Below are 124,461 nucleotides of genomic sequence, written 5' to 3'. Positions count from 1 at the left end.
CTGAGAAGCTGAGAGGCCTCAGGAACAAAATGTAACCAGTGATTATCTGCTGCTGTGGAATGCAACAGGTGCATCTGGGATTGGGCTCATGTGGTTGTTTCTAATTAATGGCCAATCACAGTCAGCTGGCTCGGACTCTCTGAGACAGAAGTTCTTGTTATTATTCTTTCTTTTATTTTTAGCTAGCTTTCTGATGAAATCTTTTCTTCTATTCTTTTAGTATCGTTTTAATATAATATATATCATAAAATAATAAATCATTCCTTCTGAAACATGGAGTCAGATCCTCATCTCTTCCCTCTTCCTCAGACCCCTGTGAACACCGTCACAGGATGGTGTGGAGGATGATCCTCATGGAAGATCCAGGACTTGAGATCGTGTTGGTCCATCAACTCCTCCTTCCTCGGCTGCCTCCTTTACTCCAGGATAACCACTGCAATTAAACCCAAACCTCCCCTGCTTTGTCAGGATGAGCTGGGGTTTATAATGGCTGCAGCATCCAGGGGAAGGCAAAGGTGGGAAGTGCTCACAGGCTGGGATCCTCTGAGCCCTAAATCACTTTGTTCTTGTGGAGCAATGTTTTAGGAGGCTTGGATTTGGGAAGGCAGGATCCAAATTCCCTGAATATCTCTGAGATCCTGGATCCCTGATTTCCCTGAGTACCCTGGAAAATGCTGTCCAGCAGAGCTCCAGCTTCAATATCTCAGAGATCCTGGACTCATGGAGAGACCAGAGGGTGAGAAAGGCCCTGAGTGAAGAAATTGTGGATGCCCAGAGCAGCTGTGGCTGCCCCTGGATCCCTGGCAGTGCCCAAGGCCAGCCTGGGACAGTGGGAGGTGTCCCTGCCCATGGCTGGGGTGGCACTGGATGAGTTTAATGTCCCTTCCCACCCAAACCATTCCATGTTTCAAAGATTCCATGTGCTGCTCACCAGGCAGGGCAGGACGCAGCAGTGGCCCCTGGCCTTGGCCACTTCCAGGGATCCAGGGGCAGACCCAGCTCCAGCTTCCCCTACATCCCCATGCTCTCCCCCAGGCAGATCCATTTTCTCCTCCATCCTCTTCTCCTCCTTCAGGAGCCTCAGTTTTTCTCCCAAAATCTCCTTGCCCCTGTCCCAGGTTCCCATCTCCCTCCCAGCTGGAGCTGCTCCCTGTCTCCCACAGCTGGAATTCAATTCCAGCCTCGTTGAGCAGCTCACTGAGGCTTTGGCTGCTTGGTGGAATTTGTATCCAGCAGAAATTGGATTTGCTCTGCTGCTGGAAGCACTTCCTAGCTGGGAGAGGGAGCTGTGCCAGCATTAACATTCCTGTCACCGTGTCACCTCGCTGAAGGTGCCACTGCTCCTCTGGTGCCTCCCTCCCCTGCTCTGGAGGTCGGAGCAGCCTCAGGTTTCTCCTTGGGCTCCTTGTGAGCAGCCCCTGAGTGCCAATGAGGATCAGAATTCATTCCTGCAGTGTTCCACACTTTCCCAGCCCTTTTCCAGGTGCACAGGAGCCAGCAATGCCCTGTGCCTCTGGGAGACACCTGCCCTGTGCTGCAGGAATGGGGATCATGGAGGGTAGGGTGCAATTCCCCTCTCCTGCTTTGACTCCAAGCAGGATTGAGCTGGGTTAAGGCAGCCTCTGTGCAGCAGGAGTGGCCCAAGAGGAGCCAGCAAGGACAGGAGTGTGTCGTGCTGTGCAACTCCCAGAGAGGCTGGATGTGGAAATCTCCTGGTTTATGGAGGGGATTTTTCCTCCCGTGGCTTTGGCTGTGTGGGGAGGATCCATGTGGAGCTCCCCTGGGATGGAGGATGTGCTCTGGGGTAAATCTGCTCTGCTCAAACCCACCTGAGAGCAGGGCCAAGCTGCCCTGATGGAAGTGGTGGGTGGGGAGAGACCTGGAAGCATGGAAACACCAGGGAAAAGGGGAAATTGTTCCTTATCCCTCTTTGGGGGTCACAGATGTCCCGTGCTGGCACTGCCCAGGGAATGGGCACGGCCCCGAGGCTGCCAGAGCTCCAGGAGCCTTTGGGCAGCACTGCCAGGGATGGACAGGGTGGGGCTGTTGGGGGGTTTGGGCAGGGACAGGGGCTGGGTCAGTGATCCCTGTGTCTCCTTTCCAACTCAGGATATTCCATGATTCCACAACGAGGCCAGGCTTTGGCTTTGGCTTTGTTCCACCCAAGGTGTGGATCTCATACACGGATTGTGAGGAGGATCCTGTGGATCTGAGCCCCAGGAGGAGCCGTTCCTCCTCTCCGTGCTCCTGCAGAGATCCCCCGGCTCAGGCTGGCAGAAATCCCAAAGGCAGCGTTTGGGAGGAGCGGCTTTCCCAGGGAAAGGGAGGCTGGCACCTTTGGGATGTGCCAGGAACGCTCCATCAGAGCCAGCTGTGCCATCCAGCGGTGCCGCTATGCCTGCACATCTGGATCGGGATGCTCTGGGAGGAGGAAACCCCTCGGCTTTCCAGGGAAGGGTTTTTATCCCGTCCGCAGCTTCCCGAGCGTTGTGCGGAGCGCAGTTGCCATCTAGTGGGGCAGAGCATCCCTGCAGAGAGAGCATCCCTGCAGAGAGAGCATCCCTGCTCCACAGCGGGAATTCCCCGTAGGAAAGCTTCCACCGAACCCTCGGGATCAGCCCAGAGCCTCCAATGTCACAGACATGTTTTATGAGAAATCCTTTCCTTAGGATTTTTCCTCCTGAGAAGCTAAAAGGCCTCAGGAACAAAATGTAAACATTGATTATCTGCTGCTGTGGAATGCAACAGGTGCATCTGGGATTGGTCTCATGGGGTTGTTTGTAATTAATGGCCAATCACAGTCAGCTGGCTCAGACTCTCTGGTCAGTCACAAGATTTTGTTATCATTCCATTCCTTTCTATTCCTTGCTAGCCTTCTGATGTCTCCTTTCTCTTTTCTTTTAGTATAGCTTTAAAATATAATATAATATAATATAATATAATATAATATAATATAATATAATATAATATAATATAATATAATATAATATAATATAATATAATATAATATAATATAATATAATATAATATAATATAATATAATATAATATAATATAATATAATGCTATATATAGCTTTAATATATATGGCTATATATTAAAGCTATATATATCAATATATATGATATATATTATATTCTTTTAATATAATATATATCATAAAATAATAAATCAGCCTTCTGAAACGAGGAGTCAAGATTCTCATCTCTTCCCTCATCCTGGGACCCTCAAACACCACCCCAAGGTGCCACTGCCCTCCAACTGCAAACTGTGGAGGTGTCAGGAACTCATAACCACAGAATGATGACATGCAGGTGCTTTTATTGAGAGCTCTGGGTGTCAGGGGACACAAACCCAAATCTGACCCACCATGATGTCAGGATGAACGTGTTTTATATTCTATTTGTGAAGAAAAACACGAGAGAACTGTTTTCTTGTGGAGAAATCTCCATACATTTACAGGAGGGACTTCTCTCCCTAAGTGGACTGGAGAAAGACTATTCTAGAGGTGGTAAAGTGACTGAAATTTTAGGTTTTGTTTCTTTACACAGTCTTTATATTCCAAAATTATATTCTATCATTATATAATCTATATAACAATATATTATATTGTTTATTATATATTTATATTCTATCATTATATAACCTACATATTAATTATTAAACTGACATTGTTCTATTGTATACATTGATTTCATCCAAGCATGGGTTTCTCATGATCCCCCTCAAACCCTTGAACATAGTTTCTCATGATTCTTTCTTAGGATTAAACAGCAATTATATCTAATTACTAAGCAATCCTCACATCTAACAATCATATCATTTATCACATACTGGTTACACAGGTGCAGTTTCACATGATCCAGGTCCAACATCTCCCAGGCCTACCTTTAACATTTTCCCAGGGCCTACTAAGCCTAACTTTCTTTCTAACTCCCCAAATTTTCTATTATTTTAAAATCTTTTACTATCAGAGAGATTCAGTGCCCAGCTTTAACCCCAGCCTTGCTTTTAGCCCCAAATTTGCTTTTATCCCACTGATTTTAGGCAGGATGGATCCTGTGTGTGTGTCCATGGGAAGGAAGGCACAGGATGCTCTTCTGGGAATTTTCTGCCTCTCTGGGACTTGGTTTGGGCTCTGAGCTGCAGCTGCAGCTCCAGTGCAGTGACTGCAGGGCTGTCCTGACTCCTTCCCTAATTGCCAGATTTTCCAGGGTTCTCATTAAAACAGGAGCTCTATATGATTTCAGCACCCATTGGAGGGAGCTCCTGCAGGGAATTTGATTAAAAAAAAAAAAGAAGAAAAAATAAAAAAGGTAATAAACTTTTTTTTCCTACAAATGGCAGCTCCTAAAAATCAGCAGCACACAAAGGGTGATCCCCTGAACCTTGGGGTGGGACCCCTCCCTAAACACCCCCAAATTTCCCCCAAACACCCCCAAAGGTGCTCAGGCTGCAAGTACTGGTGGGAATCCCACAGCTCTGCCTTCCATGAGTAGCCCACATTTAGAAAAGGTTTGGCAGATGTTACAATTCACTGACCTGTGTCCAGCCAGCACCAGGAACTCTGCAGAGTTCCACAGAACCATGGAATGGTTTGGGTGGGAAGGGACCTCAAATCCCACCCAGTCCCAGCCCTGCCGAGGGCAGGGACAAATTCCAATTTTATGTGGTGGTTTTGGTTCTCCAATCTGAGATTTCGCCAATTTTGAGATTTCCCAGCCAAAGCACCAAAGAGTGTGGTGGGGTCAGTGCTGGCCAACCCCAGTGCACTCAGTTCCTGCTGTGAGAGAGGAGAAAGGAAAAGCAGCTCAAAACTTTAAAAGGGTATAAAGGAAAATTTATTAACTAAAAGAAAGAAGTAATAATAATCAAAACAAACCCCTCAGAACACTTCTTCTCACCCCACAACCTTTCCTTTCCCACTGACACTGTAAAGAAACAAACCCTAAAATTTCAGTCAGTTTACCAGCTCTAGAACAGCCTTTCTTCAGTTCACCTGGGGAGAGAAGTCCCTCTGGTAAATGTTATGGAGACTTCTCCACAAGAGGAAAAAACCAGTTCATGTCTCTCAATCTCCTCACAAACAGCAGCCACACAGAAATTCTGCAATTCTGCAAAAAGTCCCTCCCATTTTCACAGTTTTTTCCCACATCTGTGTCATTGGGCCATGTCAACTTACGGGGTACTAATTTAAACATGAGCTGTTCAAAGGCAAAGGTTCTCATTATCTATTTCTAAAATCATCTTCATCCCTGGGAACAGAGATCTTCCTCTCTCCCTGGGGGCACAGGGTCTCATCACTCTTCTCTCTCTATCTCTGTTCAAACTTCCCAGGAGATAACAGCTGCTTCAACATTTACTTACTCTAGCATGGAGGCCTTTGCTCATATCTACAATTTGAACATTTCATCTCCCCATAGTTTCATGCATTATAGGGAAGAAGAATCCTTTCTCCGTGGCTTACAAGAGGATTTCAGCCCCAAAATCAAGGCATCTCCTCATCCCTCCCATCTGGGACTTCTTCCTCAGTGACCTCGGTGTCTCCATGCTGCTCCTTCACATGCTGGCATCCTGTTCCTTCCTCACTCTGTTCCTTTCTCTCACTCAAGGGAGGATGGAAGCACTGAAAGTGCCCATTAAAAACCAGGTGTGAGCCCTGCTTTGGGAAGGGAAGGGCACCAGGATCTCCCAAACTGCTCCATTTGTTGGCTCCAAGCCCCTTCCACTGTCCCTGCTTGGCTTTTCCATGGCTAATTCCCAGATTTCTCCCAGCCCTGTGTCCTGTTTCGGTGGCAATGTTGCTGTAAAAGAGATCTTCCTCTCCAAGTTCCATGAAATTAATTTTTTCTTGTTTCCACAGTTTTTCTAATTTATTCTCCCTTTTTTTCCCTTAACTTCTTCAGACTTTCTCCCCTTTTTTCAGTAAAGTGTAGAAAAGGTTTTTTCCAGATTTCACCTTTACTTTTTCCTGGGGGAAAAGCGAAGGGATTTTTCCCCTATTCCTTCCCTCTGGGATTGGGAATTGAGGTGATTTCCCTGCTCTGCTGCTCCCTGGCTGTCAAAATCCTTAATCCCTGCAGGGCAGCAAAACTTCCATCTCCTTTCTTACCATTCATCCCACAACACAATGGTGGGTGGCAGATATTGCTTTTTGTTTTTCTTATTTCTTTCCCATCGTTTTCCATCGTTTTCCATGTGATTTCAGTGGTTTCCTTTTGGTTTTATTTCCTTTTTCCATTCAATTTTCCATCCAGTTCCTCACATCACCCAAATGAAAAATATTTTCTTGCTCCTGCTTGGATAGATGGGTTTGCTTTGGGTTTTTCCCCTCTTACTCTTTCCATAATGGATGAAAGAACATTTCTGAAGGGAAGACCTAAATTCCATCCCATTCCACCCTGCCATGGGCAGGGACACCTTCCATCCTCCCAAGCCAAATCCAACCTGGCCTTGGGCACTGCCAGGGATGGGCAGCACTTCCAGGATCAGCCAATGGTGAATTTCCCCCTTTTCCCCCCTCATCACCCCAATTTTCCCAGGAAAAGTGGGGATTTCTCACAATTAGCTGGGAGAATCCATGGAGAATGGGAATGAGAAGAAAACCCCAATAATTGTCTGCCAGAGCCATAAATGATGACAGGGTTTGTTCAGTGTGAGTAAAAAATGCATCTAATAAATTTAATTGCGCTGAAATTAAGAGAATTAATTGGCCCTGCTTAATGGGCAATGATGATGGAGGACTGAACAGCAATCCCAGCCATTCCATGAAAATGATGGGATTTCAACAAAACACTCTCCTTATGGAGCAGGGCTCCTTGGGGATGGCAGCCTGAGGAGTGCAAGGACTGGAATTCTCTAGGCTGGGTGGGAATTTTTGCTGTGGGACTCCCAAAATCCCCTTCCAAGCAGAGCTCCCCTCTGGAGTAAAATACTCGTTACAAAAAGTCTTAAAATGGGAATAAACGCTCTGCTGGAGCAGCATCCTACAGGAATTCCTGGGTTAGGAAAAGACAGCAAATGCACCATTAGTTCAGCACTGCTGCACCCTCATTACTGTGGGTAATAATTAACCAGGAGAATAAAAAGCTCTTTTCCAGGCTGATATTGCTTTGGAATGGCAGGAATTAATGAGCAGCTGGTCAATATCCCTCCCTGAACCCACCCTGTTCCCTGTGGCATGGCTGGAGTTCATCATCACCCCAAGGAATGGAGGTGATGAACCAGGATTGCCCAGGAAAAGTGGGAATTTGGGAGGTTTGTTTTCACTTGGGGCTGATGAGGCTGCTCCAAATCCCAGTGTCCAGCCTGGCCTTGGGCACTGCCAGGGATCCAGGATGGGCACCCTGTGCCAGGGCCTGCCCACCCTCACAGGGAACAATTCCCAATTCCCAATATCCCATCCATCCCTGCCCTCTGGCACTGGGAGCCATTCCCTGTGTCCTGTCCCTCCATCCCTTGTCCCCAGTCCCTCTCCAGCTCTCCTGGAGCCCCTTCAGGCCCTGCAAGGGGCTCTGAGCTCTCCCTGGAGCCTTCTCCTCTCCAGGTGAGCACCCCCAGCTCTCCCAGCCTGGCTCCAGAGCAGAGGATGAGGAATTCCCACCTGCTTTGCTGCTTTGCTGCTTTGCTGCTTTGCTGTTTTCAATAGCCCCTCCCTTGGCCAGGGAGCAAAGCCATCCCTGGGACCCTCTGGGTGGCTCCAGAGCAAAGCAGAGGCTGCAGGTGTCCATGTGAGACATTCCAGCTGCATCCCAGGGTCAAAAACAGCAAAAATGGTGGAGAAAGGTGAATTGATGGATATTTGTAAAAGTCTGACTCCATCTGCTACCTCATGCCTGCTTCAGAGGCTCCTCTCAGGAAAGTGTTCCATTGATTCCAAAATCCCAAAGGTACCACAGGGCTCTAAATCTCCATCCCAAGCTCACTTCCCATTGGAAGGGACACACCCCACCCCAGGATCAAACCAAAAAAAAAAAGACTTCCACCAAATCACATCCTTTTTATCCTCCTTTTTCCCCTGGGGAAAAACTTCAGGTTCTTGTGGCAGTGGGAAGACTCCAATGGATCCAGCACCCTGCACACGGACCTGAACCAGGCACCAGCACCAGGACCCTGCAACCTAAAATTGGGCACCCAACCCCATCTGGGACACTGCACCCTAAAACTGGGTCCCTATAATCCAAAACTGGGTTCCTGCACTGTCTGAGTCCCTGCCCCACCACCCCAGGGGTGCCCCCAGCATTCCCTGGTTCTGTGACATCCTGAGGGAACACTTGGGACTCAGACAATGCAGAAAATCCCCAGGATGAAATCCTGGCTGTGACCATTCAGGGATTTGGGAACCATTTCTCCAACAACCTCCTTCTGCAGGATCAGGTTTGTGTTCCCTTGGTGTCACCCACATGTCCAGGAGCCCTGAGGGTGGCAGAGACATTCCTGGAGCCCTGCAAACATTTGGGGTTCCATTAAAAGCTCTGTATAAAAATGTGTTTGTGGCACTGCTCTGGTTGTGAAACTTAAAAGGAAAATAATGAATCCTGACCTTCAGCCAGGGACCAGCTGAGCATCCTGAGGGATTCCAGGTTTTCCCTGATTCCACATTGCAGAGAAACATAAAAACCTCACTTTTATTTTCATTGGAAAGGAAGCACACAGATCCTTCAATCCGCATCCCTCCCTCCCCCTGGAACAAGGCACAGCAATAAAATCCTGCAAGGAACTCCCATTTCTCCCTTTTCACATGGAGAAACTTCCCTTGGATGTTCTCCTGCCAGTTAAAACAGCATTTCCCAAGGAGATCTGCCCAGAGTGAGGAATGGGTTTCTCCTTTTCCAAATAAAATAAAAGCATCCAAACAGAGCAATTCCCTTGGGTTTTTTCCATTAAATCTCTGTCCCAGGGTCAGCCATCCCAGCCTGGGCAGATCCCACTGGTCCCAGGGCACTCCAAGACCCCTCACAACCTCATGGTGCTCCTCAAGGAATGTGCAGGAGTTTGGCTCTGCCTGTTGGAATTCCATACCTGGCACCTCAGTGTGCAGGCAGGAAACTCAGAGTCATGGAATCATTCAGGCTGGAAAGGACCTGCAAGGTCATCCAGTCCAGCCTTTGACCAAATCCCTCTAAACCACATCCCACAGTGCCACATGGACCCATTTTTTGGACACTTCCAGGGATGGTGATTCCACCACTTCCCTGAGCAGCCTGGGCCAATGTTTCACCTCCTTTTCTGCTTGGAGTTTTTCCCAAATATCCAGCTGGTGGAGCAGAAAAGGAAATGTCACCTCCAGCCAGTCCCTGCTCTGTCCCAGAGTGGGAGATGGGAGCAGGGAGGGAAGAACATGTGGGAGCCCTGAGCCTGAACCAGGCAGGCTCTGCAGAGGCTTCCTGGGATTCCATGGCTGTCTCAGACATCTTTTTATGAAAAATCATTTCCTTAGGATTTTTCCTCCTGAGAAGCTGAGAAGCCTCAGGAACAAAATGTAAACAATGGTTATCTGCTGCTGTGGAATGCAACAGGTGCATCTGTGATTGGTCTCATGTGGATGTTTGTAATTAATGGCCAATCACAGTCAGCTGGCTCAGCTCTCTGTCTGAGCCACAAACCTTTGTTATTCATTCCTTTCTATTCTTAGCCAGCCTCCTGAGATTAAACCTTTTCTTCTATTCTTTTAGTATAGTTTTAATTTAATATATATCATAAAATAATAAATCAAGCCTCCTGAAACATGGAGTCAGATCCTCGTCTCTTCCCTCATCTGAAAAGCCCTGTGAACACGGTCACACATGGCCATTCCTCCTGATTCCCCCAGGATCAGCACAGGCCCTGGGCTCTCCTGGAGGCACGGATTGATGGTGGTGGGACTGCCTGGGGCCACAGGGCTGTTCCAGCAGGAGCTGTGCTCCACACTGGAGCCCCCCTTGCTCCCCTGGGTCAGCAGCGGGGCTGGGGCACAGGGGGAGCCCCCAGCCCCTGCCTGGCCCCGGTGCCCAGCGGTGCCCCCAGGGCAGGGGGGGTCCCTGGGCTCTGGGCCTGCCCCAGCTGCAGCTCCTGGAGGTGGTGCTGGAGGTGCTGGAGGTGCTGCAGGAGCCCCGGGGAGCCCCGGCCGGGCTGGGGGAGCCCCGGGATGGAGGTGGGATGGGGACATTCCCTCTGGCCCTGCACAGGAGAGGGAAAGGGCAGCTCAGCCCGGGGCTGGGAGCTCCGGGAGGATCCTGCCCACACATTCCTGGCTCCTCGTGCCTTGGAGCTCAGCCATGGACACAGGGCAGCTGCAGTGGCAGGACACACACACAGTGTCACCCGATGGACATTTCAGCAGGCAGAGCTGGGCACGGAGCCTCTGGAGGGATCTGGGGGTCCCCGAGGCTCTCTGAGACCCCAACCCCTGAGGCCTGGCCCCTGAACCCCAGCCCAGCCTCGGGGAAGGACCTGGGGCCTGATTCACCTGGATCGGGGGCTCCCTCGGGGCTCCTGGAGCCTTCTGTGGCTGCTGCTCCCCCTCCTGCACAGGGACACAAACACGGCTGGGCCTGCGCCCTGCACAGGGGCTGGCACTGCCCCAGGGGTGACAATGGGGGCTCACCCACCCCATGTCCTCCCTCCCAGCCCCGGATCACCTCGTTCCTCTGCCCGGCGGCTCCCAGGGCTCCCTGCAGGCCCTGCCACTGCCCGAGGCGCCGCTGGATTTGCTGCCGGAGCCCCCGCAGGACGTGGAGAGCGCGGCTGGGGAGGGCAGCGATGAGCGGCAGGGGACGGGGAGGGGACAGGCAGGGGACAGGGAGGGGACAGGGAGGGAGGGTCGCACGAGTGGGACATCCCAGTGCCCCTGAGCACCTCCGGGCACCCACCTGAGGGCTGCCGGCGAGGGGCCCGGTGCCAGGGCAGTGCCAGGCCGGGGGCTGTGTCCCCGGAAAGCCACCGGGGCGTTCCTCAGGGCCACCGGGGGGTTCCTCAGGGCCACCGGGGAGTTCCCCAGGGCCGCGGAGCCCCCGGCCCGGCTCGGGCGATGCTCCCACTGGGCGCTGCTGCCGAGCGGCTCCTGGAGGGGCAGGAGAGAGGGATCAGGGCAGCTCTGCCCCCCAGTTCCTCCTGGAGGGACAGGGCAAGGGATCAGGGCAGCTCTGCCCCCTCAGCCGCTCCTGGGGCAGCTTCGGAGCCAGCTCAGAGCCCCCAGGGACATCCGGAGCCCCCTGGGCTGGAGCAGAGGTTTGGAAGGAGCAGAAGAGACAGAGACCCCCGGGGGTCCCTCCTGTGTCCCCAGAGCCACACCCAGCGCGGTCCATGCCCCCGACAGCAGCGTCCCCAGCAGCCCCTCTGCTCTGGGCGGCCTCAGAGGAGCAGCACATGTGGGCTGATGTGGGCCCCTGGCCGATCCCGAGCCACAGCCCCAGCTCTGGGCTCGCTGTGTCCCGGCCTTCCCTTCCCTTCCCTTCCCTTCCCTTCCCTTCCCTTCCCTTCCCTTCCCTTCCCTTCCCTTCCCTTCCCTTCCCTTCCCTTCCCTTCCCTTCCCTTCCCTTCCCTTCCCTTCCCTTCCCTTCCCTTCCCTTCCCTTCCCTTCCCTTCCCTTCCCTTCCCTTCCCGGACCTGTTCCATGGCCTCCCGGAGCAGCCGCAGGCTCTGGGCCCGGTCCCTCTGGAGCAGCCCCTGCAGGCGGTGCAGGACCCGCAGCCGCTGCCGCAGGAGGTGGCGGCTGCCCCGCTCCAGCTCCCGCAGCCTCTGCAGGACCAGCGGAGTCACCCTGGGCTGCCCAGGGCCACCCCACAGCCCCGGAGGGCTCAGGGCAGGATCCCATCCTCACTGCCCATTGGGAAAGGGCTGAGCTTTGCTGGGCCGGTGCCCAGGAATTGTCACCCCAGCCTCCAGCCCTGCCTGTTTCCCTGCCCTTCCCAACATTCCAGCTCTCCTCCCTCTGCCCAGGCTCTCCAGGGACCCTCTGAGCTGCAGACATTGATCCCAGGCTACCCACGGCCACAAGGGTGATTTTCCCAACAAATTCTTCTCCTAAAAGCCCCAGTCCCTCAATAAACCCCACTGTGGATAAATCCAGCTGGGCTCTGTAGGAATTTGGGCAGCAGGAATGTTTCCCATGGGATGCTGGACAAGGGGCTGAGCTGTGGCAGGGTGTGATGGGTGTGCTCCTTCCCACGGCCCCTCCGGTGTGATCCTGGCCCCTCCCCCTCTGGAAAACCACGAGTGCTCTGACCTCCAGCAGTTCCAGTTTCTCTTCTTGTGCAGTTGTTATTTTCCTTCTCTCCTTGTCCAGCTGCTCCTGGCTCACACGGGCTCCCTGCCCCTGCCAAGACTGCAGAAACCTCCTCATTTCCCATTCCCACACCTTTTTCTCTTCCAGGAGCCGGCTCTGGGCCTGCCATCACCCCAGGAGCAGCAAAGCAGAGCCAGCACAGCCACCCCAGCCTGTCCCTGCCACCTGCAGCAGTGCCAGCCCAAGATCACCTCACCGTGCTCTGCAGGTCCGTGTGGCACCGGTGACAGGTGTCCCGGGTGTGTCCCAGCAGTGCCAGGCCAGTCCTGTGCCAGACACACCGTCACCCACAGCCCCAGCTCTGCCTTCAGGGTGCCCATCCCCTCCTGGGCTTCCAGGGCCACCTCCTGCTCCAGCCTGGGGGCAGGAGCCATCCCTGGAGCCCATACCTGGCTCTGTCCCCTTGGTTCAAGGGCCTGGCACCAGATCCCAGCTCTCGTGTCCCCTCCTGGCTCCTCCACAGTGGCTGCCCCGCCAGCCCCTGGCATCCAGCACTGGGGTTACAATCCCATTTTCCCCCTTTCCATTGCATTTCCTGGTGCATTCCCGGGGCCACCACGTGGGACACAAGGGCCAGGGCCAAGCTCGGTGTCCTGGGCCCTCAGTGTCCTGCTGCTCTCCAGATCCCAGCTGGAACCAGAGCCAGGAACATCCCTGCATCCATCCCTGCCCCCAGTGCATCCTGTCCCAGCTGGGGCTGTGCCTGTGGTAGACCCCAGACCCCAAACCCCAGGGCTGTACCTTGCAGGGCAGTTCCCCTTTCTGGTCCCCTCGCAGCCCTGGGGACAACGGTGACCTCCATGGCCGGGGGGCTCCCGCAACTGTGCCAGCACCTGTGGGGAAAATGGCATTTGGGGACAGAGGAGCCACAAACTCACAGAAACCCCACAGGCAGCCAAGGCTGGCCCTGCCGCCGTGTCCCTGTCCCTGCCTGTCCCTTCCCCTGCCTGTCACAGCCCTGCAGCCCCTCCCGTGCCCCAGGGCCAGCCCAGACTCACTCCTGCTGCTGGCGGCTCCTTCCCTGTCCATGGCAGCCACACTGAAGGTGACATTCCTTCTATGTCCCCAGAGGGAGAGATGTCCCCCGGCTGTGGCCCTGCTGGCCCTGGGAGCGCTGCTGCCCGGAGCTCCTGTCCCTGCCCCAGCCCTGCTCCTGCCAGCAGCCATCCCAGCAGCGATCCAGGGGTGCCCAGCTGTGCCCAGCAGCTCCCCACGGGCACCGTCCCCGTGTGCCAGGGCTGCCTGGGCAGGGGGGCCCGGCCGGGACACCGGCCCATGGCTCTGGCTTAGGCTCAGGCGGGAGATCCTGGCTCCCAGGGACTCCAGGCTGCTCCGGGATGCAGAGCTGTGCTGCCGGGGGGCTCTGCTGGGCTCCATGGCCGTGTCCGGGCTTCTCCCTGCGGGGAACAAGGGCTCGTCCTGCCCGGGGTGAGCTCCTGCCCTGGGGACATCCCCAGCAGGCTCCTGCTGGCACAGCAGCGGCTCCACCATCGCCTCCCAAAAGCTGGCAGCCAAATCCTCGGTGCAGACGGAGCTGGAGCTGCTGCAGGGCTCCTCTTCCCGTGGGACAGGGCTGCCAGCCCGGACACAGCCGGCACCGCGTCCTGCCAGCTCTGTGGGGACAGCAGAGCCATGAGCCCATCCCAGAGGGAAGGAGCCATCCCATCCTGCTGGGTCTGAGCCACCTGGGAGGGGCTGGCAATGCCTGTTCTTATCGGGGAGCACCAAAGCATTGACACCGAACACATCCCACCCTCTGCTGCAAGATCCTCAACTCCCTCCAATTGGAAGGAGAAGCCACAGTATCATCCTTATTTTCATTTTAAACCAGGGCCATTGTTGACCTTGATGCTCCCAGGATCGGGAGGGGCAGTGCCAGGGAGGGCTGGCAGCATCCAGGATGGGGCAGGGATGGTGTCAGCTCCTCCCAGGGGGGAATTTTCCCTAATACCCAATCTAAACTTCCCCTGGCCCAGCCTGAGGCCGTTCCCTCTGCTCCTGTCCCTGTTCCCTGGAGCACAGCCCGACCCCCCCGGCTGTCCCCTCCTGTCAGGAGCTGTGCAGAGCCACAAGGGCCCCCTGAGCCTCCTTTGCTCCAGGCTGAGCCCCTGCCCAGCTCCCTCAGCCTCTCCTGGGGCTCCAGCCCCTTCCCAGCTCCCTGAGCCTCTGCTCCATCCCCATTCCCAGCCAGGCAGAGGGGGCTGTGGGGCCAAGCAGAGCTGAGGAAGCCCCGGGTGCCCCGTGCCCACTCACCGGCCATGGCAGGACCCTGCTGGGAAGGATGGGGAGGATGGGGAGGATGGGGAGGATGGCACCGCCCCCGCTGCCACCAGCGCTCAGCACAGCCACACCCGGGAGCTGCAGGGAATGGAACAGGGAATGGGACAGGGAACTGAACAGGGAGTGGTACAGGAAATGGGGCAGGGAATGGGGCAGGGAATAGGACAGGGAATGGGACAGGGAATGGGACGGGGAACTGAACAGGGAATGGGGCAGGGAATGGAGCAGGGAATGGGACAGGGAATAGAACACAGAATGGAACAGGGAACAGAATGGGGAATGGGGCACTGCCAGATGTGTTCACTGGGGGGACAAGGCAGGAGCACCCCAGGGGTGGTGCTCCAGCTGCCCCCCCACATCTGAGCCCCACAAAGGAACCCCCCTTCCCACACCCCACACCTGGACTTCAGGTTTCATCAGCAGGGTCCAGATCCAGGATCCTGGAAGCCCTGGGCTCCAGGGCTGCAGAGAGGAGGAGAGAAGCACTGAGGGTCTCAAAGCCTCTGGCTGGGCCAGAAATGCCCAGAACCACCCTGGGCTCCCAAACCACTGCATGCTGGAGGGGATGGGGCAAAGGTGCTGGAACAAAGGTGTGCTGGGCCAGGTGTGCTGATCCAGCTGTGCTGATCCAGGTGTGCTGATCCAGCTGTGCTGGGCCAGGGCTCAGTGAAGGTGCTGAGATCGACCCACCCAGCCCAGCCCAGCCCGGCCCCGAGCTACGGTGCCGGGGGTGATGGAGCCGGGGGCTGTTCTTCCTTACACCCAGGATTTCGGCACTGGAGCTGCTCTGGGAGCCGCAGGTGCCCGGAGCCCCCCAGGCACACAGGGAGGGTCGCAGGGCCGGGGTCCCCCCAGGGCAGCCCCGACTCACCTGGGCCGGCCGAGAGGAGCAGGAGCGGCACGGGCAGGGCTGTGTGTCCCGGTCTCCTGGCAACATCCCGCACGGACCGGCCTGAGCCTGCCCGGATTGCCCAGCCCCGGCCCGGACCCTGCTCCAGCTCCCCCGGGCAGCTCCTGCCCCACAGAGTCCCGGGGGCAGCTCCTCCCCACCATCCCCAGGGAATCTCCGTGTCTGGGTACCTTCCCCTGAGCCCCATTCCCTGCTCCTCCTCCTCCTCCTCTGGGCCACCTTGGCCAGGCTCCCCTGGGACATCTCCACCCCGATGATCTCTCCCGGCCCATCTCCCTCCCGGGCAAATCCTGTCCTGCTTTTCTTTCTCCTTCAAGCTCGCAGATATTCTCCTTCCATGCTCCTGTTTCCCTGGACCTCCTGCTTTGGACAGGATTGAACGTCCCCTGGATCACCTCTCCTCCCTGCACCATCTCCTCCCCTCGACACCTTCTCCCCCAGATCCTTCTCCTTCCCTGAACCACCACTTCCCTGCACTTCCCTGTCCTTTGAGCAGCATTCTCTGGATCTTCTCCTTCCTGTGCCACCTTCCTGTCCCCCACCCCGTGTCCATGTCCCCCCTCACATCCAGAGCTCCTCCAGGACCTGCAGCCCTGGAGCATCTCAGTGACCATCTCAGCACCACGGCCTTTAAAACTCCCGAATCCAAGTTTTATTTCCGTGTAGGAGAAGAGGGATCACTCACAATATATTATTGTTCAAAAAGAAAATACATTCAACAGCATTTACAGTGGAATGACATTAAAATCCTCGAGGAGGAACAGAAGGACCAGGAGATGGTGCTCTGGTTAAGTGCTGCTGATAAGATGATCTCTGGAAGATGGAGCAATTTTTTTTCCATTAGCCTAAAATCCGGGGGATTTCTGGGTTGGGGCTGCTCCTCGTGCTCTCCCAGGCTCCGAGGAGCTGAGCAGGGTCTGTGGTGGGGGTTCCCAGACGGAGGGGGCGATGGGGGCACAGCAGAGGGGACCCCTCGGGCCCCAGAGCCCAGCACATCCCGCTCCTGCCCTGCTCGGGAACGGCCTGGGCTGGAGCTCCTCCCTGCTCCAAGCTCCCGGGTGACACTTGCATTGACACAGCAAAAAGGCAAATAAGGCATTCTGAAAGCTCCATTCCACCCCTCCAACACAAACCCCCCCGGGCACTGCGGTGCTGCCACAGGCAGGGCAGCGGCACCAGGGACCCGTGGGGACATCCTCCCTCTGCCAGGCAGCACACCTGGGGCCAGGACACCTGGGGCAGCTCCCACAGGCCAAACCCCAGGCTGGAGAAGTCAAGATCAGCTTTCCCAAGCCGGGGCAAAGCTCTCGGGACACTGGGACGCAGCCTGGAGCATCCCACTGCCAGGAATCCGAGTGCCACAAACCCCAAACACATCATTTCCAGATGGGAATGTCTCTGGAACACCTTTTCCATGCTACAGGATCCAGCTTTGGAGCAAACCGTTGCTTCCCTGCCATGGGAATCCATCACCACCGCCCGAGCTCGGGGCCGCCCCGAGGGGAATCGTACGCGTGCTGTAAAAACTCAGACAGACACTTCTGTCTTCATCATTTTTCATCTTTTGTGTACCATAGAAATTTAAGCAAAATAATTTTATATATATCTATATATATATATGTATAAATTAAAAGCAAATAAATAAGATTAAAGGGTGCACTGAGAGCAGTGGGGGCTGCCCTGCAGCACGGTGACGCCGTCAGGGCCCTGGGGACTGTACACTGTGGGGATCACAGGGATGGAAGTGCTGGAAGCTGATCAGGAGGAGACTGATGGATGAGGAACCTGATTGCATAAGTGTCCCATGTGCAAGCCTGGATATTCCAGTTACCATTGCCCCAAGGTTCGTTATTGCTAATTAACTTCACGTGGGTGTGACGGCCGGCTCAGGGCAGCCCCCGAGGCAGGGTCAGTGTGATATGGTGCAGAGCCAGAGGAGGAGACAGCAAAAATGGGATCCAGCAGGGCCAGTGCAGGTCTCCAGGTGTTCCTGGCCCAGCAGATGCCATCTCTGGGATGCCACCACCTCCTGCTTCCCCTCGGCGCTCCCGGTCCTCACCTGTCACCAGCAGTGCTCGCTCTGCTCCTCCCGGTGCATCCAGGGCCAGGCAGGGTGATGGAGCCAGCAGGGCTGAGGGGACGAGGGGCTCCCTGCCCTGACAAACTGGAGCTGCTGCAGGGAGAGCCCAGGGTGAGGGAGGGGAGGAACAGGAGTTGGGAGCTGGTGCTGGGGCGCAGGGACCCTCCAGCCTCATCCTGTGGCCAGGCCTGGCTGAACGGGGTGGGAGATGCTGGACCAAGGCTCCATCCCAGCAGCACCATGGCATCTCTCCCCTCCTCTCCCCATGGCACCTCTTCCCTCCTCTCCCACCCAGCCTCAGGCACAGCTCAGCAGGGAGACACCGATGGAGAAGCTGGAATTGAGATCCAGCCCCCGTGTGCAGGGACGCCAAGCAGGGACACAGAGCCAGGAGCATCACTGGGACAGAAACTCTTCTGCATCAGCCTGGTGTTCCCAGCCATGCTGGGGCCATCTCCCCCTTCGGATGTGGTTGCAGGAAAACCAAAACAAACCTCACTCAAACCACGCCCACATGATAAAGACAGGCCCAAGCTTTGCCTGAACACATCAGACTGTGGGGAAGCACCTCCAACGCTCTTGAAAAAAGCAAAAACCAGGTCAAAAACCCCAAAGTCACCAGCTGAAATATCCTACTTGGTGTTACTGGGATGGCTGGGCACTGTGGAACCACCAAGAGCCTCTGGGATCATGTGCCACAGCTCCTGGGGACAGTTTTCCAAGCAGAGTTGTTCGTGTCCGTCTTTGAAGGAAACCTGAACCAGGAGCAGGATTTTTTTTTTTTTTTTAAATAATTCCATAAAGTCCACACAGAAATGGGGTCCCAAAAGAAGAAAAAAAAATGGCAAAGAGAAGAGCTCACACAAGCACAGCATTCCCACACCCCAGGCATCTTTGGAAGTCGACGTCTCGGCCAGCGGAGCCAAGGCGCTGGAGGATATAGGCAGCAACTCCTGACAGCAATGAACATCCCAAACCCAGCCCAGCTCCACGTGTCCTCACTCCTAAGCAGTCGCTGGAAAATCCATCATTTAAAAAAAAAAAAAAAAAAAAAAAAAAAAAAAAAAGATGCTATTTATTAGTGCATAAAAAAATAGGTTTGGAATCCCTGTTTGGATCTCTGCATGTATTGACCGTGTCGGCCCGGCGGGACGCTGCCGGCGTGTCCTCGCTGTCCCTCGGGCTGTGCCAGTGTCCCAGGGGTGGCCCCCGAGCTCTGGGGGGCTCAGAAGATGTCGGGGCACACGCTCCAGTCCTGCTTGTCCTTGGCCTCCCAGTAGCCGCCCTTGTAGACGCAGATGAGCTCCCCGGTGACGGCGTCCACCTTGCGCTCGAACCACAGCGGCAGGTACCCCTCGTAGTCCTTCCCTGGGGGCACAGCGGGGCTCAGGGGGCTGCTGCACCTGCAGCCTGCAATCCCACAGCTCCCACAGCAGCACGGACTGGCTGCTGGTGCTCCCAGAGCTAGGGGATTCATTTGAGCCCAGCCCTGTTGTGGTCATGAGGGCCAAGGGAGGACTGCTCTCCAAGGGGACAAAATGACATGGCCAGGGACATGATGACCAGCAAGGCAAAGCAGCCAAGAGCCCTCCCTGCCAGAGCCCACTGCCCCAAAAACCCAACCAGCCCCCACAAGTGCCTCAGTTCCTCAATAAAACCTCCCTGTGGATAAATCCAGCTTGGCTCTTAAGGAACTTGGGCAGCATGGAATGGTTCCCATGGGATGCATGTGGCTGGACTGGAGCTCCTAAAGGAGCTCCAGGAGAGATGGAGAGGGACTGGGGAGTGCCAGGAGTGCCAGGACACAGGGAATGGCTTCCCAGTGCCAGAGGGCAGGGATGGATGGGATATTGGGAATTGGGAATTGTTCCCTGTGAAGGTGGGCAGGCCCTGGCACAAGGTGCCCAGAGCAGCTGTGGCTGCCCCTGGATCCCTGAGCTGCTGACAGGTGTGTGATGGCTCTGGCTCTGCACAACTCCTGACAGGAGGGGACAGTCAGGGGGTCGAGCTCTGCTCCCAGGAAACAGGGACAGGAGGACAGGAAATGGCCGCATGTTGCACCACAGCAGTTTTAGATTGGATATTAGGGAAAATTCCTCCCTAGAAAGGGTGGTCAGGCATTGGAACAGGCTGCCCAGGACAGTGCTGGAGTCCCCATCCCAATAGAAAATCCCCAAAGCAGGGACTGTCTGTTGGTGCTCCCAGGGCTCAGAGACTGATTTGAGCCCTGCCATGGTCACGAGGGCCAAGGGAGGACTGGTCTCCAAGGGGACAAAGTGACTGGTGGGACAGGATGGCCAAGGACACAATGACAAGTAAGGCAAAGCAGCCAACAGCCCTCCCTGCCAGAGCCCACTGCCCCAAAAACCCAACCAGCCCCCACAAGCACCCCAAACCTGCCCATAAGGGCTCCCCAGAACTCACAGGGTGTGTCCCCCACAACCATTGTAGTGCAGTCCCTGCATCCTGAGCCATCCCCGAGCGCTCCTCACCTTCCTCCATGGCCTCCACGGCCTCGGCCTCCCTGCGCCGGCGCACGGCTCGCTGCTTCTCCTCCAGCCTCTGCTTCTCCACGTTGGCCTCGTCCCAGCGGCCGCTCTCCATGAGCCGCTGGTCGGGGCGCAGCCGGCTGTCCGTGGGCGCCACGCGCTCCTCGGGCTCGTTCAGCGTCAGCGCCAGCTCCGAGAAGAAGTACATGTTCTCAGCATTGTCCCTGGAATGGAGACAGCCTGCTCAGCATGGGGAGTGCCTCAGGCACAGCCCCACAGCCCCACTGAGCCACTCCTGCTGAGCTGGGGCACCTCCAGGGCTGGGGCAGCTCTGGGACCCTCCTGACAGGAGAGACCTGGAGGGGCTGAAGCGTGTCCAGGGCAGGGAACGGAGCTGGGAAGGGGCTGGAGCCCCAGGAGAGGCTGAGGGAGCTGGGCAGGGGCTCAGCCTGGAGCAAAGGAGGCTTAGGGGGGACCCTGTGAGCTGCACACAGTCACCCCAGTCTGCCTACAGCCACAAGGCTGTATTTTCCCAAGAATTTTCCCAACAAATTCTTCTCCTAAAAGCCTCAGTCCCTCAATAATACCTCCCTGTGGATAAATCCAGCTTGGCTCTTTAGGAATTTGGGCAGTATGGAATGTTTCCATGGGATGTGTGTGGCTGGAAAAGGGGCTGAGCTGCTGACAGGTGTGTGATGGCTCTGGCTCTGCACAACTCCTGACAGGAGGGGACAGCCAGAGGGGGTGAGCTCTGCTCCCAGGAAACAGGGACAGGAGGACAGGAAATGGCCGCATGTTGCACCACAGCAGTTTTATACTGGATATTAGGGAAAATTCCTCCCTAGAAAGGGTGGTCAGGCATTGGAACAGGCTGCCCAGGACAGTGATGGAGACCCCATCCCAACAGAAAATCCCTAAAGCAGGGACTGTCTGTTGGTGCTCCCAGGGCCCAGAGATTGATTTGAGCCCTGCCATGGTCACAAGGACCAAGGGAGGACTGGTCTCTAAGGGGACAAAGTGACTGGTGGGACAGGATGGCCAAGGACACAATGACAAGCAAGGCAAAGCAGCCAACAGCCCTCCCTGCCAGAGCCCACTGCCCCAAAAACCCAACCAGCCCCCACAAGCACCCCAAACCCACCCACAAGAGTCCCCACAGCCACCCTCCCCTTCCAGGGGCCCACCTGAGGAAAAGCCACTCAGCCCCATGAGTCCCTCATGTCCTCAGGCCTGGGCACATGAGCCTGCCATTCCACAAGGCCCTGGGAGATCCCATCCCATCCCATCCCATCCCAATCCCATCCCATCCCATCCCATCCCCATCCCAGTCCTGCTGTCCATCCCAGCCCAGGGACTCACGGCAGCGGGTACTTCCTCCACAGGACCTTTGGGGACAGGGTCTGGTACACAGTTTTCTGCTTGCCCTCGGTGCTGGTGCTGCCATGGCTGCTGTGGAGGATCTTGGAGCACTCCATCTTCTCATCCCACGTGCCAGACATGACATAGTGCGCTTTGCCGTCGGCGTCGCTCACCACCCCTGTCACCTGCCAGGGGTTCACGGCTCTGGTGGCACGTGGGGGAATGCCCAGGGGGGCACCACAGCCTCCAGGTGCCCAGCTGGATGTGGTGCTGTGTCCCCTGGACATCCCTGACCTGTCCAACCCACCAAACCCCTCCCAGTGTCAGTGCTGCAGCTCCAGCACATCAGAGCCAAACCACGGGACATGGAGGTGCCACCCAGCCCTCCCTGGTGACCCTTGCCTGGCCAGCTCCTCAGTCCCATGCTGGGGCTCATCCCAGTGCTACTGGGAGCCTGGAAGAACCAGGAGTGACCCCTGAAGGAGCAGGGTCCCTGCTGGATACTCACCTTGCGGGGGACATCCCTGGAGAAGTAGCTGTAGGGGGTAAATTTCAGCTGGCATTTATCTTTGGACTTATGGTTAACAATCTCTATTTCACCAGACTGGATAAAAGACACAGAACCACAGCAGGGAGAGACAGAGGAGGTGTTAGTTGCAGTGCAGGTACCAACCCCCACTGGGCACAGCAGCACCAGTGGCTGCCCCCACCCCAGCCACCCCCAGCACCTGCTGGCCTCAGGCAGAGCCAGGGAAGGTTCCAGAAGCCTTTCCCAGCCCTGCAGGGAAGCACAGCTCCCCATCGTGGCAGGAGCACGTGCCCAATGCTCCTCCAGCCCCCAGGGCCAGGCAGAACTGTGCTCTCACCCACCTGGTCGATCCAGAGCTTGCCCACGATGATGTTGTGCACTGTGGAGGTGACTTTCCTCCACACGTAGTGGTTCCCACTGGAGTGGAACTCCAGGTGGATGGCGCCTGTGGAGACACGGATGCTCTGAGCTCAGCAGGGCAGGTGTTCATTCCCCAGAGCCCACCACCACCCCAGCACTGTGCTCATCCCTCTCCCTGCATCCCCCACCAGGTCTGGCTCTGGATTCATCCCTCCCTTAGTGCTCCAGGAAGGGAAGGACATCTCCTGCCAGGCCCTCTGCCCTCATTCTAAAAGCAGGTCAGAAATGTGCTGCCTGGTTGATTCAGGCACTGGCACCACTCTGGGAATGCTGCCCAGCCCAGGGACAGGCAGAAGGAAAATAAAATACTCCAAGGAGGCAGCTTATTGCTCTTGACTGGCAGGGAGAGGGTTAAAACAGGCAGCAAGTTAACTTTAAGTATCATGGAAGGAAAAATCACTTCCTGGACAAGCAGGGTATTTCTAAAGCAAAGCAGCCTTTGCAGATGGCATCACTTCCACTTCCAGGGCAGACATGTCATTGTTGGATCATTGGATCAGGAGCACAAACTTGGGCTCCTTAACTGGCCTTGTAGAACCCACTGAGCCCCAGGTGAGCCCAGGGGATTCCCAGAGCCCCAGGGGAACCCAAGGAATTGCTCAAGGCTAAGGAAGCAGCTCCTTTAACTGCAAAGCCAGTGCATCTCAGGGAATTGCAGGATCCATCACCTACCCAGTGGCATGATGGAGAGGTATTTGCCCCTGAACTTGCTGGCGATGGTGATCTCCTGCCACAGCGTCCAGCCTCGCCTGGAGTACACGTGGTGGGCGGCTGCTGGGGGGTGGTGGCTCACCTGGGGACAGGACACACAGCCCGTGAGGACACAGAGCCCAGCTGAGTGCTCGGAGAGGGGACAGCCCCACACCAGCCCAGCACTGAGGATGCTCCAGGCCCTGGGCACCACATCAGCTTTTCAGACACCACAATCCCCTCCTGGGCAGTGCCCTGGCAGCAAAGGGAGACACTCCAGGATCCTGCCAGGATTGGCTCAGGCTCATTTCAAAGCATGATCCACAAGATCTTCACTTGAGCAACCATTGCTGTGAGATGCTGCTGTTCCCTGAGCCCTGCTTTCCTGCGATCCTGGCTGGCAAACATGGATGTGCTGGCACCCCAGTAATCCCAGTAATGGAACAGCACCTGGGAAATCCCAGAGGACACAGGCCCACAAGTTATCCAAAACACACAGGAAGACTTTGGCTTCTCCCTCACACACACACCGGGTTGGAAAAGAGGACACAGCACCCTAAATCCTCAGAGTGACTTGTTAGAGGTGGTGCTCACATGGCCCTGCCCTGGGAAAAAAGCTGCCCAAACCCAAGGCAGGAGGAGGAATATCCCAGGCAGAGGGACCTGGTGGCACAGCCTGCCACAGGCACCCATGATCCCCAGAGCTCTGGGATGATTTCCCTGCTGTAATTACAGGCTGAGCGCCCCGAGCTCGGGATTACACACACGGGCAGGGCCAGGGCCTGACATTAAATCCAGGCAGCAGCAGCAGGAAATCCTATTTGGATAACTGGATTTCAGGCACTGGATTATCACTGCTTGGCTGGGCACGCTGGCAGGCTGAGCAGCACAGGCAGCACCGAGGAAAATTCAGAGCAGTGGGAAAGGAGGCTGGAATTGGTCAGGAATGTCAAATCTGGGTACAAACACAGGAAAACTGGGACCAAGCAGAGAAAGCAATTCCAGGCAGGTTATTTATTTGGGAGGGAACAGGGATGGAGAAAGGAGCGTGGTGAAAAGGGGGGTGAAAATGAGAACAGGGATGATGAAAGTTTGGGAATGGTGCAGTCAGGGGTGTCCAGCAGTACTGGACAGGCAGGATTTGCAGAGATGTGCTCAGAGGTATCCAGGGGGGACAGGCAGCCCTGGGCTTGGCACTGCAGCTGGGATGAGGCTGAGAAATCTACCCAGGACTTCCAGCTGCACCCCAGGAAGGTGAGGGTATGGTATGAGGGTACCCCAGCTGGCTAAGGGACGGATCCATCTCTTCCAGGCTGAACCAGGTGACAGGGCAGGAACTGCTGCCAGGCAGGGGGAGGTGAAGGTGTGACACTGCTGGGATGGGAGAACCTGAGCTCTGTGACAGCTCTGTGACACTGTGCTGGGGTGGCTGAGGCTTGAGGCCACCTCTGACCCTGGCAGGCAGGAGGGCTCAGGCTGTGGCTGGCAGTGTCCCACCTCACTGGCATGGCTCCCAGGCTGGGATGGGCCATGTGGGGACATGCAGAGCTGGGTGACATTGGGCCCACGGCGCTGGGGGTGTGGAGGGACAGCAGAGCCAGGAATTCTGGGGATTATCTACTGCAGGACCTTCCTTGGGTCACACTTCCAGGAGACCCCACAGAGCCTGTTCAGCATGGCCTAGAGAGGATGGGATGGGATGGGATGGGATGGGATGGGATGGGATGGGATGGGATGGGATGGGATGGGACAGGAGGTGCCATCCTGCTTCAAGCCAGCACTCCACATGTGCCTGACAAGTTTGGGTGCCACTGCCAGGGAGGGCTTTGTCCACCCCTGGGTGTCCTGCAAGGAGCTGGCGGCAGAGCCTGACATCACTGCAGCAACTCCTCCAAACCTGGGGACAAAGCCAATCCAGCCAAACCTGTGCCCCATCCCTCCCTTGTCACCCAGCCCAGAGCACCAAGTACCACATCCAGTCCTTCCTTGGATACCCCAGGGGTGGGAACTCCACCCAGCACCTTGAACCCATCCCATTTTGGGGAGAAGAGCCCAGGGAAGGCTCGGGGAGAAAAGCTCAGGGAAGGCTCGGGGAGAAGAGCCCAGGGAAGGCTCGGGGAGAAGAGCCCAGGGAAGGCTCGGGAGGTGCTCTGGTGCCCCCAGCAGGATGGCAGCAGCAGGATGGCGACAGCAGGATGGCAGCAGCAGGATCGGCCCAGGGGAGGCTCGGGAGGTGCTCTGGTGCCCCCAGCAGGATGGCAGCAGCAGGATGGCAGCAGCAGGATCGGCCCAGGGGAGGCTCGGGAGGTGCTCTGGTGCCCCCAGCAGGACGGCAGCAGCAGCAGGAGCAGCCCCAGCGCTCACCTGCTCGCAGAGGGAGCGGAAGCCCAGCTCCTCCAGGCGGTCCAGCTCGAAGGTCTCCCCCAGCAGGGGGTTGAATGGCTTCGCAGTGCGGTGCACCGTGGTGGAGTAGGAGGACACGGAGAAGGCGGCCACAAAGCACATCTGCTCCGTGGAGCTCTCACACTTCACTGCCTTGTCCAGCAGCTCGTGGTACTCCAGGTCCTCCGTGAGCCGCTGCAGCATGGACAGGGGCTCGTTGAAGTTCACCTGCAGGGGAACAGGGTGGGGTTAAGAAAGCAGGAGAGATCCCCAAGAGGCACCTCCAAGGCCAAAGGAAAGGGAATATGTGCTCTGCTCCCTGATCTGTGCCAGGCAGCGCCACGGTTTGGGGTGTGGGATGATCAGGGATCAGCCCAGGTTATCACCCTGACCCCAAAATGAGCCTCAACAATGAGATCAGCCCCCTCCCAGGCAGCATCCCTCTGGGCACAGGACAGGGATGTGCTGTTCCCCAGCCTGCCCTCATCACCTCCATCTCTGTGTGACCCAGCCGCCCAGAAAACCTGGAAAAGCCTCATTTTGGGGTCTCCATGCTCCTGAGACTCCTGCAAAAGCCCCATTTTGGGGTCTCCATGCTCCTGAGACTCCAGCCCATGACAACACCTCTATTTTTCACTCTGAAAATACTGAAATTAAAAAATAATTTTATTTTTTAATAAATAAAATTTATTAAAAAAGCAAGACAGAGCCACAAAAGGTCTTCTGCCTTTTTCGCTTCATTTCAAAACAAAGGAATATATTTTAAGAGGAGCAGATGGCTGAAGAAGCACTTCTGTAAGCCAAGTTAAATATTTCATAGTAGAAAAAACAAACTGCAGATTCCAGGATTTAGCTTTTTTTAGATTTTCCACTCAGGGATTTAGCCTGCAAGTGGCACGGATCTTACAGCATCAGAGAAAGAGGGAGCTGGGGAGAAAGAGCAGCATCAAATCCACATAAAGAGCAAATCACTTGGGATAATTCTCAGAAGAGATGCAGAGAACAAAGCCAGCAGCTGCATCCTCAGGCAAGAGGGAGCAAAAGCCTTTCATGGGGGAAGAAGATGAATCCACCAAATTCCAAATTCCTACAACTGTTTTTCTCCTTTTCAGTGCTGCAGGTTTGTTCATTCAGAAGCAGAATCAAGGAGCTGTTTGCACAAGAGGTTTGTCAGTTCATCACTTCCCCAGGAAGGGGATGGGGGCCTCAGAAGACCTCAGAGAACCTCAGAAATGCTCTTAATTCATCAGGAATCTCCCCAAATAATGTCCACATGCAGCTGAGCTTGTGGGGTGGATCCTGGTGCATCTCTGGCAGCACCTTCCTTCTCATTTCATAGGGACTGTGGGATCCTTCAAGATTTCACAGAATCTCAGGATGGTTTGGGCTGGAAGGGACCTTAAAGCCCACCCAGTGCCACCCCTGCCATGGCAGGGACACCTCCCACTGTCCCAGGCTGCTCCAGCCCCAGTGTCCAGCCTGGCCTTGGGCACTGCCAGGGATCCAGGGGCAGCCACAGCTGCTCTGGGCACCCTGTGCCAGGGCCTCACACCCTCATGGGGAACAATTTTTTCTTATATTTATTCTAAACCTCCTCTCTTCCCCACTGCCCGCAGGTTTGGACTCCAGCAGCTCCCAGGATTCTCTGATTGATTGGAGAAGTACAAATTTCTCTCTCCAGGCAGCAGCAGCTGCTGGGATTTCACATCCTGAGCTCATTCCTGTGCCCATCACGCCCTGACCTGCTGCTGCTGCAGAACTGGATGGTGCTGGGTTGTCCATCCCAGCTGCAAATAGCACAAGGGACAGCCCATCACTCTCATCAGAGCTCTGAGCTCTCACTCAGGCTCTGTTTGAAGAGACAGAACACAACCAATGCAGCATCCCAACCCCTGGAATGTGCTCCCTGCTCTTTACCCATGAATGTGGCTCTGTGCAGCCCACGTGGGGCTGTTCCACACACACAGACACCCCAGCAAACCCTTTCTGGCCATCACAGGGAGCCTTTGCCCCCAGGGCTGAACCAGCAGCACCCAAAACCTGCCCCCAGCACCTCCTTCAGCAAAAAGCTGCTCTCTGTAAGGAAAAAGAGGCTCTCTGAGTCCCTGGGGAGGAACCCAGCCCTGCCATGGCTGGTGCAGGTGGGGCTGAGCCCTGAGTGTCCTGTCCTGGATCACAGAGGGGAAAACATCACCAGCAGCAGGGTCCCTTCCTCATGAATCCCCAGAGATTCACAGTGTCCTGCTCCCCTAATGCCTCTGCAGCAGCTGGATATGCAGAGGACACTCAGACAATGTCCCCTCTGCCCCAGCCTGCCCAGGACACCAGGGATGTGCTGGAGAGAGCCCAGAGGAGGCACCAGAGATGCTGCAAGGGCTGGAGCCAGGCTGGGAGAGCTGGGGGTGCTCACCTGGAGAGGAGAAGGCTCCAGGGAGAGCTCAGAGCCCCTTGCAGGGCCTGAAGGGGCTCCAGGAGAGCTGCAGAGGGACTGGGGACAAGGGATGGAGGGACAGGACACAGGGAATGGCTCCCAGTGCCAGAGGGCAGGGCTGGGTGGGATATTGGGAATTGGGAATTGTTCCCTGGCAGGGTGGGCAGGCCCTGGCACAGGGTGCCCGAGCAGCTGTGGCTGCCCCTGGATCCCTGGCAGTGCCCAAGGCCAGGCTGGACACTGGGGCTGGGAGCAGCCTGGGACAGTGGGAGGTGTCCCTGCCATGGCAGGGGTGGCATGGATGGGCTATTAGTTCCCTTTCCACCCAAACCATTCCACAATTCCCTGACAAGTATGCAGCAGCTGCCAGCACAAAATCCAGCCCCTGGTGACAATCTGTCCCTGCCTGGGGCTGCTGTGCCACCACAGCACCAGCAGAACCATCCTGAGCTGTAACCCAAAGCTCTGCACAGCCAAGAGCTGCCCAAACCCACCCCCTGTGCCAGCCCTGGTGCCAGGGACACTCAGACTCACGGGCATGGGGATCTTGGAGAGCTCCTTGCCAATGCAGTTCTTCATGATGCTCCAGAGGTTAAGGCTGTAGTTGGGTTTGTCAGGAATTCGAGTCCTTCTCCTCTTCCTTGGCAGGAGATCTTTGCCTGTGGACTCATTGTAGCTGCTTTGATTTGAGCTCTCAAACACCTGTGGAAGCAACAGAAGGAACTCAGGTTTAAACTGGACCCAACCAGACCCAGCAGCTCCCAGGAACAGCAACCACAGCCCAGGAGACACCTGAGGAGCATTGCTGGAAACCTGTGAAAACAACTAAATTACAAAAGGCTATCACACCACACCACATCCAAGAAAATGACCAGCTAGCATGGCAGAGCTCAGAAAATGCAAAAGGCTTCAGTCCTTTAACTCAGAGGCTCAAATCCTCTCCCTAGCTTAACCCAAACTATTGGAATATGATGCCAATATTACCAGGTAGGTTGTGCCTGGGCTCATCTGACCCTTGCTGCTGGGCCAAAGGCTGCAACTGTGGTGTATCACCCCAGAGAAACCTTTGGCTGGCTGATGTTGCAGCTGGGCACTGAAACAAACCCAGGCTTGTAGAAACTCAGTTTACCTCAGGTGGGAAGGCTTCAGGCTAGGGTGAGGAGGAAAAGGAGATGGATTCTGTCAGAGGGTTAATATCCAGAGTTTATTCCATGGTCACAGATATCTGAATCTTGGTAACAGCTCCAACAGAATGCTGACTGCATGGTCCTGGCCCAATTTAAGCCCAGGGACAGGGGAGGGGAAGGGACAGGTGAGCACCAACCAGGTGGGAGGGGCAGGGTCTCAAGGGACGAGGGACACACACGCAGGCCAATGACCCCAGGGCTGAAGGGCATCCTTTGAAAGTGACCAACCACATGATGGCCTTGCTGGAATGTTAAGCCTGATTGACAGAACTCACTCAGCAAGGGGGCGAGGGGGAAAAGAGAGAGGCATTGCCACACCTGGGGAGGGACTGGGGAGTAAAACAGGAAATTGCAACACACTGCAACACCAAACCATCTACCATGACTAACCACCCTCTCCTAATCAACCTCATCATAGCTGTCTCCTATGCCCTCCCAGTCTTAACTGCAGCAGCCTTCCTCACCCTAGTAGAGTGCAAAATCCTAAGCTACATACAAGGCTGAAAGGGCCCAGACATTGTTGGCCCATTTGGGCTCCTACAACCTCTAGCAGATGGAGTAAAGCTATTTATCAATGAGCCCGTTCAACCATCAACATCCTCCCCAATCTTATTCATCACAACCCCAACCCCAGCCTTACTCCTAGCAGAAATATGGGTACAACTGTCCCCCAACACCTTCCTGCTTCCCTCAGGAGAATGTTCAGGATGCTGATGCCTGCTGACATCTGTGACTCTCTGAGGAACCACCACAGATGAAGGGTCCCCTCACAGCCATCCCCTCTGCCCCAGCAGCACCACCCTGGTTCCACCCCAGCAGCACCACCCTGCCCAGCCCACTCACACTGTCCTCCAGGTTCCAGTCCTCGGGGTGGCCCTCGCTGGCCCCGCTCAGGTTGCTGCCCGAACGCCTGTGGGGAGAACAGCAGTGGGGAGCACAGGGCAGGGAGCACCCAGGCTGTGCAGCACCCCCAGAGCACCTCCTGCACCCCCAGGGCACTGCCAGGAAGGAACTGAAGTGCCAGAGGCTGTGCACAGCTGTTAGGAGGGGATTCTAAGGATGGGATGCTCAGGAAGGGATTCTCAGCCACAGCCCTGGGGGCACAGAGGTTCTGCTTTTGTCACTAAGCCCAGAGATGTGACCATGGGTCAGACCACAGGCTCCTCCAGCACAGGTGTCCATGGAGGAGTAAGAGCAGGTGACAGCAGACAGAGGGCAGGGTTTTATGGGATATTGGGAACAAATTCTTCCCTGTGAGGATGGGCAGGCCCTGGCACAGGGTGCCCAGAGCAGCTGCGACTGCCCCATCCCTGGCAGTGCCCAAGGCCAGGCTGGAGGGGCTTGGAGTAAACTGGAATAGTGGAAAGTGCCCATGCCCATGACAGGGGGTGGAATGAGAGGAGCTTTAAGGCTGAGGGACAGAGGACTCAGCTCTCCCACAGCACTGCCTGACACTGCCCTTCCTCACCTGCTTCACTACAACTGGGGGCCACACCTCAGCCTTGCTCCAGGAATGCAGGAGCAGCCAGATGCAGGACAGACCTCTGGACAGAGGCAGGGGAAGTTCTGAAGGACATGGCCCCAGAGTGACCCCGTGGGAGGAGCTGCTGAGGGAACACCAGGGCTTTTCCCAGCCCTCCCCACATTCCTGGGCAGGCAGGGGTGGTACCTGTGGTGCTTGGGGTCTGCAGTTACTGTGATAAAAGCTGGTGCATCCTCCATGGCATCGAAGTACTCCGTCTCCTCATCTTCATCACTGGCCTCTCCTTTGGCAGACTGCACACTCCCTGCTGGCACAGAGGCTTTGAGACAGAGCCTGCTGCAGGATCTGTCCCCAGAGTCACCCCCGTGTCCCCTCCTCACAGCCTGACCCCCCCTGCATCCCGCTGCACACCCCGAGGATGCTGTGCCCAAGCTGTACCCAAGGATTTCCAGCTCCTCGAGGCCAGGATGTGCCCTGCTCCCCAAGCCAGGCACACAGAGCTGTGCTTGGGAGCACCCCCAAAATGTCCCCAGGCTGCCTGAGGGTGTGGCCATGCCCAACCCCGTCTGGGTGTGGCTCCACTCCAGCACGGCCCTGTCCGCCGGGAAATCCGGTTTGGATTGAAGCAGGAAAAACAAATCCCGTGTTTGAGGTGATGCTGGAGAGGGTTCCAAGCCCTGCATTCCCAAACACTGTTCCCAAACACCATTCCCAAACACCGTTCCCAAACACCAAACACCATTCCGCAACACCATTCCCAAACACCAAATACCATTCCCAAACAGCAATCCCAAACACCATTCCCAAACACCAAACAGCAATCCCAAACAGCAATCCCAAACACCAAACACCATTCCCAAACAAACACCATTCCCAAGCACCAATCCCAAACATCATTCCCAAACACCAATCCCAAACATCATTCCCAAACAAACACCATTCCCAAACAGCAATCCCAAACACCATTCCCAAACACCAAACAGCAATCCCAAACAGCAATCCCAAACACCAAACACCATTCCCAAACAAACATCATTCCCAAACACCAATCCCAAACAAACACCATTCCCAAACACCATTCCCAAACACCAAACGGCAATCCAAGGCACCAATCCCAACCACCAAATACCATTCCCAAACACCACTCCCAAACACCGCTCTGCTCTGATCCATGGCTGCAGTGCCCAAGTCCCAGTGCAGTTTCCCTGCTCCCAGCCCATCCCGGACAATCCCATTCCCTGCCTCTCTCCCGCTCTCCAGAGGAGCTGTGTCACCATCCCAGGCGGATTTGTGGATTTGTGCCTGTCCCTGCAGCCATTTCCCCCCAGCTGCCCCTCAGGATTGTTCCAGCTGCTGGGCCCTCTGAGGACACCCAGCCCCACCATTCCCAACCCGTGTCCCCTGGTGCCACATGCACAGAGCTGTTAAATCCCCCCAGGGATGGGGACATGGCTGAACAACCCTTTCCATAAAGAAACATTCCCCAATATCCAAACTAAACCTCCCTTGAGGGGGAACAAGGGCAGTGCCTGGCACCAACATCCCCCCACCTCCAGCAGCCACTGTTCCCTCCCTCGGGTCTGTATCTCCTTTAAAAGTCAGACCCAGCACTCTGAGCAGTGTTTGTGGCTGTAACTAACGCTGCCCTGGGGGAAGGACACTTGGCAGGAATGTGCAAAGCTGTTGGATCTTATTGCAAACGAGCCCTGGCTGCTCCACTGCCACCCCACAGCCAACTCAGCAGTGCCAGGGGACCCTGAGCCTTTTCCCAGTGCCATGGCTGCCCTCCAGCACCCAGAGATGTGCCCACCAGTAAGGGTTAAAGCTCCTAAAGCAGCCTGGAATAGCATCAGTGAGCTGGGGACAGCCCTCTCTGCATCTGAATCTTGGGGACACCCAAGTCCCTGAGCAAGGACAATTAGGAGTAATTATGGTGTAATGGGAACCATTTAGAAAAATACCATGGGGACACAGGGCATTGCCTTGGGCACCCTTCCCATTGCTGGCAGCTGGCTGGGAGCAGCCAGGCAGAATGCCCTGATCCATCCCAGAGCTGACTGAACAGCCCTGCACATCCCAGGGGTCCTGGAACAGCCCTGTCCCATTCCAGGGGTCCCCAGGCAGCTCTGTCTCATCCTGACAGTTCCTGAGTGGAACACCTCAGTTCATCCTGGGAGTCCCTGAGTGGCTCCATCCCATTCCACGGGTCCCTGAGCAGCCCTGTCCCATCCCAGGATCCCCTAACATCCCTGTCCCATCCCAGGATCCCAGAGCAAGCCTGTCCCATCCCAGGGATCCCCTAACAGCCCTGCCCCATCCTGGGGATCCCTGGGATGGGACAGGGTCCCTGAACAGCCCTGCCCCATCCTGGGGATCCCTAACAGCCCTGTCCCATCCCAGGGATCTCCTAACATCCCTGCCCCATCCCAGGATCCCCTAACAGCCCTGTCCCATCCTGGGGGTTCCCTAACATCCCTGTCCCATCCTAGGATTCCGTAACAGCCCTGTCCCATCCCAGTAACCACTAACAGCCCTGTCCCATCCCAGTGATCCCTAACAGCCCTGTCCCATCCCAGGATCCCCTAACATCCCTGTCCCATCCCAGGATCCCCCAACATCCCTGTCCCTCCCAGCCCGGGCTGTGGCTCACCCTTGGCGGCGCTGGCGCTGCTGGCAGTGCCCGTGGCCAGCCCGGGTGCCCCCCGGCAGGCTCTCTCCAGGCTGTTGTGCTGCTTGGCTAGCTGCTCGATGGTCTCCTCCAGGCGGATCCGCTGCTCCCGCTCATGCTGCAGCAGCCGCTGCCATTTCCGGCTGTGGCTCTCGGCAAGGTCCAGGAAATCACGGCAGGCCTGCAGGGAAGGGACAGCTCAGCCAGGAGTGTCACAGCACACGGGCACAGCTCAGCCAGGAGTGTCACAGCACACGGGGACAGCTCAGCCACGAGTGTCCCAGCACACGGGGACAGCTCAGCCAGGAGTGTCACAGCACACGGGGACAGCTCAGCCACGAGTGTCCCAGCACACGGGGACAGCTCAGACACGGGTGTCCCAGCACACGGGGCTGTTGAAGATTGCAATGCAAGATGCAATTACCATCTCTATAGCAGATTACCTTTGTCAAGTGGGCAGTTTGCCTTATCTCTCTCTTTGAGTGACCACATTCACACCTCCCTGGGAGGGGACATTGCTGATAACAGCTATTGAGTGTCACTGCATGGCTGATAAGAACTACAGCATCCCATTGGGAGATGTGAGCCCAGGGGGAGGAGCCAAGCATTCCTACCCAGATATAATCCAGAGGTTCTGAGACACCAGCATGGCTTCTGCACTGGATTCCCCAGAGGAACAGCAGCTGCCTCTCCTTCCACTGGATCTTCAGAGGAAGAATACATCCTTCTCTACAGGATCCCTGCTCCAGCAGAGCCACCCCTGACACTGCAGGAGGGCTGAGCCACAATTCCAATGGCACTGCCACCAACACCCTGACCCACAGGGTGCCAGGTTGGGTTCTGACTCTGTCACTGTTGTTCTGGTGTACTGCATTGTTTATTTTATCCTTTTTTTTTTCCCCTTCCCTATTAAAGAACTGTTATTTTTTGCTCCCATATTTTTGCCTGAGAGCCCCTTAATTTAAAATTTATAGCAATTCAGAGGGGTGGGGAGGGTTTACATTCTCCATTTCAGGGGAGGCTCCTGCCTTCCTTAGCAGACTCCTGGCTTTCCAAACCAAGACAGGGACAGCTCAGCCAGGGGTGTCACAGCACACAGGGACTGTGATGGTGTTCACAGGGGTCTTAGGATGATGGAAGAGATGAGGATCTGACTCCATGTTTCAGAAGGCTTGATTTATTATTTTATGATATATATTATATTAAAACTATACTAAAAGAATAGAAGAAAGGATTTCATCAGAAGGCTAGCTAAGAATAGAATAGGAAGGGATGAATAACAAAGGCTTGTGGCTCAGACTCTCTGTCTGTGCCAGCTGGGCTGTGATTGGTTATTAATTAGAAACAACCAACATGGGCCAATCAAAGATCTACTTGTTGCATTCCACAGCAGCAGATAATCAATGTTTACATTTTTTTTCTGAGGCCTCTCAGCCTCTCAGGAGGAAAAATCCTAAGAAAAGGATTTTCCACAAAAGATGTCTGTGACAGGGGACAGCTCAGCCAGGGGTGTCCCAGCACACAGGGACCCCAACATCCCCTCCTGCTCCTCTCCCAGGACAGGGCTTTTACCAACTTCCAGAGCTGTGTTCCATCCCCTTATCCACAGCTCAACTCCGGCCATCCAGAGCTGAGCCACCACCAAGGAGGCGGCTGCAACAGGGACAGCTGGCCATGGCACCCTGGCCTGCCAGAGCCTGCCCACAGCCTGTCCCTGTCCCTGTCCCCATCCCCGAGCCCACTGTGCTCCTCAGGAGCTCTCACAGCCCTCAGCCAAGCCCAGAGGTCTTGAGTGGCACCTTCATGACCAAATTCAGCAAATGAGGAGAAGATGGATGGGACAGTGGTCCCTGGAGTAACAGCCATAGACAGGAGAGGATCACAGAATCATGGAACAGTTTGGGCTGGAAAGGACCTAAAGATCATCCAATTCCATAGAGAGGGACACCTTCCACTAGACCAGGCTGCTCCAAGCCCTGTCCAACCTGCCCTTGGACACATCCAGGGCTCCAGGGGCAGCCACAGCTCCTTTGGGCTACTCAAGTCAGGAGTCAGCCATCCCTGTGCTCCAGAGAGGCAGAGAGCAAGGACACCTAGCTGCACAGCCCAGGACACAGCACAGGGCCTGGCCCCTGCAGCACATCCACCATGGCCAGAACCTCCATTCCTTCCCCAGCAAGCCTGGGGACCCCCCCAGCCATGAGGACCCAACAGATGTGCTGGGTAGAGGGCAGGAGGGCTCAGGGAGTGCTCCAAGCCTTGCAGTACACACAGCATCCATCCTGTGCCACCAGGCAGGGGACAGCTGGGACACCACAACCCAGGCTGGCAGAACCCCTTGGCACCATCCCCCTCCCCAAAGCCCCCCAGGACTGGCACCACCAGCCCAGCTGTGCTGCACTGCCAGCAGGAGCTGTCCGGGAGCAGGGCTGGGACACGGGGACACTGCTGGCTGTCCCACACTGCCTCATCCCACACAATGGCCTCACAGCACAGCCAGGCCCTCACAGCTCTATTTTTAGGTTATTTTCTATTTTGGATGAAACCCTGAGTTCTCGTGGCCTCGCTGTTTCCTCTGCCATCAGCGCCACGTGCAGCTGAGCACGCAGGCAGGGCTGCTCCTCCCGCCCCAATCCCTACCAGATGCAACACACTGAACTTCTTCTTGTGTTTCAAAGTAGGGAAACAGGATTTTTATGGAAATTCTCCAGGAGCTGGCAGTGAGAAGGGAAATTAACTGTGCTTGTGCAACTCCCTGTCATACCAAGGGAGTCCAATGGATAAATGCTAGCTGAAAAACTCAAATCTATTCACAGACATCCAGAGAGTTTTGGATGTCTGACAGACTACAACATTCCCAGGACTTGCTTATTTTCTGTTTCCAGCTATTTGGATTCCACAGATGATTCATCCAGCTCTTGGCTTGGTTACTCAGCATTTGGGCTGCAGGTGGCACCTGAGGATTGAGGTAACTCCTGGTCAAGCAGAAGATTCAGGGCTTCAGTTTCCATGACATGCTCTGATTTTACCAGGATTTGTCCAAGAAAAGCTCCAGCTCATCAGTTCTTCACCAAACCTTTCCATTGGATAGGAGCAGGATTTGAGACTTATCCAGGGAAAGAAGTTTTTCCTTTAAGGTTTTGCTTGACATACACCTGGAACATGGAGGGATCAGACCCTACACGTGTCCCCTCTCCACCCTTTTGATGCTTTTCCCACTGAAGGCAGGGAGGGCTCAGGGTCCTGTCCCCCCAAATTCCTGGCTGTGCTTCCATCTCACATGTGTTCAAAACTGGGATCAGCTCTGGGACCCTCCTGACAGGAGAGACCTGGAGGGGCTGGAGCGTGTCCAGGGCAGGGAACGGAGCTGGGAAGGGGCTGGAGCCCCAGGAGAGGCTGAGGGAGCTGGGCAGGGGCTCAGCCTGGAGCAAAGGAGGCTCAGGGGGCCCTTGTGGCTCTGCACAGCTCCTGACAGGAGGGGACAGCCGGGGGGGTCGGGCTGTGCTCCAGGGAACAGGGACAGGAGCAGAGGGAACGGCCTCAGGCTGGGCCAGGGCAGGGGCAGGGGGGATTTTGGGATAATTTCTTCCTGGAAAGGGGGGTCAGACACTGGCACAGCTGCCCAGGGTAGTGCTGGATCCCCATCCCTGCAGGGATTTAACAACTATGTGGATGTGGCACTTGGGGACAGGGGCAGTGGTGGCCTTGACAGTGCTGGAGAATGGTTGGTGCTCTCAGAAGCCACACCAGAGCCCACATTGTCTGGGTGATGTTTTCACCTCCTCCTCTGCAAACAACTCAGCTCCTCCCCACCCCAAAATCCTTCTGGGAGCCGCCCATGGCCCAAAGCCCAGGGGGACCCTGCCCTGGCCCTTCCCAGTGACACCATCCCAGGCTGGCTCTGTGTGTCCCACGGATGCACTGGGCTAAGAGGATGAAACCAGGGCAAATAATGGGATATGGCCATGACCTTCCCACCCCAGCAAAGCTCATTATCTGCTCCAAAGGTCCAGCTCCACAGGCAGCAGGCACAGAAATGCCCAGTTTGGCACCGAGGGTGGCAAGTGCCGCCTGCTCCAGGCTCAGCGCTGAGCACTTTAAAACGAGATCACCTGTAATTATCCTAGTGCAATTAACCACGGGCTGGAACAGGGAATTAGGGGGAAAGGAGGTAATTATGGAGGAGCCACAGCGAGGCAGGGCTGGGAGCTGGGAGGAGAACTTGCTCCAGTAGCTGATGGGAATCAACATCCTAGTGAAAAACAGCAGTAAACACCTCGGAATCTCCCATCCCAAAGCTTCAAGGAGGACTCCATGCTGTATCCCAAAGGGAAACCTGCACCACTGGGCTTCATTTACAGCCATATACAAAATCCAAGTGATGGAGAATGGCTGTCAGCAGTGCAGAGCATGGGGAGGTTTGGGAAGGAGCAGGATGGTCCTCACGAGGCCACAGATCCCACCATGGGCTGTGGAGCTTCCATGGAGCAGGTCAGGACAATGCACAGTCCATGCTGCATCCCACAATGGTGTCCATGTGGATTCAGGAGCTGGGATACACACAGGGGTTATTCCCTGATTTTGAAAGGCTCTAGGGGCCCCCTCTGCAGCCTCCTCCTCTGTAACTCAGACAATGGCTTGATCCAAACCCGGATGAAAGGATCTGGATAACCAAACAAGGATCATGTTTGCTCCTTGGGAGAGAAGTGATGCCAGGGGTGGAGAGGGGAGAATATCCTGCAAGAGGGATCTGCCAAACTCAGCCCCCACTGCTGCCACCAGCAGCCAAGCAAATTACAGTGATTAATTTGGGTTTACACCCCGTAGAGCCAGACAGTGCCAAGTTCCACAGGGATGCCCACTGAAGGGGGGAGCACCACCAAACAGGGATCAGGGGATCTTTTCTCAGTCTCTGTCAACTGAGCTCAGTCCAGAGCCAAAACTCATCCCTGTATGGAACAAGGGCTGCAGGGCACTGGGATGAGGAGCTCAGACACGAATATCCCAGCTCATCACTCATTGCCAGCATTAATCCCCTGCCTTGGTGTTCCCAAGGTACAGACAATCCCAGCCACTGAGCAGGAGCAACACCTCACAATCCAGCTTACGAAATTCTCATGGAGAGCTGGCTAAATTCAGTTCCAGCTGAACTTGCTCGGGGCTGGAAGCAAGACTCAGCCACAAACCCACAGAGGCTGCACAGGGACACAGGACAGCAGCAAGGGCTCCTTGAGGAATGCACCCAAAGGAGGGCACAGAGCCCAGGCTGAAGGATGGAAGTGCAGGAAAAGTGATTCCCCAGAGAGCTGTGGGGCTGAGGAGTCGAGGCCATGAAGGTACAACCATTCTCAAAGCTCTCCCAGGATCCACGCTCTCTTTTTAAGCAACTCAACTCTTATTATATCTAAATAAAGATGTCAGGCTTGGAGTCCAGACTGAGGAACGTTGTGCTGTTGTTCCAGGTAGGAATGCCCTCTCTCCCCAGTGAATTTCCTTACTGCACATGGGGAGAGCTGATCTCTCTGACAGAGGCACTCCTGTTGCAAGGCTTTGCAAGGGTTTTTCAGGGTGAGAGAGATAGACGAGAATCTTGATCTCATTATCAGAAGGCTGGATTTATTAATTTATGATATATAATACATTATGACTATACTAAAAGGAATAGAGAGCAAAGTTTCGAAGCTGCTAAGCTAAGAATAGAATAGGAGTGAATCAACAAAGTTCTGTGTCTAGGCAGAAAGCAAGAACAACTCTTCTGTGAGTGGTTAGTAAATCTAAACACTCACAGAAGACCAATCACAGGTGCACCTGTTGCATTCCACAGCAACAGATATCTATTGTTTACATTCTCTTTCTGGGGCTTCAGCTTCCCAGAAGAGGGAAAATCTTAAAGAGAGGATTTTCCACAAAAGATGTCTGTGACACACGCCCTGTCCTCAGAGTCCTCTGTAAGAGCAGAGAAGAGGAAAGGCCACAGGATGCTGTGCTCATCCCCACATCTTCTCACCCCATCAGGAGACCGGGTTAATCCTCCACAGCATCCAAACTGCTGCCTCCCACTCGCAGAGGGGCAGCAGGTACAGGAGCTGACAGAACACGACCTGGATTTCAAATCCTACAGTTCCAAAGGCTGTTCTGCCTCAGCATCATCACAGCACAGATGGGGCAGCCAGGCTGACAGGTCACCAGTGACCAGAGAGAAAAGCAAGCTCCATCCCTGTGCAGTCCCTGATCTCAGGGAACCCCGGCGTTCCCTGCAACCACGGGGCAGGAGGGACAGGGGTGGTTTCTCCTCCTCTCCATGGCTGGACAAAGTTGTGGCAGGCCCCAATCCAGCACTGGCCAATGGAACTGTAAAGACAGGGAGGCACAGCCAAAAGAAATGGAAAAATACCATCGAGGCTCCTGCAAATTCCTGGAGGAAGAGGCAAAGTGCCATGGAGATGCTGCCGGGAGCAGGAGGCAACGCTTGGTGCCATCAGCTCTGCGGTCCCTGTGCCCAGCAGCTGCCAAGGGCACATTTAGCACCTTTCACACATTTGTCACGGCAAATATCCCGATTTCACAGCTTGTTGCTGGCTAATGGGAACGTCGTTAACAGCCCCGGGATTATTCATGCAGTGGAAAACAATCACCCGAGGTCACCCGTGTCCTGCCAAGGTGCTGGTGTCACACACCCTCGGGGATCTCGGCTTCCTCAGTGGAGCAAACAGTCAAAATCGGAGGGAAGGAACAAAGAGATGAGGTTAATTAGCTTGAAAGGGTAAATGATCACAGCAAGGCCTGCCAGACTTCATACAATCATGGAATGGCTTGGCTGGAAGGGACCTTAAAGCTCATTTTGTCTCATCCCCCTGCCATGGCAGGGACACCTTCCATTGCCCCAGGATGCTCCAAACCCCATCCAGCCTGGCCTTGGGCACTGCCAGGGATCCAGGGCAGTCACAGCTGCTCTGGGCACCCTGTGCCAGGGCCTGCCCACCCTGCCAGGGAACAATTTCTGGGGTCACCAAATGGTGACAGCCTCTGGGGCAGCCCCAGCACAGCAGAGCATTCCCAGTTTCCAGCACAACGCTGCTGGATGGTGAGGGAATGGGCTCACACCTGCAATCCCACCTGCCCCAGCATCCCACACAAATCCAACCTTTGGGCAGGAAAAATCCAGCAGGGAAGTGCCTGCTGTTGTGGGACCAACACCTCCTGCTCCTCAAGCACGGGACAAGGAGCACTTCATGGCCCAGGAGTGACAGGAGAGGAGGCAAGTGCCAGATGGGTTCAATCATCTCCTGTTGTTGGGTGAATCACAGAGCAGGAGCCGTCACTGCACTCAGCAGGGACAGAGCTCTGTTCGAGTGCCTGGCAGATAAGTGCTCCCTTCCTTCCTGGAGTCATCAAAACCCTGGGACACAGCTGCTGCTGCTGCTGCTGCTGCTGCTGCTGCTGCACAACAGCCCCCAGGGAAGGGCTTTTGTTTGGCTCTGCACTCAGCACAGAGCAGAGAATATCAGCATCACGGGGTGGCTGGGAAGGGACCTTGGAGCTCATCTCCTTCCACCCCCTCCATGGGCAGGGACACCTCCCATAGGCTGCTCAGAGCCCTGTCCTGTCACAGACATCTTTCATGAAAATCCTTTCCTTAGGATTTTTCCTCCTGAGAAGCTTCGAGGCCTCAGGAAAAAAATGTAAACATTGATTATCTGCTGCTGTGGAATGCAACAAGTAGATCTTTGATTAACCCATGTTAGTTGTTTCTAATTAATGTCCAATCACAGTCAGCTGGCTCAGACAGAGTCCGAGACACAAGCCTTTGTTATAATGTTTTTCTTTTTCTATTCTTAGCCAGCCTTCTGATAAAACCTTTTCTTCTATTCTTTTAGTATAGTTTTGATATAATATATATCATAAAATAATAAATCGGCCTTCTGAAACATGGAGTCAGATCCTCATCTCTTCCCTCACCCTCAGACCCCTGTAAACAGTGACACTGTCCAGCCTTGAACACTTCCAGGGATGGGCTGAAGCCACTGGGGTTCAGAGGGGTGAGATACAGAGCCACAATCTGCCACTGCACCCACAGAGGGTTAATTTGTCCTTCCTTCCTCCAAAAACACTCTGAGCAGCAAGCAAAGGGGAAATAAAAGGACAGAGCCAACCTGAATCCCAAATCATCACACATGGTCTGGAGTGTGGGCATCTGCTCCATGACAGCCACGGCACCCACAGCCCTGCTCAGGTGCTGCTCAGCACCACAGCAACCCAGCCTGCTGAAACAACAGCAAATCCTCCCAAATCCTTGCAGTGACCCTCAGCCAGCGTCCAGCTGTCTGAAGCACGATGTGGAAACACCAGGAACTGCTCCTGCCTGGGGCAGGGCTGGTGGGGAGAGCTGGGCTGAGCCTCAGCACGCTGTGACACCCTGACAAACCAAGGTGACATTGCATAAAATGTGAGTTCAACATGGAAAATTATCCTTCTGCATCCAGGGGAAATTGGTGCTACAAAAGGCACAGGCCTGGGAAGGATCCTCAGTGACCCAACAGGAAATGGGAAGACACTGAAGCAGGCTCCAGCCCACCCCTTGATGCCACTGTCAGCAGCTCAGCCAGACCCCCAGTGCTTGAACAGGGTGCTCCCAAAATCCCCAATGGTCCCCATTCCATGTGCCTGCTTCTCTCTGAGATTCATGGATTCCCTGGGAGCCAGAAATGTCCATGGTGGAGATGTCCAAGACAGCGAAAACTGAGATACGTATGTCCAAGATGGAGACATCCCCACTGTGATGGGATCAGATCTTGCCTCCCGGTTGTGAATCTGGGAATTTTCCCACCTTACCATGTTATTTTGGGCCACCTGCTTAAAGGCCAAGGACACACCAGTGTTCCAATCAGATGCACCCTGCCCAGGGGCTCCCCAGAGCCAAGCTCATCCCACAGCCCATCCCACAGCCCATCCCACAGCACCAGGGCTGGCCCAGCACCCAGACCCCGCCTGCAGCACCGCTGTGAACACAGTGGAATCCACCCCATGAAATAAAGAGGGGATTAGTGGGAAACAGTGGCAAATCCACGGGCTGGCTGTGCTAAGAGCCTCTAATCCCAACCCCACGGAGCTCCGTGGAGGAGGAATCAGGGACCGATCCCGAGTCAGTGGCACCCGGCAGGAGAGGAGGGCATGGTCAGGGTAGCTCTGGGAAAGGGAACAGTCAATGCTGCCCAGGGGTTACAGCCTGGAGCTGTGCCACAGGAAGGATCTGAGTCTGTCTTCTGGTGGGAAAACAACTAAGGAAATTGCTGGATACACCGGGGTGCCGACCCTTGCACCCCAAAGCTCACTGAGCAGCACCTCTGGCAATGCCAGAGGGTGCCAAGGGCACACTGGGAGCAGTGCAGAAAATATTCTGGGAGCTGAGACTGTGCTGGGACCTCCTGCTGCATGGTGGCCATCCCAGAACTGTATCTCTGCAGAGCTTCCCTGCTCTCCTCCAGCCATGAAAAGCCCCAAGCTTGTCCTGGTGCTCTCACTTGTCCCAAAAATCCCATCTGGGAAGCTCCCAGCACTGGCTCTGTCCCTGCAGGGAGGTACCTCCAGGTGGCTGCTGCACATTCCTCGTTCTCCTTGCCTTGCCCAAGCCCCCAGACCCCCCCAGCAGTGGGGGACCCTCCCAGGGTCTGCACCCCCATTCCAGGCCCCTGGAGCCCCAATCCCAGTGCTGGTGTGCCCAGAGAGCTCTGTCCTGCCCATGGCTCCCAGGATGGCAGATTTCCTGAGGCTCTGGCTGGCTGCTCTGCTCATCCCTGATGGAGCAGATCCCAGGCTGGAGGAGCATCTGTCCAAGTGCTCGGCAGCAGGAGCAGCTGGCACTGCCCGCGGGCAGCTCCGACCCCGCGATCTGCAGGATCTGCCTCGGATTGTCCCTCACACTCAGCCTCGTGCAAACCCCCCCACGGTGTGAGAGGGGCTACAGCAGCAGCAGCAGCCCCCCACAACCCCCTCATCTCCTGGGTTAATCCACAGGAGAGCAGAGGGGCCATTCCAGAGCCTTTTCCTTCCACACACGCTGGAGGAAGGAGCTGGAGTGAAGCATCTCGGGGCAGCAGCCCAGGGAAGAGGCAAACACAACCCTTGTGGGATTCACCCAGCAATGCTCTGATATTTGCCCTCCCCAGGGCCCCATCCTGCCCCAGCCTCCAGCAGGGATGGGGATCCCAGGAGGATCCCTGGGCACAGTAAATGCAGAGGTGAGCCTGGCTGGGCTGGCTCCTGGCTCAGCAGAGCTGCTGCTCAAACCCAGGCACTGCTGACAGTGCAGGGCCGAGCTGGGCCCACCAACACAGCCCTGCTGACCCAGCACAGCACAAACACTCCCAGCTCTCCTCAGTGCAAAAGGCATCCCTCAGCCAAAAACATCCAGGGGGGAGGAGCTGCAAGAGGTACCCTCAGGTGTGGGGATAGATTCATCCTTCCTCTTGTTGCATGAGGTTCTGAGGGGAGCCCCAGGACAGACTGAAACCTCCCAGGGGTGAGATGGACAGAATGAGGAGGAAGAGAGAGAAGAGGGGGAAGAAAGGTGAAAACCTCCACAGCAGGGTGAGCAGGAGCACCCACTGAAAGCTCTGGGCAGCACGGAGGCCCCACATGAGGGCTGAGTACCCCTCAGTACTGATACTCAGCCTGATAAAATCCAGTTGGGAGCACTCAGGGAATGATGATGAGGAGGGAGTGGGAGGAAGGCACTGCCTGTCTGAACATATCTGATCAGAGAAACCCTCACACCTCTACATTCAAAAGCACCGCACAGCAGCTCCAAGAGCAGAGGCCAGGCTTCACATCTCACCATTTCCACATCTCCCCATTTCCACATCTCACCATTCCACATCTCTCCATCTCCCCATCTCCCCATTTCCACATTCCACATCTCCCCATCTTTCCATCTCCCCATTTCCACATCTCCACATCTCCCCATCTCCCCATTTCCACATCTCACCATTCCACATCTCCATCTCCCCATCTCCCCATTTCCACATTCCACATCTCCCCATCTTTCCATCTCCCCATTTCCACATCTCCACATCTCCCCATCTCCCCATTTCCACATCTCACCATTCCACATCTCCATCTCCCCATCTCCCCATTTCCACATTCCACATCTCCCCATCTTTCCATCTCCCCATTTCCACATCTCCACATCTCCCCATCTCCCCATTTCCACTCCCCCAGCCCCCCTGAGGCAGTGCAGGCCCCCGGGTGCCACTGTCACCTCCCAGCCTCCCCCAGTAAGAGCAAAGCACCCACCAGTTGTTTCCTGCGAGCGCCTCCACAGCAGGAGCACGCAGGGCACCCGGAGCCCTGGCTGCAGCCCTCTCCTCCGAGGGGGATTAGGGCTGGGTTAGGGATTTAATCCCCCTGCCGGGGCTTTTCTGGGTCGGTGACATGGTTTGCGAGGCGCTGATTAGTGCGCGTCGTTAGCGCAGCGCGGATAATTAACACAGCCGGTGCCACATGCCAGCACAGCTCCTGCGCCATCCCCCTGCCAGGGGCACACACAAACCCCCTGTGGGCTCTGGCTGGGGCTCCGGGCACCAGAGCAGCTGCCCGGGGTCACAGAGGGAATCCCTGCCCTGAAGAAGCAAATCTGATGGAATTTTCTCGCTGCAGCGCTGGAATTAACCCCTGAATGCACAGGTCCAGCCCACTGGCTGTACTGGGATGAACTGGGATAAACATCCATTCATCCACAGGAGCCTGCTGGTGCCTCCCTGCTGCCCAGATGGAGGATGTCAGCTCCATCATCCTGCCTGTGCCACGATGGGCTTGGGGACCCCAAGGGACAGACCAAATGTCCATGCACAGCAGGAAGCAGTTCCAGCACAGGGACGTGCCTAAGGTAGGGACCAAAAGCATCAGCCTGGCCCCAGGGGCACTCCAAGGAGCTGATCCCAGGTCACTCTGCTGCCTCCCAGCTCTGAGCAGCTTTCCAGGCAGGCACAGACACACTCACAGGGTGTATCCATCATCTGCCACTGCACAAAGCCAGGAGTCACACACTGGGCTGTGCTGGGCAGCCTGAGCTGCTCAGAGCAGGGGCTCAGCACCATCTGAGTTAAAATGGAAACAGTGTGGGGAGTATGGATCAGTCACAGCAGCATTCCACGGGGCAGAGGGGGCTCAGTGCTCCAAGCTGGAGGCAGAGGAGGAACTCTGCGGAAGCACATCTTGTGCCCAGGCAGCTCATTCCATCACAGGCACCCAAAGGGCTCCAAACAAACCAACCCCACCAGGCAGATGCCCCTCAGAGTCTCCAGGAGCCCAGTGGGGCTGCAGGGAGAGGCCAGAGGCTCCTTGAGCTACTGGCACATGACCAGGGCCAACCCAAAAGTGCTGCTGAGGCAAAGCACAGCCCTGGAGGGATCCACAGGGAGAAATCCTGCTGGGACTGCAGGGTGCAGCCTCTGGGATGGTGCTGGCTGTCCTGGAGGGACTTAAACTGACAGCCTGGGGGCCCTTTCCTGGAGGAGAGGCAGCACATGCTGTTGTTCACCTCACTCGGGCTCCAGCTCCATGTTGGACACTCCTGGAAGCCCTCCTGGCAGGCCTCAAGGATGGAGGATGCTCCATGCTGATGTTTCAGGTGCTGCTGCTCCAGGTAGGTTCATTCCCATGAGAAAGGAAAAGCAGGGTGGGAAATGAGCCTGCCTCAGAGGGTGCTGGCACCCCTGCAGGACAGGCTGTGGTGGCCAGCAGCGCCTCTCAAGGGCAGGTGAGTCCTTTGTTCCTGGGACTGCCTGCTCCAGGGGGTCCATTCTCTCCAAATCCTGGTGGAGCAGCATCTCCCACCCAGCACCAAACCCTGGTGGAGCAGCATCTCCCACCCAGCACTGCACCCCTGCTCCTCTGACCCTTCCTTGTCTGGGCTGCACTGGCCTGGCAGAGCCTTCCTGCACCCCTGCTCCTCCAAAACCTCCAGGGAAAACACAAACTAACCCAGGAACGACACAGGCATCCCTCCTGCCCTGCTGCTCCCCACACTCTGTTCCTTGAGGAAGCACAAAGCTCCACCGTAGCATCCCCATTCCCATTAAAAACCTATTTCCATCACCACCCACAGCCCTGTGAGCTCTTCCTGACGCCCAAACTGGCTTCCTCAGTGCATCCACACATCCCTCCTGCCTGCTGTCTCCCGCTGAGTGATGAGACAGAGCTTTCCCCACTCCTGGATGAGTCTACACAACTCAGCTCACTCTCCGGATCCTCTGGGCCTCTCATCCCGGTGATTTGTTGCTTCTTATTTTCACACACCTCCCACTCCTCCCCCGTGGCAGATTGTGCAGATTGTGCTCTGGCTCTCTGTGCCTGCTGCCCAGCCCTGCTGACACTGGGCTCCTGCATCCCTGGACTCTGCCTGGTGGGATTCCAGCAGGGAGCAGAGCCAACAGGAGCCTCACAGAGCTCTGGGCTTCAGTTGAAGCCCTGCAACAGCCAGACTGAAACCCAGCACGTCTGAAATCCTCACCTGTACCACAGCAGCCCAGCACATCCCACTGCGCCCAAAGCCTTCCCCATCACTGCCAGCACCACCTGCCCAGGTGATGCTCCCAGCCTCTGGGGAGGAGCACCCGGTGCTGGCTGTGGCAGCACCCAGAGCACAGAGGGAAGGTCACCTTCTCAGCAAAGCTCTTGCATTTCCATCTCTATTTATTTATTTCCTGTGCTCGCTGCGCTGCCCGCGGCTCCGGGGCCATTTACATAATCGGATCAGAGGCAGCTGCACAGGAACCGCACGCGCTGGCCCGAGCTGCCAGCCCTTCTTCCCAGGAGCACCTGCCCCTCCCTGCAGCACCCATTCCCTCCCTGCAGCACCCATTCCCTCCCTGCAGCACCCATTCCTGCCCTGCAGCACCCATTCCCTCCCTGCAGCACCCATTCCCTCCCTGCAGCACCCATTCCCTCCCTGCAGCACCCATTCCTTCCCTGGAGCATCCATTCCTGCCCTGCAGCACCCATTCCTTCCCTGCAGCACCCATTCCTGCCCTGGAGCACCCATTCCTGCCCTGGAGCACCCATTCCTGCCCTGCAGCACCCATTCCTGCCCTGGAGCACCCATTCCTTCCCTGCAGCACCCATTCCTGCCCTGCAGCACCCATTCCTGCCCTGCAGCACCCATTCCTTCCCTGGAGCATCTATGCCTTCTTCCCAGGAGCATCTTTCCCCTCCTGGAGCACCCATCCCTTCCCTGGAGCATCCATCCCTTCCCCAGAGCTCCCAACCCTTCTTCCCAAGAGCACCCATTCCTTCCCTGGAGCACCCAATCCTTCACTGGAGCATCCAGCCCTTCCCCAGACTGCTCAGCCCTTTTGCCCTGGAGCACCCATTCTTCCCCTGGAGCATCCATCCCTTCCCCAGAGCTCCCAGCCCTTCTTCCCAGGAGCACCTTTCCCCTCCCTGGAGCACCCATTCCTTTACTGAAGCACCCATTCCTTCACTGGAGCACCCATTCCTTCATTGGAGCACCCATTCCTTCCCTGGAGTATCCATCCCTTCCCCAGAGCACCCATTCTTTCTTCCCAGGAGCACCTTTCCCTTCCCTGGAGCACCCATTCCTTCACAGAAGCATCCAGCCCTTCCTCAGATTGCCCAGCCCTTCTTCCCTGGAGCACTCTTCTTTTTCCTGGAGCACCCCTTCCTTCCCAGAAGCATCCATTCCTTCCCTGGAGCACCCACCCCTCCCCAGAGCACCCATCCCTTCTTCCCAGGAGAACCAATCCCTTCCCTACAGCACCCATTCCTTCCCTGGAGCACCCATCCTTTCTTCCCCTAGCACTCCTCCCTTCCCTGAAGCACTCATCCCTCCTTCCCTGGAACCCTCAATCTCCCCCTGGAGCACCCACCCCTCCCCAGAGCACCCATCCCTTCTCCCCAGGAGCTCCCACCCCTTCTGCTCACAGCCACAGCACCAAAGCTCACAGATCCAGAGCAGATCCATGGGGTTTGGTGCTGCTGCTCTGGACACAGAGCATCCATGTGCCAGCACCAGCCCAGTGCTGAGGCTGGGATCTCTCCAGGAAAAGCCTGGGGCAGGCAAGGACACTTTAATTTCTCCTGCAGGGAGCTCCTGGCCTGGCAAAAGCACCTTGGGCTGCCATGGGAGATGTGCTCGGGGATGGAGGTGGGATGAGCACGGTGTAGTTTTACCAGGAAGCTCCCCATGCTTCCCCAGAGTGATGTTTCATGTTCTACACAGAAGATTTTGGGACCTTTGCACTGCACAGAGTTCCCCCACCCCCCCATGAGAGACTCCTGGCAGCTCCAGAAGGCATCAACCCATCCAAAAGGAGAAATCAAGGCACAGAAAGGGATCCATGCTGGGAAAGGTGACACTGTCTAGGAGCCACCAGTCCCTGTGATGGGGGTCAGGCTGGTCCCCCTTTCACTGCTTGTCCATCTCCTGCCTTTCCAAGCCAGCCCCTCAAAGTGTCCCCCTGGCCACAGCTCTGTCACCTCCTCCCAAAACACTCATATCAGCAGGGCTCTGGGAGAGCCACAACCTCCTCCTGGAGCTGCCCCTGCTCCCATCTGTCACAGACATCTTTTTGTAAAAATCCTTTCTTAGGATTTTTTCTCTTCTAAGAAGCTGAGGCTTCAGAAACAAAATGTAAACAATGGTTATCTGCTGCTGTGGAATGCAACAGATAGATCTGTGATTGGTCTCATGTGGATGTTTGAAATTAGTGACCACTCACGGCAGAGCTGGCTCTCTCTCTCTATCTGAGCTACAGACCTTTGTTTTCATTCTTTTCTTTTTTTTTTTCTATTCTTAGCTGAGCTAGCCTTCTGAGATGAAACTTTTTTTTTTTTATTCTATTATTATAGTTATAATGTAATATATATATCATAAAATAATAAATCAAGCCTTCTGAAATATGGAGTCACATCCTCATCTCTTCCCTCATCCTGAAAACCCCTGTGACCACTGTCACACCCACCCTGCTCCCTCCAGCCCTGTCCCTCCCAGGGCACAGCCTGTCCCTGGGGCATCCCCCCAGGATGCCCATCCAGAGCTGAAGCACCAAAGGATGCTGTGAGAATGTGCCCTGCCACCCCCAAGCCCCTCTTACCTGCTTGGGATTTTGGATGAGCCCTGCTCCTGCTGTTTTATCCCAGCACAATGGTTTGTGTGGAATTTCCCACCCTCCAGACAGCCTTGCTCAAGCTTTTATCACATTGCAAACACCACAACCTCCTCCTCCTCCTCTTCCTCCTCCTCCTCTCTGGGCTGGACACAGCAAATACTGCTCTGCTCATCCCTCCCTTCCCAAAGGCTGCCTGAGAATCCTCTCTCTGGCAACTCCCTGCCCACCTCCCATTGCTGCTCTGCCTCCTGACAGCAAACCTGGGCAGCACCAAGGGTCTGCTGGCACCTCCCACCACGCTGCCAGCCCCATTCCCAAAACTTGGACAAACTCTCTGTGGGGAAAGTGCTGCACAAGACTCCCCAAACTGCTCAGAAACACAAAAGAGAACTCAGGAAGCCCTTTCCCCCTGTGGTTACAGAATCCTAGCAGTGGGAATGGGGAGGATGCTGAGACCACGGGGATCCAAGTACCCTCCAGCTCCTGCTGGGAATTACTGCTATTCTTTAAAGCCCACATCAAACACCACCCAACCTCTTTCTGCTCAGGGCTGGGACAGCACAGCGACAGCACTGCTCCATTCACAATTCCCTGAGCTCTGCCTTCATCCATTATTCCAGCCCGGTGAAGCTTTGGGACTGCTTTATTTTAATTTTCTTTAAATATTTTATTCAGTTTTGCTCTCTCTCACAGCTCCCTGGGGTAAACCAGGCTCCCCAGGAAGGGCTGTCTCACTGCCATGGAGGCAGAGCCACACTCCAAACACGAGCTGTCTCCAAAAAGCACCGAAAGCACCGTGAGGCTGCACAAGGCAGGAGCAGGGGCAGTGCCAGCACATCCTGACCTCTGAAACCCAGCTGGGAGAGCAGAGCCAGCATGAGACCCCGAGGGGTTAAATCCCACTGGGACACTGAGGGGTTAAATCCCATAGAGACCCCAAGGGGTTAAAACCCACAGAGACCTCGAGGGGTTAAATCCCACAGAGACCCTGATGGGGTCAAATCCCACAGAGACCCAAGGGAGTTAAATCCCACAGAGACCCCAAGGGGTTAAAACCCACAGAGACCCAAGGGAGTTAAATCCCACAGAGACCCCGAGGGGGTTAAATCCCACAGAGACCCCAAGGGGTCAAATCCCACAGAGACCCCAAGAGGTTAAATCCCACAGAGACCCTGAAGGGGTCAAATCCCACAGAGACCCTGAGGGGTCAAATCCCGAAGAGACCCCAAGAGGGTCAAATCCCACAGCCATGTGGGACTCCAGCAGCTTCATGGAAGCAAAGAGGATGTGAGGGATGTGGGATGTGGGTCTCAAGCTGCAGCGGGCGGCGGGCTCTGAAGTGCTGTGCCAGGCAGGATTCCACCCAGGGAGCAGGAGAAAGCCCCTCAGCATTGCCAACACCCCCGTGTCCCAGCTTTCCAGCAATGTTCCATGAGGCAGGCTGGAAGGATGCAGCATACCTGTGTCTCAGCGGGGTCCACACCTGTGCCCTCTTCCCAGCTGCATCTTCCCAACTTCCCATGCCCTCACCGCGGTAACACGAGCCAAAGCACGGGGAGCAAACAGGGAGGGAGGGAGGGCAGGAGGATGATGGAGGAGGAGGAGGAGGAGGAGGAGGAGGAGGAGGAGGAGGGGCAGAGCAGCAGCACTCACGTTGATCATAGCATTGGAGGTGATGCGGAAGAGCGTGGCGCGCTCGTTCACCGCCTTGATCTTCTCGCCGCTGTCGGCCGGCAGGCGCAGGTTCTCCAGCTCGCTGAGCGAGCGCTGCAGGGCCGCGCCGTGCTTGGCGATCAGCTCGTTGCAGGTGCTCAGGTCCTCCAGCTTACTCGACAGCGTCTTCAGGGGGCCGTGCAGCTCGCTCTTGTCTGACTGCGAGGCGGGCTCCTCGTCACCCGAGTCATCTGCACGGGGAGGGATGGGGAGAAAGAACAGCGTTTCCATGGCTACCCCCGGCCGCTGAGCCCGGCAGCGCCGCGGGCACGGACCGGGACACGGAGCAGGGACAGGGAGCAGGGACAAGGGAGCAGGGACAGGGACAGGGAGCAGGGACAAGGGAGCAGGGACAGGGAGCGGGGACAGGGACAGGGAGCAGGGACAAGGGAGCAGGGACAGGGAGCAGGGACAGGGACAGGGACAGGGAGCAGGGACAAGGGAGCAGGGACAGGGAGCAGGGACAAGGGAGCAGGGACAGGGAGCAGGGACAGGGAGCAGGGACAGGGACACGGAGCAGGGACAGGGAGCAGGGAGAGGGAGCAGGGACAAGGGAGCAGGGACAAGGGAGCAGGGACAAGGGAGCAGGGAGAGGGAGCAGGGACAAGGGACAGGGAGCAGGGAGCAGGGACAGGGAGCAGGGAGAGGGAGCAGGGACAGGGACAGGGAGCAGGGACAGGGAGCAGGGACAGGGAGCAGGGACAGGGAGCAGGGAGCACGGACCAGGGACAGGGAGCAGGGACAAGGGACAGGGAGCAGGGACAAGGGACAGGGAGCAGGAACAAGGGAGCAGGGACAAGGGACAGGGAGCAGGGACAGGGAGCAGGGACAGGGAGCAGGGACAAGGGACAGGGAGCAAGGACAGGGAGGAGGGACAGTGAGCAGGGACAAGGGACAGGGAGCAGGGACAGGGAGCACGGAGCACGGACCAGGGACAGGGAGCAGGAACAAGGGAGCAGGGACAAGGGACAGGGAGCAGGGACAGTGAGAAGGGACAAGGGACAGGGAGCAGGGACAGGGACCCGGGACCTCCTGCCAGCGCCAGGCTGGGGGTCGTGGCCACCACATCCCCCAGAGCACAGTGTGGTGGGAGTGGCACCCAGAGCCTGAGCAGACGCTGACACCCAGATCTGGTTCAGGGATGGGTGCTGGTGAAGCAGAGCAGAAATTTTCCAGGGTAGAAATCTATTTTGATTTAGGTGAAATGCACATTTTTGAGTTGAGTCTGAGGTTGGATAACATAGCTATTTAGCCTGACTGCAAAGCTTAGGCTCAGAGAAACTGCTTCAGTGAAGGACAGAGATAAGGGGGGAGACAGAGGGTGATAGAGAGAGACACAGAGACTGCCGTGAGAGCAGTCAGAATTCCTGACCTAGGAATTCTTTCTGATAAAGAAGAACTAGCAGCAAATGTCACGCGAAATTCATAAAAATGAATATGTATGAACCTATTGTGAAATTGTATGCATATGTATCTGAGAAGGGGATAAAAAGAGACCTGAAGTTCCCAGAAGCACACATGTCATTTTAGGAGAACGATTCCCACATGTGTCCAGCACTGTAATAAACATACATACAATAAACACACCAGCTTTACAACTTTCACAAAACTTGTGGAGTTTTGATTCTGGGGTGGCACAGGAGGTGCCACACACCAAACCTGCCCTTCCCAGGCTCACTGGGGTCGATCCACCCTGCACTGGCGGCTCTGCCAGCCCCACTCAGGGCAGAGTGAACAGGGTCACCTGAGGGAAGGTCACAGAGACACCAAGGAAAGTGACACTTTACCCAAAACTACCACCATGTCTTCAGAGGGCAGAAAACTCCACGATCAGCACCTCAGCTACAGCAAAACATTCCTGTAACTCCAGAACACTTAAAAGCAGGAAACTAACCCAAATCTACTCAGTGGGGGTAACACAGCATTTCTGATCACCCCACAGCTCCCTCAGGAGCAGTGATCGGCCCCAAGAGGCAGCAGCACCCAAAGCAAACACAAAGAGAGAGAAGCAGATCCTGGGCAGGGGCTGTGCCCCAACCTTATGCTCTGAAATTCAACTGAGGGTTTTCCAGGTGCTCCCAAAACCCACCGAGGCAGCAGAGCAGGGAGCTGCTCCTCTATCTCCCCTCCCTCAATCTTCTGTTTCTGGATTTCAGAGAGGTGGGCACCAGCAAAACCCGGCTGGAGCTGCTCTGCCAGGTCTGGGGGCGTTGGGGGAGTGAGAACATTCTCCAAACAATCCAGGGGATCTGAGGAGTGAGAACATTCTCCAACCAATCCAGGGGATCTGAGGAGTGAGAACATTCCCCAAACAATCCAGGGGATCTGAGGAGTGAGAACATTCTCCAACCAATCCAGGGGATCTGAGGAGTGAGAACATTCCCCAAACAATCCAGGCACAGAGCTCAGGGAAGGCTCTGGTGTAGCAGGGAGCAGCACATTCCCTCTCAGGCTGTGAGGGAAGAAGGAAACCCGTGATTCCCAGGCAGGTGGGTGTTTGGCTGCTATTCCTGGCTCATTGATGGGAGCTCTGCAAATGCTGTGGTGACAGGGAGAGGTGCTCAGGCACTGAATCCACAGTAAGGAAAGCAGAGGATGAGCACCCTTTGATAGCAAGGATCTGGATAAAAGTGACAGGAACATCAGCCTGGAGTGGCAGCAGGAGCAGAGCACAGCACAGGGTCACAGCAGGCTCGTGGTGAACCTCCCCAGAGTGGATGTGATGGGACAGGAGGCACAGCTCAGGGACAGCACTGATCCTCACAGCAGGACCAACCTCACTGCCCAAGGACAAAGGGAGAAATCCAAGGGAAACAGGGCATGGAGCAAACCCCAGGTGGCCCCATGAAGCACCAGGACAGCATCTCCCAGTGTCACCACCTGGTCCCTCTGCAGCCCAGCTGACAAACAGGAGCAGAGCTGCTGGAGCCAGAGAGGAAGCAGCCAGCAAGGAGAATCAGACACGCAGGGGAAAGCAGCTGAGAGCTCCCCAAGGGAGGTGAGTGCCAGCTGAGGGGCTGGGAGCTGGGCAGGGACAGGAGCAGAGGTTTGAGAACAACTCCAGAATCAGGGAAGTCTCCAGAACAGCTGGCAGGGAAACAGGAACAGGAACAGACAGGATTCCAAGGACTGGTGTTGGGAATGATGAAAGTTTGACAAGAAAGTCTCACAGATATCTATGCTTAGCAGAAAGATTTGTAAACGTAGAGTCTGATGAAGGAATAGAGATGGAAGCAGGTTTTGATATAGAAGAAAAGAATTGCTGAGCCAGTCTTACTGGATAACCAAGGAGGCAAAGGGTGTGTTAGTTAGAAGGGGTTTTTATGGCTTAGAGCAAAGGATAAACCCACCCCAAACAAGATGTTTCCACCAAGCAGAAAGAGAGCACAGGCAAACAAGTCAGCAAATGTGGCAAGTAGAAAAAAGGTGTCAGAATTTTCCACTGCAAAAAAACTGAAAAATAACTTCTAGCTTAAACTGTAATGTGCTTTTAGTGATTGGAGAACAGTACCATGAATATGGTAATTACAGTAGTTATGATAGGCTATAGGTAAAAGTTAAGGTATAGATTGGTTCTGCTGTATTAAGATGCTCAGCAAAGAAAAGTAAATAGAGCAAAGAAAAGTAAATAATGCAATATAACCTAAACTAAGGGTCTCCAGGCCTGCCTGCAGCTGGAGCTGACAGCTGTGGGCCCAGCTCTGTCACCCACCACCCTGGGCTGCTGTGACATCTTGGATGGAATAAACTGCATTTTGGATACAATAAACTGCATTTTGGATACAATAAACTGCATTTTGGAGAGCCCCTGGAGCCCTGCATCCCTCACTATGGCTCTTACACCCAGGAGGGTGCACAGAGGCACCACAGCAATGGCACAGGCTCACACCACAGGCCAACTCCGAAAGATCTGGCAAGAAAACCAAAGTCACTTTTCTACCAGCAGAGAAAATAACCAAAATTTCCTCAAAGTCCATCTTCTGATACAAAAGTTTCAAGTATTGCCAAGGTGCCTTCCACACTGTGGCACACCAAGGGTCTCCAGCAGGGTGGGCACATTCCCTGGGCTTGGATATTGTCACTGCACCTGTCCTGACCATTTGGAATGCTCTGTCCAGTGCTTCCAAGGCCAGAGCATTCCTAACCCCAGACACTCACTGGGAGGGGGACACCAGGCTGCTCCTGCTGCTCTGAGCTGTTCCTGGGGCTTCCCAGGGCACTCTCTGGCCTCCTGCACACCTCTCTCTGCAGGTGAGAAACTCTGCTCTTCCCACAGCACCCTGTGCAGGCTGTGCCAGCTGCCTGCCCTGCTGAAGGCAGAACCTCTTCTCCACAGCTCTGGGATCTGATCACTCACCAGGCTGCACTTTAACAGCCTATTTATAAGAAAGTCCCATATTTTATAAAGCTCCCAGGAGCAGAAGCCAACCCAACCCCTTGGCTCAGCTGTCACTGCCAAGAGGAGGCTGAACATGGCAAAACCCACCTGTGAGGGACTCCAGGGCACAATCCAAATTTCCCAATTTTCCTTTTAGGAAAAATACCAAAAAATAAATCACAAAGACAATTTTATCTGCTTACAAGTACTGCAAAAACTGTGCCAAGCAAGAGAAAGTACCTCTCTGCCTATCTCTTGTCCCTTTAGTTTTCCCCCATCCTGCCTTTCACAAAATGCTGCCCCAAAGCCCTGGCCTCGTGGGCTGTCAGTGCCTGGGTGCAATCCCAGATCACAGCCTGGGATTTTCCACAGAATCACAGAATGCCCTGAGCTGGGAAGGACCCACAGGGATCACCCAGACTCCCAACAACCCCACCCTGTCCATCCCTGGCAGTGCTGCCCAAAGGCTCCTGGAGCCCTGGCAGCCTCGGGGCCGTGCCCATTCCCTGGGCAGTGCCAGCACAGGGATGGCAGAGCAGGGACAGGGATGGGCTCTGCACTCTGCCAGGACATTATTTCCTGCCCATTGACCGAGGCTGTGGGAACAGTCCCTGCCCGAGTGCTCAGCTTGAGGCAGGAACACAGCGTGGCCCAATTTCTCAGCACTGTGCAGAATTATATAAATGCCTCAAAGCCCAGGAAAAGAGGGAAGGAACCTGGGTCAGCCCAGTGATTGCTGCTCATTCCAGCTGAGCTGGCTGAGCTGAACATCCCTCCCCAGCTCCTGCTGTCCCAGAGCTGCTGCTGTGGGATGCTGGAATGCAGCAGGATACCTCCTTCCTCCTCCTGCCTGGGCAACTGCAACCATAGAACCATGGAATGGTTTGGGCTGGGACCTTGAAGCTCACCTCCTTCCATCCATATAAGAATTTTATATATCTATAATAAAGAATTTTATATATCTATAATAAAGAATTATATATATCTATAATAAAGAATTAAGTGACATAATGTGTTGCAATTATCTCAAATCAAAGCATGGGAAGAGGGAAACCCAATGTCACAGCTCCAGTCAAATAAATCAGAGCAGCTGAAAGCAGGAATGATCACACAGAGCACCCAAACCTCCTCACTGCCATTCCCAAGGTGGAGCTCTGGCTCTGAAGGTGCTTCCATCTTTCTCCTGGGAGCTCCCAGCAAAGCTGACCAAACCCCAAACCCACAGAAACATGAATCCTTCTGTCTCCTGCAGCAAGCAGCAGGCACTCAGATCTGCACCAGCTTTGGAGCTGCAGCCCCAGATCCCAGTGGAGGAGCTCTCCAGCCTCCCCAGCATCCCCCCAGCTGTACAGCAGGACAAACTGCCATGGGAATGCTGTGACACAGGACAGGGCTCTGGCATCCCCTCATTCCCCCCTCAGGGCTGCTCTCAGGGAAGCTGCTTTGAATCAAGGATCATTTAGGAAAAGACCTCCAAGACCATCATGTCCAACCTGTGACCAGCCTTTGCCTATGACACACCAAATCCTGTAGTTACAGCTGGAGATTATCACCAAGGGCTAGAGGAGAGAGCTGCAGAAAGATTTCAATATTTCTCCTGTTGCTGACGAAGAAGGATTCAGTCAGGCAGAAAGGTGGAAGAGCACCTCTGCCTGGAGGTCTCTGCCTGGAGCCCAGCCAAACACCACAGCTTTGGGGATCCTGCCCTTATTGCAGCTTTTGGATCAGCTCAGACAGGGAAAAAAATGATTTGGCTTTGCTAAGGCCTGGAAAACACCCTGAAGGTCAGGAAAGACCCACAGAGAGAGTCAATCCAGGGCTCCTCATGCCAGGATGGAGCACAGGGGATTTGCAGAAACCAAAGTGGAGAGGGCCCAGCAAGATCAGAGCACTGGGACTTCAACCTGAATGGGGGGACCCTAACAGCATCCACTGAGGGTCACAGAACCTCCTGGAGGCTGCAAAAACACAGATTCCTCAATACCTGGGAGGATTTAGGAGAGGGAAGAGGGGGAGAGGGGAAACACGACTGGCACAGGGTGATGGTAAGGGACACCCAGCAGAATCCAACTGAAACATTTTCCAGCACAGCCCAAGAGGAGTTTTAGTGATGGCTTTGAAGAGATTCCAAACATGCAGGGAATGAGGAGGAACCAAACAGAGGAAGTGAGGACTGGCTGAGATGGAGGATGCTCAGGGGCTGGAGCGTGTCCAGGGCAGGGAACGGAGCTGGGAAGGGGCTGGAGCCCCAGGAGAGGCTGAGGGAGCTGGGCAGGGGCTCAGCCTGGAGCAAAGGAGGCTCAGGGGGCCCTTGTGGCTCTGCACAGCTCCTGACAGGAGGGGACAGCCGGGGGGGTCGGGCTGTGCTCCAGGGAACAGGGACAGGAGCAGAGGGAACGGCCTCAGGCTGGGCCAGGGCAGGGGCAGGGGGGATTTTGGGAACATTTATTTACTGAAAGGGTGGTCAGGGTGGCACAGCTGCCCAGGGCAGTGCTGGATCCCCTTCCCAGGAGGGATTTAACAGCTGTGGGGATGTGACACCTGGGGACAGGGATCAGTGGTGGCCTTGGCAGTGCTGGGGAATGGTTGGACTCGACGATCTCAGAGAACTTTTCCAACCTTAATGATTCTGGTGCTCTATTCCAATGCTCTGTCTCTGGATGCTGCCTTCAATCCTTTCCCCCAGTTTGGTCCTTTTGGATCCTCAGCTCCCAGCAGCTCCTAAATCCCATTAATCCCCAAACCAACATCCCCAGCTGGGCAGGGCCAGAGTGGATCAGGACCGTGTCCAGGAGCAGCACAAAGCCTGGAGGCCCTGCAGGAGCCAGGGAGGGCTCCCTGCTCCTCCCCACAGGCAGCACACACAGAGTGCTGCCATCCATGGCTTCCAGCCCCCAGCACACCCTGTCCCTGCACAGGGAAGGGCTCAGGGATGGATCCCCTCTTTCCACACAGGTGCTCCCACCCACCCTCACCTGCTCTCCATGGAACCAAGCTCCTGCCTAGAGCCCCAAACCCTCAGGGGTGGCAGGGGGCTCCCAGTGCCATGCTGGGATGCAGGTGGCCCTTGGGAAGCAGCACATCCCTGGCTCAGGAGCTTCACCCCAGCTCACCCTGCTGCTCCTCATGAAAGGCAGACATTCAGCAGGAATTCCTGTCGCTCTTCCCCAGGGAACAAAAGCTCCTCAAGAAAACAAACATCAAAGGCTGGCAGGAAAAATTTGACAACAAATTGCCAGGTTCCTCTGGCTCCTGTGCTGTGGATGAGGCAGCCCAGCCTCCACAGCATCCTCCTAAGGATTCCTGCACTCCCAGTGAGCTCTGGAGATTTCCCTGTGCTCACCAGTGGCACAGAGGAACTATTCATGATTTGAATTCATCCCCCTCTCCATCCTGCAGCCAAGCTTTGCCCCTGCCAGCACCTCTGGGACCCAGGACCAGAGCAGGGGATCTGGGCTGAGCACAGTGAGCAGCCATCACCACCCAGCTCCAACCCCAACCCTCTTCCCCGTGCCACGACACAAGTGTGGCACAGCAGGGCTGGCCCCAGGCACTGCAGTAACCCACATAACACCCTCCTCCTCCTCCTCCTCCTCCTCCTCCTTCCCCCCTCGCTCCAGCAATGCTCCACAAATGCAGCTGCTGCTTCCCGCTCTCCTCACTATGCACATCTGCAAACTCAGGCTCAAATCCCAGAGACACAAACCACAGCAGCTTCCCATAAATCCAGGAGCACTCCAGGCTGGTATTTGACACCTCCATCCCCAAAGCCCAGTGCTCCCCGAGCCCAGCCCTGCTGCTTTGTTTGGACTGGGAGCAGCTGGGCTGGCTGTGGTTTGTAGGGCACGGGCACGCAGGGTTGCTATAGGAACAGGCAGCCTCACCATAAGCTGGGCAGATTATTTTTGGAGCTGTGATGCAATTTAATCTATGGAAAATGGATCGCCAGCCATGGCCATAAGCCTCCTCAGGCTGGTTTCTCAAACACAAACCTCAGTGCCTGGAGCAGCAGCCCAGCAGAGCCACCAAGGCAGAGCTCCCTTTCCATCCCTTTTTCCAGCAGAGCCACCAAGGCAGAGCTCCCTTTCCATCCCTTTTTCCAGCAGAGCCACCAAGGCAGAGCTCCCTTTCCATCCCTTTTTCCAGCAGAGCCACCAAGGCAGAGCTCCCTTTCCTCCCCTTTTTCCAGCAGAGCCACCAAGGCAGAGCTCCCTTTCCTCCCCTTTTTCCATCCTGAAATCTTTCCTCATTGCCTGCAATTCCTGCAGAGCTGGTGGGAAAGCTGCTGGCTGGAGGCCAACACCAGAGCGTCCCCATGCCCTGGGGACACACTGGGACTTTGCAGTGCAGTCCATGGGGATCCCAGGGACAGGGATGCACTGTCACACAGAGCTCCCACCCCAAAACCATCAGGGAGCAATCCCAGGGGGCTGCTGCTCATGGCTGGGCTGCTCCAGTGGTGCCTGTGGATGAGCAGAGCTGGGAAGAACCTTTTCAAACCAGCAGGAGAAAAAGGGATTGAAAGGTTCAGCATTAGACCAAAATTATTCCGAAGTTCCCAAACTGCATCCAGAGCCTGGCTGTGATGTCTCCAGCCCAAAACACCACAGCTCCTCAGCCCCACACCATGCCTGGGGCAGGCAGTTCACCCCTGCTTATCCTCCTCTCCAAGGCCAGCACAGCTCTCCTCACCTTCCTCCATCCCTCACCTTCCTCCATCCCTCACCTTCCCTCTCCCTGGGAGTGGAAAACTCTCCCTTCCCAAGTATCCTCATTTCCAGCAGCAGTCCTTGTGCCTCCTGCATCACTGTGAATCTCTCCCCAAGAGATTCCTGCAAGCCTGAGCTGCTTTCCCACCACTGCATCAGAGCCTCTGGAGCCTCCCGAGGCAGGGCTGGCCCTGGGCTGGGAATTAAACCCAGCCTTCTCCTGCAATGAGCTGATGGGGGGGGTGGAAGTGCAGGATCAACACTGCAGGAGTGAAGTCAAGGATCCCAGAGCTGAGATCCCTGAGTGCTGCCCACAGGGAAAGCTCAGGTGGGACAGAAGAAACGCTGATTGCTTTAATTCAAACAGCATTCCTGGGATGCCCCAAAGGCACCAGAGACCATAGCAGTGACAAAGGGGCATCTCAGCAGCTGATTTCCCCATGGGCAGCAGGACCTGCACATCTGCCAGGGGAGCTGAGCTTGGAAGCCTCAGAGTGCCAACCCTGGCTGTTCCCAGTCCTGGAACAAGCTGCCTTCAGGCCTGGATGGTCCCACCACCAGCACAGCATGGATTATGCCTCCATTCCCCTCTTGTGCACTTTCTCCTGCCTTTTCCCTCACTTGTCTGGGAGTTTTGGATCTAGAAGTATGAAAAGTATCCCACTGACTGGAAAAAGGCTTTTCTCCTCCACAGACAGAGTGGAAGATGTCCATGAGGATCAGCCAGCAGCAAATCCTGCAGCCATCCCAGCTGAAACTCCAAGCTCTTTCTTCTCACAGCAAACCACACAAATCAATCCCATCTCCTTTCCAGATTCCCCATTTATCCCAACCCCAAGCAAAGGTATGATTCAGAACCAGCAGCCCTTCCTGTGTGGAATTACCCTGATCTCTGGGATCTGCTGCTCACCCGTCATTGCTGAGGCAGAGCAATTTCCAGCCTGGCTCTGGCAGACACAGCTGCTTTCATCACTTTTAATCGCTATGAATATTAAATGGAGTACGGATCTATATTTAATAGCCTGGTCCTGCTGCCAGGGAGATGGATGAGGTTTATAGCAGCTGCAGATGCAGGAACAGGCGGAATTTTGGTGGTTAGAAAGCATTACACTGAGAATTAATCATCAAAATAGTAGGGAAAATAATCATTCATAAATCATTCCAAATCCGGGTGATCGCTCAGCAATTGCCACCAACCTGCCAGGGCTGGGCCTTCTCCCCACTAATGCAAAGGGAAATGGGAGCAGGCAAATGGGAGCCTAAAAATAGGGAAAAGTGGCTGCTCCTGACACGCTGGGACACACCCCAAAGTCACATCCAGTGGGGGCAGGAGGGGAGGCCCAGCTGGTGATGGGGCTCAAGAGAGCAAACCCAGAGACCAAAGGCCACTGCTCCTGGGGTGCTCACCTGGAGAGGAGAAGGCTCCAGGGAGAGCTCAGAGCCCCTTGCAGGGCCTGAAGGGGCTCCAGGAGAGCTGGAGAGGGACTGGGGACAAGGGATGGAGGGACAGGACACAGGGAATGGCTCCAGTGCCAGAGGGCAGGGCTGGATGGGATATTGGGAATTGGGAATTGTTCCCTGGCAGGGTGGGCAGGCCCTGGCACAGGGTGCCCATCCTGGATCCCTGGCAGTGTTCAAGGCCAGGCTGGACATTGAGACACCCTGGGACAGTGGGAGGTGTCCCTGCCATGGCAGGGGTGGCACTGGATGAGTTTTAAGCCCATTCACCCCAAAGCATTCCATGGTTCTATGAAAATAAGCAGGATACAGAAATGGGCAGTGGGAAAGCACAAAGCATCTCCATTCCCATCACTGCAGCAATCCCAGCCCGGCCATTGAACATTTTATTGCTGCAATTACAAAATGATGATGCTCCTGGACAATAATCCTGAGCAGCACAGGCTGCACTTTGCCTGGACTGCACTCCTGCACTTCCCAGCACAAATGGGGTTTTCCCAACACCCAAAGAACCCAAATAAGATGAAATTCAGGCTACAGAGTCACACAGATTGAGTTAAAAACACAGCAAAAGGCAGGGTTTGAACTGCAAAGAGGATGGACACACTGAAGAAATGGAGGTGAAATGGGATGTGATCAAACCAAGACTTGTCATGGCCTCAGTGGAGAGACTCAACCCAAGAGGAAGCCCTGGAGCCACTGGTCATGGCTGCTCCTAAAAACACACAAATCCCAATGGAACTTGGAAAAGTAAGCTACAAGAGCAGATGAATTCAGGGTTATAGAAACAGAGAAGGCAAATTTGAGACAGGAGGTGATTTCTGCTAAGTCCTCACCAGCCCACAGCCAGTTTGAGATCCTGCACTTCCAGAGTGTCCCAGTAAAGGACATCCCTGATGGCACTGGGGCTGGGAAACACATCCCAGAGGGACAGGGACTGAAGGACAGGGCTGGGCAGAAATGGGAGAAGTCAACTGGAGACATTTTGACAGTCTGTAAGGAACAACTCCAGAAACTCAGGAAGCAAAGCTGGAAAAGGGAGCAGCTACAGAGGGGCAGCTGTGACACAGAGCCCTGAGGGGGGAGAGCATTGTCCCTGTGCTGGAGAGACCTGGAGGGGCTGGAGCCCCAGGAGAGGCTGAGGGAGCTGGGCAGGGGCTCAGCCTGGAGCAAAGGAGGCTCAGGGGGCCCTTGTGGCTCTGCACAGCTCCTGACAGGAGGGGACAGCCGGGGGGGTCGGGCTGTGCTCCAGGGAACAGGGACAGGAGCAGAGGGAACGGCCTCAGGCTGGGCCAGGGCAGGGGCAGGGGGGATTTTGGGATAATTTCTAATCACTGAAAGGATGCTCAGGCACTGGCACAGCTGCCCAGGGCAGTGCTGGATCCCCATCCCTGCAGGGATTTAACAGCTGTGTGCATGTGGCACTTGGGGAAATGGGGCAGTGGTGACCTCGGCAGTCCTAGGGGAACAGTTGGACTTGATGCTCTCAGGGGGCTTTTCCAACACAAAAACCATTCTGTGACTCTATAAATACATACATATAAATAAATAAATACACATATATATATATGTATGTATGTATGTACGTATGTGCACAGGCAGGCATCAGTGCTGCTTCACAAATCTTCCCAGTGGATTTTTCTTCACAATCCTTCCAAAACTCTCCTCAGGAGCAGCCAAGAAGCTTTGCAAGATGCCATTTTGCTGGCTTTTGGAGAAGGTGGAGGATTGGTGGCTGTTTTTTTGCTCTGCCTTTTGCCTACAACGCTCTGTTCCCTGTTCCCAACGGGATAAGGATTTGGGAGCCCTATGGAAAAGTACAGACCCCGCCTTGAAAGCTCCTGAGCAGGGATCTGAGGGGCAGAGCTGGCAGAGAACACAGCAGGAGATCCAATGAGCCCAGCTGATGCTTTTGTGGGAGCACTGGAGAGACACAGTGAGCGCTGCTGGACAGGCCCTGTGTCCCTCCTGTCCCCTGAGGGCACTTGTGAATAGCAATGAGCAAAAACATGAAGGGGAAGGAGTGATTACAGGGAAATAACGGCTCATTAGCAGATAATTGGGGGCTCAGCAGCACAGCTCACTGCCAGGAAAGAAAATTTTTAAAAAATTAAAATAATGGCTTGATAAAAATAGAAACTTTTTCATTCTGCAGCTCGGAACAGCAGCGACACACCAAGTGCTGAACTCCAGGAGCAGCGTGGGTGCAGAGCTGGGGCAGGGACAGGGACTGCCAGGAACAGCCCAGGGATCCCAGCAGGTCCTGCCAGTGCCCAAAGCGGCTCCAAGAGAGCTGGAGAGGGACTGGGGACAAGGGATGGAGGGACAGGACACAGGGAATGGCTCCCAGTGCCAGAGGGCAGGGATGGATGGGATATTGGGAATTGGGAATTGTTCCCTGTGAGGGTGGGCAGGCCCTGGCACAGGGTGCCCATCCTGGATCCCTGGCAGTGCCCAAGGCCAGGCTGGACACTGGGGCTTGGTGGAAGGGGTGGCACTGGATGGGCTTTAAGGCCCTTCCAGCCCAAGCCATGCCCTGGCTGGGAGCTGTGGTGACCTTGCAGGAGGCCCCATCACTCCAAAATCCTGCAATCAGCCTGGATATCCAGTTACCCTCCCCACCACCCTCCCAAAGCTGCCTGTGAAAGCATTTCTCATTCCTGAGTAGATCCATATCAGCAGGACAGAGGCACAGACCTCTGTGTCCCTTCCTGAGGCTCTGAAACATCCACATCCAGCTGAACTTCTCCCATTTGCTCTTCACCACACCAGCCCTGCTCTGATTTCTCTGTGCCCTCTGAATTCACAGCCCACACCTGACCCAAGGCAGGACTTGCCCTGCCTGCACCTCCAGGGCCATCTCCAAGGGAATATTTAGCCCACAGACACAACTGGCATCATAAATAATTCAGTCACTTGTTCTTGTCCAAAGCATGCCAGAAAATGTCCAAAACTTGTTCATTAATTGTTTCTGTTCCTTTAGTCACTGAATCCTTCAGTATCCAGTGATTCCTACGGATTTGCATCACTCCCCCACACTGAGATGGAGCAGCTGCCACAGCCTGGTGGCACCATGAGCTTGGGGACAAGTCCCTGAGTCCCAGAAGGGGTGACAGGCAGGAGCAGGACACCAGGCCAGGCACAAGCAGCTTCCTTAGCCAGGAACAATCCCAAAAAAGGGCAGAAATAACTAAAATTCCAATACTTTGGGGGAAATGAGGTATTTTCAGTGCAGGTACTCACAGAAGTGACCAGTGTGACACCCTGTGTCACAGACATCTTTTATGAAAAATCCTTTCCTTAGGATTTTGCCTGCTGAGAATCTGAGAAGCCTCAGGAACAAAATGTAAACAATGGTTATCTGCTGCTGTGGAATGCAACAGGTGCATCTGTGATTGGCCCATGTTGGTTTTTTCTAATTAATGGCCAATCACAGTCAGCTGGCTCGGACAGAGAGCCTGAGCCACAAACCTTTGTTATCATTCTTTACTATTCTATTCTTAGTCAGCCTTCTGATGAAATCCTTTCTTCTGTTGTTTTAGTATAGTTTTAATGAAATACATATCATAAAATACTAAATCAAGTCTTCTGAAACATGGAGTCAGATCCTCATCTCTTCCCTCAACCTGAGACCCCTGTGAACACGGTCACAGCCCTCCTCTTCCACAGGGCACAGCAAACCCTGGCACGCTGCTACTGACACCATGGCAGGTCTTGGATGTCTCCTCCTGCATCACTGGACATCCATTTTTTATGATGCTTAAACATTTTCCAGCCCCAGGTCCATCTCCAATGTCAGCAGGGCGAGGAGGGGAGCTCACAGATGGGCTGCCCTCTGCCCTGGCATCCATCAGGGAAGGAGGCCTGGAGAGCTCCCAGGATCCCTGTGGATAACACCATCCTTGGGGTAGCCAGGACCACTCCCAGGAGCTCACCACAGTGAATCCAGTGAGCCCAGATTCATTTGTTTTTTTCTGGAAGTCTCCCATGAGCAGGGAACACAGATCCTGCCCCAGACTCCCTCCAGCTCACAGAAAGCAGTGGGAGATGTGCAAAGGACACTCCTACGCTCCTGTCAGCTCCCTCCTTGCTCACTGACCCTGGAACAAGCAGGAGATGACAAGGGCTTCACTCCCAGGGAGGGGGAGGCAGGGAAGGGACAGGGCTGGCTCTGTCCCCGTCACACCCACGGCTCTGCAGGATCACAGGGGAACAGCAAAACCCAGCAGCACTAGCAGGGATGGTGGGACACAGGCAGCCCAACCCAAACCCTGCTGGGCCACCCAGAGAGGCTCAGAGAGCCCCTGAGCCTCCATTCTCCCAAATCCAGCAGCTGTCATGTCCCCTGCCTCAGGATCAGAGCTCAGCTCATCCCTGCAGGCCCCAAGCTCAGCTCATCCCAGGCTTTGCAGGAACACCCAGGCTGAGCTGCAGTGAGGCCACGGAGACACAGACACCTCCAGATGGGCACTGAGGCCCTCCTGAGCCGGCAGGGCTCAGCTTACCCGGGGTAACAGGATCCAGGGGTGTCAGGTGTCCCCCCTGCTCCATTCCCCAAGGTCAGGACACGCCAAAGGCACAGCTCACACGGGCAGGAGCTGGGAGCCTCCCAGCCCCCTGCTCTGCCAAGGCTCAGGGAGGATGGGGAGGATGGCAGCAGGGCAGCAGCAGCCCCAGAAAGGCTCCCAGCTTCCATCCCTCCTGCCTTTGGATTTCAATCCTGCTCCCTCTGAACCCACAGGCAGGGAAAGCCTCCAAGCCCATCAAGTCCCAGCTGAGCCCAATCCCCAGCCCAAAGCACTGAGTGCCAAATCCACATGGCCTTCCTTGGACACCTCCAGGGATGGGGACTCCAAACCTCCCTGGGCAGCTGTGCCTGACTGCCCCTTCCATGAAGGAATTTCCCCAAAATCCCCCCTGCCCCTGCCCTGGCCCAGCCTGAGGCCGTTCCCTCTGCTCCTGTCCCTGTTCCCTGGAGCACAGCCCGACCCCCCCGGCTGTCCCCTCCTGTCAGGAGCTGTGCAGAGCCACAAGGGCCCCCTGAGCCTCCTTTGCTCCAGGCTGAGCCCCTGCCCAGCTCCCTCAGCCTCTCCTGGGGCTCCAGCCCCTTCCCAGCTCCGTTCCCTGCCCTGGACACGCTCCAGCCCCTCCAGGTCTCTCCTGTCAGGAGGGTCCCAGAGCTGCCCCAGCCCTGGAGGTGCCCCAGCAGTGCCAGCTCAGGGCACGGGCACTGCCCTGCTCCTGCTGCCACCCCAGGGTGACACAGCCCAGCTGTCCTTGGCCTCTGGGCACACCTGGGCACATCTGGGCTCATGTCCAGCTGCTGCCACCAGCACCTCCAGAGTTTTCCCACCAGCAGCTTTCCAGCCCCTCTGTCCCCAGGTCACCTCCCCTGCAAGGACAGGTCATTTCATGGGCGTCACAGGATAACAAACCTGTCCCCAAGGTCAGGGCACTGTCACACATCCCAGGTTAGAGCAGGAAGTCACAGTTCAGTGCCTGTGGTGAGCCATGGACCATCCCACATGGGCCCCATGCCTGGCACCACCTCCTTTACAGCCAGGACAGCCCCAGGCCCCTCCTGGGCTCAGTGCCTGCTGTGGGAGCACAGGAAATCCAGGTCTGATCCCTGCAGGAGGCACCAGCACAGCAGCACTGACAGCTGCTCCAGCAGCAGGACACAGAGCAGGAGGGGCTGAGGCCAGGCCATGCACAGCAGGTCCTGGCAGTGATTCACTGCCAGAGCTCCTGGAACAACCAATCCATCCCTGGAGTCTCTCAGCAGCTCAGCACAGACAGGGAGAAGGGCACACACTCCAGGAAGTGCTGTGCTGGCTGTCAGTGCACAGGGATCAGGGGAAAAGGGAAAAGACAAAGAAATCCACTCCTGCTGCAGGCAGGGCCTGTATTGCAGAGCTGTTTGATGGAGCTGGGAGCTCATCTCCCTTCCAATTCTAGAAGAGCATTTCTGGTGTATAATTAACACCATCATGCTGTCAGGATGGCCACTTCCTCCCTAATTACTGTGCTTTGTAATTAAGATACAGCTAATAAACTCCTGTTATTAGTGATTGCTGCTGATCAGCTCTGAGGTGCAGAGCAGCTCCTGCCTTGTGCTGGTACCAGAGCTCCCAGGCAGTGCATCCATGGCTCAGAATGCCAGGATTATTTGGGGTGGGAAAGCCCTTTAAGGTCACTGAGTCCAACCATGAACTCCAACACCTCCAGGCCCACCCTAAACCCTGTCCCTGAACCATTTCCATGGCACCTGCACGTCCTGGGGATGCATCCTCTGCCAGCCAAGCCACATGTGCTTGTGGGCAGGAATCCACCTTCACACTGCTGAAAATGAAAGGGAACAGGGCAGAGAGGGCATCTCTGGAAAGAAAATAAACATTCCCTGCCCTCAGCACATGATCTGCTGCTCTGCTGAGCACTGAGGGGTCCCTGCTGGGAAGGATGGGCTTGGCCAGCTCTGGCCACTGCCATTCCCTGATGGCCCCAGGGACACTCGCTGCCCCACGAGCTCATCCCACTGAGAATCATGGAATGGGATCATGGAATAGAACCATGGAATGGAACCATGGAATACAACCGTGGAATGGAACCGTGGAATGGAACCGTGGAATGGAACCGTGGAATGGAACCGTGGAATGGAACCGTGGAATGGAATCACGGAATTCCCTGAGCTGACCCCCAGGATCATCCATCCCAGCCCCTGTCCCTGCCCAGACCCCCAACAACCCCACCCTGTCCATCCCTGGCAGTGCTGCCCAAAGGCTCCTGGAGCTCTGGCAGCCTCGGGGCCGTGCCCATTCCCTGGGCAGTCTGGGCAGTGCCAGCACCCTCTGGGGGAAGAACCTTGCCCTGAGCTCAGCCTGAGCTGCCCTGGCACAGCCCAGAGCACAGAGACAGCTCCACATCCACTCCCCCAGCCCTGGGGCCAAGGGCAGTCACAGGGGAAAGTTTCCTTCCACTTCTCCCTGGGCATCCCAGCTCACACCGAGCTCCCTGAGCTCCCCCTTCTTGAAATGAAAGGATTCACAACATGAAACATCTCCAAACACCTCCATGGACATTCTTACATCATTATTTCACCTGGAAAAACCATCCACAGCAAAGGACACAGACAGGGCCCCATGTCAATGCACCCTGAGTGATCTGTGACTCAGCCTTGGAGAATCCAGGCTTTATTTTAAAGCAGGTGGATCCACCAGCCCTGATTACAGATTTTAAGCGCTTTTCACAAATAAATCAGCAGCCACCACTGCTAAAGCTGCAATAAAACACCTCCAGTTCTCCAGCAGCTCCAGCAGACACTGCCCCAGCCCAAATTCCAGACTCCTAACCCAGGAGCAGAACAACCAGGATGCAGCCTATGGATTCAGCATCTCCCCATGCCAAAACTCTCAGGAAAGAGCTCCCCACCTCAGAAACTTCTAAATAAATCTGGATAAAGGCTGAACCAACACACCTGCTTTGGGAGCAGGATACAGCCTGTCCATCACCACCTGTGCTTGGTCCTGCTGGAAATGTAATCCAGCTCATTCCTGAGCAGACTTTAAACACTCATTTCAATGGTTCCTAGCTGGGCCGTGAAATAAATATACCCTGCATGTCTATAGGGAGAGAAATGAATTTTTCCATCTCTTTTATGGCCCCCTCTGTGTGCTGAAGCTGTGGGCCAGGTGCAGCCCAGATCTGAGTTTCCTTTGAGGATAATTGCCCATGTCACCACCAAATATTAATGACAGACTGCATTTGGGCATGGTAAGAAACCCAGCACCAAACATACAACACGGAGCTGGAGAGGGAAATTCCTGATGGAAATGCCCTCTGAAAGCAGCAACAGCACTGCTTCTGCTGGCAAGAGCTTTGATATCCTCAAAATTAACTAATGAGAAGCTAATTATCTTAATCTGCTAGCTACCCACAGACCTTTCTGTGCACAGCAAGTGAAGTGTCCACATTCCTCTGGCTCTAAAGGCTTCAGCACCTCAGTCCTTCCTCCTTAATTTGGCCACAAAGCCAAAACCCAAGATCCTATCAGCTCTGACTGAACCAGACCAGCCCCTTAACACACAAAAACATTGTCTCTGTATAATCAAAAGAGCACTGGCACAATTTGTGCCATCCCCTGGACCCCTGGCAGCGCCCAAGGCCGGGCTGGACAGGGCTTGGAGCACCCTGGGATGGTGGGAGGTGTCCCTGTTCATGGCAGGGGTGGCACTTTAAGGACCCTTGCAACCCAATCATTCTGGAATATTGAATCATTCAACTCCAAGATTCAATAATTGGTTTTATCTTACAAGCACAAAAGGAACTCCTGAAGCCACCCAAGGCCTCCAGGCTGAGCTCCTCTGTTCCCAAGGAATCTCCTGCCGAGCACAGCCAGGCCCAGCTTTTCCCTGGGCTGCTTATTAAAACTCATCAGCATTTTAAACATAATTCAGACAGCTCCTTTTGAGGAGATAAGTGGATTTAAGGACAAAATTTTGGTAGGGAAAAAAAAATCACAGCGTGAGGATTTCTAAATGAAAAGCAAAGCCACCCTGGGATGTATTTTCCCATCCAAAATATTGCATTTCCAATGGGGAATGTGCTTACCAGAGCAACACACTTTGCACATCACAGTTTTTACAGTAAATTGGTTTTAAAAGCCAACATTTTCCCAGCTTTGGGGTTCAGTTTGCTGTTAAAACATGACAAATATTTGCCTGTCATGTCCCAAGGCCAAAAGCCTCTGGGTTTGTCAAATTTGCTCCACATGTGTGAAATGGATGTTCCCCCACCAGACAGGGAAAATTTTTCCATGTCACTGCAAAGCTTGCCCGAAATACCACCATAAAATGGGAGAGAGATGCTTTGGGGGCAGAAAAAGACCAGGCCAGCCATGGGAATGCCCCAATCTCATCTCAGACAACCTCAAAACCTCTCCCCAGGTTCCTCTCTGCACTTCCCAAGCCCACTCCCCATTTCTCCAGGGCTCACCACTCACCTTCCCCAGATTTTCACACAAGACTGGTTTCAGCTTTTGATGAGAATAATTCTGGTTTGGGGCATTTTATTCTCCACTGAAGGCTTGTTATGTAAAGCTCTGTGCAGAACTCCTGGAACACGCATGTCCTTACGTCACCCAGCTGGAAAAACAGCTCGAGAAGGGAAGCAAAGGGAAGGGGACAATCTGGATTTGATAAAAAAGATTTTTTTTTTCTTTTTGGTCATCTGAAGCTAGCTGTAAATCCTCAATTGCTTGAATTTTGATTTTACCTATTTGCATTCTTCCTTTCCTTGCCCTTTTCTGGGGGAAGGAAATTGCATTTAGATAAAATAATTTATTGTAAAGTGATGCTTGAGAGCAGGATGGGACAACAAGAGGGAGGGGAGTGACACAGGACCATGGGATCATGGCATGGGTTGGGTGGGAAGGGACATTAAAGCCCATCCAGTGCCAGCCCTGCCATGGCAGGGACACCTCCCACTGTCCCAGGGTGTCCCAGCCCCAGTGTCCAGCCTGGCCTTGGGCACTGCCAGGGATCCAGGGGCAGCCACAGCTGCTCTGGGCACCCTGTGCCAGGGCCTGCCCACACTGCCAGGGAACAATTCCCAATTCCCAATATCCCATCCATCCCTGCCCTCTGGCACTGGGAGCCATTCCCTGTGTCCTGCCATCATCCCAAACTACATCAAAGCAGCAACATTTGGATTTGACCATCACAAGGCCCAAGTGTGAATCACCAGGTCCCTGCAGGCAGACCCTTGGAGAAATAAAAGAAATAAAACAAGGGATGTGATGAGCTGCCAGTGCCCAGGACAGGGGAGCTGCCTCTGGTGTCCAAGGAGAGCAAAGAACATCCTGCAAGTCCTCACTTCTCACCATCAGCCTTCACTGTCAGACACTGGATTTTGCTCAGCCCGTCCACTGATGAATCATGGAATGGGTTGGGAATGACCTTAAAGCCCATCCAGTGCCACCCCTGCCATGGCAGGGACACCTTCCACTGTCCCAGGCTGCTCCAACCTAGCCTGGAACACTTCCATGAATTGTCAGTGCCGCCATGAAGCAACACAAAAGCTGAACTGAAAGGCAGAACCCACCCCCAGCCTCTTCCTGCTTCATCCCACTGAGGAAAAAACACCAAAAAGGGGGTTTCTGTCCCAAAGCACAGCAGATTTGGGCACAGCATCCTTTATCCCATGAAGGACAGTGCTCCTGCACACCCAGCACTGGGCTCTACTGGGAATCACCTGGAATGACACAGAGGGCAGGGACAGACAGGACATTTCAGTGCACACCCTAAACACAGCTCAGTGCTCCTGGAGAACAGCTCTGCCCCTCAGCATGGCATGGGCAGGGAACAGCACAGGACCAACACAGCCACGCTCTCATTCCATCTCAACTCAAGGGAATTTGGCTTAGAACTCAAAAAATACATCCTGACATCAAAAGGGACTGATTTACCCATGACAAACAGCCCAATACCCTGTGCAATTAAAGGTACCCGAACAGAACAAATTATCAGCAAATTCAGAGGGTTTTTTGAATTCAAACTGAGTTATTCTGGATTTTTAAACACCTGATAAAGCAGGAGCCCCACACTTTGTCCATCTCCAACCAAACCCAGCAGGGCTGTAGCACATGATGCCTGCAGGGCAGATCCCACACGTGCATTCCTAATATTTCTGATATGGGGTTAAACATCTCCTCCCCAGCCCACCCCAGCAGAGCAGCCCCTCCATCGCTGCCCAGCAGAGCAGGGCAGCCCCAGGGATGCATCCAGGACGCCGGGAAGGCCACTAACCCTTGTGGAATTTATTCAGACAGCCGGCGTTGCAGAAGGAGCGCAGCGATCCTGTCTCCCAGCAGCCCCTACCCTTCATCCCCACCGCGGGATGGCTCTGCCGAGGCTGCCACGATTCCTACATGGCTGCGAGCCTGGGGAGGCAGGAAAACCCCCAGGGATGGAGGGATGGCCCAGGGAAATGTCCTTATCCCAGTGCCACGCTTCCCATCATCCATCCATCCATCCATCCATCCCCAGCACATGCCGCTAGCAGGGCACTACGGCTCCATCATCAAACAGCCTCGTACCAGCATGCACCACGGAGCAGCCTTTAACTCCATCCCTGCCGGAAAACAGCCTCAAAATGCCCAAAAAACCGGGAATGAGAGCGGCAGCAGCAGCCCCAGCCCCGGCAGGCTCGGCTGGGAGCGGCTCCGGAGCGGTGCCTGTGGATACCCAGCCCCAAAGGCAGAGGGATGCTCGATTTTTGGGAAGGGAGGGAGAGATTTGGAAGCTTGTCCCTTTAAATGCTGCTGGAGGTTATTTTTAGGACACTGGCTTAAAATAAAGAGCAGAATTCCTTTATTTTTTTATCAGAAAGTCCATGATCCATTTTAGTCACTCGGTCACATTTCACATCCCAAGAGCTCCGTAACAAACCCCGGAGGCTCCTCCAGCCCTGTCCTCCCCGAGATCCATCTTCTCACCCCTCCATTCCAAAACCACTGGATTTTCCCAGCTTTAACTTGCCAAGTCTCGAGGGAATGTGTAATTCTGAAGGAAAAATGCAGCAAAAATCCCAATCCCAATCCCTGCTGCCTGTGTGTAGTGGGACCCAGAGCATGGAGTGGGAACTAGGAATCTCCAGGACCCACAGGGATTAACAGTTTGCATTTGATCTTTTTTTTTTTCTCACTCCAGCTGGATTACAAGGATTTTACAGCAAGAAAGAAACGTTTGTATTCCAGCTTTTAAGTTAGAACCACTTTCTGAGGACACATTTAAATAGAGAGGCAGGGACTGTGCAAAAATTCCAGGTGGAAAAAGGAGAAATTCAGCCAGATCACACAATCTTTACAATATGCAGTCAAGCCAGGGAAACTAATGCTGGCAAGTTCACACACACACAAAGATTTCATTAAATTACTGGCATATTTATTGATGGTCTGGGTAAGAATCTGCAGTTCTCAGTGGGAAAATCACCACCACAAGAGACTGGATTTTAATTGGAGAGGAGAGGAAGGTCTGGATAAGATTTAGCTCAAAACAAGAATTTCCAGCTCTGATATCAGATCCAAGGACCAGCTGGAGGCAGGATCTGGGTTTTGACATTGAGACCAGAGTTAATACCTATACAGGGCCATACAGACACACACACATTTATGTTTTGTATTATATCCTAATTCCCAATCCTGATCAGCAGGGATGGAGCAGACACAGCTCCTGCAGGAAATCAAGGCAGGATCATGGAAAAAGAAACCTAAGATCCTCTCCATAAGGATCACATTCCCAAACTGACACAGCTCTGCATCTTTCTGCCAGCTGCCCCCAGCCTCCTCCTGCCAATATTTAAGTCACAGCCCCAGTCACTCATCTGAACATTTGGTAATCAGCCCTCAAGTTCCCTGTTCATCAACAGATTGCAGGTTTAGCCCTGCATTTAGCCCATTCTGCTGTAAATCCAGAGCTACCTGGGTCCCAGGAACAGCAGAAGGTGCCTGGGAAAGGCTCCCTGACTTCCCTGGGAAATTCAGGATGGGCTTTCTCCTTTCTTTCCAAGGGAAAGGCTGGAATTGTGATGTTACTTCTTGCTGAGCAACTGAAACTCAGTTGGGAACAGGAGTGAGGGTGCAGAACACCCAAGGCTGATGAGGTGCCAGGGCAAGGCTGGGATAAACACCATGAATGAGGGGATCCAGGAGGAGACCGACCATCCATCCATCCATCCATCCATCCATCCATCCATCCATCCATCCATCCATCCATCCATCCATCCATCCATCCATCCATCCCCTCACAGCACACACACATCCCACAACACACTCCCAGACCATGGATCTCCCAAAACACCAGGTCATTCATCTTCCAGAAACTGCATCAAATATAAAAAGCCATTTAAAAATGCAACTTCTACCTTTCAAATATTTTGCCTGGAAGAAGACGAGGCGGGTAGGTCAGAGGATGGCTGCAGTTTGGGCTTAGTCTGACTTCTTTTCCAAGTTTGATGAAATTCCAAAACAAACTGCAGAACTTCAAGAATTCTCTTCTCCCATTCCCGAGCATTCCCAACAACACTCCCAGCTGCCCTCTTCAGCCTGGCATCTCCTTGATCATTATCCAGTTAATCTTGAAAGCCTCCATAATCCCTAATTTTCTGCTATCTTTACAGCTCTGCCACATCCACCTCCCAAACCCACTGATACAAACATCAGGTGATTGTTACAAAGCCCTGCCAGGATTAGTGGGACCAAACCACCTCCAACTCCAGCCCCTCCATTAAAATCGATTGGAAATGCTTTATCTGGAGCAGTTACAATAACTTCTCCCTGGTCCCGAGGTTCCCTGGGTGGGAAGGGACCTTAAACCCCATTTTATTCCAGCCTTGGGGGTTTCTCCAGCCTGACACGGGGCAGGGTGGGATGAAGGGCTGCCCCACACAGGGACCCTCTGGGGACCCCCACATAAGGAAACACCCCTCACTTTACCCATTTATAATCAATCCAAGCGTCTCACCAGCCCCAGGGGCTCTCCCAAACACCTCAGACCCAGTGCAGACCCCAAAGGAGCCCGACCCACCCCTGCCCCACAGAGCTCAGCCCCAGGGGGGCTCAGGGCATTACATACTGCGTTTGCCACAGCACCTCTTCCTCATCCAGCGCTCGGGAGGGGCTGCAGGGACAGGGGCAGGAGCAGGGACAGGGACAGGAGGTGCAGGAGCAGCCCCGGATGGCCCCGAGCCCGGCCCAGCCTTGCCCCGGGCTGCTCTCCGCAGGCTCCATATCCTCATCCCTTCCCCTCTCCGCAGCTCTCACTCCCTGCTCAGGGCTGCCAGTGCCTCCTCCTCCTTCCCTTCCTCCTCCTCCTCCTCCTCCTCCCTCTCCTCACCTCACCCACAGCAGCTGCGCTGCCCCAGCACATGGAGAACAGGCTCAGAATAAACAGAAACTTGGGAAATTTCACCTTTCCAGTGGAAAAGCCCCAAGCCAGCCCCTTTCGGGGGTCTCTTCTGGGCAGAGCTGCATGTCAAGGGTGACACAGACATTCCTTGCCCAATTTCAATTTTATGGTGATAAAACCACCTAAAAAAATTCTGGGGACTTGTGCCTGCACTGAGATACCTTATGATACACTAATGATGGGATATTAAATATAGTCATTTACTGTATATAATCTAATATTGCCTTGAAATACTCTTTCCAGTATTGCCTTGAAACACTCTTCCCATAAATCCCCAAGTATTCCAAAATAAAACAGTTGCGCGGATTTCTGCTTTGGGATTGTTGTGGTTTTTAAGCAGAGTTATTCTATTCCCAACCCTCAAATTATCTCCCTGTTCCGACTGCAGGGACTGTCTCTGCCCCCTGCAGACACAAAGGAGAAGTGGCGACTTCCCTCTGCAAAAACCTTCATTGTATTGGAAACACTTAACACATCTTCATCCTCTGCTGCTTTTAATAAGATTTGATTATTTTCAATGTTTTCTAGAGGGGTGGGTGTCCCTCACTCCCTAAATTCTTGCTGCCTGTTTAAAGTATAATGCCCAAAACCACCCCACATAAATTCACACACACAGGAGTGAAGTGAACATGTGTGAAATATCACAGAATCATGGTTTGGGGTGGGAAGGGACCTTAAAACTCATCCAGTGCCACCCCTGCCATGGCAGGGACACCTCCCACTGTCCCAGGCTGCTCCAGCCCCAGTGTCCAGCCTGGCCTTGGGCACTGCCAGGGATCCAGGGGATGGCACAAACTCTCTGGGCACCTCTGCCAGGGCCTCTTCTCCCTTCCTGGTCCTCTCCTCCCTCCCAGGAAAAGCCAATCTCCCTGTGCCTACATTGTCAGAAAACTTTTAGGATTTCCAAAAGGAAACAATTCAACTTTAAACCTTCCCTGGGCAAAGAGATAACACTGGATCTTCTCTTTTGCCCTGTGTGAATCAAACAAAAGATTATTTAAAGAGTAAAAAGTAAAGGAAAAACCTACCAGTTATACTGGGGGGATTTTCCTTGCGGACTGAGAAGAGCTCCAGCCCCTGGATATCACCGGGAAACACCACTGCACCTCCTGAGCAGCTCAAATCCATCTCCAGGCTGCACATCTCAACCCAGGGATGCCCAGATCCAGAGTGCTCCAAGGCCAGCCACAAAGGAACAGCTCCCCAGAGGCTCTTCCACAGCTCTGCCCAACAACTGGCTCTTTTTAACAGTTTGCTCCTGACTCCATTTATTTTATTCCTCTCAAAAATGCTGCTGGAGTGCAAGGAACTCCCACCTGCCCCACCTTGGTGACACTGAATGCCATGGTGGGTTTGTGTGCTATGGAAATTTTGGATTCTTCAGTTACACAATTCACCCTCCCAAAGGAGACCAGTGGAATAACCAAAATATCCTTGTTTAGTGTAAACAGGCAGCTGGAAGGGCTCACACGTGAGTTTTCCATCACACTCCAGCAGTTCTGCTCTCAGACTGGAGGAACTTGGTTCATTCCAGGGGCTGAAGAGCAGAGGCAGAACCTGGAGGGAATTTGAGGGGTTTTTTTACTCCTTTCCTTGTTTAAAGCCAGACATTCACCCCCAGCACATTTCTTCTGCACTGCTTACTGACCAGATGCCAAGGAGGGACAGGGAGCAGGAAAATGCTGCCCAGGGCAGAGAGGGGAAGGGAGGGACCTTTGCCTTGAAGGAGAAGTGGCTTAGCTGGGAATTTCAGAGGCACAGCAGGCACAGAAATCCTCAGAGTCCCTCACTCCCTGCAGGCTGCAGGAATCACACCCAGCCCCTTTCCACTGCTCCCCACGCAGCACCCAGGTGAGTGAGAGCCCTGGGATGGCAGCACTGCCTGCTCCACCTGGCTGTGCACTGAACAGGCTGTACCCTCCAGCAGGGAATCCTGCCAGGAACAGGCACAGCCTGCAGCAGCTCTGGGAAAGGGAGCACTGAGTGCAGCTCACAGCTCAGAGCTGGCAGCACTGCAAGCAGCAGCCTCCTCCCCACCACACAAACCAGGATCCCTGAGGCTGGAAAAGCCCTCTCAGCCCATGGAGGCCCAGCTGTGCCTCATCCCCAGCCTGTCCCCAGCCCAGAGCTCTGAGTGCCACCTCCATGGAGTCCCATCTGTGCCCCATCTCCAGCCCAGAGCCCTGAGTGCCACCTCCAGTCACTCCCTAGACACTCCAAACCTCCCTAGGCAGCCCCTGCCAGTGTTTAACAATGCTTTCCATGAAGGGAATTCTTCCTGATGTCCAGCCTGAACTTCCTCCTCATACACCAACCTCCATGGCTTTACATAGTAAAAAGTAAAGGCAAAACCTCCACCTGCAGCACCCTGTTTAAAAAGGATTAACAGCTTTTGTACCCCTCCATCCATCCTCTCCCAAGTCAGCACCTTACACCATCCAAGGGTGTTGCAGACATCTTTTATGGAAAATCCTTTCCTTAGGATTTTTCCTCCTGAGAAGCTGTGAGGCCTCAGGAACAAAATGTAAACAATGGTTATCTGCTGCTGTGGAATGCAACAGGTGCATCTGGGATTGGTCTCATGGGGTTGTTTGTAATTAATGGCCAATCACACTCAGCTGGCTTGGACTCTCTGTTCGAGCCACAAGCCTTTGTTATAATTTTTTTCTTTTTCTATTCTTAGCCAGCCTTCTGATGAAATCCTTTCTTCTATTCTTTTAGTATAGTTTTAATGTAATATATATCATTAAAAAATAAATCAAGCCTTCGGAAACATGGAGTCAGATCCTCATCTCTTCCCTCATCCTCAGACCCCTGTGAACACCATCCAAGGGTTCAGCCCTCCCTCCCTCCATCCTGTCAGGAGCTGAGGGATAACCCAGTGTGCCACTGTCACCACTGTGCTCCTAAATCCAGCACCCACCACACCCCTCAGGGAAGCTCTGGCAGCAGTTTAAGCTCCCAGCAGCACATTTCAGGGTGAATCCCAAACTGGGTGTTTATCATCTTGTCATGCTTTCAGCCCTCTTTGTTTTCCCTTCCCCTGCCCAGCTTTAACTATAAATTAATATTTGAGTTCCTTGTGAATGAGCTACTGCCAGAGGGAGAGCTGCTCCCTGAGGAGACTCATTTTAAATTGGAAACACTCCTTAGAGCTAAATTTTTAGTTGAAGCTACAAATCTAATAACTGAGGTCAAAACTCCCTGGTTATCCATCTCCAGGAGCAGCATGCCTGCCAACATGATGTTATTACAGCACCACAAGAAGTCATTTCCATGGGAAAAGGCAGCTCTGCTGCTGCATCCATCCTTCAGAAGGGGCTCTGCCCTCCATGCTGGGTTTGTGTTCCACTTCCAGCAGCTCCTGGGGGAGGCTGGAGCTGAATCCCTGCTCACACTTGTCCCAAGGCAGCTTCCTGCAGGACAGGCTGCTGAGCCCAGCCAGGGCACCAAATATCCTCAGCCCAGCAGGCCAAGACCCCCAGCAGAACTCCCAGCAAAAGCTTCTGCTCTGCAGAAAAGCTGAAGAGCAGAAACTCTGTTTTATCTGCCAGCTGCCCCCAGCCTCCTCCTGCCAATATTTAAGTCACAGCCCCAGTCACTCATCTGAACATTTGGCAATCAGCCCTCAAGTTCCCTGTTCATCAACAGATTGCAGGTTTAGCCCTGGATTCAGCTCATTCTGCTGCAAATCCAGAGCTACCTGGGTCCCAGGAACAGCAGAAGGTGCCTGGGAAAGGCTCCCTGACTTCCCTGGGAAATTCAGGATGGGCTTTCTCCTTTCTTTCCAAGGGAAAGGCTGGAATTGTGATGTTACTTCTTGCTGAGCAACTGAAACTCAGGAGGGGACTCAGGTGGGAAGAGGAGTGAGGGTGTGGAGCACCCAGGGCTGGTGAGGGGCCAGGAAAGGCACAGGGAAAGAAACACAGTGGGAATGAGGGGACCCAGGAGGAGACCATCCATCCATCCATCCATCCATCCATCCATCCATCCATCCATCCATCCATCCATCCATCCATCCATCCATCTCCTCCTGGCACACACAGCGTCCCACAACACACTCCCACACCGTGCATCTCCCAAAACACCAAGCCATTCATCTTCCAGAAACTGCATCAAACATATTCCATGAATCCCATCCCCCCCTCAGCAATGGAGCCAATGGAGGAGGCAAGGGAGATTTCCCTCAAAAAAAAATTTCCTCAAATAAAGTAAAAAGCTGAGCAGAATAAAAGTGGCATTGTATCCTCAAGCTGATCTTCACTACCTAGAGTGACAATTTTAGCTTAAAAATTGCTAACATTTGGATTAAATTTAGCATTTAAATTTACTAAACTCCACTAGAATTCTGAATTCCCATGTGGATCTGGGGAAATGCCCCGGTGGAGCCTCTGCTGGGATCAGATTGCAGAACTGGGAGGAGCTGCAGGAGGAGCAGAGGCACCACAAGGTGCCAGCACAGCCCAGCTGTGACACTTCCAGCCGGGAATGTGGGGACAGGGGGAGTTTGGGCTCCCCACGAGCTGGGAGCAGCCTGGGGCTGGGAAAGGGGCAGGAATCCAGGACAGAGGAGCAGCTGTTCCCCGTGGAAAAGCAGCTCTCCTGCCCTACTGGAGTGCCCAAACAAGGTCTGCCTGGCAAATCCCTCTTTTCCCAGACATCCATTAATGCCAGCTGCAAAACAAGCACAGGCAGTAAATAACCTCCAAAGCCGGGCTCTCTGCAGGGCCAGGGCTTATGCAAGAGCTGGGAGAGCTGGAAGCACACGGAGCTCCACGGGCAGCCAGGAATGCAGGGAAGCAGCGAGCCAGGAGGGGGCAACCTGCTCCTGCTGCATGGGATGGGAGCAGGGAGAGAACAGCTCCTGCAGAGCGCCGGCAGAAAGGGACCGGGGGGGCTGTGACCGCGGCTGGACAGAGCCCAGGTGTGCCCAGGTGTGCCCAGAGGCCAAGGACAGCTGGGCTGTGTCACCCTGGGGTGGCAGCAGGAGCAGGGCAGTGCCCGTGCCCTGAGCTGGCACTGCTGGGGCACCTCCAGGGCTGGGGCAGCTCTGGGACCCTCCTGACAGGAGAGACCTGGAGGGGCTGGAGCGTGTCCAGGGCAGGGAACGGAGCTGGGAAGGGGCTGGAGCCCCAGGAGAGGCTGAGGGAGCTGGGCAGGGGCTCAGCCTGGAGCAAAGGAGGCTCAGGGGGCCCTTGTGGCTCTGCACAGCTCCTGACAGGAGGGGACAGCCGGGGGGGTCGGGCTGTGCTCCAGGGAACAGGGACAGGAGCAGAGGGAACGGCCTCAGGCTGGGCCAGGGCAGGGGCAGGGGGGATTTTGGGGAAATTCCTTCATGGAAAGGGCTGTCCAGGCCTGGCACTGCTGCCCAGAGCAGTGGGGAAGCTCCCAGCCCTGTAGGTATTTAACAGCTGTGTGGATGTGGCACTTGGGGACAGTGGTGGCCTTGGCAGGGCTGGGGAATAGAGAGATTTGGGTGATCTCTGAGGGCTTTCCCAACCTCCACAATTCTGTGATTCTGTGACTACAGTGTGCTCAGGTATCCCAAGCTCCTTGTGCAGAGGGATGTCAGAAATCCCAAGTGGATGGATGGATGGATGGATGGATGGATGGATGGATGGATGGATGGATGGATGGATGGATGGATGGATGCATGGATGGATGGATGCATGGATGGATGATGGATGGATGGATGGATGATGGATGGATGGATGGATGGATGGATGGATGGATGGATGGATGATGGATGGATGGATGGATGATGGATGGATGATGGATGGATGATGGATGGATGGATGGATGGATGGATGGATGGATGGATGGATGGATGGATGATGGATGGATGGATGGATGGATGGATGGATGGATGGATGGATGGATGGATGGATGGATGGATGGCACACATGGCTCTGCAGGTGTTCCCTCAAGCTGTGAGTCCCAGCAATTCCCTGCTACCTGAGTAACAAATGAACATCCACCCAAACTCCTTCATGTGCAGGGAGAGCTCTGAGGGACCCACTGTGCCCTGCCAGGGCTGCACAGAGCTGTTGTAGCCCACCACCAACCCAAATCCCATTTCCCCTCTGTGGCCAGGAGCAGGAGCTGTTGGCCTTCATTAGACACAAACACCACGAGGTTTCCTGCCAGTCCCTCACTCCTCAGTGCCCAGCAGCCCTGCCACCCCCACCTCTGCCCAGCCCAACCCTCCAGAGGTGCCTTCAGACCCACTGAAGGATCACTTTTCACTCAGTGACTCATTTCTAATTAGCAAGGACTGTTATTGTTTTCACAGTTCAAATCTGATTTACCTCCAAGAGCCTTTATCTGTGCCAGGTAAAGCAAGAAACCCGTGGGAATCCTGAATGACTGACAGCAACAGTGAGATCCTGAACTGATTCCTGAGCTGGGAATCTCCCCCTTGCTGCTCCCAATTGTATGAAATTCCCTGTTGTGCTGCTAAATGTGGCATTAAAAACTACTTACAGGTGAAACTTGCCTTAAAAATCAGTAACCAGAGCCTGTTCAGGAATGAGAGAAGAGCTCAGGGCTCAAGAGCCAGGGTGAGCAAGGACCTGGCTTTGTCCCCTTCCTGCAGCTCCATCTCCATGAGGACAGCACATCCCCTGTGCTGGAACTGTCCCTCCCATGGCAGGGACACCTTCCACCATCCCAGGGTGCTCCAAGCCCCATCCAATTCCTAATTCCCAATATCCCATCCATCCCTGCCCTCTGGCAGTGGGAGTCATTCCCTGTGTCCTGTCCCTCCAGCCCTTGTCCCCAGTCCCTCTCCATCTTTCCTGCTCCCAGGGGATAAAGTTTTGCTTTATCTCTGTGTCCAGTCCCTTTATTGTGCCATTTTCCCAAAAAAATGAATCTTAGTTTGAGCATATAAATCCAACGCATGCTCCCATTTTAGACAGCACTAGAAGTGCTTGAAAGTTTTGACATTATTTTTAGCACAAATATTTTTGAAAGTCTTCCCAAGCTAAACCTGGTGTGTCACTGGTACTTAGGGAAACCACATTTTTTCGCCTGTTGTGAAAAATAACAAGTCTGTAGTATAGAAAAGTGTTTTCTTGCTCAAACACCAAAACCCTGTCACCAAGGGTGTCTTCTCTCCTGGTTCCCTGCCAGGCAAGCACTGTGCATTCCCTGGGATCCTGAAAATCCCCTTTCCTGCGTGGGTGCACAAGTGGGAAGGATGATCCTTGTTGTTCCTTCCCAGCTTCACTTGCTAACATTGACTGGGTTTGTCATTTTGGGAACTTTTCACTTGAACTTTTCACTTTTCACTCAGTGCAGATGTTCCCTCCTTGTGGGCACTGGCAATGGGATTTCTGCCCTCTTAGATAAAGGTGTCCCTGCCCATGGCAGGGGTGGGAAAAGCTGAGTTTAAGGTCCCTTCAACCCAAACCATTCCATGGTTCTGTGACCCTGCAAAGCTGTTCCAACCCCTGTGGCTGCAGTCACAAAGCACCACCTGCAATTCCCCAAGGGAAATAATCAGCCCTGAGTTCAGGTGAAATGTGGGCACAGCTGCCCAGGCGTCACTGGTTTGGGCTTTGCAGCCTTGCCAAGTGACCTTGGGAAATTCTTTCCTCAAAAAGATGTGTGGAAGGGAGGAGATTGTGTGGAAGCAACAAAAAAGGCACTGGGAATGACAGAAAGGAAACACAGACTAATAAACAGCTGGGAAACATGGAATGAGGGAAATCCCCTCACTCAGGCCACACACTCACAGTGTTTGTCCATGGCACAGGGGGAAAGGGCCATAAATAATGAAATGAGGGGAAAAACCAGATTCAGAGAAACACAGGAGATGGGCATGGGAGAAACACAATCCAGTAACACAATCCTCAGCATTTTTGGAAATAAGAATGGATTTGTGGTACCTACAAACATGGCACAGCAGAGACCATTCTGCCCTGGTATTTACCTCTCTATCAATTTATAACCAGTTTTTCCCTGCTATTTGTCAACTCCAGCAGTAACATAACCCTCACCATAAGAATTTATCTCTCTCCCTCCCATTTTTGCTGGAGAAGAATCTGCTCTCCAGCTTGCCAAGGAGTGAACCGAGCCCTGTGTGTACAACAGGACACTTTAGCCCCTGGGTTTTGCCCGCCCTCCCAGCTCCCACAGGCAGGGCTGAGCAAGGGCCCAGAAGGATTTCTCCTCCCAGTGTTCCTGCACCAAACTCCTCCTGCAGCAGCTCAGCCAAAATAGGGCCTTTCCTTCACCACAGCTGTCCCAGGTCACCCTTGACACTGGCTGGGGGCTGTGTACAAATCACAAATGGGACAGGGCTGCTGTGGAACCTGCTTTGAGCTGTTTTATTCTCCAGCATCAGTCTCATTCCATGGTTATGACAATGGGAAGAGGCCACCAGCTCACATCCCAGGCAGCAGACTAAGAATTTAATGTTACAACTCACTTTATAAGTTTTTTGACCAATCACACAAAGCAAAAGCACATTGACAGTATTTACATCTGTATAGTATATATTCTATATTGACAGTAGTTCAATCACTATAAGCACAGGTACCTTTGGTTAAACAATGTTTGCTTCTTTTGAATACAATAATTACTTGTAAGCCTTAAACCCAATGCACAGAGCTCCATTTTTTATTAAGCTTCAACCTTCTTAATATCTTGCTAGATAAACTTTTCTGTAGCTTAGAGAGTTATTCTAGACCAGCATTAATACACAGATCATTGTTCTATTTGTCTTTGCTTTTGTACAGTTTAAATAATTTTTCTGCTGACCAATCTCATGGCTGCTGCTTAGCTCCAATCACAGTTCTGCTGTCTCTGAGGCCTGCCTTTGCAGCTTTCCTAAAACCCTCTGATTTTGTGGATTCCCACAACCCTGGTGAGGAAAGAAGGGCCCTGGTGTGCCAGCAGAGCTCAGAGAATTGTGGAATCTCTCAGGCTGGAAAAGCCCTCTGAGCTCCTCGAGTCCAGCTGTCCCCAGCACTGCCAAGGCCACCCACACACCCAAGTGCCACATCCCCACTGCTGTTAGATCCCCCAGGAATGGGGACTCCACCATCTGGGCAGCCTGTTCCAAAGCCTGAGCAGCCTTTCCTGAAGGAATTTTCCCAGTATCCAATGTAAACCTCCCCCAGAACCCTCGTGCTGCACATCCCACCCCCTCCTCCTGCAGGAGCATTTCCCAGCTCTGGCGTGGGCACGGAGCCTCCTGCCCAGCCCAGACCTGCTCCTGCCGTGCCAGCCCTCCCCAGAGCCTCCCCCCTGCTCTGGCACATTCCTGGGGTTATTAAAGGGGATTCCTGCTGCAGCCCCACCTGGAATGCTGAGAACACAGGAGCCCAAAAACCTCCACTGAGAATCTGCCCCACGGCCTGGCTCGGCACACTGAGCTGAGTGCCAGCCCTGCTGAGGGACTGCAGGAGCCCATGGACATTCCCAGAGGCTGCCAGGAGTGTGAAAGGATGGGGTGACTGCCCAGAGGAGGGAGCAGAGGGTGCCCTGGGCAGTGGCACAGGGCAGGGCAGGCAGGGGGATGTGCCCCTTGGGCAGGGTAAGAGCAGCACTGGAGCAGCAGGAGCTGTGACATCAATTCCCATCTCACTTCAGAGTTACAGAATCCCAGAATAGTTTGGGTGGAAAGGGAACTCAAAGCTCATCCAGTTCCCCTGCCATGAGCAGTTTTCCCTGCTATTTGTCAACTCCAGGAGTAGCATAATCCTCACCATAGGAATTGATCCCTCTCCCTCCCATTTTTGCTGGAGAAGAATCTGCTCTCCAGCTTTCCAGGGAGTGAACTGAGACCTGTGGACACTTTAGCCCCTGGATTTTGCCCACCCTCCCAGCTCCCACAGGCAGGACTGGGCGGAAAGGGACCTCAAAGCCCACCCAGTGCCACCCCTGCCATGGCAGGGACACCTCCCACTGTCCCAGGCTGCTCCAGCCCCAGTGTCCAGCCTGGCCTTGGGCACTGCCAGGGATCCAGGGGCAGCCACAGCTGCTCTGGGCACCCTGTGCCAGGGCCTGCCCACCCTGCCACGGAACAATTCCCAATTCCCAATATCCCATCCATCCCTGCCCTCTGGCAGTGGGAGCCATTCCCTGTGTCCTGTCAGACAATCATGGAATAGTTTAGGTTGGTAAGAACCTTAAAGCTCATCTTGTTCCAGCCCCTGCCATGGGCAGGCACAGCTCCCACTGACCGTGGGCACCAGGCAGAGCTGAGGAGCAGCCACAGCTCTGCACTCACTCTGGAGGATGAGGCAGGAGCAGCAGGAATGGCCTAAATAGTGCTGGCTGCTCTGAGCCCCTGCTGGAATGTTTAATTCCTGCTGTTATGTAAGTACTGTTTTCTGGGTTCCTTGGCTGCCAGTGATTATCGTGGATTACATCTGCACAACAACAGCAGTGGATGTGCTCTGGTACCTGGGATCAGGGAGAGCAGCAGCACAGCCAGGAGGGAGCTCAGTCTGGGGCTGCTCCATCCCCACATGCAAGTGGAGGGGAAAACAGCAGCAAGGGAATTAAAAACAGATTAGAAAAATAACAAGGCGGGGGAGGGAGGGGAGGGAAGTGGTTCCTGGCTTGTGAAATAGAAAAATCCAAAGATTCCTCCCATCCTCCTCGTGTTTGCAGCACCAGCCAGGAGAAGGGAGCAGTTGGAGGCTGTGGAGATAAAAGAACCCTACACTGGTTTGGGGTGGGAAAGGACCTTAAAGCTCATCCATTGCCAACCCCTGCCATGGGCAGGGACACCTTTCATAAGGCCAGGGTGCTCCAAGCTCCATCCAGCCTGGCCTTGGGCACTGCCAGGGATCCAGGGGCAGCCACAGCTGCTCTGGGCACCCTGTGCCAGGGCCTGAGCACACTTAGAGGGAACAATTCCTTCTCAGAGTCCCACCTAACCTGTCACTTTGTCCAAAGTCCCTCTCCCTGGCACAGTTCCCATGGATTCAGCCTGTCCAGACCCCTCTGCAAACCCTTCCTGCCCCCCAGCATCCCTGAGGCTGTGGCAGGAGGAGCTGAAGTGCTGCCTGCAGCTCCCTGGGGTGGCTGAGATGGACCAACCCACCCCAATCCATGAGGAGAATGGGGAGCCAGAGCATCCTGCCAGCTGCAGGAGGAGCACAAGTGAGAGCAGAAGGCACTGAGAGGAGACAGGAATCATTAGGAACGGGAAATCCAAGCAAACAAGTCCATCAGCAGCACTGTCAGCTCTATTTCCCACAGCAGCAGCTCCTGGCATGGTTACCAACAGCTGGCTGTCCTGGGGAAATCCAGACTGCAAGGATAAAAACACAATTAGAAGAGCAAGGTGACAGCCAGGCACGAGGGAAACAGCTCACAGAGATGGGAATCTCACAGGGAGGAGGGGAAAAGGGAATGCTGCTGTCCAAGAGCTGGGAATGGCTGGGCTGTTACAGCCACACATGAGCTGGGACAACAATGACAGCAATTGTCCTGTCCTGCCACAAGCCAAGGCCACCTGGCCAGGAGCTTCTGTGAGGCCCTGGGGAGCAACAAGGGGATAATTCATGGCATGGGACAGGGAAGGTGCCAGATGCTTTGCAGTGTCACAGGCCCAACTCAAAATGGCTTTTGCAAACAAACCCCTGCCTTGGAAAAAGGACAAAAAACAGCCAAAATGAGCAGAGCAACACAAGTGACATTAGCAGTGGAGTGATTAAAGGGAAAGCTGAGGAATAATTAATTATGGCTAGTTTTTAATGGGATCTGGGACGCTGAAGGGGAACTCCCTGCTGGCCTGAGCTGCTTCCACCCACCCAGCTGCACCCCAGCCCTGCAGCGGGATCCCCACAGCTCCAGTGTCCCTCTCCAGGGATGGATTGTCCCTTTCCACTCTCCTGCAACAGGAATTCACCCCAGGACCAGAGCTGAGGGCACCACCAGCCCTCTTCCACTCCTCCTCCTCTCTGCTCAGAGCTCCCACCCTCCTGCAGCGCACAGAGAGCCCCCAGAAGCAATCTCTCCCTGTTTTTCAAGAAGAAAACAATGGATTAATGCAGGAAGGATAACCAGGTAAGCCAGGTAATCAACCCCCACTGTCCCAGACCACTGACCCACACCACAGGGTGTTGGTTTCAAAGTGAATCCTCCCCAGGATGGTCACACAAGGTCAGCCTAAAACCCCAGGAAATTCCATCTCTTCCCCAGCAGGCAAACTGCAATTGGCATTTTGGAAACAGGATACTGGGACAGGGCACAGGCTCTGGTTCCTCTGGGCACTGATCCTGCACTGTCAGAGCTGTGCTGCACAAGGAGCCCCCAGGTCACATTCCACACACAGCCAGGCACAGCCTGTACCCCCAGGGATGAAATTGTGCCCAAATCTGTTCGGTCTCCCTGGATTTTCTGGCTCCTGGCAGCAAGTGCCACCATTTAATTGGATGTTGTGCAAAATATTAATTATTCCTGCTCCATTTAAACCTATGAGCTGATCATTCCCTCCTTTTTCTTGTTAAAAGCACTTGTCCCCAACTTTTCCTAGACTCAGACAGCCACAGAATTGTTAAAGTTGGAAGAGACCTCTAAGATCAAGTCTAACCATTAATCCAGCACTACCAAGGGCACCAATAACCCACAAGTGCCACATCCACACAGCTGTTCAATCCCTGCAGAGATGGGGACACCAGCACTGCCCTGGGCAGCTGTGCCAGGGCTGGAAAACACTCTCCAGGAAGAAATTTCCCCAAAATCCCCCCTGGCCCAGCCTGAGGCCGTTCCCTCTGCTCCTGTCCCTGTTCCCTGGAGCACAGCCCGACCCCCCCGGCTGTCCCCTCCTGTCAGGAGCTGTGCAGAGCCACAAGGGCCCCCTGAGCCTCCTTTGCTCCAGGCTGAGCCCCTGCCCAGCTCCCTCAGCCTCTCCTGGGGCTCCAGCACATTTCCTGTACCACTGACCATCATCCACGTGGCACCTTCAGCTGTCCTTCCCCCAGATGATGTGATGATGTTCACAGGGGCTCTTGGATGGGGGAACAGACAGAGATCTGACTCCATGTTTCAGAAGGCTTGATTTATTATTTTATGATATACATTACATTAAAACTGTACTAAAAGAATAGAAGCAAAGGTTTCATCAGAAGGCTGGCTAAGAATAGAAAAAGAATGATAACAAAGGCTTGTGGCTCGGACAGAGAGCCTGAGCCAGCTGACTGTGATTGGCCATTAATTAGAAACAACCCCATGAGACCAATCACAGATGCACCTGTTGCATTCCACAGCAGCAGATAATCAATGTTTACATTTTGTTCCTGAGGCCTCACAGCTTCTCAGGAGGAAAAAACCTAAGGAAAGGATTTTTCATAAAAAGATATCTACGACAAGATGAAAAATTTACTTTCCATTATCCTCCTTCCCTTGTCAGAGATGATTTTATCTCTCTGGTTAATCTTGTGCCTGTTTGGTTGTTTGGGTTTCCTTTTCAAGTTCTGCTGAAAACCCTGTGAGTCACTGGCAGGGTTTCTCCAGGGAAGAGATGCCAGCAGCACACAGAGCAAAGCTGCATTTCCTTCTTTTCCCTCTGCTTATCAATTCCCAGTTTTCCTTTTTGGCACTCAGCCAAAGGAACCAGACACCTCAGAGAGTGGCTGGCAGGTGAGTTGCTCTTGGCACAGACCCCAGCACTGACCTGTCCAGTGAACTCCTGGATTTCAGCACCATGAACGCCAAAATCCCTTTCTGTCAGCTCAGAATCTGCTCCTCATCGGGGTAACACTGGAATCACACACAGATTTCACCCTCTCTGCTGCTGGGGATGCCCAAGCAGGGAATCAAAAGGGGTCAGCAACTCCCTCTCCCAGCAGCTCAAGTCCATTCTGGGGAGTTTTCCTGGTGTTTAAAGTACCAGGAACAGAATTCCACTCTTCCCTTGCACACTTTTCCCTTATTACAAAGCCAAGAAAACCATCATATATTCAGCACTCATCAAATTCCTGGATGTCATGATACTGCTCTAAAAAAAAAGGATAGTTTTCTATCTGTTTTTGTATTTGTTTAATGAAAATCCACCAGCCCCAGTCACCAAATACAGAGGGTGAACACAGAAATCTGATTTTCAGGCCAGGTAACAGCACAGGGCCACAGCCAGTACTGATAAAAGCAGGTGATGGATGAGGATAAATTGAGTTTACTACAGCACTTTGCAATGCCACTTAGCAACAAGAATGCCACATTTGGCTGAGCAGAGCTTGGTCTGGGACTGTTCTGTCCTCCTGTTACACTCTACATCTGTTTTAGAGGAATTAAGCACATGTGGTAATTGAGGAGAGAGCTAAGCTCAGCTCCACTCTCACTTTCTGCCACTAATCCCTGGGCAGGTTCATCCCTGGGCAGCAGGATGAGGACAGGGAGCCCAGGTCACATCTCAGTACCAATGTCCCAGGTCACAGCTCATTACCAAAATACTCCTGACCCCACAGTGGGCAGAGGGGAAACCAGAGCTCCTCCTTGCACAGAACAGCAAAGTCTCCCATCCCATACTTGGTTTGGGGACAGGTTTTGCAGTTAAAAACAGACATGAAAAGCAGTCCTGTGAAATGGCCCCTGCGTCTGCACAGCTCCAGCCAGCAGCCAAGTAAAAAACAGAGTTAAAAACACTCCCACAGCTGTTCAACTCAGGGGGAATGACCCTTTTGATCCACCCCAAAAAGGTGACCCAGCAGTGAAAATACGGGCAGCAGTTTGCCAGTCCTCCTACCCGTGGAATTTCCCATCAAATCTCAAACACCCTGGCAGCACTGAGGGATCACTGACTCCTGCAGAAACAGTGAATGAACCCCAGCCCAGGCTCCAGCAGGTCTGGGGGTGATTCAAGGCTGAGCAGTGCAGCTGACACCACAGAGGGATGGGGACATCCAGGGGGTGGAGAGCTGGAGAGGGCCCAGGAGAACCTCACAAGGTTCAACGAGTCCAGGTGCCAGGTCCTGCATCCAGTCAGGGCAACCCCAGCCGTGAGCACAGATGGGAGAGGAACTCCTGGAGAGCAGTCATGGGGACAAGGACTGTAAAATGGGATTTTGACAGGACAAGGACTTTTGGGTGCTGCTGGGTGAGGGCTGCACCTGCCCCAGCCCTGGAACCCCCTCAGCCCGGGGCTGAGCCCCAGTGTGGGCAGCAGGGCAGGGGGGATTCTGCTCCTCTGCCCTGCCCAGGTGAGACCCCACCTGCAGAGCTGCCCCAGCCCTGGGCCCAGCACAGGAGGGACCTGGAGCTGCTGGAGAGAGCCCACAGGAGGCACCAGAGATGCTGCAAGGGCTGGAGCCAGGCTGGGAGAGCTGGGGGTGCTCACCTGGAGAGGAGAAGGCTCCAGGGAGAGCTCAGAGCCCCTTGCAGGGCCTGAAGGGGCTCCAGGAGAGCTGGAGAGGGACTGGGGACAAGGGATGGAGGGACAGGACACAGGGAATGGCTCCCACTGCCAGAGGGCAGGGCTGGATGGGATATTGGGAATTGGGAATTGTTCCCTGGCAGGGTGGGCAGGCCATGGCCTCTGAAGCAGGCAGGGCAGCAGGCAGTGCCCATGAGCACAGATGGCCACAAGGATGCTCTTTGTGTCCCTTCCCAGAAGGACAGACAGCATCAGACACAAACCTGCTTTTCTCTCCACCTTACCTGTCTCCCCTGCCACCCTCTCTGCACCTTCTGGCCTTCCAGTCATGGATGCTCCTCCCTGAGGGCACAAATCCCTTCAGCTGCTCACCACCCTTTGCACGCACTGGAGCCCAGCCCTTGGGGAGCACACAGCTTTTGGGGATCCCTCAGGAGGAAACTCAGACAATTCTGCACATGAGCAGATTGAAGGACTGGGGACTTGTACAGCAAATCCAGAACCTCCTCCCTTTACTTGTAAACATCCACCCCAGTGCTCACAGAGACACAACATCAAGAATTCTATTTTGATTCAAGCCAAACCCACAGTCAACCTTTACTATAATTAAAATATCTCTAATTGGCAGAAACCATCAGCCAGGTGAACATTACAGCATAAAGAAATTCACTGATGTGCTCAGGATTCAGCACCCATTTAGAGAGTGTCTTATCCCCTTGATGAGATCAGGAAAGTCTGGAAAAGCAGGAGTCTGCTGTGGATTTTCTGTTCCATCAGCTCTGTGGCCTGGATCACAGCTGAGTCAGCAGAGCCTGGGGCAACACAGCCACATCCACAGCACTGCCCTCAGCCCAGAGCTCAGCAGGGCCTCAGCCCCAGCACAGCCAGCCTCTGCAGTTGCTATTTTTATGGGCAGACACAAACCAAAATAGCTGTGCCTGACTGGGGAGGCAGCGTGGCCGACAGCCCTGGGACTGCCCCACCCTGACCCAGCACTGCCACAGCCCCACGGTCACAAAGGGAAGGTAAGGAACACACAGCACCCCTCCAGGAGATCCTTTCCTACATCCTCCTCTGCTAGAGATCCTTTCCTACACATCCACTTCTCCAGGAGATCCTTTCCCACACCCACCTCTCGAGGAGATCCTTTCCCCCCACACCCTCCTGTCCAGAAGATCCTTTCCCACACCCCATCCCCAGGAGATCTGTCTCCACACAACCACCCAGCTGAAGGACTCAAGAGCCCCCAGACACACCTCAGTGCAGCCAGGACCAGCACAGTGTCCCAGTGTCCCACCCTAAACAAGTGTGCCCAGAAATTTCCCCCTTCTCCTGCAGCAGCTGGGCTCTCTGTCAGTATTTGAATATTCCAGAGCTGGAATTTTAAGAGACAGAAAATTCACAGCACTTAAAATCACAGAATGGTTTGGGTTGTGACTTTAAATATCATGTACTCCAACACCCCTGCCCTGGCAGGGACACCTCCCACTGTCCCAGGTGCTCCCAGCCCCAGTGTCCAGCCTGGCCTTGGGCACTGCCAGGGATCCAGGGGCAGCCACAGCTGCTCTGGGCACCCTGTGCCAGGGCCTGCCCACCCTGCCAGGGAACAATTCCCAATTCCCAATATCCCATCCAGCCCTGCCCTCTGGCACTGGGAGCCATTCCCTGTGTCCTGTCCCTCCATCCCTTGTCCCCAGTCCCTCTCCAGCTCTCCTGGAGCCCCTTCAGGCCCTGCAAGGGGCTCTGAGCTCTCCCTGGAGCCTTCTCTTTTCCATCTGTTTTACTGCAGCCTGAGCTCTGCTTGCTTGTAGAAGAAAACCCAATGTTAATACCGGAAGAGTTATAGACACTGAAATACAGACTAACAGAATCACTGAAATATTTCTAAAATATTCTGTTTGCCAAGCCTAACTGACCCATTACAGAGTAGAACAATGCCACCCCGGGGAGGAGCTGTGCATCAGGCACAGGGCTCTGACAGCTTTACAAAGTGTCACTGTCACAACCCCCCTCCAATAAACACCACAACAAAGGGACAGAAGCAGAGATGCACACAGAAACAGCTCAACTAAATATCTGTGTCACTCACCCACCAAACTTCCCCAAGCTGTGCAACACCACCCTGGGGTGCTCAGCCCTCTGAGCACAGCATTTCTAGCATTTCCAGCATTTCCAGCATTCCCACACAAAGTCTCCAGGAGGAAGACACCTCACTCTGCCTTCCAGAAGCAGCATCCTTAGCTCATTGTTACTGGCTCTCTGCAGTTCCCAGCCATTCCCAGGGCTCTGAAGACCTGCTCAGGGCTGGCAGGCAGCTGAGATGAGGTGCAGCAGGGATGTGTCCAACCCTTTGTGTCCCTGGGAGACCATCAGCAGCCTACAGCTGAGCATTAAACCCTCCCTGGGTGGGTTCTGCACCATTTAGCCAGCCCACAAGAGCTGTGTGAGCTGAGCAGAGCAGCAGGAGCTGTGCTGGGGAAGATGGAACAGGGAAGCCTTATAAATGTGATTGCCTGGCAAAAGATTTTGAGAATATGGAAACTATAAGTGAGATTGAAATGAAAGCAAGCTTTGAGATCCCTCAGTTACTGAACAACTGGAAAACAATGGCATGGCCAGCTGAAGGTGATCCCCTTTTGATGGAACAACACCCTCTGCTTGCAGACAGCTCCAAGGGTCAGAGCAGACCCTACAGCTTGGCAGAAGGGGCCAAAGAGGAGTTTTTAGGGTTTAAAATGTAACACAGTGTGGTAATGTAATGATTCTTATAGGCTGTATGGAAATGCTATAGGATTTGTATCCTGTACTAGATTGGTTAGTGAGAATCAGAATATTCAACACAGAAGAAGATTTATGGTATTGGAACAGGAACGTCGCTCTCTCACCCTCTTTACCCCACTCTTGCCTTCTCTCTCTTTCCCACTCTCTTTACTTCTCTCAGCCCTGCTCCAGCTGTGTTTGGCAGCTCCCAGCAGGGCCCTGCACCCAGGCCCTTTGCAATGAACCCCAAGTTCCTGACCTGGCTTCAGAGATGTCTCGTGTCTGTCCGTCCCCGCCATCCTACCCCTGGCACTCTCACAGAGCTGGAGGGCTCTGGCTGCCCAGGCTGCCCCATACCCGACCAGTTAAACGGCCGTTCCTGACTGGTTAAACCCCCACTCTTGACTGGTTAAATGCCCATACCTGACTGGTTAAATCCCTGTACCTGACTGGTTAAACCCCATACCCAACTGGTAAGACCCTTGTACCTGACTGGTTAAATGTCGGTACCTGACTGGTTAAATCCCCGTTCCTGACTGGTTAAACCCCTATACCTGACTGGTTAAATCCCCACACCTGACCAGTTAAATCCCTGTTCCTGACTGGTTAAGGCCCCATACCCGACTGGTTAGACCCCCATACCTGACTGGTTAAATCCCCGTACCCGACTGGTTAGACCCCCATACCTGACTGGTTAGACCCCCATACCTGACTGGTTAAATGCCCATTCCTGACTGGTTAAATCCCCGTTCCTGACTGGTTAAATGCCTGTACCTGACCAGCTAAACCCCTGTGCCTGACTGGTTAAAGCCCTGTACCCAACTGGTTAAATGCCCATTCCTGACTGGTTAAACCCCATACCTGACTGGTTAAATGCCCATTCCTGACCAGTTAAATCCCCGTACCCGACTGGTTAAATGCCCATTTCTGACTGGTTAAATGCCCATTCCTGACCAGTTAAATCCCCATTCCTGACTGGTTTAATGCCCCTTCCTGACTGGTTAAATCCCTGTACCTGACTGGTTATATCCCTGTACCCGACTGGTTAAACCCCGTACCTGACTGGTAAGACCCTCGCACCCAACTGGTTAAATCCACATTCCTGCCTGGTTAAACTCCTGTGCCTGACCGGTTAAATCCCTGTTCCTGACCGGTTAAATGCCCGTACCTGACTGGTTAAACCCCCGTACATGACTGGTTAAATCTCCACTCCTGACCAGTTAAACCCCCGTTCCTGACTGGTTAAACGCCCATTCCTGACTGGTTAAACCCCTATACCAGACTGGTTAAACCCCCGTTCCTGACTGGTTAAATCCCCGTACCCGACTGGTTAAACCCCCATTCCTGACCGGTTAAACCCCCGTGCCTGGCTAGTTAAATCCCCATAGCGGACTGGTTAAATGCTTGTACCCAACTAGTTAAATCCCCGTACCTGATTGGTTAAATCCCCGTACCTGATTGGTTAAATCCCCGTACCTGATTGGTTAAATCCCCATACCTGACTGGTTAAATCTCCATACCTGACTGGTTAAATCCCCATTCCTGACTGGTTAAATCCCTGTACCCGACTGGTTAAACCCCCATACGGGACCGGTTAAACTCCCGTTCCTGGCTGGTTAAATGCCAGTACCTGACTGGTTAAACCCCCGTTCCTGACTGGTTAAACCCCTGTTCCCAACTGGTGAGAGCCCCGTACCTGACTGGTTAAACCCCTATACTTGACTGGTTAAATCCCTGTTCCTGACTGGTTAAACCACCGTTCCTGACTGGTTAAACCCCTATACTTGACTGGTTAAACGCCCATTCCTGACCAGTTAAACACTCTTTCCGGACCGGTTAAATGCCCATACCTGACTGGTTAAACCCCCGTTTCTGACTGCTCCAACCCCCGTACATTACTGGATAAATCCCCATACCTGACTGGTTGTTGCGCATGCGGATGGCCTTGGCCTTGGCCAGCTCCAGGGCCGTGACCCAGCGCTGCCTCTCCACCTCTGAGTTGGCTTTCAGGTGGTAGGTCCTGCCCCCGTTGGACAGCACGATGTTGCACGAGTCCTCCGTGTCGATGTGGGCTGTGGACAGGTTGATGGTGCCCCGGCACGTGTGGGCCATCTCTGCCTGAGTCCTGCACGGGAACAGAGGGACAAGGAAGGGTCAGTGCTGCTGTACCTGACCCCAGAACACCTCCAAGGCACCCTCCTGCACAGCACAGACCTGCGGAGACATCCTGAGGCGGGCAGCACTCACATGCAATCCACTAAAGCTGGAAAAGGAGTGGTATTCACATGCCCTCTGAACAGAGATTTAGCTTTCTCAGGATTCTCCTGAGAGAAGCAGAGAAAAGGATGATCAAAACAAAATCTCATTTGCTGCTCCTGTGTTTGTGCCCATGTGGAATGTGTTCTGGAGATGGTTTACCCAAGGTGATTGCTTCATTGGATTCTGGTGATGGTGTTTTAGATTCATTGAGCAATTGGATCCACATGTGTGTGTCAGGACTTCCAGGCAGAGAGTCACAGGTTTTCTAGTTAGTTAGTGATAGTTCTTGTTAATGTAATATAGTTATAGAATAAATATAGTATAGTAAAGCAATTAATTAGCCTTCTGATATCATGGAGTTCTGAGCATCATTCTTCCCTGTGTCAGGGGATCTTCACAGCATCCAATAGAAAAGGCCCTCAGAGGAACAAGGGCAGGCTGAGGTGTTTAGATGGAACTCATTCCCTTGGAGGAGCAACACCCCATCATTCCTTACACATTCACATCCCATCGTGTCCACTGCTTCTAAAAGCGAAGTTCCAACTACACAACACCAGCTTTCTCATCTCATTTCCACTGCTGCTCTTCTCCTTTCTCCCAGCTGTCCCACCTCCAGAGTCCAGCACTCTGTGGCTCATTATACCCTCTCTGTTCCATCATTGTTTTTGTCCAAGTGTGCTCAGACCTCGTGGGTCCCAGCTCTGGGGTGGCAGCAGGAGCAGGGCAGTGCCCGTGCCCTGAGCTGGCACTGCTGGGGCACCTCCAGGGCTGGGGCAGCTCTGGGACCCTCCTGACAGGAGAGACCTGGAGGGGCTGGAGCGTGTCCAGGGCAGGGAACGGAGCTGGGAAGGGGCTGGAGCCCCAGGAGAGGCTGAGGGAGCTGGGCAGGGGCTCAGCCTGGAGCAAAGGAGGCTCAGGGGGCCCTTGTGGCTCTGCACAGCTCCTGACAGGAGGGGACAGCCGGGGGGGTCGGGCTGTGCTCCAGGGAACAGGGACAGGAGCAGAGGGAACGGCCTCAGGCTGGGCCAGGGCAGGGGCAGGGGGGATTTTGGGGAAATTTCTTCCTGGAAAGGGGGGTCAGGCACTGGCACAGCTGCCCAGAGCAGGGTTGGAGTCCCCATCCCTGCAGGGGTTGAACAGCCATGTGGATGTGGCACCTGGGGACATGGATTAGTGGTGGCCTTGCCAGTGGCAGGTTAATGGTTGACCTCAATGATCTCAGAGGGTTTTTCCAACCTCAGTGACTCTGTAACTCCACAAGAATATCAGAGCAGGGAGGCCTTAGAGGCACAGCCCAGAGCTGCTCTCACAAAGTGTTGGTGATCAAGCTCACCACAGGACAGAGATATGGGCCCTGCCAGTGAAGAATGGGCAGCACTCCAGGGATACCCACTGCCAACCTGACTCCTGAGGCTGCTTGGTACACAGAGGAGGCCACTCTGCCTGACCAGGAACTGAAAATCTCCAAACCCCCAAACATCTCAAGGACATCTCTCACCTGCTCAGTGGGACAGATTTATGCCAGGGCCATATCCAAGCCTGACATGAGGACATGAAATCCTCCTGGTGCCTCCTTAAGACCGACAGTTCGTGCCTCTCAGCACCACAGGGCAAGTTCAGAGCCAGTGCACAGTGTGGTTAACCTTTCTGCAGGGGTGAGTTGGCCCCAAAGGAATCAAGCCCCGATTTTCATTCCTAAGTCATCCCTTCACACTGCAGCACGTACTGTGCTCCCAGGAGGGATCCCTTCCCACCTTGAGAGAGGTGCTAAAATCATCTTTCCTCCACAAAGCAAAGGTCCCCAAGGTGACTGCACTAAATCAGCTGCAGACACTCAGAGCCTCACTCTCCCACCCAGGGAAACAGAGATGTTGCTCTCCCAGCTCCCCTCCCGAGCCAATCTGCATGGGAAATCAACTCCTATCAATCAGCACCCACACACGAGGCAGGCACCTGACCCAGCCTGGAGCCAACCTCCTGTGCCCAGAGCTGGGGAAAGGAGCAGAGGTGCCCTTCAGAGCCCTCGTGGTCAGCTGGATCCGCTCATTCAGGCTGGCACTGGGCTCTGCTGTAACCTGATCCTGCAGATCCCAGCTCTGCCCTTCCTGCAGCACTGGCAGCGCTGTGTTTGGAGAGTTCAACCTGGCTGGGGGTTAAACCTGAGCGCTGTGTTTGGAGGGTTCAACCTGGCTGGGGGTTAAACCTGAGCGCTGTGTTTGGAGAGTTCAACCTGGCTGGGGGTTAAACCTGAGCGCCCAGAGGTGGAGGCAGCCAAACCTCTGGGATTTTTTAGCTCTGCGAGGGAGCAAAACCCGCCGGGATTCGCCCTCGGAGCGCCAGAATTAGAGCTGTGCATGGGGGAATGACAGCCTTGGAGAGTCCTGGCCAGGACACAGCAGAGGGAAAAAATATCCCGAAATACCACGGGGAGGACTAAAGCACCCACCTACCCAGCCAGGGGATGGCAAACATTATCACATCAACATCAATGTGTCCCTCTTGCCAGCAGCAGGATCCCAAAGCACCAGGACACTCTATGGAAGCCTTGAGTGATCAGCCCAAGGCAATGCTGCCCAGCCAGGACACACCAGGGAGAAAAAATATCCCAAAATACCACAGGGAGGATGAAAGCACCCAGCCACCCAGCCAGGGGATGGCAAACATCATATCAACATCAGTGTGTCCCTTTTGCCAGCAGCAGGATCCCAAAGCACCAGGACACACTCCATGGAAACCTTGAGTGATCAGCCCTGCCCAGCCCAGGCACTCAGTTCCACACAGAGCAGGGCAGGAACCACAGACAGATTCATGGCTGACCCCAAAATCAGGCTTGTGGCAACACCAGTGCTGTTGTGGATGTGCTAAGATCATCAGAGAGGAGATTCCTTACTCTAAAACCAGTGATATTTTTACCACGATGTCAGCAAGACCCCATCTCAGCTGTCCAACCTCCTCTGGAGGCACAGGCCCCAACTCCCAGGTGGATTTTGTCCAAGCCAGCACATGCTGCTGCTCTGAATATATATTTTCCTCTTTTATTTCAACAGAATAATAGGAATTTCAGACTGGTGAAAATTCTGGCATCTCCATCACCCACCCTTACTCACCAGCCCAGCACAGCTCTTGTATCACAGCCACTCACAATGACAGGTTTTGCAAAAATCTTGAAAGATTTTCTTTTTAAAATATTATTTATAGCATTTCTCCTTTTTTTTTTGACTGATAAAGCTGCTTCAGCTCCTTAACACCATAAATCTAAACACAGAGAGTTTGACAAGACAATCTGCAGCATCAGTTCCTTAAAAGGGCTTCAGTCTAAAACTCTTGGAGTCTGATTTTCAGTGACTTGGATTCTACAGCCTGACAGAGCAGCTACAACACTGCAGTGCCATAAAAGAGCAGCAAATTATAATTTAAAGACCTGCTTTGTACTGCTGAAGGGACACTTGAGCTCCAGGAGGCTGCTCAGCATGCCAGGGCTGTGCAAGAGAAAGATGCTCCCAATTTTTAACAGCTGTACCAAATCTCCATGGATTTAAACAACAAATCTCCCTGCAAGGGCTCACAGGACAGCTTTATCTACAGAACAAAGAGAAGAAGGTGAAAAGGGAGATAATGAAATGTTTTTTGCCTGCCAGCTCCACAGCTGTGGTTTTGGTGATACCCCAACAGCCAAAGGTTGAGCTCTGGATGCTGCTGGGAAGATGCTGCTGACACAAGATCTGTAATTAAAACTGTATGGCTCTGCTGGAAGCTAACAGGGCACAGCAAGGAATGAACAAGCCAAGCTCACACTCTGCTCCCAACACTTAACCAGCACAAGGGATGCCTGTGGAATTTCTCTGAAGAATTTTCTTTCTACCAGCAAGGCTCTGCACCATTCTGGGTAGCCTTGTCCCTCCTAAAACTCAGCTTCTTGTCTGACAGCTCCAACAGCATCAGGCAGAGGAACCTAGCAGGGAACTGAGACCTTCCCCATGTCCCAGGCACAGCAGAATTCCAGCCTGAGCATCCTCAGGGAGCTCCCAGCAGCCCAGCCCTGGGACCAGAGCATTCCTGCAGTCCTGGAAACCCAACCAGATCATTCTTGCAGTCCTGGAAACCCAACCAGAGCATTCCTGCAGTCCTGGAAACCCAACCAGAGCATTCCTGCAGTCCTGGAAACCCAACCAGAGCATTCCTGCAATCCTGAAAGCCGAACCAGAGCATTCCTGCAATCCTGGAAGCCCAACCAGAGCATTCCTGCAATCCTGGAAGCCCAACAGCTGCCCCAGTTGAGCCAAGCAGGGCAGGAGTGACACCTGGAGGGACAGGTGACTTTGTGACATTCTGTCCTGGCTGGAAGCATCCAGCATCATGAGGGGAACAGAAACACTCAGGTTAGTGAGGGACAGGTCTTCAAACTGGATTATCCACCTGAAACCCAGCAGGGAGCCACACAAACACTGAGCTGAGGGTGCCCTTCAAAGCTGGCAAGGGCAGACTCCAGTATCACCCATGCTCTAAGGCACTTCCACAGGGAAATCCAATCACATTTGAAGTTATTTCCTGAAATATGTTCACACTCTCATCCTGCAGATTTTCTTGATCATCTCAAAACCATTGCTTTGCTGTAAGCCTCAGAAATCAGCACACCTGATTCTACATCACAGAATCATGGAATGGTTTGGGTTGGAAGGAACCTTAAAGCCCATCCAGTGCCACCCCTGCCATGGCAGGGACACCTCCCACTGTCCCAGGGTGTCCCAGCCCCAGTGTCCAGCCTGGCCTTGGGCACTGCCAGGGATCCAGGGGCAGCCACAGCTGCTCTGGGCACCCTGTGCCAGGGCCTGCCCACCCTCACAGGGAACAATTCCCAATTCCCAATATCCCACCCAGCCCTGCCCTCTGGCACTGGGAGCCATTCCCTGTGTCCTGTCCCTCCATCCCTTGTCCCCAGTCCCTCTCCAGCTCTCCTGGAGCCCCTTCAGGCCCTGCAAGGGGCTCTGAGCTCTCCCTGGAGCCTTCTCCTCTCCAGGTGAGCACCCCCAGCTCTCCCAGCCTGTCCACAGGATCTCAAACACTGAATTCCCATCTTATCAGTGTTTCCTGCTGTAAATGTAGGTCAGGCTCACACTCAGCCACCTCCCCAGGACAGGCTCAGAGAAGCACAAGGTGAGCAGGAGAGACTCCTAAAGGAGGTTTTGTCTTCCTTATCCCAGTGTATCCTTCACCCTGGGCTTTCACTCCCTGCTGTTACACCACAACCAGTGAAATCTGGGCACTGAGGGGTTCAGAGGCTGCATCTGAATCCCCAGGCCACACACTCCAGGGACTTCTCCCCAGAGTTATCCAGGAGCCAGCACAGCTCATGAGCAGCCTCTGACCCAGCCTTCTCCTGGGAAAGCAGCAACAAGTGCTCCAACAGGGACCTTGCAGGGATCTCTGGAACAGCAGGAGGCACCAGCAGCCACAGCAGAGCACGTGCAGGGCACCACTGAGCTCCCTGGACACTGCTCACCCAGCAAGCATTTCCTCATTTAAACAGCATTTACAGAGAAATCTCCTGCTGTTGCTGCACGGTCTCAGGAGGTTTTCCTTGCCTTACATTTGTTTTCCAAGGAAGTTTTGCTGTCCAAATTTGAGGGGTGAGTGTAGATCCATGAACAGCCTGCCCTGCATGACCAGACAGGTTCTTGCAGGTGCCACCCTTCAGGTGGATGGGACAGCACAGGGGCAGGGCCAGCAGGGATGCTCCCAGCTCCTCCTCCCTCAGGCAGCCTCAAGGAGAAAATAAGAAACATCTGAAGAGTTTGAAAAGGAAAAGGCACAAAGTTTCAGGGAAGAGAGTGAAATTGTTTGTGGTTGGGGGTGGGTTTGAGTCTCTGGTTGAGAGGTACAGAGACACCACAGCAACATTTGTCACTACCCATGTGGGATGGAGCTGGACACCAACCCCAGGTTCATCCTGGAGCTGGCAGATGCACACACTGAGGGACTTCCCCAGCACCACGCTGTATTTGCAGCTCAGAAACACTTCTGGCTGCCAGATCTCAACAGAATTACAAATCCAGGCTCCTGAACTGCTGCAGATCACACCCAAAACCCAATCTAAGACAGCCAGGAGCAACAAACAGCACAAACCAGAGCACAAACCCAACAGCTTCATAGGACAGACAGGAGCCTCAGACAAGGGCCCAGGAAGAGAAAGGGAATGGCTTCCCATGGACAGGGGCAGGATTAGATGGGATATTGGGAAGGAATCTCTCCTGGGAGGGTGGGCAGGCCCTGGCACAGAGAATCTGGGGCTGCCCCTGGATCCCTGGCAGTGCCCAAGGCTGGATGGGGCTTGGAGCAGCCTGGGACAGTGGAAGGTGTCCCTGCCCAGCACAGGGGGTGGAACAAGATGATATTTAAAGTTCCATCCACCCCAATCTGTGACACCCTTGCTGCTTCTTACACCACTGCCCTCTCCAGACTCAGCGATTAAGACCTGTTTTTTTTACTACTGTTTATTTTATGGATTAAGTAGAAACCAGTTTGTAAAAATTCATTTCTTCATCATACTGGAAAATATGGTAACATTAAGGGCTCTGCAGCCTTAGAGGAATATTTATACCCATGGCCAAGTGGGAAATGCCCTTTGGAGTCAGGTGCAAGGACTGCTGCAGGCAGAGGGAAGGAGAGAAATCAAGGCCAGGGAACAAACCAGGCAGAATTGGACAATTCAGTAGCTGGGACAGGATTTGATTTCCTTCCCAAGCACAAAGGATGCCACAGCCCTGAGTCCCTGCTGTGCCTGAGCAGCACAAGGATTTCCATGCAGAATTCAGAGCCTTGCACCTGGGTTAGGCTGAGCTCTCCCTTTGCCCACAGCAGTCCCCCAGGGCTCAGGGACAGGAGCTGCTCTGCCCATTGCTCACTGCCAACAAAGGGCTCTTGTGCCACCACCCCCTCCCAGCAGCAACAACAGCTCCCTCACGGCTCAGCTGCCACTCCCAGAGCATCCATGCCCACATCTGGTGTTTGAGTTCCCTGTCACCCCCACCCCACACTCCAGCCTTGAAATATCAGACACAACGAGCCTCCCTGCACAAGGGCTCCAAGGCAAAACTCCCAATAAACTGAGATTTCCCAATAAACTGAGATTTCCCATTTGTTCAGGTTTTGGGGCTATAAAGCCAGTGAAATCTCTGCTTCCCTTTTAGGCATGAGAAATCCCAAAAAGCACTTGAATTTGAGCTCACATGCCTGAAGTCAGGGCACGGGACATTGAAACCAAACCTCTTGGGGTTATTACTCTCCACGGGTTCAAGGAAAAAGGGAGTTTATGGCAGCTCAATCCCAGAACTCAAATCCCCAAGGGGATGCAGGCCTGTGGCTCCAGAGGTATTTTCCCAGCAAGTTCAGCACACCACAGCTGGTTCAGCAGGGCTCTCACAAACCACAAGCTCCATGTGACAAACAGCTCAGATATTCCCTCTGCTTCCTCTTTTTGCCTTCCCCAAAACCAAGGAAGCACAAACCAACCCCAAACAAGCACGTGGCAAGTGCTGGGCTGAGATTGCTGTAAAAACACACGATTTTAGATCTGTTTAAAGGCCAACTAATCTGTAACTGGCTGCAGTCAGGATGGGCATGGATTGGGAATGATCAGGGCTGAGGGAAAGCCTGCAATCCTGGCTGCAATCCTGGCTGCAACCCTGGCTGCAATCTTGGCTGCAACCCTGGCTGCAATCCTGGCTGCAATCCTGGCTATTTGCAACCCTCACCAGCCAGAGGGATGTCTGCAGCTCAGGATCATGGAAATATCCCCCACAACCTATCCTGCAGCTTCCCAAGCTGGTTCCAGGACAAATCCCTGCCCACAATGGGACCAAAGAGCCTCAGCAACACCACCCAGGCAAGGATTTAAGGAAGGTTTGGCCATACAGCTCTTCTGTAAGCAAGCAATAAGCACAGCAGTCTGGAATTCACACTCCTTTCTCCACCTTCATTTGGCTGCAATACCCACCCCAGCAAAGGAGGAGCCTGGAAAATCCTTCTGCTCCAGATCATTCACAAACAGCTCTTGTCTGTCTGTGCTTCAGAGAGGGAAAAAACTCCAGAGGAGCTCAGGACAGGCAATTTGTCAGACAAATTCCCTCAGTGCCACAGTGCAGGGTCACAGACATCTTTTGTGAAAAATCCTTTCTTCAAGATTTTTTCTCCTGAGAAGCTGAGAAGCCTCAGGAACAAAATGTAAACAATGGTTATCTGCTGCTGTGGAATGCAACAGGTGCATCTGTGATTGGTCTCATGTGTTTGTTTCTAATTAATGGCCAATCACAGTCAGCTGGCTTGGACTCTGAGACAGAAGCTTTTGTTATCATTCTTTCTTCTTCTATTCTTAGCTTAGCTAGCCTCCTGATGAAATCCTTTATTCTATTCTTTTAGTATAGTTTTAATATGGTATATATAATAAAATAATAAATCAGTCTTTTGAAACATGGAGTCATCTCTTCCCTCATCCTCAGACCCCTGTGAACACCATCACAGTTCAGGACCTGGCAGTGCCTGCTGGGAAGGTTCCATCCCACGAGGATGGGACACTTTGCCAACGCCAGCACTTCCTACTCGGAAATCTCTTGCTGTTAGAGTTCCATGAGAACACTCCCTGCTGGGGAAGTGCACGGCTGTGAGAACGTGCTCAGGGCAGGAAAACCACCACAGCCCAGCTGAAAGGGCTCTGCAAACAACACCCAGGCTACCCCTCACCTCTTCTCCTAAATAAAATCAGGGTGAGCTGCTGGGTGGCTGAGGAGCAGAGAGCAAGCTCCTCCCAATACACAACATATCCGAGCTGGGTGCCAAGCACAGGGGCTCATTTCCTGAAAACCTGTGTAAAACCTGCAAAAATGCACTCAGACCTCAAAATACTTTCCATGCCACAATCAGAATCACAGCAAAAGGCACAGTTCCCTTCCTCTTGTTCCTCAATGCTGTTTCTGCAGCACTCCCACCGACAAGACTCCCACCCCAAACACAAAGATACTCTGAAGTCAGCCCATCCTGCTGCACACCTCTGGGATTGCCTTTTATCCCACATTTCTGCCTCTCTCATGTGCATGCTGCAAGTTTTCTGCCAGGACACCTCAGCATTGGCCAGGAGATAAACTAAGCCATAGTGCAGGTCAGCAGATATGGTCGGCAAAGAGGGTTTGTGTCCGAGTTTTTATGAAAACAAAACAAAACAAAACAAAAACAAACACAAAAGATAATGTTAAAATAATTTACGGGGAAGCACTCCCACTCCTCCCAGCACACGGTGCTATCTCCTCTGCACCTCTGGAGAGGCTGGTGTGGCCCTGGCTGATAAGGGTATCAGCCCTGCAAACACAGGCACCCGAGCAGCTCCAGGAGGCACTGACTGGTTTGGGGCTTCACCTGCTCCACCATGCCCCAGCTCTGCAGGGCACAGCTCCCTGAGCTGCTGTGACCCCAGCCCTGCTCCCACCCAACTGCTGCAGCTCCCCAGAAAGGGCTCTCACTCCTTCCCTTCCTGCAGGGCAGAATGAAAGGAACTCGGCGTGGGAAAAGCATCTCAGGACATGAGCAGAAGGAAAGGCTCTAAGAGCGTGTCCTTGGTGGCAGCTGGACTGCAGCTGACCCAGCACAGGGACACCGGTGTCCGTCACAGCCCAGAAACCAAACCACCAGCTCAGCAGCTTCAGCAAAGCCCGAGCCAGGATTTGGGTATGGAGCTGGGAATGGTTCCTAGAACCAGGATGCAAGCATGGAGCTGGGAATGGCTGTGGGGAGCTGGGAACGGCTCCTAGAGCCAGGCTCTGGGCATGGAGCTGGGAATGCTGCAGGAGCCAGGCTGTGCTCATGGAGCTGGGAATGGGGCAGGAGCCAGGATCCAAGCATGGAGCTGGGAATGGTTCCTAGAACCAGGATCCAAGCATGGATCTGGGAATGGCTGTGGGGAGCTGGGAATGGTGCAGGAGTCAGGGTTGGCACATGAAGCTGGGAATGGCTGCAGAGCCAGGATCCAAGCATGGAGCTGGGAATAGTTGTAGGGAGCCAGGATTCAAGCATGGAGCTGGGAATGGTGCAGGAGCCAGGCTCTGCATATAGAGCTGGGAATGGTTCCTAGAACCAGAATCCAAGCATGGAGCTGGGAATGGCTGTGGGGAGCTGGGAATGGCTGCAGAGCCAGGCTCTGCTCATGGAGCTGGGAATGTTGCTGGAGCCAGGCTCTGGGCATGGAGCTGGGAATGGGGCAGGAGCCAGGATCCAAGCATGGAGCTGGGAATGGCTCCTAGAGCCAGGCTCTGCTCATGGAGCTGGGAATGTTGCTGGAGCCAGGATCCAAGCATGGAGCTGGGAATGGTGCAGGAGCCAGGATCCAAGCATGGAGCTGGGAATGGTGCAGGAGCCAGGATCCAAGCATGGAGCTGGGAATGGTGCAGGAGCCAGGCTCTGGGCATGGAGCTGGGAATGGCTGCGGGAGCCAGGCTCTGCTCATGGAGCTGGGAATGGTGCAGGAGCCAGGATCCAGGCATGGAGCTGGGAATGGTGCAGGAGCCAGGCTCTGGGCATGGAGCTGGGAATGGTTCCTAGAACCAGGCTCTGCTCATGGAGCTGGGAATGACTGTGGGAGCCAGGCTCTGGGCATGGAGCTGGGAATGGCTGTAGGGAGTCAAGATCTGTACATGGAGCTTCCAAAAACACCAGAGGAAGCCCCCCCAGTCCCCCCAGTTTTTTGTTTTCCTTAGTTTCCAAACTAAAATTCCAAAGATCCCAAGATGTGGAATCCCATTAAGACTTTCAGCTGCTCATCACATCAGTCATGGAAGGTCTGCTCCAGGTCTCATCACCTCCACAGCCAGCAGGATAATCCAAAACCTGGACCAGGCCTGACTCACAAGCTCGGTGGTTCATTTTTAAGCAAGAACAAAAAAAGAGTGACCACACACAAGTTCATTTGACAAATGCTCTTTACTACACAAGAAACAAATGCACTGCAGCAGATGAGAGCCTCAAGCAGTCATTTTTCTCATTACAGCCTCTTCTTTCAAGTTTGTACTGGTGCTTCAGCCCTTGGGAGTTGTGTTAAATGATCAGCATAAAGATCAGCCACAGTCAACTCGTGTTTATCTTTTCTCACCACCACAGCCAAGGACATAATAGCACACAGGGCACACAGAGTCAACATTAAAACCCCATTTTTACTCCTATCCCATTAATTCCTATCTCATTTACAATATTCAGACTGGCTAAAAAATCCTGTTTTTCCAGACTACAGACTTTAGGGATGTATTTGCTTCGAGCACAAGACTTATCCCACCTTTCAGAGATTGAGGGTGGGTAGAAAAGTTCACTCCCAAGAATTTTTCCATGCTGCAAGCATCTCTCTTTTCTGCAAGTTACTGTCAATGTTAATGTTTTCAGTACCCAATAAATTTCCCTTAGAGACAGCACACGAGATACAGTTTGTGACCTCAAACATCACTCTAAAATTATCACACTCCTGACTTTTGCCAGCTTTCAAACAAGGCTCAGTCCTAGCCCAGGATCTCTGTGTGGATGAGATCTTCCTTAGGGATACACATCTAGATGCAGAATCTCCTCCTGGATGAAATATTCCTTGAGGAGAGATATCTGGATGCAAAGCCCACATGGTTGCATAAATATATATTTTCCTCTATTTTAAGGCATGAGAAAAAAGATAAAACTTCGTATCTAAAAGCTGAACTGTTGTTTCTCAGCCCTGGACTATGAAATCCTCAGTTCAACAAGCACTTTGCTACAGGTTTATGTGGAGGAAGGTTCCAGGAGTGTGTCCAGGGCAGACATGGAGAGAGGTTCCTTCAGCTCCATCTTCTCCCTGAACAGGACACACAGCTGCCTCTGCCCAAGGCAAACACCCAACAGCAGCAGCTTCTGCAGCCTCCTGTGACCAGCCACAGGTTTACTCTGTGGTAAATCCATGCTCAGCTCCACAATCAGCACATCCTGCTGCTGGGAGCAGCCACCCTGGGGCAGTGGAGGCAGCTGCCTGCTTCCAGGAATCACTGCCTGAGAGCAGGAGGAGGGGAATGAACTTTACTGCATACAAGGTGTCTCCATGACCTCCACTGCCCAGGAAAGCAGCAGCTGATCCTTGCAGGACACGTTCCTGAGGAGTCCTGAGGTCAGCAATCCTGGGAAGAGCAGGTTTCCTCTAAGAGGGGAGCAAACAGAGGGAAATGCAAGCAGCACAGCAAACCCTGTCAGCAGTGTGAGCAAGGGGCAGTGTGGCACAGTGCAAGACCTTTCCCATCCCTTACAACACCACTCATAAAATAAAATATGTTGGCAGCCAGGATTGCAGATGCTGGAGATGCCAAGAGCTTCATTTAAAACAGAAATCAAGAGTTAACCACTTACTGGGCCATGACTGGGGCTGAGGGTGCTTCTGGATCAAATCTGCAGGTGCCAAAGTGACTTTGGCCAACAGCTTGGGGACAGGCCTGGCACATCCCAGCTGCTTCCCTGTGACACCAAACATCTCCTGCACCGAGTCTCAGTGCCAGGACACAGGGAATGGCTCCCAGTGCCAGAGGGCAGGGATGGATGGGATACTGGGAATTGGGAATTGTTCCCATGAGGGTGTGAGGCCCTGGCACAGGGTGCCCAGAGCAGCTGGGGCTGCCCCTGGATCCCTGGCAGTGCCCAAGGCCAGGCTGGACATTGGGGCTGGAGCAGCCTGGGACAGTGGGAGGTGTCCCTGCCAGGGCAGGGGTGGACAAGATGCTATTTCAACTCCCTTCCAATCTAAACCATTCCATAAATCTCTAATCCAAGACATGCTCTGGGATCATTCAGGGCTGCACATTTTCTGCAAAAACCCTGCAGATATTGACTGTGGGTTACCAGGAACAGCCAAGAGGGAAGGCAAAGTCACTGACCTTCACAAGGGACAGCTCTCACACGCAGACAAGGATGAGTTGCAGCTTTCAGCCAATTTCCCAACTGCTCAGACCAGACTCTCTGTGTTATTTCAGTGCATTGTGTTGCAAGACAAGTTGTGTGGTGCAATAAATGCTCCGAGGTTTTAATGCAGGAACATTTCAGTTGTTTCAGCACAATCTGAGTCCTGCCCTTCACTCTCACCCCTGTGTGCTGCCCTGGCTGCAGCCAAGCCAGGCCATCCTCCCCCAGCACAGGACACCCTCACACCCCCACAACACCCAGCTGCCACCCCAGCCCTCTGCTCCACGCTGGAAATGTTCACATGCACAAAAGCAGCAGCAGCACTTCATCCAAAGCCACTCCTTCCCATTCCAGCACCACTCAGGGCAGCCAAGGGGCTCCTGCTGTACACACCAAGGCAAACAAGCAATCCACAGAATCATGGAATGGGTTAGAAGGGACTTTAAAACCCATCCAGTGCCCCTGCAATGGACAGGGTCACCTTCCACTGTCCCAGGCTGCTCCAAGCCCTGGCCTTGGGCACTGCCAGGGATCCAGGGACAGCCCCAGCTGCTCTGGACACCCTGCCAGGGCCTGCCCACCTCACAAGGACCAATCCCTTTTAATATCCAATCTAAATCTACTGTCTTCCAGCTTTAAGCCATTCCCTGTGTCCTGTCACTCCAGGCCCTTGTCTGAACTCCCTCTCCAGCTCTTTTGGAGCCTCTTTAGCTGCTGTTTTTTCATGAGAAGAACACCAATTTTACACATTGCTTGGCCAGGCAGCTCCACAACCCCCTCAGCTGCTCAGGCTCCTGGGAAGCAGCAGGATTGTGCCAGCAGATCCCAAAATCCCCCTGCAGCCCAGGCCCTGGTGCTCCACAGAGGACATTAAAGCTTCCATCCTGAGAGCTCGTGTCCAGCAGTTCCTGTCACAGGGACAGGGCTGGGAATGGTTTATTTTTAGCCCTCAGCATCTTTCATTTCCATAGGAGCTGCATGCAATGCTCCCTTCCACAGAACACCTCCTCCCCTGCCTCTCCAACACTGCAAACCAGAGTGCTGGGACAGAACACAATGCAGGGCTCTGGCTGCTGAAAAGGACAAAGCCACCCGAGGAGGGGAGCAGAGGCACCACACACAGGCTGGGTGCTCTGCCAGGGCAGGAAACAAACAGGGAAAACAGGAGAAGCAGAGCCATGTGTGCCAGCAGGATCTGTGCAGTGATCCACACTCCCAGTGAGGTGTGAGACAACAAACAAACACCACAAGTGCAGCCAGCACCAGAAGCAATCCAACAACCCAGGGCTTTTCCACAGCTTTTCATCTTCTCCAGCCAACAGCAGGGAGATGAATGCTGCTCTCCAGTTCTAAACTCCCACGTGGTGAAGAGCACCTATTTATACAATTTTTTACACAGATAAAAGGGCCAGTCTTGGCCTAGAAGCCACTCTCTGCACCCATGAATGACTCCAGGCAGTGGCTCATGGCCTGTCTCTCCAGCAGGACCCTCAGCCCTGGGGGCTCACCGTGGCAGGTTCAGCAGCTGGAAGGACTCCACCAAAGACATGGGAAGTGTCCCAAGAGAGAAGGAAGAGCCCAGCTGAACTGCAAAGAACAGAGCCCAGTGCTCAGCTGGTTTCCCCAGCAGGACTCAATGCAGGGGACAAATAAAGCTGTGACCATCCTCCTCCTCTCTGCCCAGGATCCACCAAACTCATTGAAAACTCTCTTTTTCTTTTTTACACAATTTTATTTCTTCAGTCTTCTACAGGAAGAAAAGCAGGTTTAAACTTTCAACTTTGTATCTATTTTTATGTTATCACAGATTTTAAAAAATGGCGTAAGAGGGGACAGAAGCCAGGCCACTGAAGGGAATTCTCCCATAGGAACATATTCCAGCAGCTGGATTTGAATGATCCTTGTGGGTCCCTTCCAAGTCAGGATATTCCACGACTCTGTGATGTGAAGGAGCACAGAGCAGTGAAAAGCAGCACAATGCCCTTTTCCCAAGTGAGGGAGCAGGATCACATCACATCCAGGCTCACTCAAGCTGAGCTGTTCTGACTCCAACACTTGCACAGGGGAGCAGATTCTTTTTATAGAGACCTGGCACGGCACAAACACTTCCATGAGGTCTGGGAAGGGATGAAGGGGCAGCAGCAGGATGTGTCCCCACCAAGTGCCACCATCACAGGACTGCTCTAATGCCACACAGGCACATCCCAAGTGCCTCTGCTGGGTTTACATCTACAGTTCTATAAATAAACCATTTTGTAAATTAAGACTACACCTAATGGTGTAATGGTCTATTATATGGTAGAATGGCAATGATATATTTTGAACTCGGAAATTAAAGCTACATTAATGCTAACAGTGGAGTTTGTGTACCTGCCCCATGGGACAAAGGGCTCAGTATTTATTTCCTTTACAAACAGAAAACTCTAATTTCCTCTGTACCCATGAGGATGCCTCACTTCAGGGTAATGTCTGACTTAATATCGGTGTTTTAGCTACTTTACAAATTTGTCCTTCCTAAAACTACAGAAATTGTAAATCTTCAGGGAAACACCTTGAACCAAAGTGCCAACATTAACCTCACTACATTATGGCTGAAAGATTTAGGATTGCTCAGCCTGGAGAGGAGAAGGCTCCAGGGAGAGCTCAGAGCCCCTTGCAGGGCCTGAAGGGGCTCCAGGAGAGCTGGAGAGGGGCTGGGGACAAGGGATGGAGGGACAGGACACAGGGAATGGCTCCCAGTGCCAGAGGGCAGGGCTGGATGGGATATTGGGAATTGGGAATTGTTCCCTGGCAGGGTGGGCAGGCCCTGGCACAGGGTGCCCATCCTGGATCCCTGGCAGTGCCCAAGGCCAGGCTGGACATTGGGGCTGGGACACCCTGGGACAGTGGGAGGTGTCCCTGCCATGGCAGGGGTGGCACTGGATGGGCTTTAAGGTCCTTTCCCACCCAGACCATTCCATGGTTCTATGATTGAAGATTTTGTTCCCTCCCCTGCCTGACCCTGTGACACCCCAGCCTGGCACCACAGCAGCTCCTCACCACGATCCCAGAGCTTCCTCCAATGCATCACTGCCTCCCTGCAGCATCCACAGGGACTCCTCAGCAAAGCTCTCAGCCTCCACTGCCTGCAGAACGTGACTCTCACAACCACTGAGCCTGTTCAGAGGTTGAGCACTTGGAAATCAATTGTACAAATCCTGATGGGATCAATCCCATTCTCACAGTGTGGGCTCTGTGCTTAAATTAAGCTACAACATTCCAAAAATGGGGAATGTCAGCTATGGGCAGCCAGAGGTTTCATTCCTGCACTGCAAAGGCACCTCAGGGCTGCAGCTGTGCAGCAGAATTCAATCCCATCCAGCAATTACAGACCTTATCTGTGCTGAGATACAGAGTTGCAGCCTCTCAAGGCATTTACAAGTGACAATTCCAGGCTGGATGTCTGCAGCTGTAAGGGAGCCTGTTACAGAGCAACAAACACAAATTTCCACACCTCTACAAGTCAGCTTTCAAACTTAAAACTGCATTTCCAAGGAGCTTGCATGCATAGGTTTTTCTACTTTGAAGCAGAAATTTTTGCTTCTTTCCTGGTGGTGAAAAAGAAGGGGACAGAGAGGGAGAGGCAGATGCCTCACCCAGTGCACACTCAGTGTTTATCCACAAAAAAATCCAGGTTCCTGGGAAAACAGTTCCCATGCAGCACCCAGCTGGGACATCCCAGAGACTGCACAGACAAAAAAAAACAGGAAAATTCCTGTCCATCAGCTCCTAAGCCAATCCCTAAAAGGATCAGAAGCACCACTGGGTCTTTGCCTCCCCAAGTGCTGCAGCAAAACACTGTACTTATAATGAGCTTTAACAGATAAAAGCCTGATAGAGGAGTAAAGCACAGATAATCCCATAAATTTGGTTTGCCAATCCTCAGGCTGTCCCAGGGTCAGGCAGCTCCTCCACCAACTCAGAGTGCCATGGAAGTGCAGGATGGTCTGTGAAAGAGCCTGAAGGGTTCAGACACAGAAATCACCAGGGCTCCCCTGGCACTGACAGGACAAGGCTTTTCCTCATCCCTCATCAGCATCCAGAGCTGAAGGCAAAAAGTGTCACAAATAACCACAGAATGGTTCATGAAATGTGTCTGGGAGGCACCTCAGGTGCAGTGTCCTGCTCTGAGCATCCACCTCCAGACAAGGCTGCTCAGGACCCTGCCCATGGAACAGCCATGAACTCCCTGCACCTCTCCAGATCCCTGTCCCAGTGTTCAGTCTGAATAGTCCTCATTCCCAAGCCAGCACGTTTCCGTGTGTCCGTGCAGGATTTCCCACGTGCTGCCCTGTGTCTCACCCTGCCACGAGCAGAGCCAGGCTCTGTCCCCTCTCACACCCTCCACCATGGAGCTGTGGGGTCTCCTCTGCTCCAAGCACACTGAAGGCCCAGACAGGGCCCCCCAGGGCTGAGCAGAGGGGACAGTCCCTCCCCTCAACACTTCTGCTAACACAGCCAAAGCCACCGCTGACCTCTGCTCACTCCTGGTCACCTTTTTGTCCCCAGGGCTCCTCTGCAAAGCTGCTTCCAGCAGCAATGGCTCTGCTGAGCGTCACAGGGTTCTCACCACCTGCAGCTCCAGGGTGTCACAGTCCCTCTGAACTCCAGGCCTGTGGCCTCTCTGCTCCACTTGGCACCACCCAGAGCCGGGCTGGGAGGGCACTCACCCATTAATAACCACATTGCACAGCAAATACTGCAACTAATGAACTGTGCTCTTATCACAGCTACCAAAAACCAATCAAATTATACATACTCCTAATCAATGCCTGAGAGGATACAGCTAACCAGAGCACCACCAGCACCCCAGCTCCCAAAGGGAGCATTGCTGTCACAAACATCTTTTATGAAAAATCCTTTCCTTAGGGTTTTTCCTCCTGAGAAGCTGAGAAGCCTCAGGAACAAAATGTAAACAATGATTATCTGCTGCTGTGGAATGCAACAGGTGCATCTGTGATTGATCTCATGGGGTTGTTTCTAATTAATGGCCAATCACAGTCAGCTGGCTCAGACAGAGAGTCTGAGGCAGCTGCCTTTGTTATTATTCTTCCTTCTCTATTCTTAGCTTAGCCAGCCTTCTGAGATGAAACTTTTCCTTCTATTCTTTTAGCATAGTTTTAATGTAATATATATCATAAAATAATAAATCAAGCCTTCTGTAACATGGAGTCAGATCTACATCTCTTCCCTCATCCTAAGACCCCTGTGACCACCATTACACCCTGCATGTTGTGGACAATTCCAAGTGGGAGCTGACAGTGTGTCCGGTGTGCCACATGTAAATTATGCAGTATTAAATGATTACCACCTTTGTACCATCACAAAATGACTTTTAGTTTGAGCCCTCTTTTCCTCCTGTTTATAAAAGTTCCATTCCAGCAGAGAAGCAAAGCCAGGGAGCCTCAAGCAGACTCTCCCCAGCAGAGACCAGGAATGGAAAACTCTGCTGGGATAAAATAAAGCCATAGAGCAGTTCCACCTCACCACACACTATAAACCTGCAGTGCCTTCTGCTCCACAAACCCTGCTGGGAAACACCACAGTGGCAACTTGGGAATAATAAACAGCAGATAAACAGCACCCAGCATCAGTCACAGGAACGGGCATGCTTGGAAACAGAAAAGATGGAAGGTCTCAAGTCATCCAAGAACAAAGGATGGGGCTGCTGGAGAACACAGCCCTGACACCAGGCACCACCCAAGAGTTCCTGGACTCCTCCAAAAAGGCTTCAAACCAAAGGCTGAAACTTAACACAGAATCATGGAATTTCCTAAGCTGGAAGGGACCCACAGGGATCATCCAGTCCAACTTCTGGCTCTGCCCAGACACCCCAAACCCCACCCTGTCCATCCCTGGCAGTGCTGCCCAAAGGCTCCTGGAGCTCTGGCAGCCTCGGGGCCGTGCCCATTCCCTGGGCAGTGCCAGCACCCTCTGGGGGAGAACCTTGCCCTAAAATCCAACCTAAAATTCCCCTGACACACCTTCATGGACTCCTCACGAGCTGTGGGCACAGCTGCCACCCCCACCTGCTGCACAGCATCTCCACACCTCAAAGACAAAAATCTGCTTCTTTATTCTTATGGTCTCCACCCCTGCATAGTCCTGGAGAGGAGGGTCATGTCTGTGTCCCACAGCCATGAGCACATCCCAGTTATCCGTGTCCATGCTGCAGCCAAATCCACCCAAACTCACCCCATCTTCCGAACTGGCACCGGTGTATTTTTCAAGCGCTTCCAAGAAGAGCCACCACTCCTGACAGTTGCAGAAGACCTGAAAAAAAAAGTTGGTGGAACCACCCCTGTGCATTTCACAGGAAAAAAAGAAACTTCAAAAATCATGAAGATTTCCAGAGCTAGGGAATTAGTTGCCATGGATATTTGCTGCTGTGACAAATACTCTAATTCTGTGCTGGGGTGAGTGACAGCACAAAGCACCGAGTCAGCTGGGAACAAACAGCAACACGGCGAGGCTGGAACACAGCACACCCAGCCCCACGTCCCTGGAGGGAGCATCCCTGAGGAAACCAACCATGGACCTCAACAGCACCAGCACCAGGAGGCCACATGGCTCCCCAAAGGAGCTTTGCTCCCATCCAGGCTACCCAGCCCTGCTGTCACACCCATGGCTGTGCCATGGCAAGGAGAGTTCACTGTTTGTGAGAGCCCACCCAGCCACAGTGTTAAGGTGTGTGTGCCAAACAACCAGCCTGAAGTGAGAAGATCTTACTCACAACAGTAATACACAACCAGCAGGCCCCAAGGACAACATTTTCCTGCTCTGTTTCTCATAAAGTTCCTAGAAGAAACCTGCTCTAGCTATTAACAACAGATTAACAATCACTGCTTTGTGTTAAAGAAGGAAAAGAGAAAGGCACTGACTCCCACTTTACCATATTTACCCCCACATGCATTGCAGAAGCTGCTTTAAACAGCCACGCGTGCCCAGCCAGTGCTCTCATCCAGAAAGATTTGGAGGATTAGGACTATTTTTAGGGAGTGAAGCACCTCCCCCTGAGTCACTGCAGGGACATACATCTATCCGGTCGTGATTCAAAGCAGAAATAGCCTTGAAGAGTTAGATAAAAATAAAAAAAAAAAGCAAGGAAAGTGGATACTAACACAGCTTGGTGTGAAAGGAAGGGCAGGGAACACAGAGGTGACAAAGGGTTCGGGCACAGTCACCAGTGCTGACACAGCAGCAGCTCCATCAGTGTCACAATGAGACCTGTGAGCAGCTCCAGCCCACAGCGATGCTCACAGCATCACCTGGGGACAGCACAGGTACAAACCAGCCCTGCCAGCAGCCCTGGCTTGCAGAGGGGGAAGCGAATCCCAAGTGCCTGGAAGGGAACCAAAGAGAAGATTTGCTCCCATTTGTTCTGCTTCCATGGCAGAGCTGCGCTGACACGCAGTCCCACGCTCCCATCTGCATGTTTAATGGCAGCGTTGATCCGTTCACAGCCCGGGCTCAGCACCAGCCCTGCACTCACACTCACACTCAGGGCTGTGAGTGAGCACCACACTCACACCCAGCCCTGCACTCACACTCACACTCAGGGCTGTGAGTGAGCACCACACTCACACCCAGCCCTGCACTCACACTCAGAGCTGTGAGTGAGCACCACACTCACATCCAGCCCTGCACTCACACTCACACTCAGGGCTGTGAGTGAGCACCACACTCACACCCAGCCCTGCACTCACACTCAGGGCTGTGAGTCAGCAGCACACTCACACCCAGCCCTGCACTCACACACTCAGGGCTGTGAGTGAGCACCACACTCACACCCAGCCCTGCACTCACACTCACACTCAGGGCTGTGAGTCAGCAGCACACTCACATCCAGCCCTGCACTCACACTCACACTCAGGGCTGTGAGTCAGCAGCACACTCACATCCAGCCCTGCACTCACACTCACACTCAGGGCTGTGAGTGAGCACCACACTCACACCCAGCCCTACACTCACACTCACACTCAGGGCTGAGTCAGCACCACACTCACATCCAGCCCTGCACTCACACTCAGGGCTGTGAGTGAGCACCACACTCACATCCAGCCCTGCACTCACACTCACACTCAGGGCTGAGTCAGCACCACACTCACACCCAGCCCTGCACTCACACTCACACTCAGGGCTGTGAGTGAGCACCACACTCACACCCAGCCCTGCACTCACACTCACACTCAGGGCTGAGTCAGCACCACTGCCCCAGCACCACTGCCCTGCCCAGCACCATCCTCACATCCAGCCCTGCCCCAGCTCTCAGACACGGCAGTGTTGTGGCATGAATTATTAAACAAGCTTTTTGAGTGAAACAAACAAAGGCTGATGCAAAGTGTAGAAAGATCCCTGCCACGGTGCTGTAGGAACTGCTACAATAATTGAACAGTATAATGAGGAGCTGAAGGGATATTTAACACCTCCAGCCAGCTCAGGTTTGGAAGCACTATCTTATTTAGGGGTAAATCTCCAGGATGCTGCCTGCCCTCCTGATAGCAGGCTGGGACAGCTCACATTTCAGGGTGACAACCTGAGCTGTTGGCCATCAGCTGAACAGACCTGCAGGGAGCAGAGGGCTCTGGTATCACTGATAACACTTCAGGCATATAACATTACCAGGCTGAGTTACCCAGCTACAACATTTGATACACAAGCACAAAATACAGAGAAGCTCAGGAGTCTGACCTGCTGCAGCATAACTCAACCTACAGAGAGTGAACATCGTGGTCATTGAGAGGTGAGCTCAGAGCTCATTGCACTGATTGGAAACTCCTTTTCAGGGGAAAATGAAGTGGGATACAAGGGATACTGCATGGAAAAGCACAGCAGGTTCCCCACAATACTCCTGACAAGAAGGATCAGCTCCTTCCCCAGTGACTCACTGTGGGTACAGAGGATGACAGGCCATACAAGCACCAACTTAAACCTGTAATTGGAGCAAGCCAAGTCAGAGCTGACTGCATATTTCCCTGGAAAAAGACAAGCAGGGGAGCTGCAGGAAGAGGCAGGTGATGCCAGTCACCTCTGCAAGCAAAGGACAGCTGGCCTGCTCCTGGAGCAACATGACAGCAGCTAGACCAAGGGTTTTCCAGGGCTGAGCACAGACAGTCCTGGAGCAGGAGCCAGTCCTCTGCTCCTAAAGGCCAGCACAGCCCCTGCTGTCCCACTCCAGCAGAGCTGAGGGAGCTCCAGCACCGTGGGGGAGAGTGCAGGGCTGGACAGTGACCCCTGCCCTTGCCTGGCACAGCACAGCAGAACTGCACAGTGTGTGCTCCAGCAGTGCAACCTGGACCAGGGCACAGCTGGGAAGGGGGAACAGACACCTCACTCAGGTAAGGAGGCAGGCAGCTGAGCCCACAAACACCCTCCACACCTGCCAACAGCTCCAGGAGTGAAAGTGCTGTGGGAGCCAAGCTACCTGAGGGATCCCCTCGTGCCCAACATGGAGACAGCAGCACAGGCTGCTGTACCTCCACACAAACCCAGAGTGTTCTGCCCCCTCACCGTTTGGACAAACCAGTTATTTCTTCTACAATTACATCAAATTAAGTATTTGGCCAGTGTAGAATCATGGAATGGTTTGGGTGGGAAGGGATCTTAAAGGTTCCACTCCCCTGCCATGGGCAGAGACAGCATCCACAAGACCAGGCTGCTCCAAGCCCTGCCCAGCTTGGCCTGGAACACCTGCAGGGATGGGATGAGGGATGTCATCCATCCCACCTAGCCAAATGAAGATTATATGTATAGAAACAAAGGAGAAAGATGGTTCATGGCTCTTATCACAGTTTGCAACCAGCAAACAGAACCAGGCAACAGCTATAAATCCCCTCAGCCAGCACTAATTACCAAGCCATGATGGAAACATCCCTAAGGAGAAGATCCCTGTCTCACACCCTCCTGCAGAGTCAGCTGCAGTTGCTGTTTGGACTGAAGTGAGCCCAACCTCCCCCACAGCACTAACTGGGAGCAGAGCAACCCAGCCTGGAACCAGCAGCCCCAAGAGCATCGTTCCCCCCCCCCCCCCCCCCATGGCACCCCAAAAGTGTCCTATGGCCACGCAGTGTCCCCAGGGAGCTGTGGCAGCACCGTGTCCCCAGGGACAAAGCACAGCAAGGAGCTGCTCCAGAATGGGCAAATAGCAAGGAACACCAGCAAAGCACCATATGGATGCAGAGAGTGCCATGGGAAAACAAGCTGACTGGGAACACCAATTATTCATCACTGTTTAAAAACAAGTAGCTCAAAGTCACCAGGAGCTGCAGAGCTGCCCTGGAAACCTGCACGCTCCAGCACCCAGAGAGACACAAACACTCCAGGATTGTCTGCACAGGGACAGGGTGTCACAAAAATCATTCCAGGAGAGCGTGGTGCCTCATTCTATCAGGTACAAGCTAAATGTAAGGAAAAGTTTTCCCCTCCAAGGGTGGTACCACACTGGAAGAGGGGCCTGGAGAGGCTCTGCAAGCTCACACCTTGGAGATCTCAGAGGCTGGAGCACAAGTGTGATGAGAGACGGCTGAGGGAGCTGGAGGGGCTCAACCTTGTGGCTCTGCACAGCTCCTGACAGGAGGGGACAGCCGGGGGGTTGGGCTGTGCTCCAGGGAACAGGGACAGGAGCAGAGGGAATGGCCTCAGGCTGGGCCAGGGCAGGTTTAGGTTGGATATTGGGAAGATTCCTTCATGGAAAGGGTGGTCAGGGTGGCAAAACTGCCCAGGGCATTGCTGGAGTCCCCATCCCTGGGTGACTTAAAAGCCACGTGGATGTGGCACTTGGGGACATGGGTCAGTGGTGGCCTTGGCAGTGCTGGGGGCTCCCAGAGGTCCCTCCTGGGCTCCCTCAACCCCCCACATCTCCACCATCAGCAGAGGTTCTCAAGCTCCTTCCCGAACTCCCCTCCTCAGCTTTCAGTGGAGTCTCAGCACAAAAAACATCTCTGGGTTGTGCTCAAGCCCTCCCGATGCCAACCAAGAGTTAAGTGCTGCATAAACAGAGCTGGTAAAGAATGCTGCTCTGTGAAACACAGCTTTTCCAGGGAAATGAGCTGCAGGATGACCCAGACAAGACAGCTAAAGTGCCCCAGGCACCCATCACTGCTCAGAGAGGGGAGTTAATGCTGCTTGAAGGAGAAGCCTTTCCCTTCCCAACAATAACACGGTTTTCCCCTCTCCATTTGTCACTGCTTTCATCATTACACCCCGTGCCCACACAAAGCACTGCTGAAGGCTCTCCAGACACCCAACCCACAGGAGCCCAGCTCCAGCCCATCCCACAGAGGAGCCAACACATCCCAGAGCTCTCAGAAAGGTCAAGGAGCTGCTGGGAGAACACAACACTTGGAGCATCCATGGTCACATGAGCCAACGCCAGTCTTTGATGAATTAATACTCACCTGCAGATCCTCTCTAATCTCCTTGAAAACACTTATCTGTTCAAGGTGATTAGATTCTCCCATACAGAGCCGCTAATTATAGATAATGATAAATCTGAGTGGCAGCAAGAGGAGTTCAGAGAGTTTGGATCATTAGCAAGTCAAGCAGACTAGTCCTGCATCCCCAAACTGCCTTCCCACGCCAGCATCACTGAATCAGCCAAAACACTTGGTCAAAAACAACCCAGGAGGACCCATCAAGGGCATGTAAAATGGTCCAACCATATTGCTGTGGATTTAGGAACTTCCTAAACCCATACAACTCCTCAAAAATTCCTCAGCAGTTGTTGTTTTTCACAGGTTCAGAGGAGGGAATACAAAGCAAAGGCACATGAAGTTTCCCTGGCAGCAAGGCTTGATGTCTTCATCGATGTAGCAAAGCTACAGGAGGCTTTAAATGCTCCATTTGGGGAAAATGTTGTAATTAGAAGCTTTAATTCAGCAAACTGTCCCTGTGAAACCAACTGGGCAGCAAACAGGCGTCGCACTTGGCTGCTGGAGCAAAGCCCTCAGTGAGAACAGCTCCAGAGGATGGCACAGCAGCCACCCACACACAGCACCGCCAGGGACACCAAGGGGACACCCGGGATTTCAGCAGCTCAGCTCTGCACACCAAAACCCTCCAGGCAACGTCACAGGCTGGGGTTTAAAGCTGAACAGCAAGAGGCAGGAAATCCAAATGCAACAAAAAGCTTCAACATGGAACAAAATCAATCCACTCAAGGAGGCGGCTTGCGCACCACAGGGCAGCCTTCCCAGTTTAGATGATTTTAGCAGACAAGCAAAATGAAGTTTCTATAAAGTAGCAATAGCTAAATCAGGTGGGCTGTGCAGCTACCAAGGTGAGAAGAGCACAGCAATTCACCTGCAAGGGCAGGAAAGGAGACTCCTGGTGTGGACCTGCTGAGCTGGGCTGAGCACAGAGAGCCAGCAGAAAGCAGGACCCGTGACTCTCACTATGCCAGGGACCTCTCTAGAACACTTACAGATAGAGCATCTATCTATATTTGTCTTTCTCAGCGAACAGGCAGCAGTCTGACACCTGCCTGGCTCCTGTCATGGAGCTAGAATTCCTATCAAAACAGAAGTGCCAGGTTTTACCCCAGACTGTCTCCCAGGAGCGCTCCCAGATGAGCAATTCAAGCTGACACAGGCACTATTGCAGAGTGCTGGGTTTGAAGAGTATCATGGAGGCTTTTCTCCACTTAGGAAAGGCTTCACCACGTGTTCTGCGCTGTATTTTTGTACTCCTGACTCACAACCAAATTAATTCAGTTGTCATCAAGCCCAGAGATGAAAAGAAGCACAAAATCCTCCAGCATCCTTTTCCCCAAGCAGCTGCTGAAGGTCTGCCCTGCCTAAAAGCTTCACAAAGTTTCAACTCCTTCACATGCAGCTCAGAATAATTTCCTTGGGTGTTTCTGTTTGTTGTTTCAGCCTAAAACAGATCAAATGGTCTCAAAATAAACCAGGTTGTTCCCATCTAAAATAATTGTTGAAGAAAACCACTTGTTCACTCACGACAGACTCGGCATCGACACACAAAAATAATATTCTGACATGGTTACAAATGGGGTGTTAAACTCCAACAGCCTTTTTGAGCAGAGTTAAGGCATTCCAGAAAGGATTACAGTAAATTAGCTGAATTACCGAGAAGTAATTACATTTTTTGGGGGGAGGTTCTTTGAGGGTTTTCAACAACTGCAAGTAGATAACCACACCATCTGTCTTCTGCACTGTTACCTGCTGTAGTCTGACCCTGGGACCCAGGTTCCAGGGGTCTCTTAGAGCTGGAAGAGTTTATATTTACATCTGACAGGGAGCTGGAGCTCTGCAATCTGCTTCAGGCTACGTGTCAGCAGCTGGAGCTGGGAGGAAATCAGCTGAACTTTATGTCGGGAGGAAAAACAGCTCTGGCACAACCTTTATAGAGAATTCCTGTCTCAGGGGGTTTGGCACTTTAAAGAGTTACTATTTTATAAAGCTTTTAACCATCTTTAACATTCAGGATTGTTTCCATGTCCTGAAGTACAGCCAACATCTGCTGCACAACACTGAGGGTGACAGAGCACTTGTGTTCCCAGTGAGAAAGATAAACATGATCCAAATCACAGAATCCCTGAATGGTCTGGGTGGGAAAGGACCTTAAAGCTCCTGTCGTTCCACCTCCTACCATACACAGAGACACCTTCCTGGAGGATAAAAACACCATTTGTATTTTCACCGCCCAAGTGAGACAAGCAGCACAAGAGACGCTACGAAGATGACACCGCTTTGGATTCAGCCTCGGGGTGTCTGACACGCTCCTCGCCGAGCCCACAGCCCGTCAGACAGCGCCGGGAGCCAGGCACGGCTCGGAGCAGCTGCTGGAGCTTCCTTCAGCCCCCAGGAGCAGCCCCAGCCCGGGCTGCCTTCCCAAGGCCGACATTCCCAGCACAGCATCCCAGGCCACGCTTGCACCGCCACCGCAGCGCCCGCAGCCACGGGCACCGCTGGGGAAGGACCCGCAGGCTCTGGCAGGGTACAGCAGGAGCAGCTTACACAGCTGAGGGAGGAGGGTCTGGGGTGTTCGGATGGAGGTTGTGATTTGGGCAGCTGTAGCTGCTGAACCAGGAGCGGAGGGATGGAGAGAGAAGGATGGGAGATCCAGGGCGATCCATCATCCCGGGGCCCCGCTGGACCCCCGCGGCTCTGCAGGATCAAAACCCGAGTTTGGCTTTAAAAGAGGGAAAAAAAACCCAAACCAAACAATAAGAGGCGATTTTCGCTGTGCAACAGCGCAGCCCCCACGGTCCGTCCCCCCTCCCGGCGGCCCCTGCCCGGCCCCCCGGCCCCAGTACCTGTAGTAGCTGAGCAGCCCATTGCTGAGCACGAACCAGCGCCGCTGGTAGCCCTTCAGGTAGTTGGTCCACTTGAAGAGCCAGCCCTTGTAGGTGTCGGAGCCCGGGGGGGCGGCGGGCGCTCCCCCCGCCGGGCCCCCGCCGCCGCGGCCGCCCGGCTCGGCGCTCATTGCCGGCAGCTCGTGGCAGGCCAGGCAGGGGACGGCGCTGAGGAGCGAGACCAGCCCGCGGGTGCCGCCGCCGCAGAGCGCGGCCGCCTTCCCCATAGACCCCGCGGGGCCCGGCCGAGGCTCCGCCGCTCCCGGGGCGGCCCCGGCCCGTCCGCACCGAGCGGGGGCGGCGCCGCCGCCACGTGACTGCCCCATGGGGAGGGGAGCGGGCGGGAGCGCCCCCCGGCGGCGGGGCGGGAACGGCGCCCACCGCGCCCGCCCTCGCATGGCCCCCGCCCTCACACCGCCCCCGCCATTTTGGCCCCCCGCCGCCATTTCATGCCAGGGGGCTGGGGTGGGGGGCATGGTGGAAACTGTTCCGTATAAATGTTCCCGTAGAAAAATCCTCCTGGGTGCCGCCTGCCCTGCTGGGAGGAGAAGCCCCATCCTCGTGTCCTGCTCACCCACCCCCTCCAGCAGCACACGGGCCTGGGTTTTGTGCCTGTCTACAGGGCAGTGTGGAGGCCTGTGGCAGTGCCACCCGGCCAGGTGTTCCCATGTCTGCTGAGGGTTCTTTCCTTTCCCTTTTCTCTTCCCAGCCTTTTTTCCCCTTCTTTGTTCTCTTTTCCCTTTCCCCTTCCTTCTTCCTCTTTTATTCTCCCCTCTTCATTCCCCCCCATCATAGATCACGTCTCACTCATCTCCCTGATCCTCTCTGATCCCCCTGATCCCATTATCCTCAGCCATCACCTTCACACACTGTCACAGCCGTGCCAGGTGCTCAGGAGGCTTCTCCAGCCCTGGGAATTCTCCAGAGAGGGCACTGGGCTCCAGGCTGGGCAGTTCTGAGGGTGAGGGACCCTCCATGTGCTGCTCTGGGCTGAGCTCCGGCCTCCTTGCAGCTGGGTGAGCCATTCCTCCCTGGAAACTCCTTCAGGCAGGAGCACCAGAGACACTGAGGCAGCCTCTGGGGCCACTCCTGGGTCTGCAACAGCCTGAGAGGGCTTTGGACTCCAAAGGCTGCTTTTCAGAGAGCCATGGAATGGGTTACCATGGTAGGGACCTTAAAACTCATCCCAGTTCCACTACCTGCCATGAGCATGGACATCTTCCACTATCCAAGGCTGCTTCATACCCCATCCAGCCTGGCCTTGGACACCTCCAGGGATCCAGGGGCAGCCCCAGCTG

The 124,461-nt window shown here is 54.0% G+C and overlaps 1 protein-coding gene across 4 annotated transcripts; it reads right to left on the bottom strand.

The window, feature by feature from the left end:
• Positions 1 to 16,083: 16,083 nt before the first annotated feature.
• OSBP2 (oxysterol binding protein 2) lies at positions 16,084 to 123,440 on the bottom strand. Of its 4 annotated transcripts, none has more exons than XM_059485285.1 (15): positions 123,125 to 123,440; positions 115,045 to 115,122; positions 95,529 to 95,737; positions 50,953 to 51,203; positions 33,155 to 33,353; positions 30,691 to 30,811; positions 29,865 to 29,931; positions 28,369 to 28,536; positions 25,386 to 25,631; positions 23,004 to 23,124; positions 22,253 to 22,356; positions 21,891 to 21,986; positions 21,383 to 21,567; positions 20,027 to 20,247; positions 16,084 to 18,902 (listed from the first exon to the last, which is right to left on the bottom strand). In XM_059485285.1, the coding sequence occupies exons 1-15, from the start codon at positions 123,388 to 123,390 to the stop codon at positions 18,760 to 18,762; spliced, it is 2,475 nt and encodes an 824-aa protein (XP_059341268.1). In that variant the 5' UTR covers positions 123,391 to 123,440; the 3' UTR covers positions 16,084 to 18,759. The 4 variants fall into 4 exon arrangements, with proteins under 4 accessions (XP_059341268.1, XP_059341269.1, XP_059341270.1 ...); XM_059485286.1 differs by having other exon boundaries at positions 30,691 to 30,808; XM_059485287.1 differs by lacking the exon at positions 115,045 to 115,122.
• Between the last annotated feature and the right edge of the window lie 1,021 nt (positions 123,441 to 124,461).

The sequence above is a fragment of the Ammospiza nelsoni genome, chromosome 18, assembly GCF_027579445.1.
Source record: "Ammospiza nelsoni isolate bAmmNel1 chromosome 18, bAmmNel1.pri, whole genome shotgun sequence".
NCBI classification, from domain to species: domain Eukaryota; kingdom Metazoa; phylum Chordata; class Aves; order Passeriformes; family Passerellidae; genus Ammospiza; species Ammospiza nelsoni.
This window is presented reverse-complemented; position numbering and strand designations above follow the sequence as displayed.

Bases quoted from the DNA above. Each gene is read 5' to 3' on its own strand.
- OSBP2 (XM_059485285.1), bottom strand. From the start codon at position 123,390: ATGGGGAAGGCGGCCGCGCTCTGCGGCGGCGGCACCCGCGGGCTGGTC. The intron at 95,738-115,044 runs GTGAGTTTGGGT...GTTCCCGTGCAG, and splicing joins GTGCCAGTTCGGAAGATGGG to GACTCAGGCAGAGATGGCCC. The intron at 20,248-21,382 runs GTGAGTCCCTGG...TCTCCATTCCAG, and splicing joins TGGAGGAAGTACCCGCTGCC to GGACAATGCTGAGAACATGT.